The sequence below is a fragment of the Elephas maximus genome, chromosome 7, assembly GCF_024166365.1.
Source record: "Elephas maximus indicus isolate mEleMax1 chromosome 7, mEleMax1 primary haplotype, whole genome shotgun sequence".
Classification (NCBI taxonomy): Eukaryota; Metazoa; Chordata; class Mammalia; order Proboscidea; family Elephantidae; genus Elephas; species Elephas maximus.
In genome coordinates, this window is record NC_064825.1 from 82,461,532 (window position 1) to 82,605,710 (window position 144,179).

The 144,179-nt window shown below is 40.5% G+C and overlaps 1 protein-coding gene across 4 annotated transcripts; it reads right to left on the reverse strand.

The window, feature by feature from the left end:
• Positions 1-24,312: 24,312 nt before the first annotated feature.
• On the reverse strand, positions 24,313-93,015 carry BDNF (brain derived neurotrophic factor). 4 transcript variants are annotated; one of them, XM_049890763.1, is made up of 3 exons: positions 91,291-91,331; positions 53,742-54,473; positions 24,313-24,660 (listed from the first exon to the last, which is right to left on the reverse strand). In XM_049890763.1, the coding sequence occupies exons 1-3, from the start codon at positions 91,294-91,296 to the stop codon at positions 24,493-24,495; spliced, it is 906 nt and encodes a 301-aa protein (XP_049746720.1). In that variant the 5' UTR covers positions 91,297-91,331; the 3' UTR covers positions 24,313-24,492. The 4 variants fall into 4 exon arrangements, with proteins under 4 accessions (XP_049746720.1, XP_049746722.1, XP_049746721.1 ...); XM_049890765.1 differs by lacking the exon at positions 91,291-91,331 and adding an exon at positions 92,750-93,015 and having other exon boundaries at positions 24,314-24,660; XM_049890764.1 differs by lacking the exon at positions 91,291-91,331 and adding an exon at positions 91,641-91,941 and having other exon boundaries at positions 24,315-24,660.
• Positions 93,016-144,179: the final 51,164 nt, after the last annotated feature.

The following is a 144,179-nucleotide window of genomic DNA, read 5'->3' on the forward strand; positions in this document are numbered from 1 at the left end:
TCTCTGAGTCTCAATTTCCTCATCTATAAAATGGGGAAAATAATAGTAGCCATAGAACAGAGTTGTAATAATAATGTTGTTGTTGTTAGGGGCCCTGGGGGCACAGTGGTTAAAGTATTCGACTGCAGCTGCTAACCAAAACATCCACAGTTCAAACCCACCAGCCGCTCCGCAGGAGAAAGATGTGGCAGTCTGCTTCTGTAAGGATTACAGCCTTGGAAACCCTATGGGGGCAGTTCTACTCTGTCCTAAAGGGTCACTATGTGTCAGAATCCACTCGAAGGCAGGTTTTTGATTTGTTGTTTTTAGGTGCTGTGGAGTTGGTGCCAATTCATTTCAACCCCATGTATAACAGAATGACCCCATGTATAACAGAACCACCCCATGTATAACAGAATGACCCATGCATAACAGAATGACCCATATCTAACAGAATAACCCATGTCTAAAAAAAAAATGACCCATTGTCTAACAGAACTAAATTGTATAATTGTATAGCCCTAAGCTTTTTGGCACTTAGTACTATTGTTCATAAATTATTTTCTACCCCTACTCTTTCATCTGACTAAAGATACAACACCAGCTTTGCTTAAAAAAAAAAAAAAGTTTTTTTTTTTTTTTTTGTGTTACAGGAAAAGGGAAATTTAAAAAAAAAAAAAAATCTATTTCCCTGTAATACCTGAGAACTGTTTTCTGAACTGGAAATCAAATATTCTTACGGACCTAGCAGGTAAATGAAAGCACAACTATGTCACACCAGACTGAAAACATGTTTGCCTTTAACAAGCTGTCAGGATTAAGCTGTCTAGTTTTCAGCCTAACCAGGACTCAGCCCAGTTTGTGAATCCTGATCCATGTGCAGGCTCTGAACCCAACAGCTGGTAAGCTGGGCTTCAAGGAGAACTCTATTAAGGAACAACCCATCTCCTATTACCATCCTCACCCTCCCATCCACAAAGGATACATACCTTGCATTTGATTTTTGCCCATATAATGCACATCATAACATTTATAATTTCACTGAACACTTTGCTGGTTCTCATATATAACAGGCACGTTAGAATCAGCAGTTCCATCCAACTAAACATGCCATCTAGCTAATTTTTGAGGAAATACACGAGAAAGGCCTGGCAATGATTTAAGGGGCACCACCAAAAGATGCATCCACCTGGAAATGTCACTATCCTTGCTGTGCCACCGGTCCTGGAATTCAAAGAATCCAGAGATTAAACCTTGGGGTTCAGCAGTATTGCTTCTCCATGGCACTGAGAGAAATGCAAACATTAGGCACTGTACGTACTGTTCACAATCTATTGGAAAGCTTACTTGCATGTGTGTCTGACCTGCTGTGTTCCAAGTCCCTCTATGAGCTCTGCCTCACCCTCCTCTCCTACCTCTCCCTGCACCACTCTGCCCTGACCATCCTGGTCTCCATGTTCATTGAACAATCAAAGCTAGTCTTGCTTCACGGTATTTGTACTTGCTAGTCCATCTGCCTAGAACATTCTTTGCATGGCTGGCTCCTTTCATCACACAAGTCTCAGACAAAATATCACCTCCTTAAAGAATTCCCTCATTACCACTGTAAAGTAGCACTCATCAGCTTTTCTCTGTAACACTTCTGTTCTATTGCTTTTATAGCGTTTGCTACTATCTGAAATAATCTTTTTTCTTTATATTTTTTGTCTGTCTACTCCAATAGAAGATAAGCCCCACAAAAGTAGGCACCTTGTCCACATTCCTTTTTATTATACATCCAATGCTTAGGACAATGCCTGGCATAGAGTAGGTGTTCAATAAATATTTGTTGAATGAATGAACAAATTGAGTGTGTAGAGTCAGGAACTCTGTGGTCTCCACGTTCATATCTCCCGATCCCACTTCATCTTGCACTTTACTTAGCCCAGTGCAAAACACATAGCGTTAATGTCATAACAACAATAACAACAACAAAAGTTGCTGAAGTACAATGAACTGAGAAGGGTAATATATCATTTGATGAATTTCGGTAGGGAGAAATAAGATGAAATAACTTCAAAGCATATGTCCCTTTTAACCAGGAATTGGCAATAATATCTTCAAATATCAAGGACAACGCATTGCTGGTTATAATGGCCTGATCTCTGTATTCAGGAGGTGTTTAAATTAGCCTTTTACAATAAGAATGCACTTCACCAAGATGTTGAAAGCGTTTATCTCTAGCCAGCAGGATTATGGGTATCTTCCTAGTTTTCCACATTTTTCATATTTTCGATAATGAGCACATGCATGACTTTTTAAATAAGAAAAATAATCATTCACAAGGAAATTAACATTTTTGGTTATATTTTATCCTGGCTTCTACACTAGAATATGCCAACAGATTAATAGAGCTAACAAAAGAGTCTAAATTCTGCAGCATTTTTACAGCTCCTTCTTTATTTATGAATGTCTCAGAATAAATGTGGATTCCTAAATTATCCTTCATGAAATCTATTCAGAGTTTCTATTAACTCCAGCTAATGAGAGCATAGCACGTTACTATGTCATGCAAGAACAGAAAATAACCTGGTAAATTCTCCATGCCCCTCCACCAATGTCAGCCGCCCTGCCAACATTCCTTACTGACGTCCTTGAGACTGACATTACCCTTTCATTGATGTCACTGAGTCAGGAAGCTGAAAAGCTGTTGCAAAGTGACTGTTTCTATTGCAAAGGTTTAAAACTTTAGAGATTGAAAGGTTAAAGTTAAAAATATGTATTTTAATTTGAACAACAGATGGCCTTGGAGTGACTACAAGGCTGAATTAACTCTCGAGGCTCTATGGCTGTTTGTGGAAGGAAAAAATAAAAAAGACAACCAAAACTCTTAAAAAACCCACACTGGAACACACAGCTCAAGTGCTGGTGACATCAGCAGAATCTCTCTGTTGAATTAGAGTCCCGAATTTGGCTTCAGAGCCATCTGTTAGCCTCCAGATAGAATAATCTTCTATGAAATTATACGGCATAGTTTCACTAATGAACATTTCCAATTGTCAGGGCCTCAGCCTCACAGCTGTCCCACCTCCTGAAATCCCCATGGTTCCCTGAGTCTCTGAGATACACAGAAGGATCCCACTTGCTAAAGCCCACAGTAGATCTGTCCTTTAAAAAGATGTGTCCTGTCTTAGATTAAGTTCTATGGAAACAGGCTTTGAGATGGGAATTTGCATGTAGAAGGTTTATGATAGTGCTCTTGGGAGATACACCTGTACAAAATAGAGGGAGAAGATGACTACCTGGTAGTTGCAACTCAGACCTCAGCTATCCTATGGGGAGCTTTATTGCTGGGAAGACCTCTAAGAATTGCCCCAAATTGGCTCAAAGAAGCTAGGTCTTTACCTCCTCACATCAGCTGTCATTGGACTCCAGGCAAGTCCCTGTGACCAAGGACAATTTCCAGTGAGAAACTCAGTCAGCATCCCCAGTAGCTGAGTGATGAGAATGGTGACTCTGATAAAAGCACCCCAGTCTCTACTCCACCCTCATTCACTGAGATCCTTCAGTAACTATGACACCCACATCTCTGGAACTCCTTGCAGCTGTTCAGCTCATGACTTCCCTCTCAGCCTTCTTTTCTACACCATGGTATCCTAGAGACAAATCGCAGCTACCTAGAATATTTAGGCATTCATTCAGTCATTTATTCTTTCAACATCCTTTGAACACCATCAACCATATGCTGAGAATAAGCCCCTTGTTTCAGGGAATTAAGGAGGTAAGCGGTGTTACAGGCAGAAGGAATACTATGTGTGAAGGCCAGCAGACAAGACAGCACTGACAAGTTCAAAGAACTGGAAATGGGTCAGAGCTCAAGAGGGCAAGTAGTGAGAGAAGAGCAGGAGATTGTGAATGGCACTGCCTCCCATAACACAGTTTGGGAATTGTCTTGACATTATTCTTCCATTGCTCAGACAAAACACTTTGGTGTCATCCTTGATTCATCTCTTTCTCTCAGGCAACAAATCCAGTCTGTCACTAAATCCTATCAGCTCTACCTTCAAAATGTATACCTACATAGAATCCAATCCCTTCTCGCCGCTCCCACTGCCCTTACCCTAGTCCAAGCCTCCATAATTTTTTGCCTGGGTTATTGACATAGCTTCCTAATCGGTCCTACTGATTTTGCCTTTGCCCCTCAGCAGTCTATTCTCAATAAGCAGCCAGAGCAATCTCATAAATGTATCAGTTCAGGTTATCTTGTGCAGAATAAAAGCCAAATCCCTCAATATGACTTATAAGACCCTCCCTACCTGATTTGCCTCCTCCTCCCATTCCCACCCCAGCTGCACTCACTGCTCCCACTCTGCTGGCCTCCCTGCTGATGTACAAACCACCTTAGGCCTTTGCATTTCTTTCCTCTTAGACCATCCTCCCCCAGCATCGAAAGAGCCAGTTCCCCAACTTCTTCCATATTTTATCAAAAGTCTCTTACCTAGTGAGGCATTCCCTTGCCACCCTATCCAACATTTCAGTCTTCATCCTCAATATTTCATGGTCTCTCTCCCTGTTTTATTTTTCTTCTCAACACTCACACACACACACACTCCATATGTGTATAGTGTATATATATAATTATATATACACAAATGATATATACAATTACATATATAATTGTATATATACAAATGATATATTACAAATTATATATACATGTACATATATGATTTGCTCATTGTCAGTTCTTCCCCAACAAGAGTGTAGGCTTCATAAAGTCATAAAAGCAGGACTTTTTGTGTATTTCGTTCACTATTTTTCCTAGCACCAAAATCAGAACCTGACAGAAGGTAGATGGCTCAATAATTATTGAATGAATAAATGATAAATAAATGGATAGGGAGGATTTGAAGGATTTTTCTGGGTGGTCGAATTGCCAGAAAACAGGTCTGTCTTACTAAGTGTAAAGTCTTCTTTTTTTTTTTTTCAATTTTGAACATTATTAGCGGACTGCTTTCCAAATCTATTACATCATTACCTGCAATTTTAAACAGACTAAACATAGTCTTGTGTGCTAAAGTAGGGACACTTTCAGCCGCTCTTGAGATATACGTTCCAGTGCTAACAGCTCTTGTTCTCGTGTTTTATATGTTTCCTCCTGTTTCTTCACTTACTAGCAGACTTTCAGCTATCAGTGTGCCTATGACTTCTAACATATTAAACCAAACAGCAGTCAAAGACATTAGCCTAGAGTATTACAATAACTGGAAAGTCAAATGGTTCCTTGGTAAACTAGAAAGAGTGGAGGAGTGGGAGTTAGAAGATCTGGGTTCCACTGTAGCTGCTAATAAGCTAAGTGATATAGGGAAGGGAGAGACTGTTAGTTATGGAACTGTTATCTTATTTGACACACATAATAACTAGGTGATATTGGTATCATTCCCATCTTACAGATAAGGAAATCAGACTATGGGAGATTAATATGCTCAAGATCAGACAGCCTGTCAATAATAGACCCCAGATTGATTCCAGGTCCCCAAATACTATGCTCTTTCCACAATACTGAGGCTGTTCTTGTTGTCAGGTGCCGTTGAGTCGATTCCAACTCATAGCGACTCTATGCACAACAGAACGAAAAACTGCCCAGTCCTTCGCCATCCTCACAGTTGTTATTATGCTTGTGCCCATTGATGCAGCCACTGTGTCAATCCATCTCGTTGAAGGTCTTCCTCTTTTTTGCTGACCCTCTACTTTACCAAGCATGATGTCCTTTCCAGTGACTGATCCCTCCTGATAACATATCCGAAGTATGTGAGATGTAGTCTCACCATCCTGGCTTCTAAGGAGCATTCTGGTTGTACTTCTTCCAAGACAGATTTGCTCGTTCTTTTGGAACTCCATGGTATTTTAAATATTCTTCTCCGACACCACAATTCAAAGGCGTCAATTCTTCTTTGGTCTTCCTTATTCACTGACAAGTTTTCACATGCATATGAGGTGATTGAAAACACCATGGCTTGGGTCAGGCGCACCTTAGTCCTCAAGTTGATGTCTTTGCTTTTCAACACCTTAAAGAGGCCTTTTGCAGCAGATTTGCCCAATGCAATGCATCTTTTGATTTCTTGACTGCTGCTTCCATGGGTGTTGACTGTGGAGCCAAGTAAAATGAAATCCTTGGCAACCTCAATCTTTTCTCTGTTCATCATGATGTTGCTTATTGGTCCAGTTGTGATGATTTTTGTTTTCTTTATGTTGAGGTATAATCCATACTGAAGGCTGTGGTCTTTGATCTTCTTCAGTAAGTGCTTCAAATCCTCTTCACTTTCAGCAATCAAGGTTCTGTCATCTGCATAACACAGGTTGTTAATGAGTTTTCCTCCAAACCTGTTGCCCCATTCTTCTTCATATTGTCCAGTTTCTCAGATTATTTGCTCAGCATACAGATTGATTAGCTATGGTGAAAGGATACAACCCTGACACACACCTTTCCTGACTTTAAACCTTACAGTATCCCCTTGTTCTGTTCGAATGACTGCCTCTTGAACCGTGTACAGATTCCTCATGAGCACAGTAAAGTGTTCCAGAATTCCCACTCTCCACAATATAATCCATAATTTGTTATGGTCACACACAGTCGAACGCCTTAGTATAGTCAATAAAACACAGGTAAACATCTTTCTGTTATTCTCTGCTTTCAGCCAGGATCCATTTGACATCAGCAACGATATCTCTGGTTCCACGTCCTCTTCTGAATCGGGCTGGAATTTCTGGCAGTTCCCTGTTGATATAATGCTGCAGCCACTTTTGAATGATCTTTAGCAAAATTTTGCTAGCATGTGATATTAATGATATTTTTTGATAATTTCCATATTTCGTTAGATCACCTTTCTTGGGAATAGGCATAAATATGGATCTCTTCCAGTCAGTTGGCCAGGTAGCAGCTCTCTACTTATTTCTTCATGAGAAATGTCAAACCCACTAAGTCAGAGCATCTGCAATTAAAAAAAAAAAAAATCCTCTGTACCATGGCTGATTGTCCGTAGAATAGTGATTAAGCAAATGAGTAAATGTCAGGCTAACCCAGGTTTGATTTCTGGCTCCAGAAAAGTCATTTAAGCTTTCTGAGACTCAGTTTCTTTATTTGCAAAATGGGGGCAATAATGACAGTGCCTATATCAAAGGGCTGTTGTGAGGTCTTCTAGTATAATGCACGTAAAGCACTTGCTTTAGGACTTGGCATATAATATGCGTTAAGCAAATGATTGGTTTATTTTCATTAATATTCATTATTAATATTACCAAGGTAAGTTAATCCTCCCCCCCAATGTTAGGCACCAGCTATTCAGGGGCTTCGGGGCCTTTTGTGACTGAAAAGGCTCCAGGGCTGAAGGTGGAACATAAGTCAGTTGTGCAGCACTGGCATTAACAGGAAGGCAATGTTGCCCTGGCATACCTATAGATATGTACAGAGTATGAAAACATAGGGAAGCCAGACATTCTACCCAACAGGGATGAAGTACCAGAGTCCACTTGCCTGAGCATCTTGCTGCTTTAACCGGAAAGCTCCCAGCCTGGACTGCTGCCAAAGTAGGTCTGAGCGGTTCCTTTTTAGGCAGAGCATTATCTGGATTGGATTACAGGGCTGTACACTGATCAGTGCATATTCATATGCTGTCAGACATCTGAGTTCAAGCAATAGGACTATTTTAATAAGATTAGGAACTTGGCCCCTTCCTTCAATTTTCTCTCTTCAGGATTCCATTCAGAATCCACTGGAGAAAAGCATCTTAGGGATGCCCTGCATCTTCCTTCCTGAAGCAGACACTGCTAAAATAGACCATGGCTGCTGCCCAGAACTACTTGTGCACCCAAAAATGTGCCAGAGAAATCCCAAAGTCAAGAGACTCACTCGTAGTGTGCACAGGAGGTTTAATAGGATCAATACGAGTTCTTCTATCATTATCTTGTACTGGTAGAATACATGTATAGAAGAATATCATTTCCATTCTTTAACGGTAAACCTCACAATGAGTGAGCATGTAGTTCAGCCATGAGTTTACGGCCAAGATCTCTTCCATATATCCGATTTTGTGAGGCAAGATTTCAGAATTATATAATGGTTAAGGTGACTGGCTCATGGAATCATATTGATCTGGCTTTCCAAATCCCAGTTCCTCCCTCCACTTACTAATTTTGAGAAGTTGGTCAAGTGACTTAACATCTCTAGACTGGTTTAGTTTTCTCCTCTTTAAAATGGAATAACAATACCTACGAATGGCAAATGGACCTAAGCCAACTTTCTTGCTCATAATTATTAGGTTCTTTTTGATAGATGATAGGTAGCCTCTGTTAGTTACAAGTAGGCGGGAGCTGTTTCCAGCTCCAAAATCTCTCTACTAGGTAGTATTTTGCAATGAAAGCAATCCTCAGGCCAAATTCCCAAATTCTATTACATGGAAGTAGGCATAAAAGCAGTCATACAACCCATTCTGTAAGCATGTCAAAGTTTCTTTAGGTGACTGTGACAATTTCAAAATGTAGAATTCAGCTTAAATTTCTAGTAGGAGCCAAGTAACATAATCCTCTCTTTAGAATCCTAAATCTGGGGATTCCTTCTTGTAGCAATCGGGCTACTGGACTACTTACATTTTGTTTTAGTAAGGGGGAGAATGCCTGTACAATACTTCCAGTCAATCTAGTTTCTCTAACACTATCCATTTCACCAGTTAAAAATCATCTTCAATATCCATTACGCTAATTATTACATCTCTGGTGTTGATCAGAGGTCATGAAAGCTGAAGGACTAAAGTAGTTTTGTAACTACCTCTGGAATGTGGGATTCTAATAGGGTCTTTCCAAGGATAACTAGCCATCCTTGGAGAGTGTTTTCCTGATTAGAGTTCTTTGAACATCCTCAAGAGCAGCAGAGCAACTACTGTATGCTAGGTTTCTTCAAGTAAGACATACTTGCGTAATTCAGGTTCTTTTCTAAAATAGGAAGAGAAATACAAGGAGACTGGAATTTTAAAAGCAAATCAATGTGTATTTTTAAAAATGCAATTGTTGGAATACAGACTTGAAGACATTTCTCATGGAACATTTACACGAATCCAATTTGCTTGCCTCCACAGGAGAGGCAACATTTTGGGTGTTGTTTTTTACAAAAGCTAATTCTTAAGCTTTGTAGGGTAGGTGCCAAATGGTATTTTAAAAACACACGTTTAAAAAAAGAAGAACGTGCCGTTTTGCCTGGAGTGCAGATGGAGTCTGTGTCAATCGAAGGCATTTTGCCTAAGGACGCAGAGAAAATCACTTTTTCATAAAGACCATAAACTCCACTCTGATGTTTCTGTTCGCTTCAATTTGTGGAAGGTGGGAAGAAATCAAACAGCAGCTTAAGAGCTGTTTGATATGAATTATGAAATAATCAGAAATTATCATATTTGTTTATATATAAAATTATGTTACTAAATTTTATATCATTTATGCTGTCAACATTATTTGACCCTCAAAATTAGTAATATAATTTTATATATATAGAAGAATGATAATTTCTGGTTTCTGGTTATTTCTTGTTATTTCTCTTACTGATCTTTTCTATTGTGTACAGATAGGATTTAATTTTATTCTATACATAAAAAAAAACAAAACCAAACCCACTGCTGTCGGGTCGATTCTGACTCATAGTGACCCTATAAGACAGAGTAGAACCTCACCATAGAGTTTCCAAGGAGCGCCTGGTGGATTCGAACTGCCAACCTCTTGGTTAGCAGCCGTAGCACTTAACCACTACGCCATATATGATATAAAATAGAATAGAGGGATATTCTATAGAGAGATAGAGATGTTTATATATGCATGTTGTTGTTGTTAGGTGCCATCGAGTCGGTTCTGACTCATAGCGACCCTCTGTACCACAAAATGAAGTACTGCCTGGTTCTGTGCCATCACAATTATTGTTATGCTTGAGGCCATTGTTGCAGCCACTGTGTCAATCCATCTCATTAAGGGTCTTCCTCATTTTCGTTGACCTATACTTTACCAAGTATGATGTCCTTCTCCAGGGACTGATCTCTCCTGACAACATGTCCAAAGTATGTGAGACATGGTCTCAGCATTCTTGTTTCTAAGAAGTATTCTGGTTGTACTTCTTCCAAGACAGATTTGTTTGTTCTTTTGGCAGTCCATGGTATATTCAATATTCTTTGCCAACACCACAATTCAAAGGCATCAGTTCTTCTTCAGTCTTCCTTATTCATTGTGCAGCTTTCGCATGCATATGATGTGATTGAAAATACCATGGCTTGGGTCAGGCACGCCTTAGTCTTCAAAGTGACATCTTTTCTTTTCAATACTTTAAAGAGGTCTCTTGCAACAGATTTACCCAATGCAATGTGTCATTTGATTTCTTGACTGCCGCTTCTCTAAGCCCTGGGGGTGCAGTGGTTAAGTGTTCAGCTGCTAACCAAAAGGTTGGCAGTTTGAACCCACCAACCACTCCTTGGAAACTCTATGGGACAGTTCTACTCTGTCCTATAGGGTTGCTTTGAGTCGGAATCGACTCGACAGCAATGGGTTTGGTTTTTTGGTTTTTATCTCTATCTCTTCTCTCACCCTCACCCTCTGGGACACACAGAATTAATAATATTAAAGATCATCATGATAGTGGCTCTCATTATGAAGTGCTATGGTGTGCAGTGCTTTGTGCTAAGTACTGTAAAGGCATGATTTCATTTACAACACAAAACAGAAATGAGAATCCAAAGATCCAGGATCTGAGCCAAGCATGTACTTTAACCCTCAACTCTTGTCCTTTACTGCTTCAAGAACATTCTTTATAAAACCATATATGTGAAACTGCTAGTAAAAAGGTGATGTAAATTTTCATTTACTGACATGGAAATATGTGTGTTACATACTGTTACGTGCGAAACTCAGTTTGTAATACAGCGCATGCATTAGGATCCCATCTTATAAAACTAAATTTGTGTGTGCGCAAAAGTGGCAGGGAAGATAGACTCCCTAAATGTGAAAATCGGTTACCAGTGATTTTTAATACTCTTCTTTACATTTTTTGGATATTATTTTTCAGGGAGCATTTTCAGCCATGGTTCTCTGTTGCAAGCAAGAACACATCCATTGCAAGCATATGGTATTTTACCAATCAGGGGAAAATATATGTTTATAAATTCTGGGGGGAAAAAAGCAGCAGCACATGGCCACAAATAGAGTCTTTGGTTTAATACCATGTGCTGCTTCATCTCTTATAGATTATAATCTCCTCCCTTTTAATTTCTTCCTTATCCTTTTGGTTATAAAACCGATTCTCGTGTTTTACAAATAGTTAAGATCAAGTGATTTCTGGCAATACTTTCTCATCAATTTTCTATTTTTAAAAATTAACTCATTTTTGTCTGTCCTTCCTGTTTCAGTTAGAGATGATGTGATGTCAAGCTATAGAAATTTCCATACAAATTAGCTTATAAAAAAATAATAAATTTATGGACTCACCTGACTGAAGAGTGTAGGAATGAGTCAGAGAGTCTGAACATCCTCAGGTTCTGGAACTGCTTCTCTGTGATTCATTAGCTTTTGTCCTCCTCCCTGTGACAGGTTCACCCTCGTCTGGGTCCTCATCCCGGTGGAAAAAAGCTGTAGCTATTCCAAGCTCTGCATCCTTAACCCACACTCCTTAGAGGGACAAAGCCCATCACCTCTGATAGCTCCTCGGGAACCAGTACCAGTTGTCCTCAAGTTAACTCCGACTCATGATGACCTCATGTGTGTCAGAGCAGAACTATGCTTCGTAGGGTTTCCAATGGCTGGATTTTGGAAATAGATCTCAGGCCTTTCTTTTGAAGTGCTGTGGTTGGACTCAAATTTCTAACCTGTCAGTTAGCAGTGGGACAATTTAACCATTTACACCACCCAGGGACTCCTTTTCCAGAGAACCTGTTGCCATCGAGTCAATTCCAACTCACAGAAATCCTACAGGGCAGAGCAGAACTGTCCCATAGGGTTTTCAAGGCTGTAAAACAGGCTGTAAGCAAACTGCCACATCTTTTCTCCCTAAGAGCGGCTGCTGAGTTCCAATCACTAACTTTTCAGTTAACAGCTGAGTTCTTAACCACTGCACTACCAGGCCTCCTTAGTCCCAGAGAAGCCCTAGATAATGTCTTCCTGATTCTTAGTGGCCCAAATAGGGTCACATGTGTATTCTTGAACCAATTACTAAAGTTGGGAACTAGAGACAACTTGAAGCTGAGGTTATTGGCAGTTCTCCAAGGGAAAATCTGGCTGCTGTTGGTGGGAGAAGGGAAAATGCAGCCTAAAAAGGTTGCCAACAATTTTCTATCCCATTCCCATTGATTTTTAGATTCTGGCTCTTCATTTCCGTATCTTCCAACTCCTCTCCCTGACCTTGTATCCCACGCACACTTAGCCCTTCCTTACTTCATTATTGCAACAGCTTTCTTCCAGTTAGCTACTGAATAATTTCCCTCATTAATGTTTTTCTCTCCACCTCAAAAAAAACCCAGCCAAACCACTGCCATCGAGTCGATTCCAACCCATAGCAACCCTATAGGACAGGGTAGAACTGCCCCATAGAGTTCCCAAGAAGAGCCTGGTGGATTTGAACTGCTGGCCTTTCAGTTAGCAGCTGTGGCTCTTAACCACTACACCACCAGGGTTTCCCACATCTCAAGGATCTAGCATAATTTCCTTTTGGCCACAACATCAACCATTTAAATTTTTATCTCCTCAATCCTGAATAAAGGTCTCCTTTTGCCCCTCCCCCACTGAAAATCTTCACTAATTCCCTGCTGTACCAGGGGGTAAGGTTCACTCACCTTACCTGTTATGTAAAAGCCTCAATAGTCCAGCCTCGTCTACAATTTAACTTTTTCTCTTGCTCTTCTACTTACTATTTCCACAAAACACCATATTCTTTCTTACCTCCACAACTTTGAAAACACTACTTGCTTCCATCTGGAATGCTTCTTTTCATAGACTTGGATAACTAAGTAACACTCTGTATACTAAGTGCTTCTGCATCTTTTAAGCCTTTTTCTGTGAATTATAACTGTCCATAAAACACAATAACACTATTTATATAAATGCTTATTTTGTTCATTAATTTATTGATCATGGTCTATAGGGTCCTGCATGAACAAGTACTCACCTACCTCCCGAGCCTCGACTGGCCCGTTCCTTCTTCTTGCTTGCTATACTCCGGCCACACAATAAACTCTCAATGTTGTTTCCTGCTTTAGGGACTCCATACACATGACCTCTACCAAGGATAATCTTTCCTCACCTCTTGACCTGGATCAATCCTTGAGGTGTCTCCTTGAATATCATTTCTTCGGGAAAACTTTCTCTAACTTCCAAAACCAGGTTTGATTCTCCTGTTACATTTATCCTACTGTAAGACACTCTACTTTCCTTTATAATACTTATTTCCATTGTAATTAATTATTCCTTCGGTTATGTCTCTAATTTCTGTTCCTCCTAACATACTCTAACTTCCTAGCACAGTGACTGGTTCCAGTGGTTGCTCCATTTTTTGTTGGCTAAATAATTATGAATACTTTTTCCCCACAGTGGTGCTTTGCCTCACTAATCTGCACTGGCTAGCAAACCACAAAAAAAAAAAAAAAGGAAACTCACTGCCACTGAGTCAATTCCGACTCACAGTGACCCTGTAGGACAGAGTAGAACTGCCCTGTAGGGTTTCCAAGGAGCGGCTGGTGGATTCGAGCCGCCGACATTCGGTTATGTGACTAGTGCCTACTTTATTGGACAGCACAGCTTTATGTGCTCATAGTGATGGATTTGTCAAAGAACAGTCACAAAAAGTGATCATTAATTCTGGTTCTCTCTCTCCTCTTTTCTCATCTAGGTAAGGGAGCTATTCAAAAGCAGAGACTTGATTCTAATAGAATGTGCTGACTATATAAGACATTCAATGCTCTAAAAATTACACATCACCTCATCTGAAACACTGAAAGATAGACTTCCAAAAAAATAATTCCTTAAGCATGTTTAAACAGACATGCTCAATTTCTTCTCTCTCAAAAGGCTCAGATGCAGGAATGTTTAAAGGGTTCCCAATCATACCTATAATATGAGAAGGTATTGTGGCTGAGTGTTTGTGGAAGTATTGCACATCCACCCAACTCTTTACCTGTTAAGTCACATCTTTGTTTAATTTTCAAGAATGAAATGATTCATAGTCATTTCATTCATGGGAATTGGTGCCAGTTCATTTCCGGAAGTTCAATTGCCAGCTCCTGGAATTGAGACACAAATATCTTACTATAAACAGGCAATATGCAAGAGCTTTTAGTCTTGCTTCCCCTTGGAAAGCATCAGTGATTTCATATTTGGTCTAATAAATCAGTTTCTGGAAGAGTAGTTGTTGATACCATTTTTGTTATTCCCTGCAGGTTTGATATGGAAAAATAGTCTGGTCATATTCAAAGCAAGAGATTGGCATGAGCAGTGTCTTTCTGCCTGTGGTAGCCCCACAGTCAGGATTTGGGGGTGCTTCTACCCTAGCAATATGAGAAATGCTTTTGTAAAAGGCACATGTGGAGGTACATTGGGCTGAAATTTTAAGGAAACTGATCTCCTTGAGGATTGTTTTCATTATGTCTGCGTTTAAGAAGTTGCGGCTTCCCTCTGCTGCTTTCAGAGACAAGACCACTTCTTCAGACTGTATTCAAATCTCTCCAGGACCAGGCCAAACTCACAAATTGAATCATGCTGTAAAAGCTCTTTTTCTTCACTTTAAAAATTTTATCAACATGAATTTTGATCAAAATTAACATTAACAGCAGCTTTGAAGGCAAAGAGAAAGGGAGGAGAGTCCATAAAGAAACAGAGTGAACATCCTTAAAGAAAAGAGAACGTTCCTGTGGGAGCCCCTGCTGCTATGACTGTATGTTCAGGAGTACAAAGGCGTTTCCTTTCAGGCTGTAGCTGTTTTCTGTGCTCCAATTCCAATACCAAGGAGCCCAGGTAATGCAGTGATTAAGTGCTCAGCTGCTAACCAAAAGGTCAGTGGTTCGAACCCACAAGCCATTCCCTGGGATAAAGACATGGCAGTCTGCTTCCTCAAGGACTTATAGCCCTGGGAACCCTGTGGGGTGGTTCTACTCTTTCCTATAGTGTCACAATAAGTTGAAATCTACTTGGTGGTAATGGGTTTGGTTTTGGTTTTTTTGAATTCCGCTACCTCACCATGCACTTACGGAGCACCTCCCTTGAGCAAAGAACTGGACTCAGTGATACGGCAGAGTCTGCTTTGTTGTTGTTGTTGTTAGGTGCCATCAAGTTGGTTCCGACTCGTAGTGACCTTGCCGAACAGGACAAAACACTGCCTGGTCCTGTGGCGTCCTCACAATTGTTGCTATGCTTGAGCCCATTGTTGCAGTCACTGTGTCAATTCATCTCATTGAGGGTCCTCCTCTTTTTTGCTGGCCTGCTACTTTACCAAGCATGCTGTCCTTCTCCAGGGACTGATCCCTCCTGACATGTCCAAAGTATGTGAGACACAGTCTCACCATCCTTACTTCCAAGGAGCGTTCTGGTTGTACTTCTTTCAAGACAGATTTGTTCATTCTTTTGGTTAGTGCATGGTATATTCAATATTCTTCACCAACACCACAATTCAAAGGTGTCAGTTCTTCTTTGGTCTTCCTTATTCATTAGTCAGCTTTCGCATTCATACGAGGAGATTGGAAACACCATGGCTTGGGTCAGGCACACCTTAGTCCTCAGGGTGACATCTTTGCTTTTTAACACTTCAGAGAGATCTCTTGCAGCTAATTTGCCCAGTAAGTGCATGTTTTGATTTACTGACTGCTGCTTCCACAGGTGTTGATTGTGCAATCTGTTTTTAGCCTGGTTAAGTCATGCATCTTTAAATCTAATTTTTATTTTAAAACAATATCTCACACACAGGAAAATTGGGAAACTAATATAACGGTCCTCCATATATCTGTCACCCAACTTCAACAATTTGCAAGCTTTTGCCACATTTGCATCATCTTTTTTTTATTTTTTCTGAAAAATTTTTTTTTTAATTCAAGATTTCATATTATTTCTCCTAACATACTTGGATGTATCTGCAAACAGTATTGTTGTTTTCCTCCATAACGTCATCAAATTTCCCTACGTATCTTAAAAATATATTTTTAATATTGGCTTGTTCAAATCAGGAAACAAACTAACTCCAAACATTAAATTAATCTCTGTCTATCTATCTATCATCTACCTATCTGTCTGTCTATCTGTCTATCTATCTATCTATCTATCATCTATAGATAGTCAAAAATAAACTACATTAGCAAATTGCTATGCAGGTTTAGTAGACAACTGTAAAGTTGGGCAGTACGTCATTACTGAGTAAATCGGTGCTCTGATTAATTAAGATTTGTACGGTACTTATATATAATTTCATCAGGAACTTTGTATAATTATATCAGAATACATAAATATTATAAGACAGCAGTATGTGCTCAAACATTATCAAACCTTAATTAGGAATTTTACTAAGACAAACGCAAGATCAGTGAGTCATGATTTTTGGACCTTTGGAGTCTTGCCAATAAGACTCATTAATTAATCGTCAATTGTTTTCTGAAAGAATCTTTCAAGTGTTTCAGTGAGCCTGATCACCTAACTACAAAAAAACCTGCTTCTAAAAGTTGGTTATAGTTCAAGGCGTAGCTATAGGCATTAAAATTATGTATATGATTATATAGCACATAAGTTTATAACATTTAATAAAATGATCTTTAATGTCCTGGGTAAAAGAACTCGTTTTCATAAAACAAAACTTGTAATTTTATCTCATCCTCTCTCTATCTATATGTATATACACACACACATACACACCACCATCCGTCTGTCAGTTTGTTGTACTGTGGTAGCTTACGTGTTGCTGTGGTTCTGGAAGCTATACCACTTGTATTTCGAATATCAGCAGGTGGACAGACTTCAGCAGAACTTCTAGACTAAGACAGACTAGAATGAAATGCCTAGTGGCCTTCTTGGGAAGACTGACCAATGAAAACCTTATGGATCACAACAGAATATTGTCTGATACAGTGCCGGATGATGAGTCACCCAGGTTGGAAGGCACTATACAAAGTCACAACAAAAGACTCAGACATACCAATAGCCATGAAAATGAAGCAGGACTGGGTGAAATTTCATTCTGTTCTACATAAGATCACCACGCATTGGAGCCATCCTAAAGGCAACAAACAAAAACATATGTACTTGTATGTACATGTGATTATTAACGTATTGAAGAAATCAGGTCAGTCATTCTACAGTCCTGATTTCTAAATTTTTCTCTTTGCTTCTTCTTTGTGTCATTTATCTAGGCCCTTTACCCCTATGGAAATTCTGGTGGCAGAGTGGTTAAGTGCTATGGCTGCTAACCAAAAGGTTGGCTGTTTGAATCCACCAGGTGCTCCTTGGAAACACTATGGGGCAGTTCTACTCTGTCTTATAGGGTCACTATGAGTTGAAATCGACTTGACAGCAATGGGGTTTTTTTGTTTATTTTGGTTTTACCCCTATATTTTCAATAAACTGAAAGTTTTACTGTAAAGGTTTAACTAGGTTCATGTTCAACTTTTCTTGGCAAGAACACTATAAAGTGGCGCCATGTGCTACGTGTTGCATCATATAAGGAGATACACAATATTGGTCATCCCACCTTCTGTGCATCCTTCTTCCCCCCAAAAAAAGTTCAGGTTGACTGTGGAGAGATCATTTAAACCTATAGAGATTCTGTTTTCTCATATGGGCAATGGGGATAATAATAGTACCTACTTCTAGAGTTTGTTGTAAAGATTAAATTATGTAATCTCTGTAAAGAACATAATGTGGTGCCTGGTACTTTGAAACACTTAAAAGATGATCACGATGTGAAGTGCTTCATACAGTACCCTGGTCTAGGGGATACTTAATGTTAGCTATTATCATTGGCAGTGTAAATTATCTTGACTGAACAGATAAGATTTTTTTGGGCAGACAGTATTTGAAGGATGAAATCAAAGAGGCAGAGATCCCAACACACTGAGACTCATCTAAATATCTCTGATAAACTGAGTCTCTTTTTAGGACTAGATTATAAACTTCAAGATGGCAGGAATTTGTTAACTCCTGTATCCATAGTATGCAGCCCAGTACATGGTCTTTAATAATGAATGAGTGAAAGACACTGCACAAATCTTGACTTCAAACTAGCTGGTGCCTTATTGCACAGTCCCTTGCTCCCACCCCTGTGATAATTACATATCAGCAACAAAAAATGTTACCCTTATTACTAGATCTGGCAATTTGCCCCTGCCACTCCTACTGATTAGATTGCTTGGACCCTTTCACACCACCAATATAAATTGGACCAATGCTTCTATGGTTACCTCTCCTTTCTGAAGGTATTCCAACCTACATCACTGTTTTTCTTTTCTCAACACCTATGTCACTTATTCTTTGCTCATGCAATTTTATACTTATGTTTACAAATGTGTAAGTTTCCTTGATTCTTAATAATTTCCGACAGTTCCATCTTATACCTCAAATTAATTTGTGAACTCTTTTGGGGCTAAGATGATATATTCTTCCTTTTCAATTTCTGTTCTCTTATTCTCCAAACACCTGCCTCCAACCCCTAGTAGAAACATAGTAGAACTTACTACAAGTGTTGTTTTTGTTATTAGGTGCCACTGAGTCAGTTTCGACTCATAGTGACCCTATGTACAACAGAACGAAACTCTGTGCAGTTCTGTACCATCCAAACACTGCTATGTTTGGGCCCATTGTTGTAGCCACTGTGTCAATCCATCCTGTTGAGGGTCTTCCTCTTTTTCACTGACTCTCTACTTTACCAAGCATGATGTCCTTATCCAGGGACTGGTCCCTCCTGATAACATGTCCAAAATATGCAAAACAAAGTCTTGCCATCCTCCCGTCTAATGAACATTCTGGCTGTACTTCTTCCAAGACAGATTTATTCATTTTTCTGACAGTTCATGGTATATGCAATATTCTTTGCCATCACCATAATTCAAAGGCATCATTTCTTCTTTGGTCTTCCTTATTCATTGTCCAGCTTTCACATGCATATGAGGTAATTGAAAATATCATGGCTTGAGTCAGGTGCAGCTTAGTCCTCAAGGTGATGTCTTTGCTTTTTAACACTTTAAAGAGGTCTTTTGCAGCAGATTTACCCAATAAAATGCGTCTTTTGATTTCTTGACTGCTGCTTCCGTGGGCATTTATTGTGGATCCAAGTAAAATGCAATCGTGGGCAACTTAAATCTTTTCTCCGTTTATCATGATGTTGCTTATTGGTCCAGTTGCGAGGATTTTTGTTCTTTTTGTCTTTGATGTTCATCAGTAAGTGCTTCAAGTTCTCTTTGCTTTCAGCAAGCAAGGTCGTGTCATCTGCATATCGCAGGTTGTTGAGTCTTCCTCCAGTCCTGATGCCACTTTCTTCTTCATATACTCCAGCTTCTCAGATTATTTGCCAGCATACAGATTGAATAAGTGTGGTGAAAGGATACGCTGCTGACACACACTTTTCCTGATTTTAAACCATGCCGTATTCCCTTGTTCTGTTCTCACAACTGTCTCTTGGTCTATGTACAGGTTCCTCATGAGGAGAATTAAATGTTCTGGAATTCCCATTTTTTGCAATGTTATCCATAATTGGCTATGATCCACACAGTCTAATGCTTTTGCGTAGTCAATAAATACTACACATAGTCTATTAAAAAAAAAAAGAAAAACATTGCCATTGGGTTGGAATAATTTAGCACCACCTCATTACACTTTTTCAATATATTTGGGAATTCAAGGACGTAGTCATCAATACACTGTCAAGATGAGGTTGGTTGTGACTCTGTGCTTAAAATCATCCTGTATAAATACCCATTACCACTTATCACCAGGCACTAGTTGCCACTGAGTTGACCCTGAGTCATGGTGACCTGTGTGTCAGAGCAGAACTGTGCTCCATAGGGCTTTCAATGGTTGCTTTTTTTCAGAAGAAGATCAGCAGGCCTTTATTCTGAGGTGTCTAAGGGTGGACCGGAACCTCCAACTTTCTTTAATTTTTATTGTACTTTAGATGAAGATTTACAGAACGAACTAGTTTCTCATTAAACAGTTAGTACACATATTGTTTCATGACATTGGTTAACCATGCCAGACACGTCAACACTTCCACTTATCAACCTTAGTTTCCTTATAACCAGCTTTCCTGTCCCCTCCTGCATTCTAATCCTTGCGCCTGGGCCGGTGTGCCCATTTAGTCTCGTTTTGTTTTATGGGCCTGTCCAATCTTTGGCTGAGGGGGCAACCTCAGGAGTGACTTTGTTACTGAGCTGAAAGGATGTCCAGGAACCATACTCTCAGGGTTTCTCTAGTCTCTGTCAGGCCAGCAAGTCTGGTCTTTCTTTTTGAGTTAGAATTTTGTTCTACATTTTTCTCCAGCTCTGCCGGGACCCTCTATTGTGATACCTGTCAGAGCAGTCAGTGGTGGTAGTGGGGCACCACCTAGTTGTACTGGGCTCAGTCTGGTAGAGGCCAAGGTAGATGTGGTCCATTAGCCCTTTGTACTAACCTTTCACTTATATCTTTAGTTTTCTTCATTATTCCTTGCTTCTGAAGGGGTGGGACCAGTGGAGCATCTGAGATAGCTGCTCACAGGCTTTTAAGACCCCAGATGCTACTCACCATAGTAGAATATAGAGCATTTTCTTTATAAACTATGTTATGCCAATTGAGCTAGATGTTCCCCAAGACCACGGTCCTCACAGCCCTCAGCCTAGCAATTTGGTCCCTCAGGGAGTTTGGATGTGTCTATGGGGAACCTCTAACATTTTGGTTAGCAGCTGAGTGCATCAATGGTTTTCAACACCCAGGGACCCCATTTATCACATTGCCTTATAGTTGTCCAGCTATATGCCTGTCTCCATCAGACTGATAGGAAGCTGAAAGCAGAAAACCTAGTGCAGGGCTTGACACTTAACAGATGCTTAGTCAGCATTTTTGAAGAATGATGAAAATAAATAGTGGACCATACAATTTGATGTAATTCACTGGTCACTGTTGTCTAAAGAAAAGTTTGACTGATGTTTTGGACTGATTTATTCAACAAATTAAGATGTTTGGACCAGTTACATTCGTAGGCCCATACTCATGAAAATACAAAACATACTTCTAGGAAGCAGATAAAATTATGAATAAAACTGAAATGGAGAAAAAAAATTAAAGAGAGTCATTGACTACTAATGGCTTTATTGTCCTACTCAGGAACATTATGGAGCTCTCAAGGTTTTAACCCTAGAGAAAAAGTTAATGGTAGAATTTTAGGCAGGAAGGGAGAGCTATTTTGAACTGTGAGACCTCATGATACCTCTTAATTTACACTAAAGCGATATCCACCTTCTGGAAGCTCCAGTCTTGTTCCTAGTTCCCCACCCAGCAACCAAAACTAGGCAACTTCAGGTCCTAGGAAGTACAAAAGAAAAACTCTCGGATCATGTTGCTGGTAGGTGTGTTTCTTCCATTATTTCAGATGGAGCTCATCACCCAAGCTGAGGCAAGTCCAGGCTACGTGCTACACATATTTTTTCCTGAATCTTGAGCCCAGGTATAAATCAGACAACTCCATCTTAGCATTCAAGAGAATAGTTGGCATTTCCATGTTTTAAACTTTGACTTCTTCAGGTATTATTGGCCCAGCCAAAAGCATGAGAAGAATTTCTTAATCAACTATCCTCATTCTCTGAGCCCAAAAGATGTCTTTCCTTACATTTTACTCCACCTGACCATTGTCTGGTTTGACAAAAGTGAGACCTTGTCAAGAGCTGGACAAATTGGCACTGATGATTTAACATTTAGTTAAAAGTTAAATCTTCCCGTCACAAGCCCCAGCTGATTTGTTTAGAGAATTACTGCCATTCGTTTTTCATTGAGTTATATCCTTCTGAATTTCCAATAATGTAGCATGATGTGTAACTAAGAAAAACATTATGATTTTAATTGCATTTTGGCATGTTAAAAGAATATTTCACACTGCTTAACATCTGTAGTCAACAGATGTTTAAACACAACTCCCTCAATGACTAAAATTTGGCAAAATGTGTAATAGAACAGCTTAAAATTCTAAATATACTTCTAGGAACATGATGCAGGCAGATGAAGTACTACTTATATGTGTTCCATATTAAATATTAAAGTATTACATATACCATTCCTCTGGGAGATGACAGGTTCCAGGGAAAGAAAAGAACAATCAGGAGACTTCTCAATCCTACAACGCCAAAAATATTCTATAAGTGGGGCTGTGTCTTATGGTCACTGTCAACTGCAGTGGGATCCTTTTGTAGTGTTGCCTTTTATCGTGTTTAACTCTGGAGGCTAGCGGAAGCAAAGCTTCAAGGCCGACAAGTTTGTCCCTTCTCCTTCCCATTTCGGTCTCCTTTTCTCTGATTCTAATCCCCAATAGCTTCCATAAAGATAGATTCCAGTACCTCAGACTTGACTTCACACCTACTGCTCAACTTTCAGTTAATTCAGGCAAAGATCTAGTCAGATCAATGTGTGTGTGTATAGTAGGGGCTGGTAGAGAGTAGAATGGCCCAATTAATGTTTGGCCTATTGTTGACCAGTTCACCAACTGCCCTGTGTGCTCGTGGTCATCGCTAACATGGCTAAAGAAATCCAGAGATAATTACGAACTTCATTTCAATCACAACTTTTGACAATCCATCCGCCTGATCTTTTATGACAGTTGTTAGCTTACAGCTTAGCTGAGAGTTGTTTCCTTTCCCCTTGTCAACCAAAACTCCAATAGGAACTCCATTGCTATATCAAGCATCCAGGAGCCTGTAGCAGAAAGAATGAGAAGCTGACATTGTCTACTTCTGAATGGTTGAGTTCATATTAACAGAAACTGTAACAAGATTGAGATTCTAGTTACTACATGAAGGTTTTCATAAGCACATCAATACTTCAGCTCATTTTGTTCTCTGCCCTCCAATGGCTTAAAATCCTATTGAGAAGATAAGATTCAAACACATAAAATAATATAAGAACAATATAAGTATGTATATGTGATATGTGGTTTCAGAGAAGGTAGGAGGAGGTAGATAAAACTTCATGGAGAGATGGATAGGGTTAGGCTAGTGGAAGAGTAATGGAGATGGTTCATCACCAAGGGGAAACAGTTTATACAATGACCAAGAGATTGGACCTGTGCCCTTAGGGTAATCAATGGAAAGTCCTAGTCTGATAATTAGGAGGTTGTGTGCTGGAGAGCAGTGGTTACTAAGACTAGATGGACTGGTGGAACCCTAGGACTGATGTGCAGAAAAAACTTCTTTCTTTTTCTCCCATGCAAAGGGGCTTAGATAAAATTATTGCATTTTTCAAAAGTGAGTCATCTTTTCTGTAGCACTGACAGCAGTCCACTTCAGACTGTCTGCAGCTGTCCCCAGCCATCACCATAACTACTGTCCTTCCTACCCACCCCTAGAGGCATTTCCTCTTCATAAGAGGGGTGCCCTCCAAAGAAATTTTTAAAGGATCACATCAAAGAAAACTGGAAAATGGCTGCAAGTGAAGATAAATTCATAATTTGGAAACACTGATGATATGACTTGAGTTGAGGGACAGATGAAGAAGTGGCAGAAAGAGGGCTCCTTTCTGAGAGTAGGGAATTTCAGTATGCAGGAGAACCCAAACTTCAGGACACCAGAGGGTGAGCATACCTCTGTGCCCAAGCATGTGGATCTTTCAAGTGATGTTTAAATGGATAAATACAGCCCATGTCTCTGGGTCAGAAATCGTGCTTTTGCTGTTGACCCTGTCCCTGTAGAGAGGCTGTCACCAGGCTGAAGGGGTGGGATAAACATTAAACAGAATTTTATTAGAAAAGTCCAAGGGGGAGAGACAGAAAGCAGAAAAAGAAAAATCAAAACTATCCATATTCTTATCACCTGAAAATTACATGACATAGTTAATAATAATGTACCAATATTGGTTCATCAATTGTAACAAATGTACCACTGCAGCACTGCAAGATGTTAATAGGAGAAACAATGTGCAGGGGGGAGGGGCAGAAAATGGGAACTCTATACTTTCTGCACAACATTTCTATAAACCTAAACTTCCTGTAAAAAAAAAAAAAGTCTACTAAAATACAAACAATAAAAAATGAAATTAAATGGTGTGAGATGTGAAATTCTTACCTCTGAATCTTGAATTCCGTTACTTGTAGTAAACATGAATCTTATTCCACAAACTCAAATGTGCAAGAAATAGCAGGTTTTTTTTTTTTTTAAAAACATGAAATTATATTCAATTCTGAGCCTACACCCTCTCCCAACCCATCAGATGATTAGGAATTCAATCTCAGCATTATTGTCACCCCAACCCCTAAGGGTTGGGCAAGGGTCCCAGAGTCTTAGGCAGCACAAGCTCTCGGCATTCAGACTGGACTCAGTCTATGATGTCTACTCTTGAGGCGTCCATGATCTCATAGCATCTGGTCTTTTCCTGTGCTGGTTCTTCAGCTACCTTTCTTGAAGTCAGGAATATCTTTGGTGAGGCTTTGGAATGGTTTCCTAGGCCAGCCCATCTGAGATCTTTCTCCTCCTGGGAGTGCTTCTGTGTAGAAATGAATACAGGGTAAGCATAAGAGGCTCTCTCTGTCCAGGACTCCGAACTTCTATCACATTTTTATTTCAAAGGCCCTCCCTTCCCTCTCCAACTCCTCCAGAATGCCAAATGTAATCTGCTTAAAGAGTTCGTTGTTGTTGTGTTCCCTTGAACTGATTCCAACTCATAGTCATCCTATATGACAGAATAGAGCTGCCTCATAGGGTTTCCCAGGGTGTAATCTTTACGGACTCAATGGAGTCCATAAGGATTGGAAAAAAAAAAACCCAAACCCTTTGCTATCAAGTCGATTCCCACTCATAGTGACCCTATAAGACAGAGGAGAACTGCCCCACAGGGTTTCCAAGGAGTGGCTGGTGGATTTGAACTACCAATCTCTTGGTTAGCGGCCAAGGTCTCAAACACTGTACCACCAAAGCTTCCCATAGAGATTACAGCCTAGGAAACCCTATGAGGCAGTTCTAGTCCATCACACAGTGTTGCTATGAGTTGATTGCAACAGGTATAATCTTTAAGGGAGCAGATCACCAGGTCCTTTCTCCGAGGAGCTGCTGGGGGGTTCCAACCTCCAACCTTTTGGGTTAGCAGCCAAGTGCTTAACTATTGTGCAGCCAGGGCTCCTTGAGTTTATGTTTTATGAAATTCATGATCAGGGTTGGAAGTGTCTTGGAGACAACTTTGGCTTCTGGCCCTGTGACAAAAACCTTCCTTATGGCAAGAGACCAAAAAAGTCTCCACCATCTGCTCACAATAGAGGAAGGGAAGAAACACAGGGAGGATAAATGTAACTTAATATTCCAAAAATTATCAAGCCACACACTCTTAATAAATTTTGTGAGTGTCTTTTCAGAATTTTCTTATGTTTACAAAGCAAAATATGTATCTATACATAAGCTTTCATTTTTTAAAACAAAATGGGTGTCCATACTTTACACGAGTCTGCAACTTACTTTATTCACTTAGGATAGCATGGATGTCTTTCTAGGTCAACCTTATTCCGTTCAATGCCCTTGGGTATTGCTGTATTGATGGATAATCAAGTTGTTTCCCTTGGCTTGCTCTTACAAACAATGCTGCATTGTACACATACACGCATGTCTTTTTCTATCATTGTCTTCAATGAAGTAAGCTTACTGGGTTGATCAAGGGGTTTTTGAATCTTAAACACTGAGGATTATTTGAAAATTGCAGGATAGTTCTCCATTTCCCTTCACTGTGGACCCTAATTTTTTGGAAATAGATCACCAGACCTTTCTTCCAGGAGGCCTCTGAGTGGAAGCAAACCTCCACCCTTCTGGTTAGCAGCTGAGCACATTAACTGTTTATACCACCCAGGGACTCCACCAGGTACAGTACCAGGGGCTTTCACATACTTTGCCTTATTTCCTATAAGAATCCTATGAGGAGGTGCTATCATTCCAATTTTGAGGCAAATTGAACCTCAGCCCAGTTAAGTAACTTATGTCATGTCCTCTAGCTAGATAACATATATAAACCATTACACATGGAATACGGTAAGTGTTTAATAAATGCGAGTTCTCTCCTTTCACTCTGCCTGCAATGTTAGCCACAGACCATTTTTAAATAGTCTGATTATCGTAGCTAAAATCCTTGGGAGAGTGTTCCCTCTCTGCTAGGCTAGGATTTGTTTAACTGTCATCATGTTCTTTGTGAATTTGATAGCCTCCTAATCCACTGAGGTCATGACCTTACTGTAATGTGTTGACTTCCTCTGCTGCCAGCCTCTCCAGAGAGACCTCCAGCTGCATTTGTTTTTGGCTGTCTCTCTCAGTGACATTTCCTCCTCTACCTGATTCCTAAGATGATTTGTTTCTCCTTTGAACTTAAATAGCCTGAGAGATAACATCAAAATCAATCAATCCCCCAACAAGCTTTGTAAATACAATCCTTTAGTTTTGCGTAAAGGATAATCTCTACTACCCGACTCTTGCTGGGGCAGTGGGGGCGGCCCAGAAAAGAACCAGGAATTTAGAATGTTTCCTAGAATATGGAATCTCAATCATGGGGAGACTTCAGTCTCAAAGCACCTGGGCCCCTATGTGGGAAGATGGGGGCTGAAGAGGTGTTATTCCCTAGGACTTCTGGGAGCTGCAGGTGGGACATGGGAAATCTTGATTCAACATGGATAACCAAGAACCTTTTTAGAGAGCTGCAGAAACAATCCCTGAGTCTTAGCTTCCCTTCTTCCTCAGCATAGCCTTCTCTTCAGCTGGCCTCAAGGGTGCCTTGAGAGGTTCGAACTGGTTTCTGAGGAAAGGTTAAGGCTGGGATTCCATGGTTACCGCTTTCCTCAAAACAAGGCCAGAGGAGAAGATGCAGACTAGCAGCCAAGGGCTGATTATAGCCTGTTGTAGATTTGCCTTATAAAGTGTTTGTAAAAAAAAAAAAAAAAAAAATTTGAATTAGTTGAACATTCGAAATGGGAGATTTTACATGGAATTGCAGATTTCCAGCTCCCCCTTAAAAATCACATCTGAAAATCCTGGTCTGGCATTCCCAAAGGGAAGAGCAGGCTGAATCTAAGGAAGCCTTCCTTAGGTGGGGTGAGGCACTCTCCTGTATGCCCCAGTCAGCACCTGGCCCTACATGCACTTTAGTTACCTATCTGGCTTTCATGGGCATTTGAGCATTGAAAGAGGGAATGAGAAGGAAAGTAACAATGGGGTTAATCAAGAGTCCTACCTTATAATAGGACAAGTAAAAGGCACTTTATGTAACTATTGTGTTTACATATTATTATCACAATTTTGCAGAAAGAAAAACTGATAAGAGCAGAGAAGTTAATTAGCATGCTCAAAGTCACATGATTGTTAAGTGCTAGGACCATAATTTGAGGTTGGGTCTCTCTGGCTCCAAGTTATGTGACCACAAAACCCTACTCTGCCTTTCTGCCACAGTGACCTCACTTGAATCTACTTCCCTCTTATGAATAGGATTTCCACATGTTCCTGAACTCCCAGGGCACCTGATGCCCTGTTGGGTCCTTCAGAGTTAATACAATGCCAATCATCATACTCAATACCAAGAAAATCCAAGTAGGGCCTCTCTTTTCTCCAACTGTGGCTGACATTCTTTCTGCTCTCTGAGCCCCTAATGAGAATGTGTGCAGTGATAGTCAAACAGGAGAGGGGAAATTTCTTTGTATATCACTGCGGTTACCATTCGTATTATAAAAGGAAAAGAGATTGAATGATAGTTCAGCAACCCAGAGGCCATCTGCACTTCACATCACTGGCCTGAATTTTCAGCCTCATTAAATTCTTTCAGGTCATCTGGTCCCAATCTTTCTAGGTGCCTGAGTACATATTTATGTCCCAGGATTTATTTGCATTTCTAACCTGTGCTTTACTGCTCCCACCACCCCACCATCCTTAATTGTTCTTGCAGCATTTCTGGTATTATTTTAAAAGTCCTCCCTCCCCCAATTATTTCCAAGAGCCCAGGGGCGGCTGCATGTGTATCAGACACTTTTTACTGTAATTTTCTACATGACATCTGCTTTGTTCTGTCAAAGATCCCTGGTGAGCCACTTTTGCTCGGCACTACAGTCTCCCACCTGGCACCATTGCCAAGAGGTGTCAAGGTCATATTGGGTTCCAGGAAGAATGCTTCTCAATTATGTCTCATGATTCAGCATGGTTACCAAACTCTGCTGGTAGCCTCCATGTCTTAGAAAGTCTTAGCTTGGTTGGTTTTTATTTCAGTGCCTCTCTGCCCCGTGTATACCTGTCCTCATACAACTATTGCTCCGTAGGATTCAGAGGAGATACCATGAGTAGCTGGGCTGGGAGAAATGAGTGGCAGAAACAATATTGAGCTAGGGCTTGCTTCTCCCCTTTATGACTATGACTTTGTCACTGTGCTAAGACCACCTTCTTGATACACTTTACCATTTGACTACTCTATGGGGCAGTTCTACTCTGTCCTTTACTGTCACTACGAGTTGGAATTGACTTGAAGGCAAAGGGTTTTTTTTTTGTTTTTTTTTTTTTATGGCTCCTATGGAGCAATAGTTTTTTTTTTTTTTACCATTTGACTGGGTTCTCTCCCAAGATGCTCCTCACTCCCTTGTGCAAGCCCTTGCTATCTTACCCATACTTGGCATGACTGGTTATAAGTGGTGGGCTTGGCGCACAGTCAACAAAACAAAACCAAAAAAACAAAACCCATTGACATGGAGTCGATTTCAATTTATAGTGACCATATAGAACAGGGTAGAACTGCCCCTGTAGGGTTTCCGAGGCTGTAAATCTTTACAGAAGCAAACTGCCACATCATTCTTCCAAGGAGTGACTGGTGGGTTTGAACTACCACCTTTCAGTTATCAACTGAGCACTTAAATGTTGCACCCCCAGGGCTCCTTAGAGTCAAGTTGGCACCCCTCAAATTTTAACTGACAGTATTTTATATGGTCAAGCCAAAATCATCTGAAATAGGCTTATCACACAGCCTCAATCCAGACACAGAGTTCTTCTGGGTGCTTGGGTATGCAGCTTCAATGTCCTCTTTCCCAAAGCAAAAAGCCTTATGAATCAGAGAAAATTTCAGGGTTGGACTCTCACATGATATGGGCTGAGTAACTGGGCTATGAGGCCACATTGCTGCTGCAATAGGTGAGACTCTTTGAGGCAGCTTAAGCAACAAGACGAATGTATGTATGGAAGAGGAAAACCAAGGACAGGATTATAGCTGGGTCTTATAATGGGCCTGAGGCAGTAAAATACCTCTTGCTTCTCCCTTCCTCTATGAACTGGTTTCAGTCTCTCTCTCCAGACTGTCTATCTCTTCCTCTCCAGTTCACAGAATATGGTCATCCCATGTTGTTGTTGTTAGATGCTGTCGAGTTGACTCTGATCCATGGCAACCTCATATAAAATATATTGGAAACATCGCCCAGTCCTGGGCCATCTTCATGATTGTTGGTACGTTTCAGTCCATGGTTGTAACTCTTCCATAGGTCTCAAGTTTACATGGAGTAGTTTCAGAAATACGAAAAATTTGTCATGACTTTTCCATTCCCAACTTGAAATTCTCAGAGGGGAGAACCTGATTGTTTCCACTTGGATCATTACACCCAGTCAACTCACCTCACCACATCTGCCTCTGAACATCAAAGGCAATCCCCAGAGAAGGGCAATGTGAGCTGGACAGCCTTAAAGGTATCCATTCTGCTGCATCATATTTTCCTGCCAACTTCTGTCACAACTTGTACCTTTCCAAAAAGGCATTGGGTGATGAGGAGGTGGTGCTCAAGAAAAGGACTGACGTCTAGAAAATAATCTTGGTAGCTAATATTTATTGAACACTTCTTATGTGCCAGGTACTGTAATGAGTGCTTCCCAGGAATTATCTCACATAATGTATACAACAGGACTTTACTACTGGAAGATAAAACTATTGGTCTGTGCTCATCTGGAGCAAAAAACAAAGAATGACACCAAAGACTCAAAGAAGACACTAGTCTACAGGGCTAATAGCCCTCTCAAACCACTGTCTCATCTATCCTGAGGCCAGAAGAACTAGATGGTGCCCAGATACCACTACTATTCTGACTAGGCACACAACAAATGGTCCCAGATAGAATGGGAGAAAAACATAGAACAAACCTCAAATTCCTAAAAAAAAAAAAAAAAGGCCAGACTTACTGGACCAGTAGAGACTAGAGGGTCTCTCAAGACTGTCATCCTGAGATACCCTTTGAACTTGTAGCTGAAGCCACTGCCAGAGTTCACCTTTCAACCAAATAATAGATTGGCACATGAAATAAATATTATCACCTGTGAGTACTGTGCTTCTTTAAATAATCACCTATATGAGACCAAATAGTCATTATTTACCTAAAGTAAAGATGAGACGATAAGGGGTGGCGGGGCAGTGGTGAGCAGGAAACAGAATAACCAGAATAGAAATAACGAGAATGCTGACACATTGTGAAAAATGTAACCAATGTCACTGGACGATATGTATGTTGTTGTTGTTAGGTGCCGTCGAGTTGGTTCCGATTCACAGTGACCCTATGCACAACAGAAACACTGCCCGGTCCTGCACCTTCCTCACGATTGTTACTGTACTTGAGCCCATTGTTGCAGCCACTGTGTCAATCCATCTCTTTGAGGTTCTTCCTCTATTTTGCTGATCTTCTACAATATGTATAGAAATTGTTAAATGGGAACCTAACTTGCAGTGTAAACTTTCACCAAAAATACAATTAAAGAAAAAAAAATTTTTTACCAGTGGTAATTATGATTAGCCTCATTTCACAGGGGGACACCCAAGCTTAGGCAGCTGGGTGGACCAAGATCTATGTGGAGAGCAAAGGTCAAACCCAAACTCATGCTTTTAATTGCTAGAGTTGGACTAGTCTCTCTGACCTCTAGTTTTCTCATTTGTAAATGGAGATAAACATACCTTTCCTATTCAAAATATTTAAGATAAGTAAAGATCATCGATCTTTCCCTCTCTGTACCTGGTTTCACCGGCCTTATCCCAGCACACCTGTTCTCTCTTACTCTCTCAGGTTGTATCCAAAACCTCCAGAGCCTTCCAGCCAGGCTGAAGATTTCCATGAACCCCTGACCTCTTTTTTTTTTTTTTTTCTGACCTCGGATAAAGTGGTAAGAATGCAGGGTTTGAAGTCAGAAGGCCTGGAATTGAATCTTGCATCATCATTATACTAATTACTTGACCTAAGGTAAGTCTTTTGCACTATTATAAGGATAACAGAGAACAGCAAAAATGTGGAAAAGTGGTGGTAGAGGTGAGGCATGTATGTCTATTGTAAGGATTAAATTAAGACATGCATGTGAAATGTTCTGGAAACTCCAAGGCACCACACGCTTGGAAGGGGTTATTTATTATTAAGGTAGAGGAACACTGGAATGACCTTTTGGCCTTTTGCCTGGTTTCCAGGATGTTTTAGACAGGCCATTGTTTGCACTCGACTTTCATACTCATCATTTGTAGCAGCATATGTTTGCTTATCTTACCTTTTAGGTGGCAGGACTCTTGAGTCTAGGTGTGTCTTTAAGGTTTCTTTACAAGACTTAGAAATGATGGGTGCCTAATAAATGCTAAATATACATACAGGTTATAGGCTTTCTATGCATCATCTTTCATGTTTTTATTTCAATGTTTTTCTATAGTCTGGAGACCTCTTAACAAGAGGGTGAAAGCCTTTGAAAATCTTGAAAAGCTTTGTGTAAATGCAAAGGTATTATTCAATTTACAGGTGGTGTTATTACTACTAATGCTGTGCAAATTTATGACTGGTAATGATGAAAAAAATGATAATAGGAGTCTCTGGGTGGTGCAAATGGTTATGTGTTCAGCTGCTAACCAAAAGGTTGGCAGTTTAAGTCCACCCAGAGGCACTTTGGAAGAAAGGCCTGGTGATCTATTCCAAAAATCAGACACTGAAAAACCCTATGGAGCACAGTTCTACTCCTACCCACATAGGATCACCATGAGTTGGAATCAACTTGATGGTAACTGGTTTTTTTTGATTAAAGATGGTAATAATTCTATGAGCAAAAATGCTTTTATTCCTATTTTGTTCTTTGGATCTGGCAAATACATTCTATATAGTTTGAATTTCTATATTTCTACATCCTTTCAAAGAAGAAACATATAGTAACATTGAATCATGAAATGTTAGAGTGTAAGTATCATTCTGTTTACAGCCCCCTCAATTTACAAATGAGGAAATTAAGTCTAAGAGATGTGATATATCTTGCCTAAGGTCACAAAGCAAAATAGTAATCATTTGTCTTGTTATTATTCTCCTTCTGAAACGTTTTTATGTCTTTGTTATTGTTGACGTTTCCTTGGAAAGAGAATAATTTGTAAGATGAAATAGTTTCTTCCAAAAGCCAACGTAGTTAGTACATTTTAGGCTCATTGTAAAGATGAAGACGATAGAAACGAACCCATGGAGAGAAGCCAGAAAAGTCCTCCAGGTCCACCAGTTGTATGCTGGCTCAGTAAAAATGCATCATTCAAGTGGCTATTCCTAGAACAAGCAGAAATGCCTCTAACTAGGTGAATTCCTTTAAATCAAATAATTGAGTCACTTAATGCAAATAATTATTTCTTGAACATTTATTTCATACCAATGGTGTGCTAGACTGTATGAGGAAACAGATTTTAATTACAGATATTAATAAGTAACATTAATAGAACAGAAGCAATATAGCACACTGGCCAAGAGCATGGACCCTGGAGCCAGACTGTCTACTTATTAGATGCCTGACTTTGAGCAAGATACTTGAACTGTTTGTGCCTCAAGTTCTTCATACATAAAGTAGGGTTTAACAATAGGTTCTGTGAGGTTTATGAGTTTAATATCAGGGGCTTAAAACATGTTCCTGACATACATAGTAAGTGCTAGTTTATAAGTGTTATTTTCATATGTATTAGCTTATTTAGTCTTTACAGCAACCCCATGAAGTCAGTACCACCAACCTTTTGTAGATAAGTAAACTGAAGCCCAGAGAGGTCAAGGAACCTACCTAAGGTCACCCAGAAACCAAATGGCAGAGCCAGGATTCAAACCCAGGCCTGCATGACGGCTTGGCCTGGCCTAGTAACCACTGTGCTGTGTGGTACTCCAGAAACAAACCTTGCTTTCAAGAAGGTTATGTTCTGGAAGTGCTATTGCAAGGCAGAGAACACTAAGTGCCACTAGAAAGGTAGAAATAAAGTGAGATAAGGATTTCAGGGAAGACCTTGTGGGAGATACTTTCTAGTTTGGGAAATCAGGGAAGCTTCAAGGAGGAAGTGTCATTTGAGTTGAGTCTTGAAGGATTTATTTATGCAGAAGCAGGAGTGAGAAAGGACAAGCAAATGGCCAGGGGTAAGAGGTGTAAGGTACAGATGGGAAACAGGCAATGGCTGGTTCAATAAAAGTGGATCCTGGAGTGTGTGCAGGAGAGAAGGGAGGGGTGAGGTCTGAAACTATAGGTTAGGCCAGATCTCTTAGGGCCTCAAGTACCAAATTAAAGAGTTTTCATCTAAAACTGAAGATTCGGTGGGGCCAAAAAGGCAGAGTAGTCAGACACTTCTGGTGATCCTTCTTACAACACAGACTCAAAAAAAACAAGCGAGCTGATTATATATATGACAAGCTAGGAGCCCTGAACATCAAAGGCAAGGTTAGAAAATGGACTGAGTGCCAGGGTGAGGGAGCGATGGTTCAGAAGTGGCAAGGAGTTGCTGGACCTGACTTGGCAGGAACCCTCAGGCATGATCCCCTGGAGTGACCTCAGCGGGACTGGTGGTAGCATTCTGGATGTGGTTTCCTCAGGGAGAGACAGCAAGCCACACAGCCTACTCATACCTCTGGAACCAGAGAAGAATGGTGCTCTCAGCAAAAGCTAAGTACTTGCATTTATTTTACGATGCCTCCAGCCCTTAAGCCAGCTTTAGTGGCTGTCAGCTCCCCTGGGCCTGAGATAGGTTCCACTGCATGTCCTGAGCCATTCTCCAGGCCTTGGAGAAGGAATAAATTAATACTTGAGGGGAAAGATAATCTGCCAGCGCCACTAAGCTGGGGAGCTCAGGACAGAAGTGGCTCCTTCCAGGCACAAATAGTCTGTGGACTTTAAATAGTTTTGACCCCTGCATGGACCGGTGTGGGCCCATTTCAGGAGAATAGGCCCTTGTTGGCAGACCGCAACTGTTTCACCTATATGGTGGAGAGGTGGGTTTTTGATATCTGATACTGCTTTGCTTATTAAACAAGGTCCTCACCTACCCACATCAGAGGCCTGAGGACTGGTGGCTCCACCCACATCTCCTAGAAACCTGTGACAGGAGTCCAAAGATAAGTGGTGTCTCCCAGTCCTTACAACCAAAAGCAGTGGGTGCCCATGGTCTGGCTGCTGAACGCACCCACCTGTGCACTCAGGGAACAGGAATGCACTTTCCTCACAGACACTCAGGGGATGGTTGTCAGCCCCCTGCCTTGTTCAGAGTGTGACCCCCTGCTGCAACCAGATACCTGTGCCTACACCAAACACCCCTACCCTCTAAGACTGTAGGACAGGGCCTGTACCACACACTTCATGACCAACTACCTGGACACCCTAGATGAATCCATACAAGAAAAGTGAATGGACTCCTATACCTGATAACAGCTCTAGCCATCTGGTGACAGGACATTAGAGCTTCAAAGGTGAAAATCAGGTTAGCTCACTCAAGCAGCGTATTTGGGCATATCAAAACAAAACAAAGAGAGAAGCTAGGATACGTAAGCAAACGTAAAATAAACTGATACAATAACTTATATATGGCTCAGAGAGAGCAGTCAATATCAAATCACATAAAGAAGCAGACTACAATTACTTCAACAAGCTCTCAAAACAAAGAGTCAAGGAATCTTCCAGATGAAGGTATTTTCCTGGAATTACCGGGTGTAGAATACAAAAGATTAATATACAGAACCCTTCAAGACATCAGGAATGAGATCAGGCAAAATGCAGAACAAGCCAAAGAACACACAGATAAATCAGCTAAAGAAATTAAAAAGGTTATTCAAGAACATAATGAAAAATTTAATGGGCTCCAAGAGTCTACAGAGACAGCAATCATAAATTCAGAAGATTAACAACAAAATTACAGAATTGGACAATGCAATAGAAAGTCAGAGGAGCAGAATTGAGGAAATAGAAGGCAGAAATAGTGAGACTGAAGATAAAACGCTTGGCAGCAATATATTCGAAGAAAAATCAGATAAAAGAATTAAAAAAAAAAAAAACCTAAGAAACCCAAGAAATGTGTGGGATTCTATCAAGAGAAATAACCTACGAGTGGTTGGAGTACCAGAATAGGGAGGGATAACAGAAAATACAGAGAGAATTGTTGAAGATAGGTTGGCAGAAAACTTCCCTGATATCGTGAAAAATGAGAAGATATCTATCCAAGATGCTCAGTGAACTCCACATAAGGTAGATCTCAAAAGAAAGTCACCAAGACATATTATAATCAAACTTGCCAAAACCAAAGATAAAGAGAAAATTTTAAGAGCGGCTAGGGATAAACGAAAAGTCACCTACAAAGGGCAGTCAATAAGAGTAAGTTCGGACTACTCAGCAGAAACCATGCAGGCAAGAAGGCAATGGGATGACTTATATAAAGCAACAAAGGAAAAAAAATAGCCAGCCAAAAATCATATATCCAGCAAAACTGTCTCTCAAATATAAAGTTGAAATTAGGACATTTCCAGATAAACAGATAAACATTTATAAAAACCAAGCCAAAACTACAAGAAATACTAAAGGGAGTTCTCTGGTTAGAAAATCAATAATATCAGATATCAACCCAAGACTCTAACACAGGACAGAGCCACCAGATGTCAGCCCAGATAGGGAAATCACAAAAATAAATCAAGATTAAAAAAACACTCAAAACAGGGAAATAGCAATGTCATTATGTAAAAGATGACAGCATAAAAACAATAAAAAGGGACTAAAAAATGTAGTAATAGATCTTTCATATGGAGAGGAAGTCAAGGCGATATAAAGAAATAAAAGTTAGGTTTAAACTTAGAAAAATAGGGGTAAATATTAAAGTAACCACAAAGGAGACTAACAATTCTACTAATCAAAATAAAATACAAGAAAAAAATAAAGGCTCAGCAAAAACAAAATCAATAACAAAAAATAAGAGGAAAAGACATTATATAAACTACTCAGCACAAAAAATTAAGTGGGAAAAAGAAACCGTCAACACACAAAACAAGACATCAAAATGACAGCACTAAATTCATATCTATCGATAAGTATGCTGAATGTAAATGGACTAAATGCACCAATAAAGAGACAGAGAGTGGCAGAATGGATAAAAAACACATCTGTCTATATGCCCCCCTACAAGAGACACACCTTAGACTTAAAGACACGAACAAACTAAAACTCAAAGGATGGAAAAAAAAATATATCAAGCAAACAACAATCAAAAAAGAGCAGGAGTGGCAATATTAATTTCTGACAAAATAGACGTTAAAGTTAAATCTACCACAAAGGATAAGGAAGGACACTATATAATGATTAAAGGGAAAATATACCAGGAGGATATAATCATATTAAAATTGAAGATCCTTAAAATGGCCCCTAAAAAGATCAAATGAAAAAGAAGAGAATAAAAAAATAAGACATGGTTATTATTCATCACTAAGAACTGGATTCTCTTCTCAAAATGTCACCACAATTTATATTTTTAAAAGACCCCTTTTATTTTTTTAACCACAAAGGAAACTGATTTTGCACACAACATACTTGTTCATTTGAAAAGTTCAAGAGTTCTTTTTGAAATATGATATAATTCCCATATTCAAATTAAAATATAATCATAGGTATTTTTCCTTGACTGGATAAAATGTATCTAGAATTTAAATTTTATTTGTGAACTGTTTCTCTCCACGCCCCCCCCCCCTTCCTTCCCTTTCTCCCTTCCTTTCACTTGCATTTCATTTTGTTTCACTCCTCTTTCCTGGACGACTTATGTCTTCTTATTCTTTAATGCTCATGTTTCCTTCATGTTTTGAAATGTTGTCTTATGTTCAAATTTCACATTCATTGTGACATGACCTTTTGGCCACCAGATCACCTGACACCCCTAGAATGACATAGCTGGAAAGGACACAGAGATGATCTAGTCTAACAGTCATATTACAGCTGAAGAGATTAAGGCCCAGAGAGGGAAAGTGACTTTTTCAGCCAGTGCAAGGCAGAACAAAGATCTGAATTCCTTCTCTGTCTCCTTTCCAGTGGTCATTTCAATGCATCATCTGAAAACCTGTGTAAACAGGGCTCTGGAGAAGAGTTTAACTTCCTGGGAATGGGTCACAGAGTCCCAGCAGATTTCTCATGTACTGCTTCAAGACTTAGAATCCACAGAGAATTCAAAACTGGAGGGAGCTTTAAGACTGTTGAATCCAGCACCCTCATTTTTGCAGAGGAGGAAACCAAGGCTGGAACAAGTGAGGAGGACTTGCCCAGATCACATAGCTGGAGAGGGGCAGAGCCAGGTCCTGGATTTTGACCTGCTGACTTGCTGGCCCACATTTTCTACTTGTGCACACTCACCCATATTTTTCAGTCTCCGTTTCAAGAACGCATCTCTTTACAGTCACATACACTGAAAGGAATTCTGCTTCATAATTCCTGGAAGAGCTTCGGATGGAATTTATCCAAACCAGGAAGAAACCATCCCCCCAGTTTTCCTCTGGACAGTTCACTCAGGCTGGTGCATAATGGGGCGGAGGATGTGGAAAGTTGGTCAATTCTGGGTCAGTAGGTTCCTTATCCTTTCTTACTCAGAATATACCATAATCATTGACTTCTTGATGAAAACAGAATCCAAAACAGTGAAAGTGGAACTGGGCACCTGGTGGAACATTAAGGAGCTCTAGTGGCACAGTGGCTAAGCATTTGGCTGTTCACTGAAAAGTCAGAGGTTCAAACCCACCAGCCGCTCCGAAAGAGAAAGATATGGCAATCTGCTTCCGTAAAGATTAAACACCAAAAAAAAAAAAAAAAAAAAACCATTGCCGTGGAGTCAATTTCGACTCATAATGACCCTATAGGACAGAGTAAACCAGAGTAGACCTGCGCATAGGGTTTACAAGGATTCGAACCCCTGAACTTTTGGTTAGCAGTCAAATGCTTAACCACTGGCTGCACCATCAGCCTTGGAAACCCTTAGACACAGTTGTACTCTGTTTTACAGGATCATTCTGAGTCAGAATTGACTCCACAGCGCTGGGTTTTTTTTTTGGTGGAGGATTACCTGACCTAGCCAAAACCGAGACCTTATATTTGGGTAGCACTTGTGTAATCACCTTGCTGTCAGGCTCACAAAGTGAAGCCATGCCCAGACTGTTTAGCAGGTGTGCCATTGAGCATAGGTGTGCATCATATATGAAAGCACTGTGTAAAGTATAAAATGCGTAGGAAGAAAAAAATGAAAAGAAACTCATAGCTCTTCCTCACATTATCCCCTTCTCGCACCTTCTTTCATGGATTAGACTCAGAGAACGCTCTTCCAAATCTCTAGTGACCACCCATAGATCTCATCCTTGGCTGCCCAATAAAATCACCTGTGGATCTATGAAAACAATACTGGGCCTTTAGCCTCACCCCAAGAGATTATGATTCACTTGATCTGGGATGGGGTAAGGACCTCGTGACTTTTAAAAAACTCTGCACACATCCAATGTGCAGCCAGGGTGAAGGGTCACTGAATTAGACTATCAAGTAGCTTTCCCTGACTGATGGGATCCAGTCCCTGTGCACACTTCTCAAAAAAAAAAAAACCCAAACCCAGCACTGTCACGTCGATTCCGACTCATAGCGACCCTATAGGACAGAGTAGAACTGCCCCATAGAGTTTCCAAGGAGCACCTGGTGGATTCGAACTGCTGACCCTTTGGTTAGCAGCCATAACACTTAACCAGGATGCCACCAGGGTTTCCATGTACCCTTCTAAAAAAGCTGCTGCTAAATACCCTTAAATGTGGTCTTATGCTGCAGAAAAGAGACCTATCCAATGTAACAGACACTTGAGTGCTTTCTAAGGGCCTGGAACTAGGATAGATGGATTGCAATGGGTGCATTCCATTGTTGTCGGTTAAATTCCAACTCAGAACCATCCCATAGGGTTTCCAAGGCTGTAATCTTTGTGAAAGCAGACTGCCACATCTTTCTCCTGAAGAGTGGCTCATGGGCTCAAACTGCTGACCTTTCAGTTAGCAGCCAAGTGCTCTAACCACTGCACCACCAAAGATCCTTATGGGTGTATAGGTGAGTAAAAATGTCCACTGCCTTAGATCACAGAGTAAAATAAGGGATTTTTCAGTCTCCTATACAAATAACTACTGCCTGGGAAGAGAGCAATTACTTTATCCTGGGAGAGGGCCTCATGGAAAAGGAAGAATTTTATCTTGGGCCTCGCAGACTCTGTAACATGCAGGAAATTTTTTTTATCTTCTTAGTACGAGATTTCTTTGTTAGGAGAGGCTTGCTTAATTGAAAAGTTGCTTTAATAAGTCTCCCATGGGGTATAAGTGAGCCTTGGACTAGTGCCTGGATTCTGGGAGATGTAAGCTACTCTGCATATAGAGTTGGGGCAGGTGATCAGGGCTGAATGCTATGTGAGGAAATGATCAAAAGAACACTTGGTGGCTTCTTGACCAAGAACAGAGGCTTGAGAGGATATTATAATAAGAATTATTTTGAATAAAATGTTGGATATTATGTAATACAAACCCCATCCTCCATATCGTCTGTAAAATACACATTGCTCACTAATGGTTTAGTGGAAGTGAATTCTGTATGGAAAAGTGCTCAGTCCTGTTTTGAGACTGGCAGAGTAAAACCCAAAGATGTACATGGGACAATCATCTTATGGGTAGTGTTGCCAGATTCGCACACAAAATTACAAGACACTCAGTTAAATTTGAATTGTAGATAAATGATGAATAATTTTTTAGTACAATACCTGGTGGCACAGTGGTTAAGCACTTTGGTTAACCGAAGCACTGTGGTTAACCGAAAGGTCAGCAGTTCTAACCCGCAATTTACTTCATGGGAGAAAGATGTGGCAGTCTGCTTCTGTAAATATTTACAAATTTGGAAACTCTAGGGAGCAGTTCAACTCTGTCCTATAGGTTTGCTATGAGTTGTAATCAACTTGACAGCAATGGGAATATTCCATGCAATATTTGGGAGATGCATATATTAAAAATTTGTTATTTATCTGAAATTCATATTTAACTGGGCCTCCTGGATTTTATCTGGCAATCGTACTGTAGATTATAGTTGAGTAGAGTTTTTATGATCAGAGAGGGAGACAGAAGGTGAACAAAAGCGGGGGTGGGGGCATCAGATGTGTTCAGGCAATAGGATGCAGTACAGTGGAAGTGCAGAGTAGGGTGTGTTGGGAATTGTCTGGGCATTAATTAGGAAAATAAGCTAAAGCCACATCCTAGGAGATCATGAATTCCAATCTGATTGGTTTGTGCTCTGTCAGTAATGGAGAGCCCTTTAACATGGTAAACGGAGGGAAGTCATATGCTCCACCCACCCACCCACCCATCCACCCACCCACCCACCCACCCACCCACCCACCCACCCATCCATCCACCCATCCATCCATCCATCCATCCATCCATCCATCCATCCATCCATCCATCCATCCATCCATCCATCCATCCATCCATCCATCCATCCATCCATCCATCCATCCATCCATCCCTCCATCCCTCCATCCCTCCATCCATCATTAACATCAATGTATCTATGTATCTGTATAAACATAGCAGAGTGGAAAGCATATGTTCTCTGAATTTACAATCTGGCTCTGCAGTGCACTCACTGAGTGATCTTTTGGCAAGTCATTTAGCCTCTATCAGCCTCTGTTCCCCGAAAAAATGGGCATTATTAAATTTGTATCCTGCACCTCTCATCAGGATTAATTCTCACACTGGCATACAATTACTTAACAGGTAAGGCCACCTCGAATGCTTTTATTTGAGGGCTTGTTTGAACATTCCAACAGTCTGTGCAACTCTTAACTCTGTCGCTTTAAAACGTCTCTTCTTGGTCTATTTCCTCATGCTGGATTGGAAGGAGAGAGACCTCTAGAAGGCTGCTATGATAGTCTGGGCAAGACATAGTTAGGACGTGAACCAGAGTAGTGGAAATGGGAGCTGAAAATGGAAGGAACAAATGAAAAGAACTACACAGAAATAAAAACAAAGAGAAGTTCTGACAACCACACTTTGGTCTCTTTGACATTGCTTCCATTTCCTCTAGGGGCATGTCCTGGATAAGGGTGAAACCAGATGCTTCTTGGCAGTTTCAGATGACACCACCCCTAACTTTCCATTGGATAATGGAAGCCCAAAATAGCTCTGGTCCCACAGGCTGGTGATTACTGGGACTCAGATTCCTGTTCTGAAAACATAGGGAAGAAGCCAGGCACTTGCCCACTTACCCTTTCACCAGCTGACCCGGGGCATTAGCACCCTGGTGCCTGCTGACACAGAGCAACTGCCAAATTCTGTTAGCCCCTTGGCCTGGCTAAAGTGGGCATGTCCTGCATTGCTGCTAGAAGAAGCCCTCTAGGAAGAAGCTCAGGACATGGAAATTGTTTTTTTCCTACTGTGTGCCAGTCACTACTGACTGTTTGGTAGTTTGATGTAGGGGTGGGGAAATGGTAAAGATATTGGAAGGAGCAGAAGACAGAGCTAAGTCTTGATGTGTCACTCCTGAAAATAGGAAAAAAAAAAAAAAAAAAAAAAAGCCCAGACAATCAACACGGATTACTTGTTTTTCTTCGCTTTGTTTGAACTTTATAAAGTATCCCTTGGAGTCCAGTAGAATAAGTCAAGCATTATCAGTGAAATGGCATGTGGGAGCATGTCACTGGCTCAGAGCAGACTTTTGGAGGTGGGACAGATGATGACCTGCCTGCTTTCTCAGCCATGGAGCTCTGTTCTCCCCACCTGTCTTAGTTACCTAGTGCTGCCACAACAGAAACACCACAAGTGGGTGGTTTTAAAGAACAAAAGTTTATGTTCTGACAATTCTGGAGGCTAAAAGCCCAAATCAAGGCTTCAGCTATCTGTAGCCACAGTTTTCCTTGGCTCCTTGGAGTTCCTTGGCTTGTAGACAATCCTCACATGGCATCTGTCTTCCCCTTGTGTGTGTCTCCTGGTGTTTTTATAGCTCAGAAGTGACTAGATTTAGTACCCTCCTACTCTGGTATGACCTCATTAACATAACAAAAGAAAGACACTGTTTCCAAACATGATCACATCCACAGGTACAGGGTTCAGGACTCAATCGGTTCAAGCTTATGAATCATTCTTACTGGAAATTCCTTGTTCATGGGGAATAATTGCAATCCCCAGTCTCCATCATGAATGAGGTTACCTGCGCCTGCTGGTGTAGGGCAATACATAATTGTAGGAGACACATTTCAATCCATACCACCACTGCTGGACTACTTGACATTCAGCTGTAGTCTCAGCCTTCCTATATTCCTATAGCCTCTAGTGCCTCTCCTATTCCTGATCACAGGGAATTTGAGAACTCTAGTTCAGTTTATGTTTACAGTGTTAGACAGAGCTTTCTAGTGGTCCCATTCTGCTCTGAATGCTGTTTTAACATCTAGACTTGTTTTCCTTGCTTCTGTGATTAGGTTCCCTACTTGTATTTGATTTCCTCCAGGACTAAGATACTAGAGGCATTAGAATCTCAGGCCAAGTCCTATCCACCAATTTGGGGCCTTGCTTCCAGTGGACAGAATTCTCTAATATCTCTGACTCCTGGTTACCTGGAGGGGCCTAGGACTGCAGTTCTACTCTGGCTGCATAACAGGATCACTGGAAAGCTTGAAAAAATACAGGTATCTGGGCCCACTCCTAGAGATTCTGATTTGACACATCTGGAGTGGGGCCTGGGCATAGGCATTCTTTAAAAGTTCCTTATGTGATTCAAATGTACAGTCCAGGATTGAGAGTCACTGGTCTGGTGGTTAAGATTGGGGACCTTGGGATTAGGGAGCTTCAAATCTGACTATATCACTTATTAACTGTGTGACCTGGGCAAGTTTTTTAAGCTCCTGCATTGTCAGTTTCCTTGTCTTTAAAATACACCTACCTCATAGTTGACACGTATTTTAGATAGCATGTAAAGCATTTACCATAACAATACGTGGTACAAAATAGGTATGTAATATTGTTGCCTATTGCCAGATTGTTCCCCTTGTGTTTAACCAATTTCTAGGATAATCACCGCTGACTGGGCTTCTGGCACATGGCTCATCTGTCTGAAGCCCATGGATACCACTTTTTATCTATGTTTCTATAGAATAGTCTTCAGTTATCTAGGCACTGCTAGAGTATTGTAGCTCTAGCAGTGCTTAGGTAACTGCCCCTTCTCCTCTCCACCAATCCCAAGCACAAAATAAGTTTGAAAGTATTGACCTAGGCATTCCTGAGTTTTGCGAGTGGTTCCAGAACACTCTATCTGTCTATCCAAGCCTGACAACTCACAGTAAGCCTTTCAGATCTGCTATGAGGTTGAAGGGGTGACAGCTGCCATATTTCTGGGTATTGGAAACAGCTAGCACAAGGCTCTAGAAACCCCACCCTGAGACTGTTCAGCACAGAGCAGTGGTGTGTCCACTTTTGGATGGTTCTCATTGCAATGTCAGCCTCTTTGCATGTTAACCCTTAAAAGACCAAGCCAGTATTCATCCTCTTGAAAGCTAAGAACTATATAGCTCCACTAGCATTCTTCTTTTTTTTTTGATGGAAGCCCAGGTTCTCTTAAAACACATGGATAGATATTTTCTCTCCCTTTTGCCTCTCTCTGTATTTTCCCAAAGCCCTTCATACTGTTTCTTGAAAAGCAGTTAAGATTTCATGGATTCCAATCCTGGCTTAGCTACTTACCAATAAATATTGTGACCTTTGGCAATTTAATTGAATTTTCTGTGCCTAAGCTTCCTCAACCCTAAAATAGAAGTACTAATATTGCTACCTTGCTTTTGGGTTGTTGAGGGGATTCAGCGAGCTGATAAGCATAAAGTGCCTCAAACGGTGCCTGCTTATAGTAAGTGCGAGCCATTATTATTGTGCAATGGGCTGGATGGAACATGGGGCAGGAAGATGAGGTAGAATTTTCCTTATTTGCCACAGCTATTTTTTAGGAATGTGGCTGAAGCTCTTGTTTCCCTGTCAGAATCTGTGAGTTCATCCATTTCACCCTGGCTTCAGTCATTGCCACTCAGCTGTGATGGACACTTAAGGATAATGGCCTTCATTTAGAATGTGCCATCTAGAAAAACTCATCCTTTTACTTTACTCATCCTTCCCCATTTGCCTAAGTGTGTGTCATGGCCCTAGCTTAACTGCCAAGGAGTATTGCTAGTGGATAAACAAGAGTTGCCTCTTTGAGTCTTCTAGAAGGGACAAAGTGGTCCTGGTTGCTAAAGAAACATAGGCCAAATGGGGTACTCCCCAGGAGTCACGGATATTAGAGAAGTCTCTGATATCTGCACCAGAGGAGTTCACTTTATCACTAGTTAGTAAATATTAAGAGTTTGAATACACATTTTGATGGTTGCCTATGGGCCCATCAATTTTCTCAGTGCTTTACATGCATTAACTTATTTGCTTCTCCAAAATTCTATGAAGTTGGTGGCGGTGTATTTACCTGTCCTTTATAGATAATGAAACTAATGAAACTGGGGCACAAAGAGGTTAAGTAACTTGCCCATGGTCATTCAGTTAGTAAGTAGCAGAGCTGGGATTCAGGCTAGCTCTGGATCTTATCACCTTAACTACTATACTATGCAGGCCTCTGAGAGGTAAGAAGTATCCCAGAAGAAACAGAGCACTGAAGGCACTAAGAGGAGAAGCTGGACATGAACTGGAAGCAGAAATGGATTGTACTAGTAAGAAAATATAAGTTTCTCAGAGATCCAGACCCAAAGAACTCTGGACCAGGAATAAGCCACAGGTGGGTGGCTGGAACGAGGAATTCTAGACACAGCTATGCCAGTGAGATTTGTCCTCTAAGCTGGTCACAGCTCACCCGGAATAACTTTCCCTGCTGTACTAGTGTTTACTGCTCTGAAGAGGCCTGCTATTGGGCATGGTGTTGCCATGATTTATTATGAGGCATCCTTGTCCTCAAGGCCATTGCTTCAAGAAAGAAGGTATGTCCAGAGTATTCAGGGGTTGCAATGAAGCCAGTTGAGAGCTTCACATCCTTGGTGAAGCTATAAAACCCAAAGGAACTGAGATGCAAGTCCCTATTTCCTCAGAGTTCTATAAACCATGACTTGACACGATTCAAATCCAGCAGTTTAATCCATGTTTTCCTGACTCTGAGACTCAGCAAAACACACTGACCTCTTTGCTGGTACCATGTAATATGTCATGAGTGAGTGACATAAAACATAGGTAAATGCCATTGTCTGCCTTTGAAAGTAAATGTAGAGCCAGGCAAAGTATATACCCTGAAGAGTATTTGGGCACCTACCCCGAGAAGAAAAACACTCAGCATTTTCTACCTGTCAAACAACTGGTAACATGTTTATAGTTGTAGATAAAAGAAAAACCTTTCTTGGTGCATATCCCCCACTCTCCAGCCCTTATACTGACCCGAAGTGCTTACTGATTTCAATCTTGCGGCAAGTGCCAAACAGTAAGGGCATGAACGATGGAGAGAGGCAGGAGATTGACAGTGAATTATCTCAGAATGTTCCCCAGGCCTTATGTGCTTCAGAAGCCTCTTTAATCTTTTGACTACAAATGATGAAGTGGGAAGAACCCAGTCATAGAACATTAGGGCTGGAATTGACTTTAAAGACCACCCAGTTTAGCCTCTTCCTATGACAGATGGGAAACCCTAGTGGCATAGTGGTTAAGAGCTATGACTGCTAACCAAAAGGCCCAGGCGCTCCTTGGAATCCACGAGGCGCTCCTTGGAATCCACCAGGCGCTCCTTGGAAACTCTATGGGGCAGTTCTACTCTGTCCTATAGGGTCGCTATGAGTTAGAATCAACTCAAAGGCAACTGGTTTTTTTTTTTTTTTTTTTTTTTGGTTTATGACAGATGAGAGCTTGGAGGTTCAGAGATTGGAAATGGCTTGGCCAACCTACTTAATGACTGAATTACCAGGGCTACTAGCTACTAAAAAAGGCAGGCTTATTAGAATCCAGGTTTCCACATTGCCTAACAGATGTGTAACGTATTTGGATACCTTCCTCCCCCAAAACAGAAAATCTTCAAATGCAGTTTGCAGTGTCTAAAACGTGCATGAGTGTGCGCAGAGACATACACATACACACAGAGATGCGTGTGGCATTGGGAATAGATTACTCTCGTCTTCATTTCCAGAAACCAGCTTCTGCCCGTAATCAGGAAGAGATTTGCCATAAAGATTGGAGAAGCCCTTTGTATTTACAATCTGGTCATTCTGGAGGGGTGAGCCTAGGACTCCTCAGCTGGACATTAATAGCTGATGAATTCAGGCAGCTTATTTAATTTGTTACCAACATAGCTCTATTTCACAGAGAGAGGGCCGTGTTGGCAGGTGCAGAGCCCAGCTCCCCAGATGGAATAATCTTTTCCTTATTAATTTGCTACATGTTGCTTCTCATTTCTCACAGTAGTTCCAAATATGTTACAAATGACTACATGCTCTGGGTCCTGAATCCACTACTGCTGTAGCTTTGAAAGGAAGAAAAAAACTGTGGGCTATAAACTGCGGTGAGCTTTCCCGGCACTCATTTCTGTGTTTGCTTTTAAATCTCAGTGCACTTTCCCAACACTAAGCATCACTCCACCTTGGGAGCACCCCTTGTGCTGGTGTTTTTGGGAAATGGAGATCTAGATGGTTTGAATGATGTCTTCAGGGCCATGGAAAGAGGTAGTGGCATGGCTGGGATCAAAACTCACAGTTGCAATTTCTTGAGAATACATAGAAGGCTGATTGTTTAGTCCTCTTTGTCTAGTGGTTCTCAGACTTGAGGAGCAAGCATCGTAATCACCCAGAGAGCTTATTACAACACAGATTGCTGAACCCCACCCTGAGAGCTCCGATCAGTAGGTCTAGGGTGGACTCTGAGATTTTATATTCCTATTTGCAAACCCTGGCAGCGTAGTGGTTAAGCGCTATGGCTGCTAACCAAAAGTTCAGCAGTTCGAATCCACCAGGCACTCCTGGGAAACTCTATGGGGCAGTTCTACTCTTTCCTCTAAGGTCACTGTGAGTTGGAATTGACTCGACGGCAACGGGTATCAAGTTCTCAGAGATACTACTGCTGCTGCTGGTCGGGGACCACACTTTGAGAACTACTGCATTAGTCCGGTAGGAGGAGAGTCTAGATACTATATCCAAGTAAACATTGCTAAGGATCTTTTGGAATAGGTCTCTGCAGTTTAGAGAGCTGGTTCCTTTTTTTTTTTTTTTTCTCCTGACATGCTCCAAATTCCAGTATAGAAATTGTTTTTTAAATGTTGGGACTCAATAGAGGATGCAGCTTGATTAAATAAATTTGAATGTGTACTGCAATACTTGCTATGGATTTTTTCCCCCCAAAATGTGAGCACTTAAACTGCACAAAAATATTTCCCCTGGGTACAGCCACTCTACACAGACCAGCTCCTGGTTTCTAAGGAACCATCTGAAACAGGATACAATACCAAAGAGCAGTGCTGAAGGAGCGTCCTTATGTCTTTTCTAAATGTAGAACATACACTTCAAGCTCTGTATTTCCATCAATGCGTTTTGGTCTTTTACAGGCTTAAGACTTGTCCTGTCATTAGCCGCAGCATTTGGTGTGGAGTTTTTCAGGACAGAAAGCTTATTTTTTTCCAAAGGAAAGATACTTTAGTTTTGCCAGATATGAAAAAATTAGCAGCTCACACTTAAATATGTGCTGAATGCAAAGGTCCTGTTTGTTTTGTATGTTTGTGTGTGTGGTGAGATTTACTTAATTGGAAGACCAGCTTTTATGATTCCATGCTACTGGCATTACCAAGCATATAGGGTTATTGTTACTCAAAGAAGCAATGCCAGGCTGGGGGCTCTGACCTGGTGTTCTGTGCCTAGCAAATATTTAGAGAAGTTGAGGTAAAAGCCTATGGAAATCCTTCAGAGAGTGCTACATAAATGGCTTTTCTTTTTAATAAGGAATAGAATGTGAGATCACAGTATTTTATGTTAATATCTAATCGCATATCAAAAAGCGAGGAGGTTGCCAATTTCTTCCTATGAGAAACTAGTGGCCAGAATTGAGGGAATAGGTGAGACTGGGGGTAGAGGGGAACTGGGGCATTTATTAGCTGGAGTGTACATAAATGCTGACCGGTTTGGTGTGGCTACACCCAATTGCTTTTAAATCTCGGTAACCAATAAGTCACATTCCCACTCCTTCCCGCTCCCCCCCCCAAAAAAAAATCAACCAACCAACCAATCTTAAAAACAACTACTACAACAGCCCACAGCTAAAAGAATGGCCCAGGTTTCATCAAACACTGATTTTGTTTGTCAACACTTTGAGGTTGGATTAGTTCCATGGACGGCTCTTTGCAGGCTTACCTACTTTATCTCTCTACCCAATTTATGTACAGATATTGTTTCTTTTCCCAAGTTTAAGTTCCTTTCCTTAACAATGGCTTACAAAAATAAGCACCCACTACCACTTTAACTGACTCCTAGAGCAGGACTGCAGTTGTTAGAACATGATGGAGACACGGATGTCTTACCTTGTGCTTAAGCCCTAATGCTACCAGCTGAACTGAGGCAAAGCCTGACAACTTGAAGTCTTTTGGTGCAGGCATTTTATTCAGAGACCAGGAGCCCTGGTGGCGCAGCAGTTAAGAGTTCAGCTGCTAACCAAAAGGTCGGCATTTTAAATCCACCAACTGCTCCTTGGAAACTCTATGGGGCAATTATACCACGTCCTATAGGGTCATTATGAGCCAGAAATCAACTCAGCGGCAATGGGTGGAGTTTATGGGAGTAACCACTTAAATGAGTGAAAATTTAACACTGATCCATTTTAAAATTTAGTTCAGATTCTCACTCACAACTGTGACATCATTCATTGAATTAGAACAGCTAATAAAAAGGACTTCGGAAACACAGCTAATGACCACAGAGGCTTATCAATATGTTGAAAATCAACAGATCAAAGCAATGCTCTGGGTTATTTCCAGCATCACAATGAATGATCAAACAAGCTTAACAGCTTACTCAATGAATAGGGTACAAATTGGACACTTCTGTTAACTCCAAGTTGGTTCATGTACAAGATGCTTTTTTTTTTTTTGGTTTGTTTATTTTGATTCTCTGCTGAAAACTTCCAGGCAGGTTTAACAAACCCCCTTAACTTCAAGGAGTTCGGATGTCACATTTAATTCTCCCTTTCTTTTTATTCTCCCCTTTCAACAATATTTTAATCTTCCTAAAGTATGAAATTCGTTATGTCTGAAGTTTACCAAAGTTCTAATTCCATGGCTGGGCTCATGTCATGACTGGCAGGCAAGGGCTTCTCTTAGAGTTTACTTTGCAAATCCATAGATTTGAGTAATTCATCTCATTCGATCTGTTCTTCCATATATACAACACAAGTCAATGTTTGTTATGACTTTCTTGATCCTTATTTATAAGACAATACAAGAGGAAACCATGTGTGTATGTTTGAATAGAAATGATACATTGCACAGATATAGTTCACCACGTTCTGGGATGGGTTGTCAGTGTTCAAATGGGGAGTCTGGAGAGTAGGAACAGATGCTTTTTTTCCTTAATGGCCCTTTCTCCAATTTAAAATCCTTCCATTTATTTCCCCAAGATTTAGTGATAACTTTAAACACTCTAAATTACCCAGCGGCTTGGCAGCCATCACAGAGGCAAATCTTTTTAGAAATCCTAGCAATCTGTTAGATCGTGGATACTATGATATAAAATCTGCATGCTTCATGTATAAAAATGAAATCAGTGCAATGGATACAAATACATAATGCAAATGGCACCATTTCCAAACTGAGGGTACATGACCTGCCTCTGAATATTGAATTTCTGTATCTCCTTCAGTCATTGACTTTCTAAATTTGGGCCAATTTATTCTCATTATCCTTAAATAAACCTACTTTGATTTTTAACTGTTAGTTTATAATCAAAGAGAGCCAGCCAGCCTTGATTCACAGATCCTGATGTTGCTAGGATACATGGGTTGGTATTTGATGAAAATATACCACTTCAAAGGGGAAAACTCTCAAGTGTCCTGGAAAATAACATTACCGTCTTCCACTGTGGAAGACAGGTCCAATCCCAGAGCTTCTCGGAAGCTCACAGACTGCAGGATTGGCCTCCCTATGCTTTGAAACAAGCAGCCTCTTTGGAGGGCTGTTTAATTGCAAAAACTAGCCAGGTTGGTCTTAAAGCAAGGAACACACGTATTTATAGTAAAACACGTTTTCATGTTTGTTTTACAGTGAAGAGAAAAAAACCCAGAATCCCCAGATTTTATGTACGTTGAAAATATATTTAAAAACATTAAAAATTCTATATTTAAAACATATATTATATGTTAATTAGTACACTTAAATAGAACTTGTATTTACAATAGGCTTCTGATGCGGTTAAGTTTTAATGCCAATTTTTCTTCAATAACATAATTATATAAATATACTAAAATACAATAAATATTTTGTTTGTTTGTTTTACATGGTGAATAATATCTTTACCATAGAGAGAACAAGGCCACAGACATTTACTTACATTTTCAATGGGAATCACCATAAAAAAGCAACAGGCCTGCTGCCATGCATGAAACACTTCTGCCACAAGAGACCACAGCAAGACTTTAAAAAACAGAACAAAACAAAACAGAAACGAACAACAACAGAGGGAAATTTCAACAAAATAAATCTTAGGTCAACGTAAACCACCAAGCACATGACTGTGAGATATTTTATTGAGTAAGAATGCGCCACTGACTACACACTTGCTGAATGTCTCCTAATCACTTAACAGATCTGGCCCTTGTAATACTTTGAGAAATTGATGGGGACTTTTTTTTTTTTGGTAAGATTTTGTCCCTCAAAAGGAAACTGCAAAAAGTTAGCATACAGCAGATATTCCAAGCATTCATTACATGTTAAAAATAATTACAAAGATAATATTTTCAAACGGCACAAAACAAACCTATACTATATAGTCTTGAAGATCATTTGCTTCTTTCTTTTAATGACAGTGACTGAGATGTACTGTAAAAGCAGGCTAGCTCTAAACAAAAAACTGAACAAATAGAAATTACTTGCTGATGGCAGCTTCATTCCCTGGGTGATGGTGGTCATCCTCTTTTGCTTATCCCTCACCCTGCTAAGACACAGCAATTAGTTTCAGATTTTCTCGTACTTGTGACACTGGCCCAGGTCTGACCACTATACACTTTCAGGTTTGGACAATGGTAAATGGGCTTAGCACTAATTTTCAATGAGGCCCATTTTTCCCAAGATCACTGAGACTCTCTTTCAGGCTCCCAACTTGACTTTTCCTAGGCCAAGATGGCAGGGGTAAGACAGGGGCCCTCTGCATGAACAAAGAGGGTAGGGAGGAGGTTGCTGTGGCCTTCACTGGGGAAAAAGCTTTGTCAACTCTCTCCTGGCCTCTTCCATCAAACAAGGCACCTTCAAACCTTGGTGTTCTAGGCATTCACACACCTTCTTGACGTGCTTCTGGATAAGATTTTCTATTGGTGATAGCCTTGGTCATCTAGCCTGAGTTTTGGGGCCTTTTCCCATCCCCTTCCTCCTTGCCAAAAGTTCTGAAAAGATAAAACCCTGGTTTCCTCAAGTCTAGTTTCATAAGCAATAAGTGTTCATGTAGCAAACATCTTCTATCCCACTGCATCAATCTGATGATTATAATGCCACATTTGGCTCCTAACCTGCTCTAGGCAAATCCAGCTTTATCCAAAATAAACTAATTACTGGAGGGTATTTTTTTTTTTTTATAGGTCTGCTTTAACACGGTCCTCCTTTGAGAACCTCTCGAGCACAGTTAGATAAATAGGCACTTAAAGCATAAGGTCCAAGCAACTCGACACATGTCATTCCAGAGCCACCTCTGAGAGTCCTTCAGAGGCCTCCCCTTTGGAATGTCTCAAGTACCATTCCCTACCCTGACCTAGACCTCAGAATGGCCACTCAGAAATTCCTCCTGCGCTGCCCGGAAATGACATGTCAGCTCCACATAGCCTCCATATCACCGTTTGTGTCATTTCACTGGCAATGTGGATTCCTTATCTGATCTAGGTATTTCTGGGTCCATACAGAACTCCACCTTTTGCTTGCAAGATACTCTGAAGTCTTATCATGATACTTTTAAGTCTTACCATGGTTAACCCAAATGTTTACTCCCTCATTAAAAAAACAAAAAAACAACAACTTCGGGGTTATTTTTTTTTCACTTCAAAAAAAAAGGGAAATCACTGCTCTCCATGCTTATATCTACATGCCACGATGTGACAAAATTTGTTCAGTTGTTCAGACCAGTGGTAAAATATTTCAAAGTGCGCAACTGATTTTTTTCCTTAAGAGAGAACAATAAAATAAAGAGGGGACCAAAGGGGGAGGGAGGGAAAGAATGTGCTCTAAGTAAATGTAGGTCTTTCTAACAAAAGCAGCTTCCCCTGACAAACGCCCAGAGGGTGAGTGGAGCCTGGGATGTGCATCATGGGAAGTGGAGTGTGAGCGTTTGATTCAGTCGCCTTAATTTTTATTCACTTTTCAGTCATCTGATTGATTTTGCGAACATCTTTACAACATACAAGTGAATCTTTAATCAACCAGAACAAATACTGAATGAATTCTTTCCCCATCCCTACTCCCTGTGGAAACTAAAAAACAAAACAAACAAAAAAACACAAAACAAACAAAAATATACCCCTCCCAGTCCCCATCCCCTAATCCAGTAAAGCGATGACAACAGCACCTTGACATTGTTTTAATTCCAACACTATCAGAAGTTAAAAGCAGTAAAACAGATATAGTACTAACAGGAACGAAGATACTTACTGTCTAAAATGTAAACGGGATGTTTTGGTTCAAATTTTTGTTGTTTTTTTGTTTTTTGTCTGTTTTCTGAAAGAGGACAGTTTATTATCAATTCACAATTAAAGCAGCATGCAATTTATTATTATTATTTTTTTTAACTTTTTACGTTTTCAATTCTTGGCAACGGCAACAAACCACAACATGATCGAGGAATGTAATGCAGACTTTTAAAGTTGTGCGCAAATGACTGTTTCCCTTCTGGTCATGGATATGTCCAATAAATAGATTGTAGAACCACTGTACTGTATAAACTTCATTTATACATGCAGTTCATAAAATTATTTTTTCTTAACTGAATAATTTACCCTGTTATGTATATATACAAATAGATAAATTTTGTCTCAATATAATCTATACAACATAAATCCACTATCTTCCCCTTTTAATGGTCAATGTACATACACAGGAAGTGTCTATCCTGATGAATCGCCAGCCAATTCTCTTTTTGCTATCCATGGTAAGGGCCCGTACGTACGACTGGGTAGTTCGGCACTGGGAGTTCCAATGCCTTTTGTCTATGCCCCTGCAGCCCTCTTTTGTGTAACCCATGGGATTGCACTTGGTCTCGTAGAAGTATTGCTTCAGTTGGCCTTTCGATACAGGGACTTTTTCAAGGACTGTGACCGTTCCGCCCGACATGTCCACTGCAGTCTTTTTATCTGCTGCTGTTACCCACTCACTAATACTGTCACACACACTCAGCTCCCCCCGGCGGGCAGGGTCAGAGTGGCGCCTGACCCTCATAGACATGTTTGCAGCATCCAGGTAATTTTTGTATTCCTCAAGCAGAAAGAGAAGAGGAGGCTCCAAAGGCACTTGACTACTGAGCATTACCCTGGAAGTGTACAAGTCCGCGTCCTTATTGTTTTCTTCATTGGGCCGAACTTTCTGGTCCTCATCCAACAGCTCTTCTATCACGTGTTCGAAAGTGTCAGCCAATGATGTCAGGCCTCTTGAACCTGCCTTGGGCCCATTCATGCTCTCCAGAGTCCCATGGGTCCGCACACCTGGGTAGGCCAAGCTGCCTTGTCCTCGGACATTTGCTTCTTTCATGGGGGCAGCCTTCATGCAACCGAAGTATGAAATAACCATAGTAAGGAAAAGGATGGTCATCACTCTTCTCACCTGGTGGAACTGTGGGGAGAAAGCAGAAACAGGGACACAAAACTGGTTAGAGCTTTCTTTCACAGGGATACAATGTGGCCCATCTGACTGTAATTCCAGGCCATCCCACAGGGTCAAGGTTCTTTATGTATTGGTGATAAACTCCAGCTGCACCAGACACAACTTAATGTCAGTAGTGCGTTTTATGTGGTTTAATATAAACCAGAGACGTGCAATGTTTTCCCTGAGATTTAGCATATAAACCCAAGATTAGATGGCTGCTGAGCAAGTGAAAAAAAAATGTGGCTTCAAGTTCTCCTTCCTCCCACTTTAGCAGCTTTGTAAGTTGAATTTTTAGTGATCTCTGCTCATGCTGTCACTGGAAACACAAAATCAGAAATGTTACTAAGCAACAACTCAAGTGTAATCGTAATTTTTTTTCAAGTTAGCAACATGGTCCTATTGCAGAACATCGTGACAGGAACAGTAGTGACCTGAGGGGTCTGAGAGGGTCTTTCTAGCTATGTGATGTTGAGGCTTGAACAGCACAATAAAACAGATGCCAGGGAGCTATAAAGAGCCTTTACATTGATGGGTTGTTTTTTTTTTTTTTTTTTCTTTCTCCCATCAAGCAAAGAAGGTTGATAATTTCCATAAACCATTCTGGTTTAAAGATAAGGAAACAAAAGGCTATAAAGAACTTGCCTTGTGTCATGAAGAAAGTTTATATTGGAACTCAGGTCTCCCCCTTCTAGGTCCAATGTTCTTTCTGCAACACCTGGGTGGTCATAACTGAAAACGTTTTGCTTATTTCCAAACAGAAATCATTTTCTGCACATTGATTTTAATGATGTGTCTATGCCTGGGGCTGATATCATGAAAACAATGTGTCTGCCTAAGAAACTGGAAAAGTCAGCATTCAAAAGGCATTGAAGTCAATCTCAAATGCCTCCCATATGCGGACTCCACACTTACCTCCACCAACTCTCTGAGGCCCCTCACCCCTCAGCTTTTCTGGCTAATATACAGATTCATCTAAGGAAGCTCAACTTCTTTTCTTATTGGAAGTAAGGCCCTGTGTGTGTGTTTGTGTGTGTGTGTCTCCACATGTGTGTATGTCTGTGTGTGTGAGAGAGAGAGCTTTGAGTTCTTCATACCTTTTAAAAGTTGAGAGGCATTTTGCACATTTTGGAATTGGCAGCTAGTGCATCTTTCTTTGCTTTTGAAGTTTCCTGGGAAGTCCCTTAATAGCATACCACAAAATTAATCTGTTCCTGTTTGCCAGAGGGTTGCTCTACTCTAAATTTGGCTCTATATCTATAAGCATGCTCCGGGAAGCCAATTAGAATAGATGAACAAGCAGAATGAAAACATACCTATAGACCAACCCAAGGCTACCATCAGGTGGTGAAGGACTTCAGAATCACTTACCTGAAGACATCGTACCCCTTAGTGGTAAAAAGAAGCATTCCCCAGCCCTGACACTCTAACCTTGTTCCTACTTCTCAGCTATGGAACACAGACTTACAAAAAGACATACGTGAGCCCTGGTTGTCATCGTGTGCAAATCAGTAGGAAAAGGGACTGTGGTTCCGTTCATGAAGTGTCAGCAAATGAAAAGGCAACCTACCTCCAGTCAACAGGTCAAATTGCAGAAACGAGTAAAAACTTTGCTATTGGGAACTGAATGTTTTTCGGTCTTCACTTTTGTATGGGATAACATATTCTGCCACTAAAAGACTTTATTACCATCCCTAAACACAAGCAAAGTTCCTTATAGATTCACTCTCACTTTGCGCAAATAGCACAAGCATGCTCAGAACTGCTTGGACTGCACAATACTCTGAGATTACAAATCACAAATTGGTTTGAATAAAACACAGATATCCATTCTGCAAATATTGAGACCTCTGTGAACGTTATGAATTCTGCACCATTCGGCATCTGTGGAGGCTTCTATTTCTGGCAGGCAGTATGCCATTGAATGAAAATTCTTTCTTCTAAAGTTCCCAGTCCAAATTAAAACAACCCAAGGGGCACCTTGAATTTTGGTCAACTTTGAAAGAATGCAAATTTAGAATACTTTATTCTAGCCACCTATATCACAGCTGCTAGAGATTTGCTGTGATCACCTATCTTTTAATACCATATTTCATCAAATCTAAAATATCATCATTACAAAACACACCACTTTATCTACCACTAAGAGAACTGTCAGAAATTCAAGCTGGATTCAGAAGAGGACATGGAACCAGGGATATCATTGCTGATGTCAGATGGATCCTGGCTGAAAACAGAGAATAGCAGAAACATGTTTACCTGTGTTTTATTGACTATGCAAAGGCATTCAACTGTGTGGATTATCACAAATTATAGATAACATTGTAAAGAACGGGAATTTCTAGCCACTTAATTGTGCTCACGAGGAATCTGTACATAGATCAAGAGGCAGTCATTCGAACAGAACAAGGGGACACTGTGTGGTTTAAAGTTAGGAAAGGTGTGCAACAGTGTTGCATTCTTTCACCACACCTATTCAATCTGTTTGCTCAGCAAATAATCCAAGAAGCTGGACTATACGAAGAGAGGGCATCAGGATTGGAGGAAGACTCATTCACAACCTGTGTTATGCAGATGGCACAACCTTGCCTGCTGAAAGTGAAGAGGGCTTGGAGCACTTACTGATGAAGATCCCCAGCCTTCAGTATGGATTACACCTCAATATAAAGAAAACAAAAATCCTCACAACTGGACCAATAAGAAGTATCATGATAAATGGAGAAAATATTGAAGTTGTCAAGGATTTCATTTTTACTTGGATTCACAATCAACACCCATGGAAGCAGCAGTCAAGAAATCAAAAGACACATTACATTGGGTAAGTCTGCTGCAAAAGACCTCTTTAAACTGTTAAAAAGCAAAGATGTCATCTTGAAGACTAAGGTGTGCCTGATCCAAGCCATGGTATTTTCAATCACATCACATGCATGTGAAAGCTGGGCGATAAAGAAGGAGGACTGAAGAACTCATCCTTTTGAATTGTGGTGTTGGTAAAGAATACTGGACATACCGTGGACTGCCAAAAGAACAAGAAGCAAGGATGGCTAGACTACATCTCACATACTTTGGACATGTTATCAGGAGGGACTAGTTCCTGGAGAAGGACAGCATGCTTGGTAGAGGGTCAGCGAAAAAGAGGAAGACCCTCAACGAGATGGACTCACACAATGGCTGCAATAATGGGCTCAAGCTTAATGATTGTCAGGATGGTGCAGGATCAGGCAGTGTTTTATTCTGTTGTACATACGGTCGTTATGAGTCAGAACTGACTCGACGGCACCTAACAACCACAACAAGGGGAAAAAAAAAACCCCACTGCCAATTAAACTATTGTTTCTTTATTACTCAGACCTTTTATACTTACTAAAACAGCTCTTTTAGACTTATTTAAGCCCTTTTTAATTATATACAACTCATGTACACATAAAAAAGAAAAATAAGCAAAATAATTGATTAAAGCAATGAAAACAACGCCATGACTACTGCCTAGCCAACAATGATAAGATGGCATCAATGATAAGAAAACACAACCCAATTTCAGATACCTTAAATATGAAAAAAAGCATATTTCTGAATCAGCGAAATATAGTGAATTTAATGACTACTCACTAAGTGCCTATACTAACTGCTAAAAATGGCCCTAAGTAGGGAGGCATTTTAGACTACAGAGTTGGAAAATTATTTCAGTACCACTACTATACTAATGAGTCTTTTAATGATACCTTCTCCTACTCTTTTTTTTTTCCTCCTACTCTTATAGAAGTCACCCTGCCTCTACCTGGTCTCGTTACATTTTTATTAATAATTTCTTGATTAGAAAAGTAGTGAATATATATCATTGTCTCATCAGTTCACAAGCAAATATTTCAGAGGAACAAATGGCATCTTAGTAAATATCACTTGGCTTCCGGCCCAAAGCCCAAACATGGGCATACCCTCCAAGGACATCTCCATGCATTCAGCAATTAACTATACACTGATAAAGTCTAACCCATCTCCAGCTCTGCACTCTGAGTAGCACTTCTGCAATGCTGTCAATCAGTTACAAAGCCTTGAAGTCTAATGGATCTACACCAAACTCAATGCTTTTTGCTGCAACAAAACTTTTTTTTGTTTGAGACAATGGTTTCTTGATATTCTGGGCAACCTAGGTCACAGGCTAGGAATCTTAGAATTAAGTTTACAACACCTTTCTCGTCTAGTCTTCAAATCTACTCAGTCAAGAAGTCCCTCCTCACATTTCCTTTAAAACATTCCTCTCCAGCCCTTTTTCTCCATTCCACTGCCACCATCTTGGTTTAGCCCTCACCATCTCATATTTTATGATTACAATGTTCCCTGATGTACCTGACATCCTTTCTGCTCCATTCAGACCTGATAACCACTACGTGACTAACCATTCTTAGGTTTTCACTCTCTTGCACAAAAACTTGAAATGCCTTTATTGTTCTATCAGATCAGATTTAACCTCTTTTACCTGGTACTGAACACTCTCCAAAATCTGGCCTCACCCTACTTAGCTAACTGTATCATATTACTCAATGATTCACTTTATCATATTACTCAATGCTTCATCACCTCTGCTCTGATCAAGCCAGAGTCCTTGGAGTCCCATAGTCATTACTGCCTGGAAGTGACATGTTCCATTCCTCTGGCAAACTCCTTTCTCTCTTCCTCTATCCGGATAAGTCTTGTTTATCCTTCATGACACACTTAAGCATCAAATTATACACGCCATGTTCTCTAGTTACTCCAAGCACACGTTGCTCTCCTTCTCTTCTAAAATTACACATCACATCTCATTCAGTATTTCAGTTCATATACACTTGTTCATTGTTAACTGTATTTGCTAATTATGGTCACTCATCATTGGATGGTAAGCTCTCTGAGGGAATGGATCATGTCTAATCCCCCATAATAGTTAACAGAGAATGATATAATAGTACCCATTGAGATTGAGTGGATTCTGACTCATGCGACCCCATAATAGTAGTACTCAGTAAAAACCTACTTATGGTTTTATTAAACTAAGAGAGAAAATAATTCTGAAATCATTTTCATGGGAAGGCTTTTCATGTGGAAAGTACCAGCAAACTCAGGTAAAGTGCAGGCTGCATTAACTCCAAATGATAAATTTTAAGGGATGTGACAGATGGTAATTATCAGGGATGAGCAATCTCTTGAGTCCTTCTAATAGGGTAGAGCTTTAGTTGAATAATTAAAAAGCAAATAACACTACAACATACTAATTGCCCCTACTTCCTGTGTAGTTTAGATCAATAGAAGACTCATAGAGTTGTCAATGATGATAATAATAGCAAAACTTGGAATTTTCAGCCTTTTAACTTCCTTTTCCTAATGAGCAATTTTAGACATTCTATTAGGAAATTATAAAAGAGGAAATCATTAAATAAGGACTTCTATGATAATTCTTACATTTTAGCCCCTCAGATGAGACTTTATTACACCAAAGATAAAGAGGCTGTACAATATTCTTAAATAGATCGTTAGTCTATATGCCTGTGTATGTATGTAATTTATTGGTGCTCTCTAATTCTTCCCCAAAAGCTTACAACGGCCAACTCCTCTACATCTACATAACGCCAGGAGGTTTTCTTAGCCCCATTCTCAGAAAATGCAATTTGGTACAAGTCTAGTTTTAAACATGACAAATCTGTAAACTTCCCGCAAGTCTTAAACATTCAACCAGATGAACAGACGTGACAGCATGCTCTTTTGCTGAATAACCTGAATTTGTCTAAAAGACAATGGGATGTTCATTTGATTGTCACAAGGACACAGGACAGATACTGTTATTCCCATTACACAAAGTGATTATGGTTCAAACAGGTTAGGTAACCTGTCCAATATCGCTAAGCTAATAGATCACTTGTCTCCTAGTCCATGCTTTTACCATTGGGACACGCTCCTGGTTTTAGAACATTAGCTGCAGGAAAGAGAGGGGTTATGTTATGTGGTCAAGGAAGAGGCTTATAAAATGTGGACACTGTTTTCTGCAGTTATGTGCTTCCTGAAGTCCAACTTTCTAAAGGCAGCACCATTAAGATACTCCTTGATAGTGCTGGATTAATCATAACCTTTAAGACCCTTTAACTTCAAGGCTTCATTATTTTAGTGAACAGAATTTCAGATAATACAGTCTTCCTTTAAGAGAAATGAAAACTTTATTTTATAAACAAAATTTACGGAAGTTGAAACCAAGTTTCCATAGTCAAAGCTAGCTAGAGGAGCCAAACAACAGTACAGATAATTCGGATATATTGAGGAAAAAAGAAAAAAAAAACAAATAAACTTTGTTTATTTCCAGTTCCTTTGGGTCTTGTCTATAACTGTGTTATCAATGAAGACAAAGTATAAAGATATGGCTGCTTGTCTTAGTCTTGTAAGCAACGAAGATAATGGTAATGACCAAGAAATTATCAATTAAAATTTAATTCCTAATATACAGGATGCAAACTCACTAAGAGACAACCTAAACGAAACCTTGCAAATCAATATAAAAAATCTTTTAGTTTGGATCCAGTTTCTCTACATGCAAATATTAGTCTTACTTTGTTCAATCGTTCATTGGACATGGATCCTATGTTTAGGTCTCATAGTCTAGGAGGGAGGTAGGACACACATGTAAGTAACTAAATTATAAAGGTAGGAAAGATTCATGAGATGTAATAAATAAAATGTTATAGAAGAAAGAGTCACTTCCAGTTAGGGAAATCAAGTAATGCTTTGTGGAAAAGGTTGCTAAGGATGGGAAAGATTTGAACATATCCAGAAAAGACTCCAGTGGATAGATGGCAGCTTGATTAAAGGCACTGAGGTAGGAAGGCATGGTGTAAGTATCTAGAGAGAAGAGTTCTAGAATAGGAATAGTGACAAATAAGAATGAAAGATGCCAGATTATGGAAAGCTCTGAGGGTGATGCTGAAGAGTTCAGCCTTGCCTTATAGGCACACTAAGGAGCCAACAAGAGTTTCTGAGCAGGAGAATGCTTCCAGAAGATCTGCTTATTACAGTGTGAAGGAGGACTTTAAAGAAAGATAGACCGGAAGAGACAAATTAAATCACTGATTTTATTCTTAGTGGCTATTGAGCTTTAAGGATAAATATCAAGCAGTTACTTAAGTGCTGGGTTAAAGGCCTAGATATATCTTTTTTTTATTTATTCATTTATGTATTTTTAGACTGAAGTGAGTTACAAAAAGAAAAGAGGTTAGAGAGCAGTGTGCAGAGCTGAGTGGTAACCATCAGGAATGTCTGGGTTGGCAGAAGGGAGAAACAGGATGACGAGAGGTGGAGGAAAGGTGGAACTACAAACTCTCATTCCAATTATAATTACACTGAACTTTGATTCCACTGTTCAGCACTTTTAATTCAAAGATCTCCAAACACTTTGCAAATATTAAATAATTAAGACTCATAGGGCCCTAGAGGTACAGATAACTATAATTATCCCCATTTTGTACAGGAGGAAAGAGGACTAGAGTTTTTAATCAACTCATCCACTTGCTGTTGTTCCCCTGATAGAACAAGGTCAGAGCCCCATATTCCAAAGGAAAACTAGGTCTTAAACTACAGGGACTAGTTTCTTCCATCTCTGAATTATTTCTGCATCATTTCCCAGTACTCATACATTGCTTAGCCTATAAGACTGTAAAAAAAAAAAAAAAACCCAGATTTCTCAAAGAAAATAATTGGTTGTTCCAATCTATAAATACAATAGAAAAAAAATGCAATGAGCATTACAGATGTTCACCTTACCTAGATGCCCATTCATCTGAAACTAAAAAATATTATAGCAAAAGATATCTGATAGTGCAAATGCTCCCAAGGCTTTGAAGGATGTGGCTTTAAAGATGTAGTTTTTAACCATAGTGTAGTTATATTTCCGAGAATATTCAAATATACTTCCTACAAAGTACTGTACTTCACACCAGAGTACTCTCTGTTCCCTTCATATATGCCCATGGTAGTGACACTGGTAGACATTACTTAACCTCCCGAAGAGTGTCAGAGAAATTGCTGATTCTTAGCTTATACCTGGAGTGATACATATATGTAAATACCATAAGGAAAAAAAATAGATATTTCCCTGAATCATTAATTTGACAGACAAATTTACGAATATGCACCTTTGATAAAAAAAAGACCATAGCTCTGGTCCTGTATTACCCACCCCTCACTATTCCCTAACCCATCCTTAAATAAAGATTTTCCAATTGATGAAAAATCTACCCCTTTCTAGAGCAAAACTATTTACCACATAAGGACATGAATTGGGTGGGTATTACTTCCTGAATTACCACCTAGAGCAAGTTATACAGTATCTTGCACAAACTAGGTTCCCCACAAACATCAAATGACTCATTTTCCTTTGTACTGGTAATACATGCATAGTATTTTGGGAGGTGCAATTAAGCAAGACCAATAATTATTAAAGTGAGCTGAAATGTTAGCATAAATTTTGGAATAAAGGATAGGGAATGCCTGGCATAAGGACCAATCTGGACAAAGAGCACCCCACCCGTGTGCCAACTGCAGGCACAGTGCTGTCACCATCCAAAGGATGCTGAGTGCTTCTATCACTATTGCCCTACAAAAACTACTGTTCTACTGTAACTGACACAGGCTCCCTGAAAACCAAAGTTGCCCAGATCAGCAAGTCCCATCCGTGCCCTACCGTCCTCTGTCTCCTCTTCACAGAACAACACTGCCCAAACAGTGTATATCTCTTGTCTATAATGAAGACGTCCCAACAGTAAGCGTATACAAGTCACTTGGCTATCAAACAAGTAGGGTTTTTGAAAATATTTTTTGTTTTACATTTTAAAACTTCTCTCTTTTAGTTTATAAGAACCAAATGACAGTTGACATTCATTAAAAAGCCTAGCCTTTTTAATTAGGATTCTGTTTTCTTTAGAACTTCAGGAGGGACTTCTTATAAAGTTCAGATTTAACAATGTCCTAACTACTGTGTTGACAAAAACAATGCTTTATTTACCAAATTCCCATATGTGGTAGACAGTGATGTTAATTAAGGAGATTCTATCTACCTGACTACATGAAGTTTCAATGACCCACTCTGTAATAAAGGACCTGGAAAAATTCGTAAACGTCATGTTTAACGATAGGTATTGATCTCTACCACTACTGTGAAATCACAAGGGGAAAAATTTCCTGTAAAGGACAACTCTGGAAATGGTGAGGAGAAGGACAGAAAACAAATGTTTTGTTTTTTAATGCAGGAATTCAAATTGTACCTAAATATACAGACTTTTTAATTTATAGGAAAAAAATCAAGTAGAAAATTTATTTCATGCAACCTAGTCTCAAACCAGGAAACTCTGGTGGCATAGTAGTTAAGTGCTAAAAGGTCAGTAGTTCAAATTCATCAGACACTCCTTGGAAACTCTATGGGGCAGTTCTACTCTGTCCTACAGGGTTGCTATGAGTCAGAATCGACTCAATGGCAATGGGTTTTTTTTTTTTTTTAGTCTCAAACTAGAAGAGCTGGTGGCCAGTGGTTAAGCGCTCAGCTGCTAACCAAAAGGTTAGCAGTTTGAACCTACCAGCTGCTTCGCAGGAGAAAGATGTGACACTCTGCTTCCATAAAAATTACAACCTTGGAAACCCTATGGGGAAGTTCCACTCTGTCCTCTATGGTCACTATGAGTCAGAATGCACTCAGCACACGACAGTCTCAAACTTCAGGTAATTTATTTGAGTGTTACATTTTAAAACTAAGCATATTAAGGGAATTCAAATTTGTTACTAAAAGTACTCCAACAACAGGAGAAATCTGTGGGACCTGAAATTAGAGTTTCAAGAAATATAGTTACAGGATAAACTCACATGGACTAAAATAAATCCTTGCTTCTCAAAGTGTGATCCATGGACCAGTAGCATCAGCACTACCTGAAAGCCTGGAAGAAGTGTAGAATCTCAGTTTTCTCCTCCCTGCTTCCACCCATACCATCTCCTAAGTCAGAGCCTGCCTTTTAACAAGATTCATATACTTCAAGGTGATTCATTTACTTGTTAAAGAAGCACTGGATTAAAGGATAAAGAGAAAGGAACCAACTTAAGGTAAGGAAATAAAAGGGTTAAAGTCAACTCAAGTCTTACAGTACATTCTCAGCATACCATGGGTTTACCTGTCATCTCCCTCTTTCAACTTGCTTTACTGGGACATTTATTATGTGGGAAAAAACATCTTTGCTTTTGTAATGGAACTACATGGAATCTGGATTCTCTTTATGTCAACTGGCTTTTCCACTATTGTGTTTATGCCATAAAGTGCAGTATATCTATAAATATGACTAGTTGAATAAGAATTTATAGAGTACTGCTGACCTAAATCTGGACTTTCATTCAATCATTAATTTTTATCTAAATGCTACAAGGCTAGCACAAGCATAAGTGGCATCCATGACAACTTACACAGCCTACCATCACTCATTCAGAATAATGCTAGAGATGATATGACCAGCTACAGCAGGTGGTGCATTTCCACATTTATATTACTTTCAGCCGGATGTCTGTGGCCCTTGTGAGCTCTCTTTGTCCTGAAAGGGTGAACTAGAGATGGAGGCAGGAAGAAATGACTCACGTGCTCAATGCCAGATTTCTTATTTCTAGACTTTTCCTAAAATGGACACTGCTATCTCCTACCAAAAAAAAAAAAATTTTTTTTTTTTTTTGGAGCACCATGAAATTAAAGCATAACCAACCAGCCAAACAAAAAACTTACACAAAATAAAAGAACAGCAGCCACAACAAAAAAAAACCTAAACTACATGGATAAGTATCAAGCACCAAATACCCTTCTCCAATCCAAATCTGACTCTACTTCAATAAGGTGCCTGGCAGTAAACTGATTTCTCAATTGAGTTCCAGTATTTGGGGTTATCTGCTTCAAGGCTGAAGTACCCTAAAAACCCAAAAACCAAACCCACTGCCTCAAGTCAACTGCAACTCATAGGACGATGAAGTACCCTAGAGTGTACAAAAAACAAATTAGATTTTCAAAGAAAAGAATAAAATTTTCTGAGTGAAACAAAAAATATGAAAGAGTTGACGGGGTAGTTTCATAAGCAGAACTGGAGACTCGTCCATTGTTTAAGCTTTTTACAAAGGACTGTGAAGATTGCTAGGTTCCAAACTCTAAGAAGTTACCAAGTTCACCAGCATAGACACAAATGACTTGCACTGGTAAGCCTGGTAATGTTGCTATTAAATCATTTACAAATGGGTGGGGCTGAGGTGACACACAACCTATAAGTATCTCAAGTATTACTAGGTTCCTCCTTGAGCCCCCCACACAGAAAAGTACACACGTCAATCCAGCTAAGAGACAGCCCCTCTAAATTACAAACAAGGCACACTTACTAACAGGAACTACTGTAAAAGCATAGCAGGTCACTGTTCCTAAAGCCAAGAAAAAGCATGCTCCGGACCTTAAAGGAAAAAAAAAAAAGCAAGGGCGATGCAGCTGCATGTCTTGTCCCTAAGGGAAGCACATGAGTTAACTCCTTCAGACCAGAGGATAAAGGGAATCCCCTTTTAGGAAACGAAGTCTGGCATTATGTAATGACTGGGAACACGCCAGAACAATCACAATCTAAAAAAAAAAAAAAAAACAAACAACAGACAGAAAGTTAAAACTAGTGCATCCTATTTCTGCCTCTTTCTTCAGAATTGGCAACTTTCAATCAACAGGTTGCCTCTAGGGTGTTGCTGGACACTCTGAGCTCCTGCCATAAAATGCTATGGGAATTCTGGCAGCTGTGAGCCAACACCTCACTAGACACTGCTGAGTTACACACTATTGCCACACAAACACACTCTTAATAGACCCCAGAGTTGTGGTAAAGGCATGCCCTTTCTGGTTTTCCCACAGATGGTGCTCCTGAAATTTTCCATGGCCAATATACTTCCGCACTTAATTAGTTATCTGAACAATTTCCATTATAGAAAGAATATTTGAACATAATTAGACCCATTTTAGGTCCAAACTGGCAGGCTTCAACTTCATTAATTCAGAAAGGGCTAAAATGAGAATGGCATGGATAAATCTCACCTGATGAAGGAACCTCTAGAGTAGACCTTATCCTCTGAAGTAGAGAAAACATTAAATTTTAAAAAGCAAGAGAGGTGAAAATAGGTGAGGAGAATAAACTGGAAAGATAAGTTGCCTCTAGAGACATAACAATAACATTTCTTTTAAAACTACTATCGAGAAACCCTAGAAGAAAGATAAATCTAGCATGAGAAGGCTATTAGCCCTCTGTTTCTCACCTTTATGAGACCATTTTCAGGAATCAGTTTCTTAAATTCCACTGAAGCGCAAAGGCGCACACCACAGCCCTTCTTCTGGGATGCACTGGCATACAGAAGCGTGTGGGTAGATGCCAAAACATGTGTGGACATGCAACTCTTTCTGTAGAAACTCAATGTTCTGAGTGTTAATGAGGATTAATCTTACGCACACACGGAGAAAACTGGTGGTTCAACACATCCAGTTGTCCTTCGAGTTATTTTTGCATTCAACTCTATACTTCTTTTAATTACTTACTGTAAAGCACAGGAAAGTGGTCATTATTTGTAGCTTAATGCAGGAAAACAAATATAATAATTGAATGTGTTCCCAACCCACTGCCCCAATCCAGCCCCCAACTCTTCTAAGTGTCACTGTTCATCTGAATAACGCAAGTAAGCCAGTTTCCAGGCTCCACGCATAATGAGCCATGTGGACCCTATTCAAGAAACTGGCCCTGCTCCAGAGCTACTATAAAAGAGAAGGAAAATATTAACATCTCAGATGACAAAAGACCCATATGGCTGGTCAGAAAATATCCACACCACTGAACCCATTAGAATGCATCTATATGGAAACACTCAATTCCATGGTGCCATGAGTATCAGAACTGAATTGAGTTCACACAGGCGAACATCAACGCCTACAAAAGGTGTGCTAAGTCAAATACCAATGTGTTATGTGTTAAGGAATGGGATGGGGTCGTATTTCTACACAGTACCTATAAATGAACACAATATTGGTGGTAGTGTGTATGGGGGGGAGGGGCGGAGATGAAAGATGCACTGGGCAAAAACCAAACCAAGCCCACTGCCGTCAAGTCTATTCTGACTCATGTCGATCCTAAAGGACAGAGTAGAGCTGCCCCATAGGGTTTCTAAGACTATAAATCTTTACAAAAGCAGAATGCCACACCTTTTTCTGGTAGAGTGGCTGGTGGGTTCGAACCGCTGACCTTCTGGTTAGCAGCCAAGTGCTTTAAGCACTGTGCCACCAGGGCTCCTTAATGCTCTGTGCAGCTGGATAAATATAATATGAAACTTCTCTTTATATTAAAAATGATGAAAAGCAATAGCTAACATTTATTAGCTATGAGGTAGATAATCTGATCATCCACAATTTTCAGCTGAGGAAACTGAGGCTCAGAAAGGTTCAGTGGTGGAGATGCAATCTGATCCCCAGAGTCAGAGCCTCAGCTCATAACCAGGACTGTTCTACAGTGGCTCTTTCCATATGGCGTCAGATGTGGAACTGGTGTCTCACATTTAAGGGGAAGCCTACTTCACAGAGATATCTTGCAGACCTTCTGAACCAATTTCTTATTTAAGTAAAGCTTCACACAATCATTCCTGATCAGCAGTTTACAACTGATTCCACTCAGATTGTATATAACCCTAATGTTTCTTCCTTACTACCCTCTGCCCAGTACTGGATTACCCCCTCAAGGTAGTAACCATACCCTGCATACTGAATAGGACATTGTGTCAAAACTATATATGAATGTAATTTGTTTGAGATGTCAGAACATTTTCGCCTGAGCAGACCTCTTTGGGCATTGGAACAGAGCTCCATGCTTTTCAGGCAAATAACCACAACAATCAAAACTTGTCTATCAACTCTACTTGATTAAGAATGATTTCATTCAAAACCCAAGGGCCACTGTGCTCCTTCTTTCTCTATTCTTAATACTTTTGATGCTGTGATTGAAGTGTCCAGCTGATAACCAAAAGGTCAGCAGTTTGAACCCACCAGCTGCTCCATGGGAGAAAAGATGTGGCAGTCTGCTTCTGTAAAGATTTATAGCCTTGGAAGCCCTATGGAGCAGTTCTATTCTGTCCTATAGGGTAGCTATGAGTCGGAATTGACTCAATGGCAGTGGGTTTTTTTTCGTTTGTTTTTTGTTTTGTGGCATAAAGTCTTTCTTTTGAGTACCCAAACCTAATCCCCTAGGTTCCCTAAGCCACCCCACTTGTGACTCCTCCTATTTGTCCTGTTATTCAATAATATAGCTGAGGGGCTAACATGAGAGAGAAAAGAAAGTTATGGCAAGATAAACTTTCCCACAGAATCTCACACTTATTCCCAAAGACTAGTTCAACTAGTTAAGACCACAAAGAAAGCAAAACAGATGGCCCAGCATAGGTAGAGCAGTAGACTCTCAATGGACCATGCCAGCAAGAGCAATCAAGTCAAAACAGTCAAGGGAACCAAGGGCCAGGGAGTGGAAACTTCACGAGGGTTTTCAGTCACGAAACTGGTACCCACAGGCCCTCAAGATGAATGGCAAGGGCAAAGTGGACCCCACAGCTACTCTGAGTTGATGCAAAGCATATACCTGTGCTGACATTCTGTGTTAGATGATGATGGCACAAAAGACTGAACACCTTGCTTCCAGCCATGGTCAGCCCTTAGGAGAAAGGAGGCTTTCAGAGAAGCAGCTGCAAGGAATCTGAGAACAAAACTGGAAATGCCTGTTGTGAAAGCTTTCACAGGTATTCACAAAAGAAAATGTATGTTTGTCAGTGGTGTGTCAGCCAACTTCTGGAAGTCCACCCTCTGCCCAGGAATTATCTTTTGTGCAGGCCAGGCACAGTCATCAGTGCAATTCCCCACGTGCAACTATTTCACATAGGGAAGGAGGAGTGGCTTTCCTCTTTAAAGTGGCCCTGTCAAAAATTCTAAGTAGAAAAGAATATCCATTTGGATTGCGTAGACACTCTGCCAGCCTTCACTTACCACACTTTTCTATGCAGTGCAACTAGAGGTAACTTTTCGAAAATGGAGCCCACTGTCCTCTGAGAAAAATAAAATTGAGAATCATTCTTTCCGACAAGAATGGTAAGAAAGTATATGAGCATGACCCAAAATATATGCATTTCAAAATGTGGAGATGTTATCTAGGTCATAAACCATGTGTTTTACAGGATGCCCTATTTGCATAAAGCAGGAAACTGCCTGGCAACTTTAAGGGAGAAGTCGAGCAACACTGCGTCATGGTTCAGATGTTTACGTTGTACCCTGGCAGTTTTCATTAATTTTATATAGTACTAATTATTTAACTACCAATTTTGGGGGAACGTGCAAAATCACTCCTCAAGAGAGTATCCCCTTGGGAGTGAATGTTTCAAGCTTGGGAAAACTTTCTCTGTGATCTGGGGCATATCTCTTGAATTCAGTCCCTGGAAATGATATTAACAGCTGGGATAAGAGCACTGAAAGCCTGGTACACAGTGCTCTGTGAACAATTTTCTTTTCTGTCCTAATAAACACGGTTGTGTTCTTTAGATCCAGCCTGATAGTTATATGATTAATGAATGCACACTCAACTCTCCACTGCAGAAAATTTTACAAGTGGCAATCTGGGACCATTCCATGTATGTTACTAGAGCTGATGAAACCCCATGGCCCAGGTGAGGGATCATTTCCATTGCAACTGATGTCTGTCCCAGCTCTTGGAACTGCAAACCAGAGACAAGCTAAGAGAAGTTTGCCTCCCACTGCTCATCTCTCCAATTCACGTGCTCTTTTGGTAAGGCTGTGGAAAAATCTTTTGGAGAGGCATTCTCATACACTGTTGGTGGGAATACAAAACAGTTTAAGCCTTTTGGAGGACAATTAGGCAATGCCTATCAAAATTATAAATGCATTTTCCAGCTGGCCAAATAATTCTACTTCTGGGAATAAATGAACAGATATATATGCATATGTACAAAATGATGTATATATACGGTTATTAATTGCAACAACTTATGCAATAACAAAAACACTGGAAATAACCCAATTTCCAGCTACACGAAAGCAGATAAACTATATACTTAGAATAGAATCCATGCAACTGAAAAAAATGCCAGCTTCCCATATACGGAAAGGGAAAACTCTCTAGAATATATTTTTAAGTGATAAAAGCAAGGTACAGAACAGTGTATACAGCATACCACCTTTTGTGTAAGGCATGGGAAGAAACAGTAATACGTATTTGTATTTACTTGCATTTCTATAACATACACAATAAAAGATTCACAAGAAACTAATATAAATGATCACCTACAGATGATGTGTGTTGAAAGTGGAAATAGGGGGACAAAAACATAGGTGGGGCAAGACTTTTCAATGTAGACCTTTTTATGTCATTTTGATTTTTGAATTATGTAAATAAACTATCAAAAAGTAACTACAGTTCAAAACAAATGTTAGCCTAGTGGCTTCACTTTTGGCACCATCTTTAAGAGATGATGTCAAACAATCTCCCGTGCTGCTCTGATGTAACAGGCACTCCAGAGATTTACAACAGCCCTTTGCTTGTGTGTCCCCCAGTGGTAACTACGATTATGAAATCTTGTGGATGCCAGCTCAGTTTCTAGAACATTTCCTTAGAAGAAGCCAGTACAAAGTGGGTGTCAAGAATAGTCCCTGGGCCTAGGGGCTGAAGACCCAAATTGTGGTCCTTTCTCTACCCTTCCTATTGAGTTGATCATGTGACATGGCTAATATTCAAACATTCTTACCTACAAACTAGGCAAATTTATGGGACACTCATGGGTGAGCAAATTAATGGATCCTGCTGCCTCACCTGCCTCACTGTGCTGAGGATAAGAATACCTGCCTGCCTGACTCCACTCACTGTGCCAGGAGAGGATCATCAAGATATGGGAAAGGGCTTTATAAACTATGAAGGGCAACTCTACAAACTGTGATGAAGCACAACACAAACCTAGGGGTGCCTACGGCCAAATGCAAGAGATGAACAAGACCCATTTGGAAAAGTTTCTGATACGCTGACATGCAGGGAGGAAAAGGCACTTCCAAAAGGTGCAATCTAAACAGACACAGAAAACAAAAGCAGGCTGACAAAGATAAGGCTTGAGGAAGAAGACATGTGTTTAAACGACTCCATATGAGGTCACTTGCAATTGAACAATCTACAAATTCTATAAAGCCTAATAGGGAAATTTGGGAGACATTTGGAAGCAAACTGTAAGGATACAGGCTTGGACACAGTGTAAGATCAGTATCATGTGAATGGATCCGAATGGATCACCCTTATTCTTTATGATCAGTACACTTGTTGGTGAAATGGACCTGTCACACATAGGTAGGCATCCAACTTACCTCCAAAATTAAATGCAAACTTCAAACACTTCTGAAAATGCTCCCTGAGGAGCCTTTCCCCTAAATTTGGAGACTGAATGAAAAATCACTCTTTAAAAAGGCAAAAAAAAACCTTCTCATCTCCATATGTAGAGTCATCTGGAAAGCAGATCTCCCATTAAAGGACGGCCAAAGCTGTACCACAACGTTAAACTAATCCTGAAAATCCAAGGGTTGCTTCTCTTACCTTCCTGAAGTGAAATATTCCAAAAGGCTGGAATAACCACATGAGGAAGTTCACTGGAGGTGCCCTAACATGGTACTGCTATCCAGATGCTTGGTTAGCAAACAGCCAGATAACTAGGTAGCCAAATAAACAGAGGGCAATTTGGAGCTCAGAAAAAAGAAAGCAAGGAACTCTTTTCCAGTTTGATTAGGGAAGGCTTCTGTGCAAGGTGCCAGCTGGGTCTAAGTAGTCTAACTGCTGCAACGCATTCGGGGACCACCTTCTAAAAAAACGATAAGCCCAGGCTTTTAGACCATCCTGAGAAGCTCTGAAGCCATTCTGGTTCAAATACAATATCCTCCCAGGTTCATAATTCATAACAGGCCATCCTTCCTTACAGAAATTTTTCTAGGAATCTTATCATCCTGTGTTATTTTCAACTCAGGGGCTCCTTTTGCATAAAAGGTTTACCCTGCCCCAGATTAAAAATAAGAATGTGCTATATTTTAGTTATGGGGCAATGATGATTCAGGGGTAGAATTCTTCTTCTTTTTTTTTTTTATGTGGGAGAACTGGGTTCAATTCCCAGCCAGTGCAGCTTATTGCACAGCTACCACCTGTCAGTGGAGGCTTGCATGTTGCTAAACAGGTTTCAGTGGAGCTTCCAGATTAAAATGGACTAGGAAGAAAGCCTGGCAGTCTGCTTATGAAAACCAGCCAGTGAAAACCCTACGGATTACAGCTGTCTGATCCACAACCAATCATGGAGATGGTGCACGGCTGGGCACCATTCAGTTCTCTTGTGCAGGAGGTCGCTATGCGGTGGAGCCAATTACACTGCAGATAACAACACATTTTTGTTAGTGATTAATTCATTCCATTAGCAAAGGTTATTAGAAATTTAGAGTTCAGATGCACTTTAGGAAAATCATTTTCAAGGCTGCTTCATCTACAGGAGGAATAATTAGCTAGTTAACTCTTAATGAATCCTTCAAATGACCAAATCCTGAGCTTAAAATGTTACTGATTTCCAGGTATAACAGGAAAATCAGAGAGCTATGGAGGTGGTGACACTCTCAGCTAACTATCAATTGCTTTCAAGGGAAGTATTTCAGTGTTACCCAAAATGGTCCGTTTTGCCTGGTTAATCACGAGTCAAAAGTTTACAAATGAAAGAAAAATCTTAAAAAAAATGTTTTAAGTGAACACAGGGATAATGAGCTGAAATGTACCAGATGCATGTCACGGAAAAGGATACAAGCTCATGTTTCATCAGCAGGGCTCTGGGTATGGTTAAAGCTGAAGGTCGCACCAACCCTCATAGGAAGAGAGCTCAGCTGTAGGTCATGTTTATTCCATGGGGACAAAAAAGACTTGCGCATGTTTTTCAAGCTCTTTCTGCCTCTTCCCCCTTTATAGCTATAAAGGTCACCCATCCTTTTGTGGTTGGGTTATCTGTGAAAGCCTTTCTTTTGGATGTCAACTTACAAGACTTGCAGTTTAAGATGACTGCAGCTTAGCCTTCACCTAAAAATTACATTTTAAAAAAAAACTATTTGTTCATTTAACAGACATTCTCTGAGCACAGGCATCTGGGACACCAAGATAAATGAGATGGAATCCCTACTTTTGGGGACTTCACTGTTAGAGGGAGGATGGAAAGTGGGTTAGACACATAAACTGACAATTACAGTTCAATGCAGTACATGCTGTAATTGAGATATATGCACAGGGCGTTCCCAAAACAGGAGATGAGAAGTGGGCAAAGGTGGCTGAGGAGGGGAGGTGGTGGGCCCAGGTTTTTGTTCAATATAGATCATAATTTGTGGAGCAAAAGATATTATCTGATTTGCTAACCTCTTAGCACCAACAACCTAGAAAGCAAGACAATGTATCCATGAAGAAGAGTTCGATGTTGTAAGATCCCGGGGCACATCAACTGGAAATTAAAAGACTTATTTCTAGATATTTATCTAGAACTGGTTACCAATCAAGAGCTCCTTCCCAACTGATAATGACAAGCCGAATCTTTATTTTTATTTTTTCCATGACAGAAGAACATGTTGAATCATTTAGCAAGTACCCAGAGACCACATACTACGAATGTGCCCAGCAGTCTACTATGTGATGTGGGGACTAGGATAATGTAGGAGGGCTTATTTCCATTATTTGCAACCAAGACCTTGGGCCTCACACCGCCCAGGCCATTTTAGGCAGGGAAGCAGGAACTGAGAGCAGAGGCCTCGTCAAAGCCTGCAGGAAGTAGGCCTTGCATTTATCAATTACTGCACAGTAGCTAGGATGCCAAGAACCTTCTACAAATTTGGGTGTGGCCAGTTACACAGGGTGAGAGAATTTGACACAGTGGTTCACTCCTTTGGTTCACACGCTAGACGTGAGTCCAGTGGATTGCAGATCTTTTGGGTCTCACCAATCAGATTAATCACTTCTCTTCTCTTGAAAACCAAAAACCAAACCTGTTACTGATGAGTCAATCCCAACTTATAGTGACCGTATAGGACAGAGCAGAACTGTCCCATAGGATTTCCAAGGAGCGGCTGGTGGATTTGAACTGCCGACCTTTTGGTTAGCAGCCATAGCTCTTAACCACGGTGCCACCAGGGCTCCTCTCTTCTCATGAAAAGAAGGAAGAAATAAAGACAAGAGAAAGGCCCAGAGTGCTTCTCTCTTCCCTTCTAGGAAGCAAATCTTCTCACAGAAACATAAGGATTAGGGGATATTGTTTCAGGCACATAGAATTTACCTAACTTGTCCAAGATCACAGATCAAACGTATCTGTGATCCCTTATTTCTGGGATCAAATTTATCATCAGGCCAAGAAATATAGGACCATGTGCTGCCTTAGAAAGTTTCTAGCTAGGAAATATTTCTTCAGAGTAAAAAGACTATCCTGAGTAGGATATTCTAGAATATTGAACTAGACTAGAACATCATATCCACAACTCCTGGCAGAGAACTCATCGCAGAAAAAGACACTCAATGATTATTTGTACAATTAACTACTAAATTGTGTGATACTGACCACAGATGACCAAAAGTTCACATATGCCAAGTTTATATGAACAGGAGGCTTTCTAGATGAAGCAGAATTGAGCTGAGCTGGGTCTTTAAAAAAGAGTAGGATTTAAATGGATGAAAGAAGGAGAAAGTCATAAACAAATTAGACTCGGGATTATTAAAAAAACAGTTTTAATCTTATCAACTTTGCTACAAAGTGAAGCAAATTTAGGCACTAAGCATGTCTTGGTAATAAGTCACATAAAGTGTTCTTTTGGGGCTGGAAAGTGCTAATAATAACAACAGTGAGTGAAATTCATTAAGCATTTACTACTCCAAGCACATTTACTACTACTAAGCACTTTACGTGTATTAACACATTTAATAATAACACTACCCTGTTAAAAGGTCAAGGCACAGAGAAATTAAATAACTTGCCCAAGGTCACAAATCTAGGAAGAGGTAGAACTGAAATCCAACTCGATCATAGGGTCTACAAATCTTGTCCCAGGTCTTTTGCTCTCACATGGACATTTCTGATTATGAAATTTTTTTCATGTCAGAAAAATACATTCAGCAGGCTTTCCATCTCAGAGCCCCTAAATTTCTAGTTCTTTACAAGGCTGCGAATTTTTTCTAACTACGCTCTAATCCACATATTTGGACAATGAAGTAAATGATCAGTCTCTCTAAATCACAGGATATTTAATTTACTTGGCTTCTAGTTCAGCAATTCACAAACTCTTCTGCATATCTCCTCACCTGTGGAAGTTTCTAAACATAACATATGCCTGAGCTGTATTCCAAACCTACAAATATCATGACTTTAACCAGTAACATCTTGTAGGAAACTGAATGATGACAAACCAACTGAATTCTATTTCCAGTACCAAATGCCTACCGGTACACTGCCCTGGAACAAGGCTTCATACCCTCTGATATTTCTTAGAACGGAGATGGTGAGGGTCACCCTAGATTTTTACAGGAGACTGACTCTGAAGAACAATCAGAAGTTTTGGAAGACCCTATCAAGTTTTAAGAAAGTCACTGTCAGGGATGTGAGGTCCAGAAAAATAAACTGGTATCTTAGGAAAAGTATTTTCAAATAAATCTTATTAATGATAATAAACTTTTATGGTTATTAACCATTTATTTATTGATAATAAGATAATGTCATCCTGTACTGCTTCTCAACCATTATACATCTATGAATATTTCTAAAATGGGAAAATTTTAACATAGGAGCATCTACTTTCTTATATTACCATTTGTGAATTCTCTGAAAAGTAGATGCCTACAACTCACAATGCAAGAGCATGGTGGCAGGGATGGACAGGAGGACTGTCATTTCCACAGGAATGAAGATTTATGGTTTTCTCGGCTTTGGAACTTCTACTTGTTGACTTTGGATCTAGGACAATTGTTTCCCAACTGGGTTTTGCAGAACAGACTGTTGAGGGGCCTCTTGCAAGAAGCAAAATTGAGATCAAGGGTGGACAGGGCTCTGATGCTCCCCATCTCTAGTTCAACTAGAACAGCACTGCTTATTTTTGCTTTATGTACTGGGTTCCATGTAAGATTCTGTTAGAAAACAAAACTGACCTGCGATTCATTTATATCACTGATTTAGAGGTTAGTGGACAGGTGTCTCTCCACCTGATTTTGCCTCAAATAGCTGAGAATGGAGCAGTCCCTGGCACTGTTTATTTACTGCTTAATCTGATTATCTTGTTGAGAAGTGAAAGAGAAGGCCAGGGACTTCTCCCCAACCTGTAGGCTTGGTATTAGAAGGAAAATCAGTTGCCGTTGAGTTGATTTTGACTTATGGAGACCCCCCTCCCCCACCCCCACCCCCCCACCGCCCCCTGCCTTGTGCATTAGGGTAGAACTGTGCTCCATAGGGTTTTCAATGGCTGATTTTTCAGGAGTAGATCACTAGGACTTCTTCTGAGGCAGCTCTGGGTAGACATGAATCTCCAACATCTCAATTAGCGGTTGAGCATGTTAACCATTTATACCACCTAGGAACTTCGTTTGGAATCAGCTCAATGGCACACAACAACAAAAACAACAACAACAGAACTCTATTAGAAGGAAGGTGGAACCTATTATCATTTCCTGACACTGTGATTTTTGAGATTCACCAAAGACCTATGTGAAAATTTAGTTCTTAGTGATAGTAAGAGGTGAATCATTTCTGAGTTGATGATGCCAAATGGTGCTCTAGTTGTACTGGGATATTTACAGTATTCATGACCACCACATACAAAGTCTTGCCTATACCACATTTTTAAGCAAAATCATCTCCTGATTTTGCAGTGAGGGGAGATCCATTGGATTAAAAAACAATTCCTTGTAAACTTTGAAGAGCTATAATTACTAAATTAAAACATGTTACAGACTAATGTTTATAGGCAAAGTAGTATTCACTAAACTGATTTTTCATCTTCTTTTCCTTGATAACTATGAAACCAACTTCCAGCAAATGCAAGCATATTCTCTGGGGGGGGGGACTAAGAATTTATAAATACTATCAAACAAAAGACACATTCCTAAATACTAATAGGTCCAAACATGTCCTTGTATGTAAGGAAAAAAATCCATCCTAAAAATCAGTAGAAACGAATAGCATCCTTGGTCCAGAAGCTCTCCTTCTATCGTGGCTTCGCTAAAACCAGCATTATTACAAAGAGATCTTCATAAACCAAAAAACGAAACCAAGTTGATTCCGACTTATAGCGACCCTATAGGGCAGAGTAGAACTGCCCCATAGAGTGTCCAAAGAGTGCCTGGTGGATTCAAACTGCCAACCGTTTGGTTAGCAGCCGTAGCACTTAACCACTACGCCACCAGGGTTTCCAGATCTTCATAGACTCTCCTCAAACAGTAAAATGTTTTAAGACATTGTCTAACAAGCATTTTCATTGTCATAATTTGTACACAAAATGATACTTAAAGACCAAAAAAAAAAAAAAAAACTCGCTGTTGGGTCAATCCCAACTCATAGTGACCCTCTGAGATAGCGCAGAACTGCCCCACAGAGTTTCCAAAGAGCGACTAATAGATTCAAACTGCTGACCTTTTTGTTTAGCAATCAAGCTGTTAACCACACCACCACCATCTTTAAGGGCTCACTTAAGATTATGAGGATAAAAAAAAAATCAACCTCTTAGAGAAGTAAGTCCTTCCAAAATGTTACAGCTAATTACTTGAAAATATGGTCTGGGCAGGAAGTTCTGAAATAACTCAGAGAATTTGCTCAACAGTTTTTTTTTTTCTTTTTTTCCCAGAAGAGGTTTCTTTTGGAGCAAGTACGTGAATATGTAATAGTAGCTTTAAATGGAACAATCAATGGAGTGCCTTATCAAGTAGCACCTACAGAGAGATGGATCAATACAGGGTAAAGAGACTCCACCTAGCACAGTACCTGGCACCCACTTGGCACTCAATTAATGCTTGGTGAATTAATAAAGAAAAGAATCATACCCTGTGGATAACACCAGTACTGTTATTAAAGAGAAACTCTAAAAGAGGTAAGAAAACATCCATAGAGCAACATACATAACCTATAAAATAAATGATGGCGTAAAAGTGCTGTAAAGAGTAACTGTTAGCTTTGCTGACTGACAATACTAAAACTTGAAAGCAGTAGGAGAGATCATAAAGAATAAATATTCTTGAGTATTTTCAGCGGGCTGTGCGTCCTATAGTGGAAACTGCATTTTAATGACATCTCCATGTTGGTTAATCTCCAACTGTTCTACAGAAGAGCAAAATAAATTATAAAAAAAGTAACTGTCCATATTGTAGAAGTCACATTAGGAGAAGCGCAAGGGATGGAAAGACTGTAGAGAACGCTGCAGAAAATCTGAAAGAGTTGGGGAAGGAGTTAATTCCTTTGATAGTTTACATTTAAAACAGAGAAACTTTCTGGGAAACTGTAACATGTGAAGATTTCATGGGTTCCCAGAAAGCAAAGGTGAATGTTGAGAAGTTTTCTCAGTTCAGCTGCTAAACTCTCTCTCTAAAAAAAAAAAAAAGAAAATCTAATGTCAAAAGGTAATTTCTTAAACAATTGGGGCATCGGAATCTGATCAGGACTCTTTTTTTTTTTTTTCCTCCAGACATTCCATTCTGTTTGACCCACAGAAAAAAAATAACTATTTTTGAAAATCCAGGGAAAAAAGTACACTTTGCAAAGAAATGGGCTGGATTTCTGATGCTCACTTCATGTTGCTGCACATATTTCAGATAGAGGATTCAGAGGCAAAAACGAAAGTTTATCATCATCAGGATTATATGTGAACTAAAAATAAGAAACACACTTACGATCAATGTATCAGAAAGAGTACAAATGTACTTTAGAATATACCTTTCAAAACTTCCATTTTAGTGTATGTATCCTGTCTAAAAGTGATTCAGACTCTGCTTAAACATCTGTAATAAGAAAATGACCATATTCCAAAAAAGCCTCTTTTTTTGTTAGACTGTAAATTCCCCTGAGGCAGTGCCTTGTATGCAATAAGCATTCAATATTTGCTTAATTAAACTAAACTGAAAGTTTTAGATACTACGTGTTGTTGTTGTTAGGTGTCCTTAAGTTGGTTCCAATTCATAGTGACCCTATGGACAAAAAAACAAAACACTGCCCAGTGCTATACCATCCTCATAATCCTTGTTATCCTCGAGCCCATTGTTACAGCCACTGTGTCAATCCATCCTGTTCAGGGTCATCCTTTTTTTCACTGACCCTCTACCGAACATGATGTCCTTCTCCAGGGACTGGTCCCTCCTGATAACATGTCCAAAGTACTGGAGACGAAGTCTTGCCATCCTCACTTCTAAAGAGCATTCCGGCTGTGCTTCTTCCAAGGTAGATTTGTTCATTCTTCTGGCAGTCCATGGTATATTCAATACTCTTCGCCAGCATCACAACTGAAAGGCATTGATCCTTCTTCGGTCTTCCTTATTCACTACACAACTTTCGCATGCATATGAGGCAACTGAAAAGACTATGGCTTGGGTCAGGTGCGCCTCAATCCTCAAGGTGACATTTTGCTTTTGAACACTTTAAAGAGGTCTTTTGCAGAATATTTGCCCAACGCAATACGTCATTTGATTTCTTGACTGCTGCTTTCATGGGCCTTGATTGTGAATCCAGGTAAAATGAAATCCTTGACAACTTTAATCTTTTCTCCATTAATCATGATGTTGCTTATTGGTCCAGTTGTGAGGATTTTTGTTTTCTTTATGTTGAGGTGTAATCCATACTGAAGGCTGTAGTCTTTAACCTTCATTAGTAAGTGCTTCAAGTCCTCTTCTCTTTCAGCAAGCAAATTTGTGTCATCTGCCTATTGCAAGTTATTAATGAGTATTTCTCCAATTCTGATGAATAAGTATGGTGAAAAGATATACCCCCGATGCACACCTTTCCTGATTTTAAACCATGCAATATCCCCTTGTTCTGTTCAAATGACTGCCTCTTGGTCTATGTACATGTTCCACGTGAGCACAATTAAGTGTTCTAGAACTATGTACATGTTCCATGTGAGCGCAATTAAGTGTTCTAGAATTCCCATTCTTCGCAATGTTATCCATAATTTGTTATGATCCACACAGCTGAACTTTCTGGTAGTCTCTACCATCAGCCAAGTTCCATCTGACATCAGCAACGATACCCTTCATTTCACATTCTCCTCTGGATGTGGCTTGAATTTCTGGCAGTTCCCTGTTTCTGTAATGCTGCAAAATTGTCTTCAGCAAAATTTTACTTGTGTGTGGTATTAATGATATTGTTGGAAAATTTCCACATTCTGTTGGATCACCTTTCTTTGGAATGTGCACAAATGCCAATCTTTTTGTCAGTTGGCCAGGCAGCTCTCTCCCAAATTTCCTGGCATAGATGAGTGAGTACTTCCAGCACTGCATCCATTTGTCGAAATATCTCAATTGGTATTCCGTCAGTTACTAGACCTTTGTTTTTCACCAACGCTTTCAGTGCAGCTTGGGCTTCTTCCTTCACGTGCTATCTCCTGAAATGGTTGAACGGCTGACCAATTATCTTTGGTACAGTGACTCTTTGTATTCCTTCCATCTTTTTTGATGCTTCCTGCGTCATTCAATATTTTCCCCATAGAATCCTTCAATATTGCAACTCGAGGCTTCAATTTTTTCTACAGTTCTTTCAGCTTTGGAAATGCTGAGCGTGTTCTTCCCTTTTGGCTTCCTAACTGCAGGTCTTTTCACATACCATTATACTACTTCGTCTTCTCAAACTTCCCTCTGAAATCTTCTGTTCAGCTCTTTTACTTCTTCATTTCTTCCTTTCGCTTTAGGTACTCTATGCTCAAGAGCAAATTTCAGAGTCTCTTCCGTCATCCATTTTGGTCTTTTCTTTCTGTCCTGTCTTTCTAATGACTTTCTGCCTTCTTCATGTATGATGTCCTTGATGTCATTCCACAATTTGTCTGGTCTTTGGTCATTTGTGTTCAATGCATCAAAACTATTCTTGAGATGATCTCTAAATTCAGGTAGGATATACTTAAGCGTGTACTTTGGCTCTCGTGGACTGCTTTCGTGGATTTGTTTCAATTTTCTTCAACCTCAACTTAACTTGTATATGAGCAATTGATGGTCTGTTCTGCAGTCAGCCTCTGGCCTACCACTGACTGATGATATTGAGCTTCTCCGTCGTCTCTTTCCCCAAATATAGTCAATTTGATTCCAGTGTATTCCATTCGGTGAGGTCCATATGTATAGTCACCCATTATGTTGTTGAAAAAAGTTATTTGAAACGAGTAAGTCATTGGTTTTGCAAAATTCCATCATGTAATCTCCATCATTTCTGTTACCAAAGTCCTATTTTCCAACTAGCAATCCTTTCTCTTTGTTTCCAACTTTTGCATTCCAATCACTAGTAATTATCAATGGATCCTGACTGCATGTTTGATCAATTTCAGACTGCAGAAGTTGGTATAAGTCTTCAATTTCTTTATCTTTGGCATTAGTGGTTGGTGCGTAAATTTGGCTAATAGTTGTATGAACTAGTCTTCCTTGTAGGCCTATGGATATTATCCTATCACTGACAGCACTGTACTTCAGGATAGATCTTGAAATACTCTTTTTGACAATGCATGTGATGCCGTTCCTCTTCAATCTGTCATTCCCGGCATAGGAGACCATATGATTGTCTGATTCAAAACGGCCAACACCAGTTCATTTGAGCTCACTAATGCCTACGATATCAATCTTTATACACTTCATTTTTGACAACTTCCAATTTTCCTAGATTTATACTTTGTACATTCCACATTTGATTATTAACAGATGTTTACCGTTGTTTTTTCTCATTTTGATTCACCTGTCAGCTTATTGTACTGTGGTGGCTTACATGTTACTGTGAATCTGGAAGGTATACCATCAGTATTTCAAATACCAACAGGGGCACGCATGGTAGACAAGTTTCAGTGGAGCTTCCAGGCTAAGACAGACTAGGAAGAAGGACCTGGCAATCTAGTTCTAGAAAAATTGGCCAGTGAAAACCTTATGAATAGCTGCAGAACACTGTTTGATATACTATCAGAAGGTGAGCCCCTCAGGTTGGACAGAACTCAAAATACAGCTGAGGAAGAGCTGCTTCCTCAGAGTAGACCAAAAAAAAAAAAAAAAAATTGCCATTGAGTCGATTTTGACTCATAGTGACCCTACAGGACAGAGCAGAACTGCCCTATAGGGTTTCCAAGGCTGTAAATCTTTATGGAAACAGACTGCCACATATTTCTCACACAGAGCAGCAAGAGAGTCGAGAAACAGTTGACCTTAATAAGGTGGATGGAGTAAATCTTTCATTACCTTCATTTGCTGATGTGGCACGACTCAAAGATACTACATACAATACTCCTATTTACATCATTTTTCCTAGATCTGCTCTTTAGAGCAACAAAAAATAAACTTACTCCCTCCTCCACGTAACTTTTCAAATTTTTGAAGTCTATCCTCTATACAAAAAAACAAAACCATGCCTGCAGAGTAGAAGTGTGCTCCACAGGGTTTTCAAGGCTATGATCTTTTGGAAGCAGATGGGCAGGCCTTTCTTCCGAGGTACCTGTGGGTGGGTTCAAACCACCAACCTTTTGGTTAGTAGAACCATTTGCACCTCCCAGGAATTCCTATCCTCGAAATAAGGATGTTGAAAACACGTTACACCTATTGCCACTCAGTGACTAACCAAAAGGCTGGAGTTACAAGTCCACCCAGAGGTCCCTCAGAAGAAAGGCCTGGTGATCTACTTCCAAAAATCAGCCATTAAAATCCCTATAGAGCACAGCTCTACTCTGACACACAGAAGTTCACCAAGAGTTGGAATTGGCTTGATAGTAACTGGTTAGTCACACCACTGGTTAGCATTGAACTTGCAGTTATCTAAAACATTCAGATTTCCTTTCTCTACTCTGCTGATAATTCACAGATCCCCTGCCCCAACTCCCTATTCTATCCTGTGCTTATACAATTTATTTTTTGAACCTAATCATAAGATTTTATATTTAGGTAAATGTGAATTAACCTGATTCTGTCATTTAACAGAATGACAGGTCTATTGACTTTATTTTTCATTATAACCGTATCATTTGTGCCTCCAGACACATTATCAGCAAACACGTTGGATTTATTTTCACAATGCTGTGTAAGAGAGAACACCTCCAAAAGCAGGGTCTAGGAACGTGGCCTGGGACTCCGCCAAGCAACTCCCTGCGGCACGACTGCAAAATTTCTTAATCTTCAGATTCTGCATGATGGAAAAGAAATTTGTTTGTGTTTTAAACACTCCTTATATTTCAAGAAATAAGTGAACATGTGAACAGTTAAGAGAAACTTGTTTCAGTTTGGGCACAGTTTCAGTTTTCAAAAGCATATGAAGGCAGGAAGAAAACATCAGAAAATGCACGAGCTGCTGATGGTAGCGCCTCCAAAACCAAGACCGGTTAGACTAAATCCCACGTGGCAAAAATTTTATCAATGAGCTTCTTTCTATTTTATCTATTTATATTTTTTAGTCTTTGTTTTCCCTGGGGGAGGGGGAAAAAATGAAACCAAACCCACTGCTGTCGAGTCGATTCTGACTCAGAGAGAGAGGGAAACACACCCAAAAAAAACATTTTCTACAATTGATGGTTTCTGTGAATGACAAAAACACAGACAATATAATGACTTTCTCTGGTCAGCATGCTATGATTTCTCACAGCATGGGAATTGGCATAAACTTAAGATGTACTGCATTAAATTCCCTGAAGCACTAGCATCTACATTAACCCATTGCTGTTGAGTCGATTCCAACTCATAGCGACGCTATAGGACAGAGTAAAACTGCCTCATAGGGTTTCCAAGGAGCGGCTATTGGATTCGAACTGCCGACCTTTTGGTTAGCAGCCGAACTCTTAACCACTGTGCCACCAGGGCTCTGGCATCTCCACTAAAAAAAACTCACTAGCATCTAAAAATTTGAAAACATCTGAAAAAAATCCACAGGAAATTTACTGTTGCTGTCTAAATCAACTTTAACATTTCATATGTTCCAAATGCAATAATTTTATGAGTGAATCAAATTATGCCTACTAAATTTTAGACCGAAGTCAACTAAATGATATTTATAATAGGTAATGGGAAAAAAAAAAAAAAACTACTCCTTATACTTATTTCCCTCCATTTCTGCCTCTCTTCCAGCAAAACAAATAAACATTTTTTATAAAGTTTCTTCATTGTCTACCTTACTACTCAGGATCTGAAGCAACTATTAACCACCTTATTTGTTCATGCAAAAGCATTTATCAAGGTGTCCCCTCTGTCACCAGCACTGTTCTGTATGTGATTGTAAGGGCACACAGAAATGAAACACAGCTTTTGTCACCAAAGAATTTTGAGCCAATTTGTAATTATTGGTTACTGGTTCCACTGCTATTAGTTAGTGCTGTCTTATATATCTTTATCTCTTATAAGGTTAAATATATCTTTATTATAAGGTTGGAAACACTGGTGAGGAAGTGGTTAAGTGCTGCAGCTGCTAACCAAAATGTCAGCAGTTCCACCCACCAGGCACTGCTTGGAAACTCTATGGGGTAGTTCTACTCTGTCCCATAGGGTCGCTATGAGTCAGAATCGACTCCACGGCAATGGGTTATTATTATTATTATAAGGTTGAAGGAGCCCTGGTGTGCACAAGTGGTTAAATGCTTGGTTGCTAACTGAAAAGCTGGAGGTTTGAACCCACCAGCTGCTCTGCAGGAGAAAGATGTGGTGGTCTGCTTCCTTAAAGATCACAGGCGTGGAAACCCTATGGAGCAGTTCTACTCTGTCCTATAGGGTTTTGGTTTTGGTTTGTTAATGATAAATAAGTTTGAGGCAATCCTTGTTATTTCCTTCTCTTTTATTTTTCCCCTTACTTTTTGGTGTTTAAGACCCTGTTACATATATCATTCTTTATTTTATTCTTAAGTCTTCTCAAATCTATAAAGTTAGATCATAGATCAAAGACATTCTTAAAGCTCTCTCTACTCAATTTATTTGGTGTTATTATATCTCAGAAAATGCAATGATTTGCCTGTGGCGAATGAGTAAAATCAGAGCCTTTGTACTCTATGCTTCAGTATGTAAGCCTGAAAATAATAAATGTTAAAAAGGAGGCCAGCCCTTGGTTCCCGGCAGGCTATTCTACATTTGGCTACTACATTAAAAATGCTAAAAAGACTTAGTGTATATACCAAGTTATAGTATCTGCTTTTTAAAATCTCATCTACAATCCTAATTGCATTCAGCTTCCCCACCCCATACACACTCGCTGACTCTGAATAGGGTAGGAAGGAAATCCTAGTCACTGTAACCTTGGGCAAAAGGAGCCCTGGAGGCACAGTGGTTAAATGCGTGGCTGCTAACCAAAAAGGTCAGCAGTTGGCACTCATCAGCCACTCCGCAGGAGAAATATGTGGTAGTCTGCTTCTGTAAAGATTACAGCCTTGGAAACCCTAAGGGGCAGTTCTGCTCTGTCCTACATGATCACTATGAGGCAGCATCAACTGCGTGGCAAAGGGTTTTACAGGTAACCTTCAGAAAATGGTTCATATGGCAAATAAGCCTTTTGGCTGGTAAAGCTGGCGCTTTTGTTCTCTAGGTGGCACTATTCAACTTCTGATGATATTCTTAAATTATGTGAAATTGCCCATTTATTTTCTTTCAATTTTCATTATATAAACCTTAATTTCATTCACACTACCTATAATTAAATGATAGGTTGCCATCTAGGTTTTATTTTAATAAGTCAATTTGAAGTTAAGTGTTTTTTAAAAATAACAGAATTCAGTACTTCCTAGTTATAGTGTCTTCAAATTAAGAAACCCTCCTTTGCCTGTCGCCTTCAACCTCCCCTCAATGTGCAAAGGCAAGTCAGAAACACAGAAGATCCTCAAAATATTTCAGTCAGACCAAAGGAAACAAGATGAAAGCACATTTAAGAGCTACTAGGTTCTGTGAGCTTTCAAAATCAGGATATTACTACCATGACAACCAATGAAAAGTTCTTTCAAGTGAACCTTTGGGAAAAGCTACGTAACATTCATTACTCTCTGGGTTCTTTGGAAATAAAATTTTACTTTATTATGGCTGTCACTGAAGCTTGAAAATTTACATTGCTTTCCCCCAATCACTCTGCTGTCCCATACTCCCCGCCCCCCTCCCCCCATCTAATGGATGCCATCCTCAAGCTCTAAGGCATTCTATAAATGAGACATCAGTACAATGAGCCACGTCTTAGTATCCATGATACAGTATTGGGTTATATTTGTCTCAACAAGACCAGTAAGTGTCTCAGAGTTTGTACTACAAACTTGAACACTTCCATTTCATTGAGTGCCTTCATACTCCTTATCTGACCACATACTCATGTTTTTCTACAGAAATGAGAATATCTTCCTGCTCCACTTAGAGAACACACCCATTTGCCACTCCCTTCCCCAAAAGATTTTCAAAGTCAATATATTCATTAGCTCTGCTGTTTTTGCGTCTGACATCAATAAAGTTTCCACATATTCGACAATTGGGTCCAAGACTTATCTAAGGCATCAGTATTCTAGAAAGCCAGTGGTACATTTAAGTATAAAATTACTGGGGATTAAAGGACACACATGCCTAAATTTAAAAATACTAAAGCCTCCCCCTGTTTCCTAGGGTTAAACCCCACGGGCAAATGGCATACGGATTTCATTTGCCAACATCATTTGCTGTTTAACGTTACTCTATACTAAACCAAGTAAATGGATGCACAGTGTAACGAATAAGCTTGTTCATTTACTTTTGAAGCACATCTGCATATGTTATTCATTCTAATAAAGAAAATTTATCACAACACAACTTAATGTGATTCCTGTTCAAATGATTTCTTCCTCCACTGAACAACAGCCAGCATTTTAAACCTAGAATTCTACTGAATTCTCTCCTGGATTCCTCTTTAAAATGCAATTCACAGCTTGAAATCACAGAGCCTGCCAGAGGCTGAATGGCTGCACTAGATGGCTGAGAGTCCTTCAATTAAGCAGCAATTTTGCAATTAGTGGAAACTGAGTGCTCCATAACAATTGTTTGAAAACAAGTCAAGTTAGCAATTACCCTGTTAAACTGATATATTCGCTAGCATTGGGCCAGGCTAGCCCCCTCATGTAAACTAAAGTCTTCCTCCCAGGGAGATGCAGGTCGAATATCATGTTTTAGCCATTAAAATAAAGTCAGTATTACGGACGTCTGAAGTGGGACTGCCTCTCTTCCTTCATTTCTTTCTTAAACAGCTTTATTGAGACATAGTTCATATACCATACAATTCATCCATTTAAAAATATATAATTCAATGGTTTTTAGTATATTCACAGATGTGTGCAATCACCACAATCAATTTAAAAACATTTTTATCGTCCCCAAAAGAAACCTCATATTCTTGAAGAAACCTCATATTCTTGTGCCTTTCACTTCAAAAGATATTCAGAGTTTAGGTATCATACACTCTCCTGCTCCCTGTTTTCATTCAGGGAGTCTAAGATTGTTCTCTCTACTCTGAGACTAACTTCCTAAACTTTAAAAAGTTAATAAACTACTTGTCTAAGACGTTTCTATTTTGCTTAGAAGAAGATTAAGTTTAAGATTCAGACCCAAAGCTGCTAGCTTACACAAACCCACTACCTGGATATAGAGGTGTGTGTGTGTGTGTGTGTCTGTCTGTCTGTCTGTCAAGGGGAGGGGATATTTACAGAAGGCTTTTTTTAAAGAGGAACGTAAAAAAAATGTAAACAAGCTCTCTGCTATACTATTAGGTGGGCGTGTTCAGCTTGCTATGTGTGCTGAGCTATAAACCGAAGCTATTTAGGTTAGAGAGATTATCAATCATTCTCATTTTGACTACTGAAAAGCTGGGGCTCTTAACGATTCCAGGAGGAAGGGAATATATTACATTCTAATGGTGCCCCTATTAAACAGAAAAGGCAAGGACTTCTGAACCAGGATTTTAGAAATTTGCATCATCGGCAGGACCCCCCCCCCCAGTCAAAAAGTCAAAATGAACCAATAATACTCCAGCAAACATCCCCCACTCCCCACCCCCTTGGCCGTTATGAGATCGAGGCAATTGGCTCACTAGTATAAATGAATCACTTGAGGTGATCCCTGCATTCCGGGCAAGTGATCACTTTCTAGGCTGCCTTTGTTCACAAGTACAAGTTACAAACACTGAAAAATATGTTCTCATTTTCTGAATGCTATATTTTCTGGATATTCAAATCTGGACCTACTATACACCTCAACATGAAAACGGCCTTAAATATTACCTTAAAATAAACAAGATTTCCAGTAACTCAGCTTTCAATGGACTATGAAAGGCTTCGAAGGTATGTGAGAAATTACTGTTGTTTTGCTTTTTAAAAAATGTGATGGCTAAGTGTGTCTGCAATGTTCTAATGCTTCAAAACATGTAGGCAAGTCTTGTTTATCTGGAAATCATTTCTTTCTGCTTATATCATTTATAAATAGAAAATGTTCTGTAATAACTTAAAATAGCTCTACATACATAATGCATCTGCTGTCATAATACTTATTACTGGTCTATATTTACGGACATTTATCACATTTTACAAAATAAAGTCAAAGAAAGCGACGACTTTATGGCCCTGGAATTCCAGTAATGGTAACCAAAGTGTTTTAAATTCCAGGAAATGTTATGGTTACATTTCAACAAGTGTCTCTTTCCTTTTTCTTACCTCTGCCGCTAGACCAGAGGTAAACTTACAAGAGAAAAAAAGTCTCCTTGCTTTTAAGCAAGACATAGGCAAAAGCAGGGAACAAAAAGTTAGGGGTGCCTTTCCCAGTGCCAAAACTTTCTAGTGTAATTTCCTACAAAACATGTGACCTATTACATGTAATAGCCTGAAGCACTATGCACCATAATCTCAGAAACCTCCAGCCTAAAAATGATAATGCTGCATGAGGTAAACATTGAGGGTTCCCGTGTTTACCCTAGGCACACCTGTAATTATTCCTCAATAAGTAAAAATGTAACAAAAAATTTCAAAATGTAAGTGCAAAATGGCCCTTGATCTTATAACAAACTCATACAAAATATGTATTTTGGATAAAAATAAAGGGGGGTATTTTTCCAAGGAGTTGAGCCAGTTTGGGGGTCACCTTTAATAGCACATGTAATTAAATATCAACGTTCCCAATTATATCTTGCTTTGCTTTAAAGATAACTGTACTAGGCAGATTAATAAACGCCCAGAAACATGCTTTTCTTTGCTTCCGGCCAAGAACATTCCTGCATTCTTGTCAGAAAATGTTCACTGATTGCTGCTGATACGGAGGAGTGAGTTTAAGATGCCCACTCCAAATATTGCAGGGAAAACACCCGTTGACGTCCAGTCCATTCGGACTCACAGCGACCCTACAGGACAGAGTAGAACTGCCCCCTAGGGTTTCCGAGGCTGTAGATCTTTATAGAAGGAGACTGTCACATCTTTCTCCCCTAGAGCCGCTGGGGGGTTCGAACTAACCAAAGCGCTGACCTTCTGGTTAGCAGCGGGACTGCTTTAACCACTGCGCCACCAGGGCTCCTTGTAAGATACCTCCCACCCAGTGCCGTCGAGTCGATTCCGACTCATAAAAAAAAAAAAAAAGACCCTAAAATAAGATCCAGGAGGCATCTAACCCACCAACAACTGTGGCCTGTCAAAGCTCTCCCAGCGTGAGGAAAACTTTTTATACTGGAACCAAAGAGGCGCGAGGAGTTAATATCCACCCGAGTCGAACGCCCCAGGGAGCAGGGGTCTGAAGCTTCGTCATTCAACAAGTCCCTTCTTCCACCTCCCAAAGGGATCCCGCAAAGCCATTACTCCCTCACCCCCAGAGCAGCGCTTAGCAGCTTGGCCGGCAGAGGGCACCCTCTACCTACCCTAGAGAGGCTCTCCTCACCCCACCCCCCCTCTTTTTCGGAGCCCCCCCCCAGCCCCACCCCCCGTCTTTCCACCCCGCTCCACCCCCAACACACAAACACTACATCCTTCCCCTGCGGCTCCTGTTCACTCCCGCAGCCCGAGGCTTTCTCCTCTTAAGGGTGCCTCTAATCTGCAACTCTCCCATACCCCTCCCCGTCGGGCATAAAGCCCCGAACCCTCAGCTGTTTCTTTCCCTGGGCAGCTCACTCACCCATTTCTCTTCCCTGCTCCGCATCCCCAGAGATCTACCAGAGTCGGGCCCCCTTGTCTCCTCTGACTTCTTACCCAGCCCTGGAGGTCAAAACTTTACGTCCCTGGAAGGTGCCCCAAGGGCAGGGCGCGAGTTGAGGGTACTTGTGGGCATGGCTAGCCTCAAGTCCCGCATCCCCTTCGGGTGAGAGCGCCTGGTGAACCCCAAGTTTTCCAAGCTACCCTGGCTTTGGACTTGTCAGTTTTCATCTCAGCTCCTTGGGAGCAGGTGACTGCGTGCTGCTGGGCTCGAGCCCGGGGTCGAGGATGCGGGCTGAGGGCGCACAGGTTCCCCGAAATCTGCATGGCGACCGCCCAGTCCGTGAGCAGGACTCCTATCCAGCTCCCCACGCTCACCTTCATCAGAGTCCCCGACAACTGGCGCCCCCAAACCCGCTCATGACCCCTCCAGTTCGGAGGAGGCTGCGGGAGGAGTCGCTGGGGCACCGTCTGGAAGCCCCGGGTCTCCCCTAGGCCTTCTCGCCCACCTTCAGGACTTCCTAAGAGTTTCTCCTCCTCAGAGTCCCGGCCGCCCCTCTGGATCTGGGATGGGAGAAGGGTCCCTAGGAGCAATTCCAAAGCTCTTCTCCCGGAGGGGAAGAAAGACGGAGTTCTGGCCTCTTCCCACAACTTCGGGCCCCCCCCAGCTAACTTTGCCCGCGGACGGGTGGCTCCCGCGCCAAGCCCCGCGTCCGGCGCCCGCCTACCTCGGGGTCCACACAAAGCTCACGGGTCCCCGGCGGCGGCTTCACATCGTTGTAGCGCTCCTTGCCCCTGTGCCCAGCCCCAATCTCAGTCCTAGTGCCGCTCCCCGCCGGTCCCACAGCAGCGCTGGCAGCTGCAGTCCAAGTGTCACCTCAGAGCTTCACCGAGGGGCAATGAGGGGCGCGCCGGGCCGGCTCCTCGGTGCCGCCCGGGATCCCGTGGCGCGATGGGGTGCGGGACAGCGAGCGGACGGCTGCGCCCTGGCGCGGCGGCAGCGGCGGCGGCGGCGGCAGGAACCCAAGCTCCTGCCTGCGCCTCGCGCTCGGGTCAGACATTATTTAGCTCGTCGGTTGAGCTTCGATTGGTCAAACGGCGCCGCCCACCCTCCCCACCCGGCTCGTCCGCGATACCGATACCCGTGCGGGGCGGCCGCTTAAAGGGAACGCCGCGCCTTTTCCTCGCCCCGGCTCAGCGCGGGGGCTTCCCGGGCCAGCGCGCCGCGCGCCGCCCTCCCTAACTCCGGACCCACGAGGGCCCGCGACGTCGCCCTCCGAGCCCCGCGGCCGCCCGGGGCGCCTCGGCAGGTCGCCAGCGCCGCGCCCGAGGCTCCAGGAGACGGTGGAGTCCCCGGCCGGGGGAACCCCGCGTCCCGTGCCCTCGGCGGAAACCCTGAGGGGACGTGTGCGAATCAGACGCCCCCTAGGACTTGCGCCCTTCTCTGGTCTCCCCTCCCCCATCCCGGACCCCAAGTTCTGGGGGAGAGGGGGTGCGTTTCCCGGGCCACAGACACACTTTCCCGCACCTTCCCTCCACGGAGCCTTGGAAACACGAGCACACAATGAAATTGCACAGAACATGGGGGTTGTGGGTTTACTCCGCTGCCTTAAACACGCGAACTTAAACACAGTTCGCGCACTGACCTCTCCGGAGTTTGTCTAATAGGAATTCAATCAAGATAATAACGGTATTTTTTATTAATGAACGCCCCCAGATAACATTACACCAAGTTATTCCTCCAGCCAGGAAGCCGAGGCAATGACAGACCTCACTAAAGCTACACACTTCTAGCAGAGCAAACAGAGAAAAACATAAAGAAAGGAAGAAAACCCACCTTTTCAGTCACTACTTGTCAAAGTAAACATCAAGGCAGCTGCTCAGGGGGAGACTTCGGCCCGAAAACTCTGACTCTTATTATTTTTTCACGCACCCTTCGTTTAAAAAGGAGGGGGAAGAGTCTTTGGTGCCCGGTATGTACTCCTGTTCCGCAGCAAAGAAGTTAAATTATTGATAGTGGAAATTGCATGGCGGAGGTAATACTCGCACCCCCTGAGCGAGGAGCTCCATTTGATCTCGGCAGAGGCAGGGAGATTTCATGCTAGCTCGTCTGGGGGGAGAGGCAGCGCGAGCAACCCTCTCCGCGGTGAATGGGAAAGTGGGTGGGAGTCCACGAGAGGGCTCCACGGTGTCTTGACGTGCGCCGTCATATGATACCTCCGCTGCCTCGAAATAGACACTCTAGTGCACGAATTACCAGAATCAAAATTCAGCGCATTTAAAATGATACATCTTTTATTAGAAGAGTTCCGTTCCAGGGCATTGCATGCTTCTGCAGATGTTTTCACTTCCAGCTCCAGCAAACATACACACAAAAACCAGCCCTTTTAATAATGAACTTGGGCAGCAAAGATAAATAAAAAGCCTTCTGCTTTAACCAGAGTGGGGGAGTAGGTAGGTTCAGTTCACCAGCTGCGCCCCACCCACCCAACACACACACACACCTGCACCTAAGGGTTATCAGAAAGCAAACGGTCTTTCGGGCTGTCATTTGACATTAGCCAAGACCACAAGGGAGAACTTAAATGGCTAGGGTCCAGAGGAACATTTTCGATTAACCATTTGACGAGCACTATCAATATTCTACACTGGATTCATGCTTTAGAGCTGTATTTTCTTCCCATTAATTCAGTCAATTCGTATGCAGTAAGGCAGATCTTAAAAATTTAGAATGAGAACGCTTTAACACAGGGGTACTTAACTTAGGGGTCCCTCTATCTCTTAGGAGCATAAACATCACTTGGGAATGTGTGTTAAAATGCAGGTTCTTCCTCTAGAAATTGTGATTTAATAGGGGTGGAACCAAGTCCAGTAATTAGCATTTTAACAAGCAAGGCACCCCAAGCAATTCGTATGCAGACAATGTAACGTCATGCTTAGAGAAATGCTCTCCCAAAAGGTGCATGAATGAATGTCAGTGCAATTCTCCCATCCCTCCCCCAAATTTTGTAGGTAGTTTTATGTGTATGTTCATTTTCTGTAATCTCCAAGGAGTGTGACCTAGTAATTGCTAAGACTCATTGCTCTAAGAATTTCCCTAAACACTCCAACATTCATTTTAGGAAAAGGAGAGCTTTATAAACAATTTCCTTTCCTGGACCCTCTGTGGTTAACAAGAATGTGTTGTTGAACTGAATATATAACATTATTATATACTCGGTTCAATTTCCGTAAGGGTTTACAGTTAACAAAATGAATTCAGTTACATTTTAGAGCATCTAAAGGCTAGTGACAGAAATTATTAGTCTCATTTTATAAATAAAGAACCTGAGGCTCAGTGCCATGACATAATTTGCCCAAGATCACACAGCTAAGAGCCAGAGCCGAGATTTCAATTCTCACTCAAAATACTCCTGCCTCCACCTGAAATAAATGAAGCTATCTGTTCCTTGGAAGTGTTATGAGATGTGTGATCATTCAGAATGGTTTTGCAATTTGTTGGTCTGAACAGTCAAATTATTCAAATATATGCATATTCTTCGAGTGTCACACATTTAGCTTTGCACCTCTGTCAACTTGACGGAGCACATGACCAATACAAACTACCCTACAGCACAGATGGTGGAATTTATTATGGAATATTTAATGTATATGAAATATGCAGCCTAACCAGAAAGCAAGAAAGGATAGAGGGCAGTAAGCTAGCCTTGGCCACCTCAAAGAACCTCTGTATTGGTTCCCAGGGCATAGGCTAATACAGACACAATTTGTTTTACTATCTCTACACAATTCAGCAGGTAGGTTTTATAAAACAAAGCAAAGCAAAACAAAGAAGCAAAAAAATGTACACTATTTTACACAGAATAGGAGAAATCTTGCCCCCAACTAATTTTTTTTAATAACTTTCTGCTGACTTTAAACTGATGCTTATTCTGTAACTTTTAATTTACTTGAAAGTAAGTTATTCCCCTCAGTTTTTAATAACCTCAATTGTAGTTTACTTCCTACCTGAAATATACCTAACAAACAGATGTCAAGAATCTCAGTTAGCATTCTCAACGCTGCTCAGAAGTTACGGCAACTCTTCTGTCTGCTGAATTCACATCACCAGGTCAGCACTTCTTCCAAAGGAACAACTGTTCTCATTTCCGAGACTCTCATTGGATCCATGGCCAACCGTCTTGTTTTTACCCTCCCTTGACATTATACAAAGAAATGTTTGTATCTTCCCTATCCAGTGTGTGGTGCAGTTTTACTGAGGAAAAGGCAGAGGAATCAGAAATGGTTAGAATATTTAGAAATAAAGGAAGATCAAATGCCAATTAGAGAACCTTTCTGATGAATCAGACCTATCAATACCTGTGTGTATTTCCAAACTTTCTGATTTTTGTGATTATAGCGTTACCAAAACAGTAAGAGACCAGACAAAATATTTGTCCCTTTGCCTTAAAGTACATTTTACATTGAAAAACAGTAAAGCTAAGATGAATTAAAAGGCATACAAGTGCTTTCAATGGAATTCTGAATAATTTTTTATTTAATTTGGGTAGCATTCAGAGATAGTTTTAAAATTTTAAGATAAAGCTTTTTACAAAATTATTTTCCTCTTGTAGTCAAGGGGGATGTTGAGAAGATAAAGCATGCATTTCTGACTCTTCTTCAGTACTTGTCTCTGATATGATCGATATGTTAGGGAGCCAAGAGTCCATGTCTTGGTGACGTTTTATGATCTGAACATTTTCTCTATCATCAAAAGAGAAAACTCTACTACTTGAAAACAGAAGACTCCCCATTTCACTTTTGTGGGGCTTAAAAAAATAATTTCATATTAATCTAAAAATTTTTTTGTTGTTGTTAATGGCCTGAAACTATTCTAACTCAATGTTCCAGGGGGACAACAGCCAGGAAGAAACGTGAATTCTCATCTATTCTTGTCAGGAAATATAAACTAACCCTTGTTACTCATGTGGGAACAGAGGCAGTAGGCTCAAATTTGATGTCGACATGTTTTTTTCTATTAATAATTTTAATTGGCTGGAGTTAGTACTACTATCACTTAAAGCATTTTGTTTCATTATGTTTATTCAAGTTTCTTCGTTATTCCTGCCTTCAGTCTTATTTGCAGAAAAATATATATATTTCGTATATATATAGTTGTCTAGAATCAAATGAATTGACCTCAAAAAGTATTGAAAATTGGAGTAAGTAATTAGCATAGGGAAAATAATAAGTAAACAGAACTCCCCTGCTGAAAAGAGCGACAAAGGTGTCTTCGAATTCATGCCTGATGATTTCAAAGCTCCACCCAGAGCAGAAATGTGTCACTTTCAATCCTCAAATTATTAAGACCTGTCCTGAGAAAATCCTTAAGGGAGAAATCATTACCCTCTGCCATAGATGGTACTATAATAAGTGTTAAGAACCATAACTATAGCTCTATACCACACTTAACTATGTCCACCTTGGTCAACATCTGTTACAGTGATTATGAAGAAAACAGAGTCGTTAGTGGCAAACAAAAGAAAGGAGCCACAGCAAGAAAATGTTAGAAGGGCCAAGATTAGGAGAGTAGAATGAGAGGGTCAAAACCTGATCACATCTGGGAATAATATTTAGTTGGATCAAGAAAAACAGCACAGAAACTGTTTTGAAATAACTGAGACTAACCCCCAAACATATGAAAATCATCAACTTGTAACTGTCTGAGAGACCAGATTTTCCTTTAGAACATTTAAAAATTAATGGTAAAGAATAAATTGGTTTATTCATCATAATATTTCTATAAGCATGGTCAAAAAGGGTATGAGATTGTGGCCTTAGGACAAAATTTAGAGCTAGCAATGATAGCTGACTGTGGTATTTTTTGTTCTACTGGGAGAAAAGCCATCAGAACAATTAACAAGTTTAAATCAAGGGATTCCAGGGCAACTGAAGAAAATATATGGGAGCAGATTATCTTATTTTTGAAATCCAACTATTTAGGCTATGTGATGATTAGAATGACAGGTTTCCTAGGGTGAAATTTTATATTCTAAAGGAAAAAATGGAGAAAGATAGAAAAGTATGCAAAAAGATAATTTGGAAAACAATGATTGCTGAACTTCCCAAAGTCATATTTAAAAAATACATTAAGAATTCAGAATTTAATTTGTTTTTGCATGATTCTGATACATGCATCAACATAGTGCCTGTCCATTAATGGCCTTTCTGATGAAGAGTCTGGGCGGGGTGTGCCACTGGCTGTCTTGACCTAGTCCTTGTGGTAAGGTAGTAAAGCCTGGTAGAGAGAAAATCCTCAATAGCACATGTGTAGCGGCAAGTTAAGCTTTAGATTTGTCTAGCATACAGAATCATTTGGAAATGTCTGAAACTCTTGACTTTCTCAACCACCATTTTATTTTACCTTCACTTCGTAGTTACATTCATCCAGTTGATGAAAACTTGCTGAGCACCTAGTAAGTGTCAGACATTGCTCTCAGGCTTATGATACAGGCAGATGAATAAAACACACTTCAGAACTTCAGGTGCTCGTATTCTAGGAAATAAAAGTTGTCTTGCCACCCTTTGGGTTATTTGTGAATTTGTCAAGGGTAGGAAATTACGTTTTGTTTTGTTTTCCCTTGCCATAGGTTTGATGTATAGAAAGATGAGGATCACTATGCCCCTAGTGGCCAGAGGGTGACAGTGATATACAAAAAACAAGTTCTTGAAGCTGGAGGGGCACCATGATCAGTGCCCCAGCTATTTTTGATTACCAGTGCTTTACAGAGGTGGACAGAAAATAAGGAGCTGGGGGTGGGAAGGTAGGGAGCAAATGAGACATAGTTCAGGTAAATAATTTTTCTAAATATGATTAGGTAGACTAATACATGTGATTAGGTAGTCTATGCCATGAAATTTGGAAGACAGCTACCTGGACAAAATACTGGAAGAGATCCATATGTGTGCCCATTCCAAAGAAAGGTGTTCCAACAAAATGCAGAAATTATCAAAAACAATACCATTAATATCACATGCAAGTGAAATTTTGCTGAAAATAATTTGAAAACAGTTGCTGCGGTACATCCACAGGGAACTTCCAGAAATTCGAGTCTGATTCAGAAGAGGGATATCATTGCTGATGTCAGATGGATTTTGACTGAAAGCGGAGAATACTAGAAAGATGTTTACCTGTGTTTTATTGGCTATGCAAAGGCATTCAACTGTGTGGATCATAACAAATTAAGGGCAACATTTTGAAGAATGGGAGTTTCAAAACAATTGTGCCCATGCGGAACCTGTACATAGACCAAGAGGCAGTTTTTCCAACAGAACAAGGGGATACTGTGTGGTCTAAAATCAGGAAAGGTATGTGTCAGGGTTGTATCCTTTCACCATACTTATTCATTCTTTATGCTGAGAAAATAATCCTAGAAGCTGGACTATAAGAAAAATATAGCATCAGGATTGGAAGAAGACTCATTACAACCTGCAACATGCAGATGACACAACCTTGCTTGTTGAAAGTGAAGAGGACGGGAAGCACTTACTGATGAAGATTAAGGACCATAGCCTTCAGTATGGATTGCACCTCAATGTAAAATAAAACGAAAATCCTCACAACTGGACCATAAGCAACATCATGATAAATGGAGAAAATGTCAAAGTTGTCAGGATTTCGTTTTACCTGGATCCACAAAAATGCCCATGGAACAGCAGTCAAGAAATCAAACAACATATTGCATTGGGCAAATCTGCTGCAAAAAGCTTCTTTAAAGTGTTAAAAAGCAAAGATGTCACCTTGAGGACTAAGGTGTACCTGACTCAAGAGTACTTTCAATTACCACATATGCATGCAAAAGCTGGACAATGAATAAGAAAAACTGAAGAAGAACTGACAACTTTGAATTATGGTGTGGGCGAAGAATGTTGAATATACCATGGGCTGCCAGGAGAATGAACAAATCTGTCTTGGAAGGACAGCCACAGTGCTCCTTAGAAGGATGGGGATACTTCATCTTATGTACTTTGGACATGTTATCAGGAGGAACCAGTCTTTGGAGAAGGACATCATTCTTGGTAGAGGTCATCGAAGAAGAGGAAGACCTTCAAGGAGATGGATTGATACAGTGGTTGCAACAATGGGCTCAAACATAGCAACGACTGTGAGGATGGTACAGGACTGGGCACTGTTTCATTCTATTGTGCATAGGGTAGCTGTAAGTCAGAACTGACTCAACAGCACCTAACAAAAACAACTAACAGACTTATAAAAAGAAAGCTCCAGAGTGATCTTAAGATATTATGTCATCCTCCTCTACTCATAGGCCTATCATTGCACATCAGGGAAGTAGACTATATATCCTTCTTCTGAGGATCTTTTTAGAATCCAGCAATGCTAGTACTTGGAAGTTCCCACTTGTAATACATTTTTGTTCTTGTTGCAATTTATATAATTTCATTTCATCCAACCTTAGTGGAGATGGAGAACAGCTGCTTACTAAACTTCCTTGTGTTATTAAGTCACCACTCAGACTTTTCTCATAGCAAGAGATCAGATCTCACAACCTTTCTTCATAAACTCCAACTTCCAATCCATTAATCATTTCCCTTGGTCTACCTTGGACCTCCTCCAACGTCTCCATATTCTTCGGAAACCGTGGAGCCCCGAACTAGACATGCGTGTGAAATTATCCAGATCTCAGTAAATATGGGAGCCATGGATTATCTGAACACAGCTGTTGGAAAAAACTAGAGAGAAGATTCAGTCAGATTGACAAATCCTCCCATCGCAACTTGGAGACAGAAGTGGTTGCTTTACAAAAAGATGAGCCTTCATATCAAAGTTGTATCTTCTATCCTTAGCTTTTAGATGGAGTGTTTTTCGAAAGATCAAGTCTTGTATACGACATTTAGTTTTCACTTTTTTTCTCCCTCAGCCAAATTTTTTAATAAGTGATTTTTCTGGGCTCCACTTAATATCTTGAGGTATGGACTTTAAACTGTTAAGTTGAAATAATGCTTTCATGTTCTGGGTGTTTATATTTTGATGTAATAAAACCATTACACATATTTTTAAATAAACCATAATATTTTAATGTAATGTCTCTCAGAACATAAGATCTATGTAACACTACACTATTTACTTTTGAAGCTTGCAATTCTTCCTAAATTGTATCATTTGCTTTTTTTTGCTTGTTTGCACACAAAAACTAATTAGAATAAAGTAAATAAAAATAAGTTGAATTCCCTAAAAGAGAATCATGCCAATTGACATGATGTCTGGAATCAAGTTTACCTGAATATTTCACTGTTCAGGTACATCTCTTTTATGACCTTGAAAGACAAGGTAGCCAAATATTTTGGGCCTTCTAATTCTCTTTAGAGAGCCCTGGTGGTGCAGTGGTTAAATGCTCAGCTGCTAACTGTAAGGTAGGCAGTTTGAACCCACCAGCTGCTCAGTGGGAGAAAAGACCTGCCCATCTACTCTCATAGGGATTACTGCCTTAGAAACCCTATGGGGCAGTTCTACTCTGTCATATAGGGTTGCTATGAGTTGGAATCAAGTAGACAGCACACAACAACAATTATCTCTAGCCCAGCTAAAGAGCTTGTGATTAGCAAAAATGCCATTCTCAAGGTTGTCTGTTTAGGGGATACTCATGGGTGACTTCAACATCAGTCCACTTGTCCCAAGAAAAAATTAGGTCAGATCTGGAATGAAATCAGCACTCTTAAAAGAAATGGTAGGGGAGGAGAACATTTACTTCCCCTTCATAATAGCATTCTGAGAAAATGTCAAGGGATTCTGTGACCAAAAGGGAACTACTAAGAGTATTTGCTGTAAGTAGGCACTTCTGAAACCTTAGCTTGCCAGTGAAGACTCCAAGAAGTGATGAGTCTAGTTGGACCTAAGAAAGGGTAGTATTGATGCAGATGGGCAGGGAAATATAATGTTTCATAAAAGTTGAGAACAGAGAGATGGGGCAGAATGGGGAACGGATGGGGGAGAGCAGAGCCACACATTTAAATTCTAAGACCTTGTAATTGGAATTGTGAAAGGAGTCCTTTTGTAGTCACTGTTTATGTGCACTCAGGGAAACTTCTTATTTTTTGCTTCTTGGGCAGCAGTCGTGACTAGGGAGAGGGGAAAGTAGCGGGGAGGATGTATATGGCCAGACATTTAATTTTAAAAATCAGATGTTGATGACACAACACAAATTAAATACATTTCTGGGATGCAAACTCAGACCACAATTAGCCTTTCTCAAGACAGTCTTCATGCTGAATTAGAAAAACAAAGACCCAAATCTTATTTTATTACCAAATATACCACTCCCAAATGCAATAAAATGTTTAGCATTGCGAATCTTTTATTTCATAGACATGTTTTCCTAAAGACCTTGGAAAGAATGAACGAAAGACACTATCATCTACTGATCTCTTTAATAAAAACAAAAGTTCTCAGTATAAACAACTGAAGTTAGCTTGCATTGCTTGTTTCTTTATGTCTATAGTGAATACTGACTTGAATTACCATTCCTACACAATAAACATATTCCTATAGTGTTAAAACTAGATTGTAGATGTAGCTTATCTTAGGAGTACTTTGCCAGTCAAATTTCTATTGCCTTCCATTTTGTCTGGAAACCCTGGTGGCATAGTGCTTAAGTGCTACGGCTGCTAACCAAGAGGTCGGCAGTTCAAATTGGCCAGGCGCTCCTTGGAACCTCTATCGGGCAGTTCTACTCTGTCCTATAGGGTCGCTATGAGTCGGAATTGACTCGACGGCAATGGTTTTTTTTTTCCATTTTGTCTCCACACAAAAGCTAATGAGAATAAAATGAGCAAAAATAAGTTGAATTCCATAAAAGAGAATCTACACAATGCCAACTTAACTAAAAAAAATGTGAATTCCAAAGTATTCTTGACTATTTAAGTTCTTTTTCTAACATTACTTTTTATTAATGTGGTTTTGGAAATCCAATATTTTTTATTTTTACAATTTTTCCTGCATTCCTAGGAAGCACTTATAAAGTATACAATTCCCCCTTCATTTAATTGATGCTTAGAGCACAGCTTCAGAACAGTATTTAATAATAAGAATTCATCACAAAAGCCAAATTATGAGTGTCATATGAAGAACAAAGAAACAACCCTGAAGAATATTTCTTTGGTAAATTACGTGGGTTAGAAAGTATAAATTTTAAATTAAGAAACATTTTCTAACATTTTTAATAAATACAATTAATTTTCGAGTTTTAAAAAATCATCTTCAGGGAGATAATTTAGTTCCCCCCACCCAGGGTGAGGGTGGGGAAGGGATAAGCATTTTATCCCTGAAAAACAAAGCTGCTATTAAATCAAAGATAAGAATGTAGAGCCAAATGAAGTAACCCTAAAGATATAAGTAATGATATGGGAATCAACGAAAAGTTGAGGTTTCATTTCATCTTGTCTTGGCTAGTATCTCAACCTTAAAATAACTGTGGGGTATTTCAGAAGTATGAAGTATAATTAGTTTTGTTCTACCATTTTGAAATTAATAAGGTCTTATTACCATGCTATTAACATTTTTAAAATTATGTAATTAAGTTATTATACGCATAACACTTTATTTTGAAAAGAAAGATAATTAAAATCTCCCACAAACCGTCCATTATTTTCTTATGTTTTGACTGTGGGTAACTGAAAGAAATATCATTGTCATATGACATGATTTTAAGGCCCAGCTTATTTTGGTGGGAAGAGGACAGGACAGTAGTTAAGAGAACTTGGGTCCTAGTTTAAACTCTATCACTTTCTGGTGGTGTGACCTAGGCAATCTACTTCAATAGCCCAAGCTTGTTCACCGAGACTCTCTAAGTTCCATATAGACATCTGTTGAATGAATTGCGAGATCTTTACTATTATGTACCTCAGTTGCCCCATCAATAAAATGAGGGGGTGGGGTATAAACTGTGGTTGCCAAACCTGGCAGCACATCCAGACCTTAACGCAGAAACAAAACAAAACAAATGATTCCCATGATTTCAATGCACTAGGGAAACCAGGGAACTAAATCAACTTTTAGGTAATTTTTTTTCTTCACCTAAATTTGGACTCCTTTCAGGAACTGTATGTCATTTGGTAAACTAAACATGGAACTCATGTAATTATTTCCCTAAGCTAGAGCCTTGAGCCAAGGTAAGGATTCATGCTCTTCTATCTTTTATATAGGAGGCCACTGGTGGTTCAGTGGCAGAATTCTTGCCTTCCATGAAGGAGACTCAGGTTTGATTCACAACTGGAGATGACACAGGACCAGGCAGCTTTTTGTTCAATCGTGCCTGGGGTCAGCATGAGTCAGGGGGCTGACTTCATGGCAGCTAACAATAACAGTCTTTTACATTACTTAGTTATCTCTGACAAGGCAAAATGTTCTTTAAGATCATCCTTTTCTGCTGGCCTGGCTTCTGAGCCTGGGCCATATATTTGATACATATGCCCTTTACCCCACCCTCACCCCATCCGTTATGAGTTCAGTGCGTCCTTCCCATGAGCCTCTGCATCTTTGATTCCTCACATGACTTTGACAGCTCTACAAAAATCACTGACTTATGCTATCTAAGGCTTACCAGTGTGCATCTCACACGTAGTTTAAAACCACATCTTTCTAGGAGTTGCTTTCCAGGAGGAAAATGGATGAGATTTATCAGGAAGTAGATGCGTGCCTCCCTTTCCCAATTCATCTCCCAGCTTAGTCTTTAGAACTGGTATTCACAGTCTTGAGTTGACGCAAAGACACAAAGGACCCAGACACCAATTCCTGACATTTTCCCAAAAGAGATGCTATTTCCAGAGAGTTCCAAGTTTGGAGTGGAGCTTTTGGAGGAAGAACATTGAAATGCACAAGGAAAGCCAATAAACATTTTAGTCCCCAATAGGGACTGTAAGCCTTGTAATTATGTTTCAGACTGTGCTTGTCCATCGTCCTCTGCTCCATATCTATAAACAACATGTTCGTTTTGGAGGTTTGTCATCCACTGTGTGTCTTCGGAGAGGGTGTTCCTCATCACAGCATCTGCAGTACTGTAGCCAGTAAGAGTTTGAAAAGGCAAACTTATGAAATGACTTCTAAACACACTAACCCCTAATCTAAACAATTTATAATGTTTCTTACTCAATAACTCTCAGACATTAACTAACTTGGAACTGCCCTAAACAAATTAAGAAAGGAGTTAGACATCATCCCTTGGGTTAATAAACTAAAGTATGTGGAAGGCAGAACTGCAGGTGAAGAGCTCCAGATTCTCATCTTTCTCCACAGTGACTATGTATGAATTCCTGGACAATTCTCTTTCTTGGGAGTGTTTTAAACACAAGGACAATTATGATAATAACAGCTAAGTTTGCACAGGGATTTACAGACAGCTTATTGATTAAAAGAAAGGGCTTTGGGATTATGTCTGGGTTACAGTCCAGCTTTGTCACTTTTTGGCTTCGTTAATTTAGAATAGCTCGTTAATCTTTCTATGCCTCAGTTTCCTTATCTTTAAAATAGAAATGATCAATAACCCTTGCCTAGAAAGATTGTTGTGAGGATTCAGTGAACTACGGAAAATGTAGAATATTCAAGACTCTGCACTCAAGTTAGATTTTACTGTTAATTTATTTGATCCTCACGAAACACTTTCAGTACTATCGCTATCTCCATTTTGTGATTGTGAAAACTGGGCTTCAGAAAAGATAGGTAACAATTCGAGGTTTGAAACTATTTCATTAGTTACCAAAGATTCAAAATAATTCCAAAAAAGCACTCATAAACACTAATTTTGAGACCCTCACTCATCTCAAAGGGTTGTGGTGAAGATCTCTTAACAAACTGTATTTGAAAGCCTTCTGAAAATGGGAGACCCAGACCAAATCTGGGCAGTTATTATTACACAGGGGGGCAGGATTTATAATGGACTTTGGAACCAGAAAACTTCAGGTCTGAATTTTAATTTTTCCACTTAAGATTAGCTGTATTATTTTGGGTAAGTTACTTAAACTCTCTGAGCTCCAGTTTCCTTATTTATACAATCTGAATATTATTTATCTCAGAGAGTTGCTCTGCGGGTTAAGTAATATATGTCAAATGCAAAGGAAAGAACTTAGTACTCCATAAATGCACAGTTAATGTTATCCCACTCCATCAGAACTTGCATATACAGTACAAATAATGTATTATAGTACTGTAATGCCATAAATGAAGAAGTTGAATAGTCTGTTGAGGTTAACAAGGTCACGCCAGATATCTAAGGCAGCACACTGAGTTAGCGACCAGAGTCTTAACTCTTTCTCTTTCAACAGAGCAATAGATCTCTAGGGCAGTGGGGTTGTGCTGGTGGTACTAAGGACGTACTGTAGGGTAATAGCAAGCCCAGACAATAGAAACATGCCTGCTACACCCTAATCATTTCATCAGTTGGTTCCTTTTTATTTCTCTAATGAATTTTCTTGACATATCCTCTCTCTTCTCCATTTGCTGACCCTGCAATACCCTATCACAAAGGCCAGATGGTTATACAGCCTTACCTAATTGGGGCACTGTATTTCTTCTTACAGTAGCCTTATTAACTAGGGATAATAGGTAATTGATATATTTCCTTGTTGTTGTTGTTGTCATTAGGTGCCATCGAGTCGGTTCCGACTCATAGTGACCCCATGCATAACAGAACAAAACACTGCCCAGTCCTGAGCCATCCTTACGACGGTTGTTATGCTTGAGCTCATTGTTGTAGCCACTGTGTCAATCCACCTTGTTGAGGGTCTTCCTCTTTTTCACTGACCCTGTACTCTGCCAAGCATGATGTCCTTCTCCAGGGACTGATCCCTCCTGACAACATATAAACTGACAGACAAGTGGGATATTTCCTTGTAAACCCATTTGCTTGTACCTGGAGGTAAATCAGTTCCAACTCCTCCTAGCACTGATGAGTACAGAGTTTAGCATATTCTAAGGGATTTCTAGATATCATAACATGTACTTTGGGAACAAAGATAATCAGAATGTTTTCTTCCGCTATTTATGGCAATTGGTTGGATCCTCTTTCCCAGTGTGTGGAGGTTTATGAGTGCACTTAATATTCACTCGGAGACTAAAAACATTGGCAAAATACTTTCTACCCTCTGTGGTGGTCCAGAAAATGCCCACAACTGGGCAAAATGTCTCATACAGACTATAGATTTCTTCCAGCTTCGTATTGAACTGCTGAAGTCACGTGTTGCTAAACTGCTGGTTTTTAAAACTAGATTTTAAAGTTTTCTTTTTTTAATTAATATTTTGGAATATATTTTGCCATTTGTCTAAAATAGAATTTGGGAATGATGTCTGTCATCCCTAGTGCTTCAGAAGTTATTTTAAATATGGCATCTTTATAAAAGTCAATAGCTGCCTCATCAAAGGGCAATCATGTCCAGTGTGGGTGGCTGTGCCAATTGTTTTTGAACTACTGCAGTAATCTAGCCAATCCCAGGGAATGGCTTGCAGCCTTTCTACACCCACATTTTTTCTTAATTATCTCCACCAGGCTGAGTTAGCTGAGGACAGATCTATACCATTTCCTGGATGTCAAATGCCCACACACCTTCTGCAATCCTTGGACTACCAGCTCCCTTTTGTGTTTCTCCTGGTTGGTCCATCTAATTATCTATTATCATGTGTATATAATGCATTATTTATGAGACCCAGACAATTCCAGGATGTAATATCCTTGATTTTAAAAGGAAATGACCTGAAAAATTGAAACTGCTGTCTTAAAAAAAATAACCATTGAATTTGATAGTGGGTCTCTTATCATCCCCCTTTGAAAAATAATCTGCAGAAGTTTTAAATCATTGTTCAGATTAAATCTTTCCAAGTCATCACTCCTTATAAAATGATGGGTTCAACACCTAGATTTCTACCATGGTGGGTTTTCAAATACTTTGCCCTGATTTTCAAAATGTGCTTTTAAACAATCAGGTTAAAAATTGGTGCCACCCAAAACTGAAAATCAGCAAATATTAGGGTGATATATATTTTTTATAGGCCCTATGGAAACCCTGGTGGCGTAGTGGTTAAGTGCTATGGCTGCTAACCAAAGGGTCAGTAGTTTGAATCTGCCAGGCACTCCTTGGAAACTCTATGGGGCAGTTCTACTCTGTCCTATAGGGTCGCTATGAGTCGGAATCAACTCGATGGCACTGGGTTTGGTTTTTTGGTTTATAGGCCCTATTTCCTGCCAAGAAATAGTTACCAACCACGTCTTTTATGTCACTTGAACTTTGAGATAAAAAGGAACTTAGGATTTATTCTGAAATAGAGGTTGAGAGCAACTAATTGACTTTTCTAGCTACTGACAGCCAGCTGGGAGCAAAACTTGAATTCAGGCTTTTTATCTGGCTCACTGTCCTCCCTTGAAAAAGATAAGTATTGAGGAGTAGGGATCAGGGCCAATGAAGGCACCAATCTGTGCATCTAGGCTACAAGCTCCACAAAAATAGACACCACTTTATCTTGTTTTTTTTGTTTTTGCTGAATCTCCAGAGCCCAACACAGTTCCTGGCACATAACAGTTTGTCAATTGATATTTATAGACTAAGATTATGAATGTTGGCATCTCTATAGAAAATATACCTCTTGCGCAAAGTGGGCAATAGCTAGTCAAGCTCATGATACCCGTAAGTACCATAATATCTACCAAGATAAACAAGTGGCCAGGCACCCAGGACTGAGATGAAATTCCAGAGGGTTGGAAGAAAATAAGTCATCATGAATTTATGCATCAGATATGGGCTGGGCTATGTGACCTCTGAGATCCCTTCCCACCCTCAGCTTCTATGAGTCACAAGTAAAAGTAATATACTTTTTGGCTTTGACTCTTCTTAGTCTCTGTGTTTGTTTCCTTAGGAATTAGTGACCGTGCCTTAACAGTGTGTCAGCTGCAGGCAGATTCCTGTCTTCTTTGAGCTTCCAACAATAGAACAGTGAAAAAATGGCTTAGAAGGGGAAGGTCAGAGGCTGGTTAAAACTTCCCAGTAAAAATTTCCAGTAGGCCAGAAGAATTTTGGAAACTACTTGTGGATGATTTTTTTAAAAAAAAAAAACTTAATTACAGAAATCGAGATAGGAGGAAATTAAGAAACAGAAATTAAGCCTACAACCCACTCAGATGCACTAGTGGGGTTCGAGGTGGCATGGTCTAGAGAGGAATGAGCACAGGTCTTAAAATGTGAAGAAACAGAATCTGGATCCATCTTTATCTCTAACTGGCAATGTAGTCTGAGGCAATTCCGAACTTTAGTTTCCTCCTCTCTAAAAGGTGATTGATGATTGCTGAAATCAAATGAAGAAACTTGTTCCAGAGCTTTCAAAGCACTACATGCATGTAAAGCACTGCTATTGGTGAAATACCGCAGCTATACTCCAGCAGAATTCTTTCTAGGACTCCTTTAGAATGTTGCCAAGAGAAACTAAAATTCCCCCTGAATTTTTCAAAACTCGGAATGAACGCTCTAAAAATTGCCAAATGAAGATGGAGGCAGGAGTCAGGAAGTCAATGCTTTGATCTCTGTATCATGCTTTTGGGGTATCATTCTATAGGGAACACATATATCTTTCTTTTAAGGGGTCTCAAAAGACTCTTGTTAAGGCAATAGGTTTAACTTAAAAAGCAAAAGATTAAAGATTTCATATTTTTGAAATATGGTAACTCTTAGGCCAAAAGGAGGAGAAGTTTTTCTTTTTTATTGCTTAAGTATTTAATCTTTTTCCCCTTGAAGATACCTCCCTGTTCCCATAACACTCAATAATGGTAAACTCTCAGTAAATACTAATGTTCTTTACATGGATTATGACATGTAAATTTAAAAGACTCGCTGCTTGTTAAACTCCCACTAGAAAGCACACACAGAAACATACTCACTCATACACACATACATACACACAGAGCAGTAGCTGATCTCCAGCCAGAAAAAGATAATTTGAGTTACTTCTGAGGTAGCAGTTGTAAAATTAAAATAGGCAACTCATTAAATTATCCATAGAGTGAAAAGAAAGCCACAAAAATAGTTATATTCTGGCAAGTCAGGGCTTTTCAGAACAAATTTAGTTTTAAGCACAGTTTTTAAATCAGATGGCATCAGTTCAAATTCTAATGATTTCAATAGTTAGATCAGTTTGTCCTAATTAAAAGCAAAGATTAGCTTTACTGGTCTTTCATAGAAGTATATTTAATTGAAAATATGTTCATTTAGATCTCATTTTAACTGACAGATTGTAAGCAATATGATCAAATGAATGATATTTGAGCAAGTTGGAGCCTGGTCCCAAGATCACGATCACAGAATGAAAAATAAAAACACTTTGTAAGCCATGCCTTAATGCTGATTTTCCTCCATTTCTTTTCTTTCTTTTTTTTTTTTTTTTGTGGCTGATTATCTATTTTGTGGTCATCCAGGCCTTTCCCTTGCCTTTTCTCTCTCACTGTCTGATTTTGGATGTTGTTTCTTACTAAAGCTTCCCCTAGAGGACAGGCCAAGAAAAGGAAAGAAACTAAATTCACCAGGTTCTCTTCTCATTAAGAATTTAGATCAGAGATTTGATAGGGAAAGAATCTGGCAAATGAATGAGTAAGCTTATGTATGTTGACTATAGATCTTTTTTAGGCCGCCTTTCCAATTTCCAAAAGGCAACTAACAAATATTTTGTAAGCTAACAAATCATTTGCTTTTAAAATCCTGATTTACTGCCTTGACTATATAAATGAGATGATGTTTTAAAATCGCTAGTACTCTGGTTCAATCAAGTGAAAATGCTGCATAGAAAGCGAATGTCATAAGGATATTGCCCATTCATGGAGTGTCTGCTTCCCAGTTTGCAAAGCCCTTTCACAGACATTCTCTTCTATCCTCCAAAAACTGCTGTGTTGTAGGTCTTACTATCAATGACACTGAAAAAGCTACGGGCAGGATGCATATATTTTCATCTGAATCAATACTGATCTATTCCATTGGGGGAGCTAGATCAAGCTAAAATCTCACACAGAAATATTAATATGCAAGACCAGGGGGTAAAAAAGTAGGCTAGGTTACTGTTAATATTTTGAGGTTACAGATATTCTCTATATTTCTCTGTTCTTTCTTCCCTTCACCTTAGCTTTACCACCAACAGGACAACTGAAATGTCTTGGCTCCAGGCTGTGGAGCTCAATGTAAATACACATAAACAGTGAAATTAGGTGCACCATTCTTAAAGTGACATTTATTTCCACCGATGCGTTAGGCAAAACTCTTTCATCTCACAAGTCAAGGATGTGTGTGTGTGTGTCTCGAAGAGGATGACGTGACACTTTTGAGGTTTATTTAAGTTGTTAAAGATCTCGAGGTTACAGGAATTAGACTGTTAAGCATTTTCCCTCCCTGTCTCCTAGAGATGCGAAATCTACAATTTTCTCGGTTCAGCTGTCAGAGAAATTGGCAAGTCGAGTAAAAGGATAATATTCCCTTAAGGATGCATTCATTTGAAGCCCTAGCAACTGTATTAGGCAGCTGCGAGTATTTGCTAGCAGGGTATGGCGCGGGGAAGGAACTCTACAATTTAGAGTGACAGATGATTTTTTTTCTCATCCTTCAAGCCGCCTCAAAATGTCACAATATTTACACCTCTTCCTTGAAGAATTAGAATCCAGAGACAGGCAGAAAGTAAAAAAAAAAAAAAAAAAAAAAAAAATCCTGACGGGTTGCCGCTTGACTGGGGAACAGCGAGCGTTGCACCTTTAAATTCTGCCCTTCCATTCCCCGTCCTCCCCCTCCCCCTGGGCTTTTGCAATAAATCTCCGGGCTCTGCGTTCAGCCCTGCAGATCCGTATTTAAAACAGCACCATCTGGGAAGGGTGGGTGGCGATGGTGATGCGGACGCCTTGGAGTTCCTTTGCAGCACGCTTGAAATTGCATCAGACTGATCAGAAATCCCCCCGCCCCCAAGCCCAGCCCCTCCTGCCACGCTCCCCTCCCCGCCCCTCCCCGCCCCTCCCCTCGCGTAGATCTGACTGAGAAAACGACTGGATCTCGGAACAATCTGTGCCCCATTCGCTGCGGGCTGGCTCCGTAAAGCTTGCTCCCTTTGTGTGCCGAGCAGCCTATCACCGTCATCTGATCTTAGTGCCTTTTTTTTTTTTTTTTCCTTCTAAATTTCCACAATATCCTGGCGTTGCCTATGAATCTCTCCTTTCCACCTGCGCGGGGTTAGGGTTCTTACGTTCCCTAGAACAGTTGAGTCTTGAGTTTCGGAAATAGGTTTCCGCTCTGCTTCCCCCACCCCAAGCCCTTGCCTCTTAATTAAAGGCTGATCCGGTAGGAGTCCAGAACGCCCAAGCCCTGGGGCGTAAACTGCCAAAGGCAAGGCTCGGCGGCGGAAACAAAGGGTCCGGGAAGGGGTGGAGTGAGGGTTGGAGTGTGGAGAGGCTGGTGGCCCCCACACAGTGGCGCGCAAGTCCCTGGGCTCCTCGAGGAGAGGCGGGAGGACAGCACTGCCGCGCGCCCAGGCCGCTTAGAGTCCCCCGGGGGCCGAGGCGGGGGAGGTGGAACGGAAGGCAGAGCGGCTAGGAGCTGCTTCGATCCCCCCGCCACCACCCCTGCCCACCCGGGCGGCGGCTGCGGCCCCGCGGCGAGCGAGCCGCCCCTCCACCCGCGCCTCCCGGCGCAACCTGGCTGCTGCTGGGCAGTCTGCGCGCCTAGCTGACTGGAGGCTCTGTCCAGCAGAGGCGCGTAGCTCCCGAGTGTTCTGCTTTTCCTCCGCCTCCAGGCGCCCAGGCCCCCTCCCTCGGCCCGCTCCCAAGATCTTCAGTCCGGAAAGGACCTTCTCTTCCCAGGCAGAGGCCCCCCTTTCCCTGAGTTACCCCGACTGATTCGGACCTGGGCTCAGTGAGGCATCCGGCCCGGCTGGGGAACGGAGCGCGGTCTCAGCTGCTCCCCTTTCCTTGAGAAAGCGAGAGCTCTCTAAGCCAGCGCCCGAAACTCGCGGGGAGGGAGGAAAGAAAGAAAAAAAAACCCAAGAAGAAATATCCAGCGAGGCACGAGGGCGACGGAAAGGAAGAGATAGAATGAGGGAGGGATGGAGGAAAGAGGAGGGGGCGGGGTGGAAGAAGGGGGGGCGGGAAAGAAGGAGGGAGGAGGAGAGAGAGGGAGGGAGGAATACAGAGAGAATGAATCCTTCTCACTAGAACAGCTGAAATTTCCTTGATTCATTTTGTATTGGAGATTTAGCATTACCTCCTTCCCTCTCCCCAACCTCCACCTCCCCTTTTCCCACCGCACACTATCTCCATCGCCTGATTCTAAATGGTACAAAGTCATATTTTAGGAAATCGAATATTGTGCAAACGCTTCATAATTAGTAATGGATCTACTGTACTGTACACACACAGTCACACACACACACACACCGGCAAAGAGAACAGAAAAGAGAGAGATGAGAGGAGATAGAGAGAAATCTTACATTTGAATCAGACATTTGCAGGTCCAAGTTAACTAAACTCATTATATCCGCCAGAAGACTGAGCAGTTCTTTTTCCCCCCTTTTTTTGCCCTCTCGCTTTACCCTAGGGGCAATTCAAATTGGGCAAATACCAAGAAACACCCCCCTTCCACACTCTCCCTTTACCTCCTCCCATCCACCACGCGTCCTTTCCGGAAGATCAAGTATTAAAATAGCTCAAGAATTGGGGATACAGGGGTCCCCACCCCGGTGCTTACCTTCTTTGCGGCTTACACCACCCCGGTGGCTAGATCCTGGAGATAAACACTTGCATTTCCCAAAGTTAACCCAGTATACCAACCCGGAGCTTGCCAAGAGTCTATTCCAGCCTACACCGCTAGGAAGCCAACTTCAGTGAGCTCAATGAGGGGACCAAACTGGGGCTCGCTTTCCAAACGCTCCGCTCCAAAATCTGACTCTCTCTCCAGCCCCGATCTCAGTGTGAGCCGAACCTCAGAAAAGACGCTTTTTAAGGGCGATACGGGGCAGGCTTTACTGCGGGGCCAAGACGGCTACCTGGGATACCACTACCTCGGACAAATCCATTGGCTCTGTCCAAGGTGCTGAGTAGATTCCAGATCGCTCGCGATTACACACTCGGCACAGCAGGAGAAAACGGCAAAAAAAATCTCTAATTAAGTGACACTTGATACTGCTCTAGACGGTTTCTTCCACTTCCTTACGTTTTGTCACGTGCGGATGGCTTTGCCACAGCCATCCTGTTAATAGTTGGTCACATGTTGACGAGACCCTTTTCTTCTGTGAGAGGATTACCCATTTCATTACCGGTGATATGCACTTCTGACTTATTTCTTTCCCACCAACCCCACCCCCACCCACACCTAAACTCCCAGCCCTACCCCACCCTTATCTTACCCCCACTACACCCCTTAACCCCAACCTCTAACACCGTTATTGTTTTTAGATGGGAATTCACCCCCCTTGCCAATGTCAGTTACATGCCCACATATAAATCATACAATATGCTCATACATCACACACAGAGGCAGGGAATAGAAGGCAAGACGGCAGAGAGAGAAGCATCAGCCTTGAACAGCCAATATAACCCCCCCCCTTCAGCTCCAAGTTTGTTCCACGCAGTTTCACGATGCTGTGTTAAATCTCAAATGATTCCAATTAAAGTTGCACTGTTTAAAAATCCGATTCCCCTGGCCTGAGTAGCTGCTGTTCTTCGGCGTGTGAAGTGCTAGGAAGAGCCGTGATATGCCCGTTGTTAAGCAACATGTCAAGATTTTTCAATTATAATGCAGGGTTTATTGCTACTCACCATTGTGCCTTTGCTGTCCTGGAGACTCAAATGTCTTAAAATCCCGTCTCCCCAACAGATGCTGGAAGGTAATGTGTCTTGTTTGAAGTCATCATGTGAGAAGTTCGGCTTTGCTCAGTGGATCGCCCACCACTTGGTGTGACTTATGAATCTAATAACCCTTTGCAATATCCGCAAGCTTAAACTCTCAACCACCTTGGCGACTACAGAAGACAAAGCAACTGGCATCGATGTTGAAAAACCTATAGATTTACGCAAACGCCCTCGCTCCGAGACACACGTTTCCTTTTGAGTTCTTACGTGGTTCTAATGAATGAACGAGGTTACCAATGACTGCCCAACTGCCCTGCTATATAGCGGGTGGGTCCTAGGGCTGCCTCCCAACCGCCTATTACTGGATCCTGACACAGAAAGTTCCCGGGGAAAGTGAGGAGTTTCAGGGTACCCCCCCCCATAAAAATAACCCAGCCTGCACACCACTCCCTTGCCCACTGCTCAGCTCACTTCTGGGGCTCTAACAAGCTGAGCTCCACTCGGGAGACTTCCCCGTCTCCAGGTAAGAAAACCTTCGCCTTCTCAGGCTAGATCCGGAAGACCGCAGGGGAACTTGTTGCTTATCAGCGCCCGCAGGCTACCGCTTTAATAATAATACCAGATAAGGGCGCGGGGGGGTGGGGGTGGGGGAGGGGGCGAGGGGGTGGCAAAGACAACGACTATCAGTGCTGTTTACGTGACAACTCACTGTGACTCTCTTGGTAAAAAGGAAACTTCTTAGGAAAGTTCGTGCCCCCTCTCCCCCATCATGACTAAGGGTCTCCAGCCGACGAGGTCGTGAGTGATGATCAAGTGGGGGTTGGGGGGCTGGGTGGGGGAAAGGATGGGGGGAGTAAGTGACTTGGCCTTGGGAACAACTACGTGCGTCGAAGCGCGCATTAGACTCGGCAACTTTCCTTTTCCCTCTTAGGACTGATGACTAGGCGAGAGGCACTGGGGCGAGCCACTAGTTGCCCACAGAAACCTGTGTAAGCCGAGCTCTCGAGCGACTGGGTTGAATGAAGTTATGACTGCGTTTACTTTAATGGGTTATGGCTTCTCAAATGTGAGTGAACAACTCCTGTGCGCAGCCAGGTCGGCGTGTGGCGCCGCGGAGAGCGCCAGGGAGGGGAGGCACCGAGGCGGCTCCCGGCTCGGCGCTCTGCGTCCGCACCGTGTTTCTTCCCTGGAGTCGCTTCCGCATCATCTGGGGGCTCCCTGGCCGCCAGGGTGCCGAGGTGAGCCTGGCGGAGAACAGGAGCCGCGTGCGCGGGGAGCCTGGTCTGAGGTTGTGAGCCCCCCCGGGGGGGGGGCTCTCCCAGGAAGCCGTGCGCTTAGCACCCACCAGTCCCCACCAGTGGCTGCACAGGCTGGGAAGTGGGGAGGTCACGTGTTGGCGCAAAGTAACTTGGAGGGGAAAGGATAAACTTAGAGAAAAAAGAAAAAAAGCACAGTAAAACAAACCATCTCCTTAATGTGTAAAATAAAGGCAAAGGCGGGCGGAGGTGGGGGAAGGGCTCCACTTTCTGCTGGAGGCTGAGGAAAACTCCGGAAATCTCAGGCAAGAAGCAATAACTCGAGCTTTGGCAACGTATCCCAGCCTAGGATCAAGTGGGGGTTGATCCAAGGTATCTTTCCACTGAAGCCTACCCCCTAGTCGGAGACTGTACAGCCAAGCAGAGGAACCGGGGATGAATGTAAACCAGTTGTTATGGAGATGTCCGCTTTGAGAGCGTGTGTCCTGGGAAGTCCCCGGACGCATTTCAAGTTTCGTGGTTTTGGCACCCATGACATGACTTCAATGTCCACACAGAGTTCCCACAGAGGGGGAGCCCACCAGTGGCGTCATAGGCCCTGGCCGCGGCGCTATTGACTGCAGGGATAAAGCAGAGAGATGCTGCAGAAGATGGTGGATAGCTCTTGTCAGACCACCTAGTCCCTTCCAATTTCCAGTTTCTTTATTCCAATCAAAAATACTGTCATTGAATGTCATTCGTGTTCCTTATGTATAAATGCCTCCTTTACACGATGGGATGATTAGAAACAACAGAATATATTTACATTCAGTGGCTGCTTCAAGGTCCTTCTCCCCTCCCCCTCCCATTCCAGAAATGCCTCTCTTATGGAAAACAGGCTTTACTTCCTAAATCTGTGTATGGACCTTTGCTCATTGGAGCCCCCATTGATGATGCATTATTCTTAGCAGTAAGCCTAGTGTTGAGTAAATGCCTTTCTAGAGATGTTTCCAGAGCCAATCCACGTTATCCTAGGCGCCAACCAAGGTACTTTTACGGGCATATTTCCTGGTCCTCGGGACAGTTCCAGATCTGCCTTGGTTCTGGAGGCCTGAGATAGATCCTCAGGAAAGGCTGCCACACACTCTCACAGTTACCAACTCAACAATTCCCTCCACCTAAAAAGACTGCTAGATTGTCCACAAACTGCCACTTTTTGTTGATCCGTGAATTAGCCAGTAGATGCTGCCCTAAGACTGGGACAGCTGGCACAGTCCATCTTCAGAGGTCTTGGGGTACATGGTTTGTGGGCAAAACTGGTTTCCTGGGAATGCAGTCCACAATGCTTTTAGGAAGTTCCCTTGCCTATTACAAAATTCAGTGACTCTAGAGCAGATCTGAAATCTGGAAATGGCGCAAGGAAAGGATTACTATATGATAATGTTTATTACCCAATCCCCCATCTATTTGATATATTTATCTGGCTTTTGTCAGCAGTAGAGACTATCTGCAACTCCTCTGTGGATCTTGATTCCAAAAATTAATGCCGTATTTTATAGTGGAATACCCTGAAGTGTAGGCTTAGGTGCCTGAAGATTCAGAGCATGAATGATTGATAGTTTGGAAATTATTTGGACAACACATGATTTTCTGAAAATATTTCCCAAGAAATATTTTTGACCATTGTGCCTTCTTTCCTGGAGCCATTACTAAAACCTACAATTGATGAACCAAGAAAAAGGACAAGAGTTGCTAGACAGTAAGAATTGCTATATGGAGTTAGAGAGGGGATGAAGAAATGGTTTTTGACATGTATTTTTCTTCCCCCTCTTGATTTCTCAGTAATCTGGAAGAGAATCCCCTTCTTCTGGTGCATTATCAGCTCTCAAGCCTCTCATTTCCATCCACTCACACATTTTCTTTTCTTCCAGCTGCAGAAACCCAGTGTCTAATATAAGCAAAGGTTGCAGTCATTTCATTTGTTAAGATAGATGCCAACCACTGTACCTGCCACAATTTTAATCTTGGGAGCGCTTATTCCTGAGGTCATTTCATTTTCTCCACACAGCCCTCATCAGCTGTGACGTGAATATCACACTTCTCTAGATTCATCCGACCCTATTCAATTTTAGCAATGGTAGGGACATTTCAAACTGAACAGTAAACAAATCTTGTTCCTTAAAGAACTCTACCTAACAATGTAGAAAACTTAAAGCAAAATGTTTTAACACCTTCTAGAAGGAAGGGTTTTTCCTTCAAAAACATGATATTGTGTTCCTTACAGGTGAACTGTTTAATGCTCATTCACAGTTTTTTACCAAAGCCAAAGTTATAAAGCTTGTGCTCTACCTGTTCTTGTATGAAGATGGGTAAAAAAAAAATTAGTAAGAAGGGGTTTATCAAGACTAGGAGACACAAAAAACATTAAATAGATGTGTGAAGAGTCTCAGAATTAGTGGGCAAGGGCTAACAGAGTCCACAAGTTCAGAAATGAAGGATGGCTCCTTTTTCTTAGAGCAATAAAACATCCTTAGAATATCACTTGAGATAAAGTCAGCTGTCTTGATTTGTTAAAGGAAATACACCAAGTCATATTAAAAAGGATGGTTTGGGCACTCCTTCCCATATATCTTACAGAAGTGATGAGATAGTACTTCTATTCTCTCCTCTCAAGTATGCTCTACAAATATATTTGGATGTAGTTAATTGCCCAGCTCTCCATCACACCTTGTGTTGGATAGATTATTTCCTTCCTTCTCTCCTAACCCTACTTCCTCTCCTCGTTCAGTGCTTACTTTATGCCAGGCACTTTAATAGGTGATAGTGATCCATATATTAATAATTCCTTACCCTTGAGGATATCAGAGTCTAATAGACAAAGATCTAATCTATCCAATTCATGAAGAGTTAGGGAGTCAAGTAAAGATAACAAAATTGAATAGCGCTTGGTTAATTATTTCCAAGATATCTACTGTGCTTTCTCTTTTTCCCCCTAATCATTACCTCAGGGTCACTTGTTATAATCAATGAAGAAGAGTGTTCACAGAGAGGCTTCAGGTGGTGATAGAATTGCTGTCTTGGAGGCTAAACACACACACACACACACACACACAAACCCAAAAAAACCAGGTAACAAAAGGGTTCTGTTTATGATATAAGAAGGGATTCTGACCGGGTAGGAAGAAAGATTGGCTCTCTTAGTCACTTCCTTATCTCTAATGGTTCTCCACAGGCAATAGAAGGAGAGGCAAAGAATCACGATGCACAATTTGGAAAGCTTTCTGAAAAACAAGAATAAGCAATGATTGCCAAGAACTTGGTGTTGAGCTCATGTTTAAAAAGAACTCAAGGAATCTTCCATCTACAAACCTAGTTTAGTTAGAAAAGAAACTATCAGGGCATCAAAAGGAAGTAGGCAAAAGAAACACTTGAAAAAGTCATGATTTAGTTTGCAGTAACCTCTGTGCATTCCTGAGCCTGACAAGTAAGCATGAGTCAGAAGATCTGGACATGACTTAAATCAATTTCAGGAAAACCAGACAACACTATAGTGAGGCTGAAGCAAGACCACATGGAATATTGAAGAAGAACCGAATGACTCTTTTCAAACTGTCTTAAAGACAAGAGATGAATAAGAGGAAATACAGGTAGCAAGTAGGGAAGACGTGGTACTGTAATATAAAAAGTTTAAAAAAGATATAACATGGGTCAAGAACATGTCATGTCAGGACATGCAAGAAAATATACTTGATCTAAGATCACATTAGGAATTGGATAAAAGGAGAAAGAAAATCCACAAGGAGTCATATAACTTAGGATCATAGAAAGGCAAGTGAAAACTAGGAAAAGTAATGGAGAATCTATATCATGGTGGGGCCTAGCAAGGTGTGCTTTGGACTAATCTGCCTAGAACATCTAGAGGGAACCTTTCTGATGGCAGGTGCTAAACTGTACTTCTAATAATTTAATGTGCACATGAATCTCCTGGAAAGCTTGTTAAAAAGCAAATTCTGAGTCAGTAAGTCTGGAGTGGGGCCCAAGATTTGACATTTTCCCTAAGTTCCGAGGTGATGGGTTTGGACCACACTTTGCACAGCAAGATGTTAAAGCATGCCTCTCCAGCCTATGATATCATTTGCACTGTAGCTTCATTGAAAACTAGCTAATCACTTTATTTACTGTAGTGAATGGCAAACTACAAAAAATAATTCCTATTTCTAACTTTAACCCTAAAATTACATGAACTACAAACTCTAACCCACTCCTGAACTCATTGATTCTAGAAAGTTCCTGAACACAGTGGACATCAACCTCTTATTGTCAATAACATTGGCCAGAGTTTGAATGTTTGTCATTTCATACATACCGAGGCGGGGTGGGGGGAAGAAAAGAGACTCCTTCTGGAATATATTGGGTACATTGCAAAACTGAAAAGTCAGGGGAAATTATTCTAGTCATGTAAAGAGGATTGGTTAGGTCATATTATGAGTCCTGAGCTCATTCTGAGTGTCTTTCTATAAATAGGATTATTTTGGAACTAGAGAAGGCATAGCAGAAGGCAACCAGAATGACAGAGGGATTTGGGGAATTTGCTTCTGCTGAAAGGTTAAAGAAACTAGGTCTGTTTTCTTTTGTAAGGATAGAAAAGATGGTACCTCACTGAGGTGATATCATTCTAAAAGTAGTGGAAGTAATAGGATGCGACAAGAATGCCTTATGGAAACAAGAGTAGAAAAATTCTGGCAAGGAATGAAGGCCAGAAGAATGGCTCTGGTTTTTCTAAAGGCCCTCAGTTAGCAGCATTCCTATTGGCGAAGCTCCACGAGCTGCAGGAGGAGGGGTGAATACTGGACTTAGAATAGGAAACAAGTGAGAGATGAAAAGTGAGGGTGCAAGCTGGACCTTATATTTTTCTTCATTGAGAACATTTTCAAATAGCATGTATTAGTCCTATGGAAGCTCTGCACGCACAGCATATGGTGAACTTTACCTACATTCCCTAGGCTCAAGGGCTTTGCTTCTGTAACACATCACATTTCTGATTCCTCTTGATTTCAAAATGGCAGTTTTTCCATCAGTTCAGCAAATAAATATAAATATTCAGTTATAATACGCAGGGTTCTCACTCTAAGCTACTTTGTCTTCTGAATCAAATCAATCCTGAAAAATGTTTTCTTTTTTAGTAGATAGAAAGGCATTGTCTATAACTTTGCATGTGAGCCCCCAACATCCTCATTTGAGCACTAAAGCTTAGAGATCAGAGAACTTGCAAGTTACTCTGATCAACCCCATCATTTTACAGGAGGGCGGTATAAGGCTCAGAGAGTTGATAGTCATAAACTTGTGTTAGAATATATATTCTCTCCAGAAGCTTTGACAATTCTACAGTGAGCCCTCTGGAAAATCACAGTCACACTGTGAGTTACATCAGAACTCTACTCCTCTCTCAAAACTCATCTTCTACGCAGCTCTACATTTTTTCAGTAGGACAACTTCTGAGGGGAATTGGTTTTGACCCACTGCTTTAGATAATCTCAGGCTGCTGTGAATGCACAATAATTCAGGATAGCAGATAGCAGAAGGAGGCAACTCTCTCCAGCTTCTCCTTAGAAATGTATGATGCTCATACGTGTGCCATTGTCTCTAACTGCTTTCCCTCCTGCCGAGACTTCATGGGACTGCCCATTCCTACTTCACACTACCCTGGCTTCCTATGAGTCCTAAAAGATGCATAGAGGTTTTTCTGAGGAAGAGTAAAGTATCCCAAGAAAAGAAAATAGCCCCTGTGAAGGTCCTGAGGTAGTGCTTTAGTCACTACCGTGTAACAAATCAGTCCAAATTTTAATAGCTTAAAATAAAAATGAACATTTATTATACTCATATTTTCTGTAGATCAGGAATTCTGGATCAGTTTAGCTGGGCAGTCCTACTTCAGGGGGGGAATCTCTAATGAGGCTGAAGTCAAGATTTTAGCCAATCATCTGAAGACTTGACTGAGGCTGGAAGATCTAATTTTAAGTCACTTACATGGGTAACAAGTTGGTGGTGGAAGGCCTCAATTCCTCCCCAAGTGGGCCTCTCCACAGGCTGCTTGAGTATCCTCACAGCATTGCAGCTGGCTTCCTCCAGCGCAAGCAATCCAAGAAATAGAGTCAGACAGAAGTCAAATGGCATCACTTCTGCCACATTCTATTTGTTAGAAGTGAGCCGCTAATTCTGACCTTCAAATAAAAGAAAATTAGACTCCACCTACTGAATAGAGGACTGCCAAAGAGTTTGCTGACATATTTTAAAACCACCATAGGTGAGAAAAACTTTGACTCGTACATGGTACTGAAGAGAAGGCCATGTGATGGGAACATAGTGAGGGGAGGGGAGAAAGATGCAAAATGAGGATGGAGAAATAAGCATAAAGGTTAGATCATACTAGGCTTTGCAGAACATTTTGGAAACCATTAAACTAAAGCAGTTACGTGATTAATTTTTACTTTTGAAGATGATCATTCTGGTTGCCCTATGAAGATGGATTAGAAGGGTTCAGGTATGGAGGCCAGGTAGGACTCTACCACAGGTGTCAGATGAGTGATGATAGTGGCTTAGGCTTGGAAAAGTAGATAGATGTGAGATACATTTTGGAAACAAAATTAAAATGACTCAGTGATGCATTAGTTCAGGGGAGAATGAAGAGAAAGGGGAGTCCTGGCAGGTTTGAGGGCATCATTTGTGATGTAGTGTTGGTTGGAGGGAAAACAGATGTACAGCGTAGGTGAGGGTAGGAGATATCAAGAGTCTAGTCAATTGAATTCCTACAGCCACACTGGGAGACAGGTTAAAATGATAGCCACCATCTATTGGGCACTAACTGTGTTTAAGAACACTGCCTACATTCTTCTGTTTAATCCTTTTAATACTGTGACTGTTATAAGTAAGGCACTAGCTTAGTTAACTAACTTTCCCAAAGTCAAGCAGCTTGTAAGTGGTAGAAGAGGAATTAAAAATCAGGATTGTCAGGATTCTCAGTTCATGCTTTTAAGGACTAGACAACATTTACCCCTCCTTGTTTTCTCCCTCCCTTAATACATCCATTATTGCTTTTATTGCAGTCTACTTTGTGTTAGAGTATTAGGGACAAGACAACTATACTGCTCCCCCACCCAGTGATTGGTATGTAACAGAAGCTTAATATAATTTTGTTGCATGAGTTAGAATTGAACTACTCCTTTTACCTCTGGAAATACTTGTTTTCTAACCTAATACAACATAAAAATATAGATTGGAATGCATGATGAGACTGGAAGAAGTGCAATGAACCCCAGTTGTGCTATGTTCCGGAGTGGTTTAAATCATCTCTGAAGACTTCCCCCTCCCCTGCCTTCATCCTAGAAGGTAGCAGATGTATCGTAGAAGAGGTCTAAATAGAACATAGGCCAACTCCTTTCTAAGATGCAGGTTATTCCTGAAATCCAAGAGCTACAAATCGAAGACAGGGTATATACTGCAAATTAGGGGGCACTAATGTGATGACTCAGAGTCCCAGAATGGGTCTGGGTTTACAAATCACTGTGGAGATGTTCCCAAAGTCTTGACAGATCTATGTTAAGGCAGAAACAAGGACATCATATTCTCCAATATTACTGTGATTCAGAATTTAAATAGTGACCTAAACACCAAAAATGTCAACCAAGAAATGGGAAAAGGAACAAACAAGCCAAAGATCTGGATCTGAGAGGCCCATGAACCCAATCACTTGGAATAAAGAAAATTGTGAAAAGTCTAATTTTTTTTAAAATTGTGCTTTAGCTGAAAGTTTACAGCTCAAATTAATTTCTCATTCAAAAATTTATACACATATTGTTCTGTGACATTTGTTGCAATCCGTACAATGTGATAGCATTCTCACCCTTTCCACCCCAGGTTCCCTGTGTCCATTTGACCAGTTCCTGTCTCTTTCTGCCTTCTCATTCTGCTTTTGGACAGGAGCTGCCTGTTTGGTCTCACATATGTGATTGATCTAAGAAGCACATTCCTTATGTGTACCATTTTTTGTTTTATACTCCTGTCTAATCTTTGTCTGAAGAATGGGCTTCGGGAATGATTTCGATTCTGGGTTAACAGTGCATCTGGAGGCCAAAGCTTTGGGGGCTCCTTAAGTCTCTGTCAGACCATTAAGTCTGGTCTTTTTACGTGAATTTGCATTCTCTTCTACATTTTTCTCCTGCTCTGTGTGGGACTTTCTATTGTGTTCCCTGTCAGAGTGGTCATCAGTTGTAGCCAGGAACCATCAGTTCCTCTGGTCTCAGGTTGGTGAAGTCTCTGGTTCATTTGGTCCTTTAGTCCTTTGGGTTAGTATTTTCTTTGTGTCTTTGGTTTTCTTCATTCTTCTTTACTCTGAGTCGGATGGGACCAATTGATGTATCTTAGAGAAAAGTCTGAAATTTCAAGAGAAAAGTTGAAATCTCTGATCCTCATACTGGACCTTTCTTGGTATTCCCTCCTTCTGTTTCCTGCATACTGCAAGGCAAGATGTAAGCCTTAGAGTCATCTGGTGTGGGAAGAGGGCTACATTGGAAAGAGTTCTCAGCTCTGATTCTGACTTCATTCATTGGATTGTCTGACCTCAAACCATTTCCCCTCTCTGAGCCTCAGTCTTTCCACTTATATGATGACATTAGATTTGACATTCAAATAGTCAGTGTATCTACCTTCCTGTTTCTGTGCAATTTCCTTCAATAGGTTAAGTACTGGAACCCTGGTAGTGCAGTGTTTACAAGCTCAGCTGCTAACCAAGGAGTTCGGCAGTTTGAATCCACCAGCCGCTCCTTGGAAACCCTATGGAGCAGTTCTATTCTGTTCTCTAGGGTCGCTATGAGTCAGAACCTACTCGATGGCAATAGATTTGGTTTTTTGGGTTTCCCTATCAATAAGAGGAATCCATGTTCTCTTCCTGTGAATTTGGTTGGGCTCTGTGGACTGCTTTTGACTAGTAGAATACAGCAAAAGTGATGCTGTTCCAGTTTCCAAATCCAATTCTTAAGAGACTCTTAGCTTCTTCTTCCTGTTTCTTGGAACACTTGCTCTTGGAGCTTTGGGCCACCATGTGAGAAGTCCTACTACTCTTTTTTAAAGACCATGTGAAGAGGCCCCGATACTACATAAAGAGAGAGAAGGGCCCAGTTGAGTCCAGCCTGCCAGTTTTCCTTGCTAGGATGCTGGGCATGAGACTAAAACTGTCTTGAGTCCTCCTGACCAGTCCAGCCACCAGCTGAAGGCCATTAAGTGACCCCAGCTGATGACAAGTGGAGAGAAAGGATCACCTAACCAAGCCCTGCTTGAATTCTTAACCCACAAAATCATCAGATATAATAACATGGTTGCTTATATAAGTCACTAAGTTTGGGGGTTGTTACCATAATGTGATAAACACTTCTGAACTGATTTACTAGATGTTTATGGTTATATTGTCCCTGGGTAGTACAAACAGCTAACATGCTTGGCTGTTAACGGAAAGGTTGGAGGTTTGAGTCTACCCAGAGGCACCTCAGAAGAACAGTCTGGTGATCTCTTCTGAAAAATAAGTCATTTTAAACTCTGTGGAGCACAGTTCTATCTGACACACATGGGGTTGCTATGAGTCAGAATCAACTTGATGCCAACTGGTTAATTGGTTATGGTTATACAATTCTACACAAATCCATTCTTAATAGGTATCATTTTGTGCCTAGGTAGGGAGTAAGGAACAATTATTAAGGGATTGGGCTTTCGACTGAACTTCAGCTTCTGGTTAGGTCTGCCATTAACATATCACTTGTTTTGCCTCACACAAGCCACTTGACATCTTTGAGTCTCAGTTTCCTCATCTGTAAAACCGGGATAATCATACCTGTTCTGGAGAGTCTCGTGAGGATTTAATGTGTTAATTCGTTATCGTATTGCCAGCCGGAGAGTAAGCATCCTATAAACAGTAACCACTATGACTACAATAGTAATGCTGCTGCTGATTATAATGATGAAACCAGGCCATGTTGCCCATGGCTGCCAATGGGGTTGGATGAAATGCTGCTTCCAAATAAGCAGCACTCATTGGCTCTGCCACAGGGCTAAATTCCCACCATTGACTCCTTCAGGTTGTGGTATTTCAGTTGACTACACTGGAGGCAGTGTAGTAAAGCATTAAGAGCATAGACCATGACAGAATACTGTCTGATATAGGGCTGGAAATGAACCCCCTAGGTTGGAAGGCACTCAAAATACACAGTGGCTGCAACAATGGACTCAAACATACCAATGCTCGTGAAGATGCTGTAGGACCAAGCAACCTTTCGTTCTGTTATACATAAGACTGCCATAAGTCAGAGCCAACTCAATGGCAACTAACAACATGAGCTTATTATTATACCCATTTTACAGATGTGGACAGTAAAACTGAAAAGTGACTTACATAAAGCATTACAGCTACTTGGTGCCTGAACCACAGTGGAAACCAGTTCTGCGAGACTCCAAAGCCTGTGCTCATTCTACTCACGCAACTGCAGTTCTAGTCCTGGCTTAGCCAATTACTCACTGTGTGACCTTGAGCCAGTCCCACCTCCCTAAGTAAAGACATGTTTACAGTGAAGCTAACGAACCTTAAACCCCAAAGAATCTGATTTTCACAGACCTGTGAGGATAGGTAGGTGTTTCTAGGAGCTGTGTTGGCATGATGGTAGGAAGCCAGGTAGTAATCAGGAAGCATTTCTATGTAAATATTTCTGAAAATTAGCAAGGAGACCCAAGAAGGAAGGGACTCAACCTCCAAGACTTCGATACATTTTGGGGATTTCTTTTCTTATTCTAAATAAATATTCACACTTGGACCTAAGATTGTATTTGCATTATTGTATCCTTTTCTTAAAAGGGCCCTTCAAATTGTATACAAGTCAGCTTCCACAAAACCTAAATCCACCCTGTCCACAAAGCAAAATTGAGGAAAGTCCAAGGGAATGAATTCCAGAGAAGTTTTGAATAAAGACTTGGTCCTGAGAGAGGGCAGAGGAGGGACTCTGACTGGGAAGGCAAACCAATCGGAAAGCTAGGGTGGGATTTTGCAAGCACAGGAAGGCAGTCCTCCCCCAGGACCTTCTCCCAGATTCCTCCAGAAAAGGGACTCTTTCCCTCTGTCATATTTCCATGGCCCTGAATCTGTTCTTTAATCTGTAGTACGCTGTGCCTCCTAATGAGATTACTTGTATCCATATCAGTCCCTCCACCCAGAGTAGCAGCCTCTACAAAACAAAACAGAAACAGGAGTCCCTCATCTCTGTAAACTCCGGTCCGGCACAGAGCAGGAACGAATAAATAGTTGTTGAATTAAACTGAATTGAGGACCTTTTGGACTCAAAGACACAAAAGGGAGCACAAAAAACAGTTATTAACTCATTTCTTTATTGTGTAATTTCTCTGGGTCTCAGTTTCCTTCTGTGAAATGAAAGCCTTAGACCTATTGATCTTTAGGAGGTACTTTCCAGCAATTCTGGAACTGACAGCACTGAACGAATTAACATCTCTGCACTCTTTACTCTCAGGGTACAGGTTTTCTACCTTGAATTGAGGTGAAGTCCAATCCGGAGGCCTTATGTTCATTAAAAAGGCCTACGACATTGCTTGGAAGTGTCAGATGCTGGCTTGACCAAATTCCAGCAGGGATAATTGCATTCTGACAACTTTGAGTTCTCCTGTACCGTCCAGTTGGGTAAAGTAGGATTGCTTCCCATCCTGAATTATTTTGCACTGGTGTCCTCAGCTTTTAACCAGAGATGTCACCTCTTTTGTAAGCCATTTTGCTGTTTCTTTTGTATGTCGATGTATATTTTTGCTGGGGTTAATAATAATTTTGACCAGTTAAGACATCCTATGATTCCAGGTAATTCCCCTGGATGAAACCTTGTACCTCCACATTCTTTTGGGACTATTTTAGAACCTTGTTATTTGCCCTCCAGTGCTAAAGACAGCCACTTTGAATGACATGAATATTCTGTCAGAGCAATTGATCCTGAGAATGAAATGAGATGAAAATTTGAACTCCTCTTGTTATAGATACGAGGTCTTGGCTCTAAAAGACTGTCAGGGGGCACGTGTTACCTAGCCAGTAAAATAAACTTAGGTTCCAGTGAGTTATAAATTTCAGTTGCAAATAGGCCAGATCTGACCTGATACACCTTTCAGTCTCATAAAGGAATGAGAATATGCATGAAAGATATTGGAAAGTGACGTGGCCGTAAAAATATTAGTATTATCCCAATTACATTTGTTTATTTTCTTTGTCGTGGAATGCATTAACAGGAAAGCTGATGTGCCATGACTTGCCCTCATATTCAGTTACAACAAGATACTACTGTAAAGTCATTTGTTTAATATCAAGAAGATAATATAACCCATTTTATTTTATTATCAGCTGCTATAATAGGTTTGCATCTGATCGTCTTTCTTTGGTTATAATAATCACATCCTTATCCTCGTAATGATGAAATTTCCTCCCCTCCTTTGATTTCTGTGTTAATTGCTATCTATTGTAATATTTAAATTAAGAATTAGAATGAGTTCCTCCCTTCATCTGCAGCTCTTAAAAAAAAAGTCAAGTTGTGAATACAATGACACAAAATCAAACCCAAATTTGAGATCTATAATAATCTCACTTAACAGCTTAATGACTCCACTGTTATAAATAGATGGTACATTCCTTCCATCATTGAATGTTTACTGAGCACTTCCTTTGGCTAAGTACGGGTGATGACAAGATTGCTATACCGGATATGACCCTCTTATTCTGTTCCTCCTTCACATGGATAGTATATGTCTTGAAAAATACCTAATAATTTCATAAATTTGTAGCTGGGGTTAAGATTAATGAAGAGGGGATGTGGAGAAGATGAATTGCAAAGTAAAGTCTCTGTAGGAAGTCTCCTGAACTAATTTTGGACTTTTTCTTGAAATTCCTTCTCAGAAAAATGCACCTACTTTTCAAATTTTGCATGGAAAAATTTTGCATTGCAGTATGGATATGCTGTTGTTGTTAGGTGCCATAGAGTCAATTCTGAATTACAGTGACCCTATGTACAACAGAATGAAATACTGCCCTGTTCTGCTCCATTCTCACAATCATTGCTATGCTTGAGCCCATTGTTACAGCCACTGTGTCAATCCATCTTGTTGAGTGAGGGTCTTTCTCTTTTTCACTGATCCTCCACTTTACCAAGTGTGATGCCCTTCTCCAAAGACTGGTCGCTCCTGACAACATGTCCAAAGTGTGTGAGACGTAGTTGTGCCATCCTTGCTTCTAACAAGCATCTCGTTGTACTTCTTCCAAGACAGATTTGTTCATTCTTTTGGCGGTTCATGGTATATTCAACATTCTTCACCAATACCACAATTCAAAGGTGTCACTTCTTCTTCCTTCTTTGGTCTTTCTTATTCATTATCCAGCTTTCATATGCATATGAGGTGACTGAAAACACCATGCCTTAGGTCAGGCACACCTTAGTCTTCAATGTGACATCTTTGCTTTTTAACACTTTAAAGAGGGCTTTTGCAGCAGATTTGTTCAATGTTATGTGTCCTTTGATTTCTTGACTGCTGCTTCCATGGGCGTTGATTGTGGATCCAAGTAAAATGAAATCCTTGACAAATTCAGTATTTTCTCCGTTTATCATGATGTTGCTTATTGGTCCAGTTGTGAGGATTTTTGCTATTTTATGTTGAAGTGTAATCCGTAGTGAAGGCTGTAATCTTTGATCTTCATCAGTAAGTGTTTCAAGTCCTCTTACCTTTCAGCAAGCAAGGCTGTGTTATCTGTGTTTTGAAGGCTGTTAATGAGTCTTCCTCCAATCCTGATGCCCCATAGTTGTAGTTGTACTTCTCAGATTATTTGCTGAGCATACAGATTGAATAAGCCTGGTGAAATGATATAACACTGATGACACACACCTTTCCCAATTTAAACCATACAGTATCCCCTTGTTCTGTTCAAAGCACTGCCTCTTGATCTATGTACAGGTTCCTCATGAGCACAATTAAGTGTTGTGGCACTCCCATTCTTCACAATGTTACCTATAATTTGTTATGATCCACACAGTCTAATGCCTTTGCATAGTCAATAAAACACAGGTAAACATCTTTCTGCTATTCTTTGCTTTCAGCCAGGATCCACCTGACATCAGCCAGACATCCCTGGTTCTACATCATCTTCTGAATCTGGCTTGAATTTCTGTAAGTTCCCTGTTGATATACAGCTGCAGCTGCTTTTGAATAATTTTCAGCAAAATTTTAACTGCATGTGATATTGATGATATTGTCTGACAATTTCCACATTTGGTTGGATCACCTTTCTTGATAATAGGCATAAGTATGGATCTCTTCCAGTCAGTTGGCCAGGTACCTGTCTTCCAAATTTCTTGGCATAGATGAGTGAGTGCTTCCAGCCCTGCATCCGTTTGTTGAAACATCTTAACTAATACTCTGTCAATTCCTGGAGCCTTGTTTTTCTCCAATGCCTTCAGTGCAGCTTGGACTTCTTCCTTTAGTACAATATGTTCCTGGTCATTTGCTACCTCCTGAAATGGTTGAACGTTAACCAATTCTTTTTGGTATAGTGACTCTGTGTATTCCTTCCATCTTCTTTTGATGCTTCATGCATCGTTTAATATTTTCCCCATAGAATCTTTCACTATTGAGGCTTGAATTTTTACTTCAGTTCTTTCAGCTTGAGAAATGCCGAGTGTGTTCTTCCCTTTTGGTTTTCTAATTCCAGGTCTTTGCACATGTCATAATAATATTTTACTTTGTCTTCTCAAGCTGCCCTTTGAAATCTTCTGTTCAGCTCTTTTACTTCATCATTTCTTCCTTTCGCTTCAAAAAAAAAAACTCCTCGAAATTCGAGAGCAAGTTTCAGAGTCTCTTCTGACATCCATTTTGGTCTTTTTTTCTTTCCTTTCTTTTTAATGACCTCTTGCTTTCTTCATGTACGATGTCCTTGATGTCATTTCACAACTCGACTGGTCTTCTGTCATTCGTATTCAGGCTTCAAATCTATTCTTGAGATGGTCTCTAAATTCAAGTGGTATACACTCACAGTTGTACTTTGGCTGTCCTGGACTTGTTCTAATTTTCTTCAGTTCCAACTTGAACTTGCATATGAGCAATTGATGGTCTGTTCTGCAATTGGCCCTTGGCCTTTTTTTTTTACTGATGATATTGAGCTTTTCCATCACCTCTTTCCACAGATGTAGTCGATTTGATTCTTGTGTACTCTCTCTGGCGAGGTCACCTATATAGTTGCTGGTTATGTTGTTGCAAAAAGGTATTTGCAATGAAGAAGTTGTTGGTCTTGCAAAATTCTATCATGTGATCTCTAGCATCGTTTCTATCACCAAGGCCTTATTTTCTGACTACCAATCTTTCTTCTTTTCCGACTTTCACATTCCAATCACCCGTAATTATCAATGCATCCTGAGAGCATGTTCAATCAATTTCGGGCTGCAGAAGTTGGTAAAAAATCTTCAATTTCTTCATCTTTGTCCTCAGTGGTTGGTGCGTAAATTTGAATAATAGTTTTAACAGGTATTCCTTATAGTCACATGGATATTACCACTGATGGCACTGTACTTCAGGATAGATTATGAGTTTTTTTGAATGCAACGCCATTCCTCTTCAATTTGTCATTCCTGGCATAGTAGACCATAAGATTGTCTGATTAAAAATGGCCAATACCAGTACTTTTTAGCTCACTAATGCCTAAGATATTGATGTTTATGTATTCTGTTTCATTTTTGACGATTTCCAATTTTCCTAGATTCACACTTTGTACATTCCATGTTCTGATTATAAATGAATGTTTGTAGCTGTTTCTTGTCATTTTGAGTTGTGCCACATCAGCAAATGAAGGTCCCGAAAGCTTGACTCCATCCACATCATTAAGGTTGACTCTATCTTGAGGAGGCAGCTCTTCCCCAGTCACCTTTTGTGTGCCTTCCAACCTGAGCAGTTCATCTTCCAGCACTATGTATGACAACACCCCCTGCTATTCATAACATTTTCACTGACTAATTTTTTTCAGAAGCAGACTGCCGGGTCCTTCTTCCTAGCCTGTCTTAGTCTGGAAGCTTGGCTGAAACCTGTCTACCACGGGTGACGCGGCTGGTATTTGAACACCAGTGGGATAGCTTCCAGCATCACAGCAATACGTGAGCCCTCACAGTATAACAAACTGACAGACTCGTGGGGGCTGACAGAAGTGTGATGTATATATATATATATATATATACACATACACACACATATATACACATATATACATGCACATATATATATATAAAACCAGGTATATATGTGCGTATACGTAAACCAAGCCCACTGCCCTTGAGTCAATCCCGACTCATAGATACCCTATAGGGTTTCCAAGGTTGGAATCTTTCTCCCATGGAGCCACTGGTTGTTTCAAACTGCTAACCTTTTGGCTGGTAGTCGAGCGTTTTAACCACTGTGCCACCAGGGATCCTAATTACAGTGTATTTCGGTGAAACTCAGAAAACATTTAAGCTGCTATACAAACCATACAATGTGCAACTTGTAAGGCTTAACATAGGATTATTGACATTGCTCCAGAGTTTTACACATTGCTCAGCCGTGTCACCCAAAACAGGAGTTTCCTGCTGAAAAGCCAGAGTGTCTCTATGATATAAACTTTATTGTCATTATTATAGTTAGTCAAAATTCTCCTAATCTTGTGACCCTTTTATTGATGGTTAGAAAGCCTTTTGACCATACAGTTTTTCAGTGATTATCTTCTAGTTTAGTTAAAGAACTGTCAGAATTTACCCCTTAATTTAAGCTACTGAAGGCAGAGATGTGACAAGATAATTATACAACCTCTAGGCCAGACCTGTTCACTCTTGTTTTATTTGCTACTCTCATGACTCTAACAAAGAGAGGCATGCAAAAATGCTCATGCATGATCCTGAACTTAGGGTAGGTAACCATAGACAGAGTCTGTAGACAGAGGCAAACTAAGGCAAAATCAAAATGTGTGTTATCATGGGTTTGTGAATGATAAGGTTTGTGGGGTATGTGTGTGTGTGTGTGTGTGCGTGTGTGTGTGCGTGTGAATGCTTTGGTTCCTTCAAGGAGGGAGGGAGTAGATTTGACAATCCATTTAGAGAGAAACTTCTTCCAATCAGTAGATGCTCAATAAATGTGTTTGTTATGTGACAAAAGTATCAGGTATGTATAAGGAAGCCACCTGGTTTATTAGAAAAGTCTTGGAAGTCACTATCCTTCCATTTAATTCAATTCAGTGAAAATACACTGAGTGTCTGTACCTGTCATAAATTGTGCTGTGTTCTCTGAGTGACTCCAAGGTGCACAATATCTTTCCCTGAAGCTGTTTATGGCTAGTGCAGGTCGGTAAACACATGGGCAGCCACTAACCATTCTTATTCTCACGTCAGACATTACTAATCGATCACGGTGCTCTTTCCGTCTGAACTTAGATTTGATCTCAAAAGCCTTTTAAACTCAGTGCTCTGGGCAGCTCTTTCCAGTCAATCTCAGTTAGAACTAGCAATAAAATCCATTTGCTATCCTGATTCCAGAGGCAGGACAGATATATACACAAATACTTATGGTATCAGGCAGATCATTATCATGAACAAAAATAAATATCCCCTGAGTATTTACTATATGCTAGAATCAAATTCTCAACAATAGATTATAATAGCAGATGAAAACTATTTTAAAAAATCATATTGGAACTTCCTTTTGAAAAGCAAAAAATCACTTTGAAAGCAAATCATCCTCTGATTTATCCCTTTGATGAGATCAACAGTGTATTGGATTTTCTGTGTGTGCCACACACCTACAAAGGAAAATAGGGTTCAATTTCAATTGTCTTCACTGAAGTATGAGATGAAGCAGAACAAGTAGAAAGGAGTGTTTTTTTCAATATGGAAAAAACTTGAAGTAAGAAAACGAAATTAAAGCACCCAATAGAAGTGAATGGAAGGAATATGGAAACTAAATTACTATTTAAATTTCTTATCTCCATTTGATATTAAAAATATATTAATTTTCCTTTTTTTCCCTAATGGAAAAATATTTGTTTTCAGTTATATCAGCTTTCTTAGGAATGTCTAATCCTTAATATATTAACAAAACATAGAAGTATATTTTTTTAAGTGAGGCATTTCATTTAATAAGGACTTTCTTTAGCACCTATAGGAGATTAAAACGGTGCAGAGAATATGTAAATATGCAAAGGGACATACTGTACCCACGAAAGGACCCTAGGTATGGCATTTGTTAAAAATACACATATGTACCACTAAGCAGAAAATTTCAGCCCCATTGGAATGCTCTGCAATGACTCATTTTCTAGCTTTTTCTTTTCTTTGGGGGAGTTCTGGGCTTAAACCAAACTCACGTCACTTGGATCAGTCACTGATTATTGATCATGTACCATGTAATGATAATAATAGCTACTTGGGTGCTTTCTCAGTGCCAGGGACTGTTCTGAGAGCTCAGTTTATATGTCTTAACATTTCATCTTCTCCATAGTCCTCTGAGGTAGGTACTGTTATTATCCACATTTTGCAGGTGGTGAAAAGGAGGCAGAGAAAAGTTAAGTAACTTGATTAAAGTCATGTAGTCAGCACAAAGTAGAGCTGTAATGAGAACCGTTGTAGTCTGGCCCCAATACCTGCACTCTTAACCAACATGCAGTAAAAGATGGGAAATTGAGGCACGGAGGAAGTGGTCTGGTTTTCCTTGGATAGTTCTACTTTGAAACAAAACTATTTGGACTCTTTGCTTTCATAATTGTATTTGTCTTCTTAGACCCTATGTAAGTAGAAACACAAGGATGACCAAAACCTGGTGTTTGCCCTAGAGCCCATGATCCCATTCATTCATTCATTTATTATCAGTAAAAATTAGTTATTGGAATCCTCTCTTTTGGTATTCTTATCTCACTGGCCACTCCTTCCTGGTTTCAGCTTGCTGATTCTTTCTCAGTCCCTGGTCGTCTAAATCATGGACTTCAGCTCTCAGATTTAGTTCTTGGTGTTTTTCTATATTTACAATCTTTTTTCTGTTGACTTACTAAGTTGCATAACTTTGAAGACCATCTATACAGTGTTGACTCCAAAATTTATAACTTCATCTCAGGAGTGCCCCCCCCGCAACACCTCACCTTTAACATTCAACTTATGTATGCTACTGCCTACTTGATATTTCCACTTGGGTGTCTAATACGCAGCTGAAATTTAGTATGCCCCAAACTGATTCCCAGATTGCTGTCCTTGCCTCAAAACCTGCTTTTCCCATGGGATTCCCATATCAACAAATGCCTATTCTAATTGTCTAGTTGCTCAGGCTAAAAATCTCAGCGTCATCTGTAATTCCTGTCTTTCTCTCACACCCCATTTCTAATCCATCAGCAAATCCTGTCAGGTCTATCTTTGAAATATAATCAGTACCTAACAGCTTCGTACAACTCTCCCATATTCTCCTGGCCTATGCCTCTACCCTGGGTTATTTCAACAACTTCTTAATTGATCTACCTGCTCCTACACTGGCCCATTTTCAGTAGTTTGTCTATAGTGTCTCTCAGCACAGCACTGAGAAAGATCCTTTTAAAAATAGAAGTCAGGTCAAGTTGCTCTTCTGCTCAAAACTCTCTGGGTTCTTCCAACTGCATTTGGCATAAAAGCTGACATTCTTACAGGACTTATTATGACTTTGTCCTTATAGGACCTGTGAGATCCTATATTATCTTCCTCCTCCTTAAGCTCCCACTACTTCTCTAACTATATTTCCATCCACTCTTTCCCTCACTCATTTTGCTCTAACCACACTAGTCCTTACTGTTCTTCATACATGTCAAACACAGCTTCCTTTGGATCTACTGTTCCTTTGTTCTTTGTCCCAGACAACTACATGGCTCACCCACTATGGTTAAATGTCACCTTATCAGAGAGGTCTGCTTTGACCACTTTAAATAACATCCACCTTATGCTCCCCTCCCCCGTCCCCAACTCTGACACTCACTATCCTGCTTTTTTGTTTTATTTTTCTCCATAGTATTCATCAGTGATTGATGCTTTGTTATCGCTTGAAGCTCTCCATCAGAATATCAGCTCAATGAAAAAGAAACTATTTTGTTTCTCCTTGTATATCAAGCTCTTGGAACAGTACCTTACATGTTATTGGTGCTCAGTAAATACTTGCAGGATGACTGGCTTACTGGCAGAATGAACAAACAAATAGGGTCTATTACGAACTAGACACTGGGTTTGGCACTGTGTGTATAGCAGTGAACAGACAGATGTGGTTCCTGCCTTCATGGCGCTACATTCTACTGGCTATTGGCATTCTTATTTTCTCAGTTCAAATGCCTTTAACGGTCAGTCTGAAATAGAGAGTTAAGAAAAAATGTGAAAATATAAAATGATACAGTATGATAATGGCTAAGAAAAGGAGAGTGTAAGGATTTTAATGTACGATGTGTTACAAGGGTTTTAATACTTACCAAAAAAAAAAATTTTTTTTTTTTTTTTTACTCCATTAGTGTTATCAGTACTGGAGCTTGCTTAGTAGGTCTTCAGATACTGTCTGTTCTGAAAGTTTTCCAGTGGACTCTTTCCATCAAGGGAAGAGAAAAAAAGAAGTCAAGCGAGACTACCATGATGGTGTTATCACACAGGCACCATGCACAGTGCTTTCTTTACCCGTTATTCTTAGAGTACATTCTGCATGGAAGATGCACACCTTGATACTTGCTTTGTTACACTGACTATCTACATGCTTTTTGTGGTTTGCTCACATTACCAATGTTTCATGTGTAGCAAATCTCCGCAGCATTGCATACTGCCTCAACTCTGAGGGGCAAGTTGGCAGTTCTGAGCATCATCCTCCATGTCCCCATAGAAAATTGTTGGGCCCTGCTCTGCCCCTGTCCTGACTATTTTTTAAGCGTGTTTATTTAGGGATAATGAATTCTACTTTCTTACTCTACTGACAGTTCTCCGACCACTTCAAGGTATGAAGAGGGCATTGTAGGAGTCTTGCCAAGTAGAGGGGCACAGGCAACCTTCCTTTAGGACTCATTGACATTTCAGCCATGTTTTAGACAGTAATTGGTTGATTTACTGTTTTGGAAATGGGCCTATTTGCATCTAGTCGTGTGATTCAAAGGGTCAGAAGATAGAACCACAAATTTTTTAGCTATTGGGAGTTCCCTGCAATCACAGAAGACTGAGTAGATTTATTTAGCCTCTTGATATTAAATTAGGATGGAGGATCGTTAGACTTTGGTGATTTTCTGGGTTCAGATTAAAGTGACATCAGAAGCTCAGGTGTGATATGCTGACCTGGCTCAGTGGGAGATTTCCATCTGGTTCTATCAAACATCATTTTTGCTAGAGATGGGGAATTTTTTCTTTTGAACCACTATTCAATCATCTAAGGTCCCAGGGCTAATGAAGATTCTGGTGACTGAAGGGAATTTGCTGCCCTAGCTAAGTAAGCTGGATGGGGCTGAATAAAGTCTTCGGGCACAACTGGGATTACTCTGAAACGATTATTGGGTGGTTATTGAGTGATCTTCACCAGGTGATGGGAAGAAAACTAATATAGCTGTCCACGTCAGATGATACAGTGGGGCCACAGGAATGGAGAGTGAACAGTATGGGGGTATTGACCCAATACTCCTCTGGTGTTTCCTTTGGGCTGGTGACTAACAGTGCTTCTTCTATCCAAGTTCAGCCATCTCTACCTCTTCTGTTCTTACTCTGTTCTGTCTCGATGGTGCTTCCCCTCTTCCTAGTCCTGAAATCTTTACTCTATCGAGAAGAAAAGAAAAAAACTGGATCCTTCTTTCTTATAAATCTCTTCTACCTTACACTTGGATTACAGTGTTTGAAACTCAAGGTCCAGAAACCTTTACACTTTTCTTTTCCAGTTCCACCTTGACACCCTTCTTTAATGCCAAGAGTGTACTGCTCTGGAGCTGCCTGGCCTAAAAGGAGAGTCTCAGAGTTCATGTGAAGAAATAAAATGAGTAATGAAGATGGAAATGGAGAAAGGAAAACAGTAACTAATAGTTCAAAATGTTATCTTGCTCCACTACCATTTGCTGGTTAAGACAGTCTGTGCCAAACACTGTGCTAAATCCTTTATCTGGCATCTTATTTACTCTCATAACAACCACAGGGAAAACGTATTGATTTTCTGATTTTATAGATGAGGCACATGAACCCCAGAGATGTTAAGGGACTTATAGAAGATCATACAACTAATAAGTGACAAAGCTGGGATTCAAAGTCAGGACTTCCAAATTCTCAAGTCTACTTGCTTAACCAACCATTCACTACCCCTGTGGCCAGCCCAGGGAGTCAGATTTTGAGCAAATAATGCTGTGCCCACCCCCTAACCTCATTTCTATATTTCTAACACCAGGTTAAACTGAAGGTTTATAGAGATTAGTGGTGCGGGGGTGAACATTCCTTTTGGCTTAGACCTGGACTATGTGGTGAGGCTGCCCGAATTACTGGAATGTGTAAGAGGCCCAGCTTCTTTTTGCTATCTGAGCCAGAGCAGAAGTGTCAGTATTTCTTTTATCTATTGGAGGTGTCTCCTATAGAAGCCCCAGGGACCCTCAGGCGCCCAGCCTGCATCCAGAGCTGCCCTTCCTTAGAAGGCTACAGAAAACAGCCAGCAATTGTTTTCTTCCCTTTTACTCATAACTCCCTCTGCTTTCACCTGGGCCTCCTTCTAGTAAACTCTGCTCTTCCACTTTCCCCTGGATGGCTACTCTGGCCCAGTGCCATCTCCATGAGAAAACAAGGAGATTTCCTTTCTGGGATAAGAGATTTCTCATTCCCGGCTATACCTCCCTCAGTAGATAAGGATTTTTGGCTTGTTTTCAAGGATGTTACAGCTGAATTATCCACCTATGTGCTTTCTTCCATTTGCTTTTATGACATTTCTTCCATTATCCATTGTTCCTTGTAACTTTTGTTGATGACAAAAGATGCCCTCCATTTACATTTGAAAAAGGGTAGCGACTACTGTTAAAAAGCCAGAACAATACCTACTGAAGCTCAGCTTCAGTTCCACTTATTCAATTGAATAGTCAATTAATATTTTAATAAAATAAAGACCTCTTTTAGTACCTGCTGCTGGGTCTGTGAAGTTCATGATGCATCTTTTACATTCATTTCTATGTTTAAATTCTAATATTTTCCCTCTCGCCCCAGAACAGCTTAATACACTGCAGGGAACACTTTCCCTTGATGATGAAAACAATATTTTTAAGGTAAGTGGAGCTTTTAGTTTAAGTATAACCAGGGGACTCATTAAGGAATATGTTCAATGTCCCAGTACCTGGGTTCTCATTTCTAAACCACTAGTACATGTACATGAGTTTAAACTATTGCTATTTGACCATTTCTGGGGCAATAAACAAACCAATTGTGGAAAGTTAATGAAAAATCAGTAACAAGAGTTAATTGATGCCTACAAAGCTTCAGTGATGACATTATCTTGGTGAAATCAGAGGGCCCAGGATTTGGCCTTCAAGGCTTACAGTCTCTGACCCCTGATTTGTTATTACGCAGAGAGAAGTATTCTTCTGTCAAGGACAAACTTATATTAACCAGATATATTAGACTGTTGTATAAATTGTCAGTGTCAGTTTATCAATTCATAATGGGAAGTGTAATTATCATATGAACTGGAATACTTGTGTGGCAAGAACCAGCACATTCTTTCTCTGTATAAAGGCCTCTACGTTGTTGTTAGGTGCTGCCAAGTTGGTTTCAACTCATGGTGACCGAATGTACAACAGAATAAAACACTGCCCAGTCCTGTGCCATCCTCACAATCATTGCTATGTTTGAGACCATTGTTGCAGCCACTGTGTCACTGGGTCTTCCTCTTTTTCATTGACCCTCTACTTTACCAAGCAAGACGTCCTTCTCCAGGGACTAATCCCTACTGACAGCATGTCCAAAATGTGTGAGACAAAGTCCCGCCATTCTCACTTAGAAGAAACATTCTGGTTGTACTTCTTCCAAGGGATTTTTTTCGTTTTTCTGGCAGTTCAAGGTATATTCAATATTCTTCACCAACACCATAATTCAAAAGCATTAGTTCTTCTTCAGTCTTCCTTATTGATTGTCCAGCTTTCACATGCATATGAGGCAATTGAAAAGGCCATGGATTGGGTCAGTCGCATCTTAGTCTTCAAGGTGATCTCTTTGCTTTTTAACACTTTAAAGAGGTCTTTTGGAGCAGATTTGCCCAACACAATGTGTCTTTTGATTTCTTGATTGCTGCTTCCATGGCTGTTGATTGTGGATCCAAGTAAAATGAAATCCTTGACAACTTCAATCTTTTCTCCTTTTATCATGATGTTGCTTATTGGTCCAGTTGTGAGGATTTGTGTTGTCTTTATGCTGAGGTGTAATCCATGCTGAAGGCTGTGGTCTTTGATCTTCATCAGTAAGTGCTTCAAGTGCTCTTCGCTTTCAGCAAGCAAGGTTGTATATCAGCTGCATAATGCAGGCTGTTAATAAGTCTTCCTCCAATCTTGATGCCTCATTCTTCTTCATATAATCCAGCTTCTCGGATTATTTGCTCAGCATACAAATTGAGTAAGTATGGTTAAAGGATACAATCCTGATGCACACCATTCCTAACTTTAAACCACACAGTATACCCTTGTTCTGTTTGGAGGACTGCCTCTTAACCTATGTACAGTCTCCTCATGAGAACGATTAAGTTTTCTGGAATTCCCATTCTTCATGATGTTACCCATAATTTGTTATGATCCACACAGTTGAATGCCTTTGCATAGCCAATAAACTACAGATAAACATCTTTCTGTTATTCTCTGCTTTCAGCCAGGATCCATCTGACATCAGCAATGATATTCCTGGTTCCACATCCTCTTCTGAATCTGGCTTGAATTTCTGGCAGTTCCCTGTTGAGGTACTGCTGCAGCTGCTTTTGAAAGATCTTCAGCAAAACTTTATGTGTGTGACATTAATGATATTGTTTGATAATTTCCACACTCAGTTGGATCACCTTTCTTTGGAATAGGCATAAATATGGATGTCTTCCAGTTTGTTGGCCAGGTAGCTATCTTCCAAATTTCTTGGCATAGATGAGCGAGCACTTCCACCATTGCGTCCGTTTGTTGAAACGTCTCCATTGGTATTCCTTCAATTCCTGAAGTCTTGTTTTTTTGCCAATGCGTTCAGAGCTGCTTGGATTTCTTCCTTCAGTACCATCAGTTCCTGATCATATACTACCTCCTGAAATGGTTAAACACAGACCATTTCTTTTTGGTATAGTGACTCTGTGTATTCCTTCCATTTTCTTTTGATCCTTCCTGTGTTGTTTAATATTTTTTCCCTGTAGAATCCTTCAATATTGCAGCTAGAGGCTTGACTTTTTTCTTCAGTTCTTTCAGCTTGAGAAATGCTGAGCATGTTCTTCCCTTTTTTTTTTTTTAGCTCCAGATCTTTGGACACATCATTATAATATTTTATTTTGTCTTCTTGAGTTGCTCATTGGAATCTTCTTTTCAGCTCTTTTACTTCATCATTTCTTCCTTTTGCTTTAGCTACTTGAAGTTCAACAGCAGGTTTCAGAGTCTCTTCTGACATCCATTTTGATCTTTTCTTTCTTTCCTGTCTTTTTAATGACCTCTTGCTTTCTTCATGTATGATGTCCTTGATGTCGTTCCACAACTCGTCTGGTCTTTGGTCATTAGTGTTCAACATGTCAAATCTATTCTTGAGATGGTCTCTAAATTCAGGTGGGGTGCACTCAAGGTCGTGCTTTGGGTCTCATGGACTTTGTTTTAATTTTCTTCAGTTTCAACCTGAACTTGCATATGAGCAACTGAGGGTCTGTTCTACAGTTGGCCCTGGCCCTTTTTCTGACTGATGATATTGAACATTTCCATTGTCTCTTTCTATGGATGTAGTCAACTTGATTCCTGTGTATTCCATCTGGCAAGGTCCACATGTATAATCACCATTTATGTTGTTGGAAGAAAAGCATTTGCAATGCGGAAGTCACTGGTCTTGCAAAATTTTATCATGTGATCTCTGGCATCATTTCTATCACCAAGGCCATATTTTCCAACTACCAATCTTTCTTCTTTGTTTCCAGCTTTCTCATTCCAATCACCAGTAATTGTCAATGCATTATTGCATGTTCGACCAATTTCAGACCACGAAAATTGGTAAAAATATTCAATTTATTCATATTTGTCCTTAGTTGTTGGTGTGTAAATTTGATAATAGTCATATTAACAGGTCTTCCTTGTAGGCCTATGGATATTATCCTATCACTGACAGAGTTGTACACTATATGAGGCCAAATTATAATCAGATGGTTATTGTGGTGAGCATGGAATCAGAATAAGCCAAAACCAAACCTGTTGCCGTAAATTTGATTCCAACTCATAGCGACCCTGTAGGACAGAACGGAACGGCTCCCCAATGTTTTGAAAGCTGTAATTTTTACAGAAGCAGACTGCCACATCTTTCCCCATAGAGCAGCTTGTAGGTTTCAAATGCTGACCTCTTAGCAGCCAAGAGCTTTCACCACTGCACCACCAGGGCTCCTTGGAACCAGTCGTGGTTTCCTAATCTGACTCGTCTTTAAATTACCTGAAGAGCTTTTGAAATTTTCAGGAGCTTGAGACCCATCTCTGACCTAAGGTTAGCCTGAGGCATTTGTATTTTTTTTTTTTTTTTCTTAAGGATCTCTACACGTGATTCTTTTGGTCTGTAGAGATTGAGACCATTGACCTGACACATTTGTTTCCATAATAGGAATAGCTTTGTAATAGTGAGAAGCCCTGGTGGTGCAGTGGTTAACCTCTCAACTGCTAACTGAAAGGTCAGTGGTTCGAACCCACCAGCTGCTCTGAGGGAGAATGATGTGGCAGCCTGCTCCTGTAAAGACTTATAGCCTTGGAAGCCCTATGGGGCAGTTCTACCCTGTCCTATAGGCTCAGTATGAGTTGAAATTCACTCAATGGCAATGGAGTTTTTTGTCATGATGCCATATTACTCGATGTCCATTGGGCAATATTTACGCTCTCCTGGATAGTGCTTGAAATCACAGCTTCAAGATTTGCCTCGGTTATTTCCCTATGTCTGGGATTACAAAGATGATCAAGCTCCCTTTTTAGATACGGTTTTTGCATTTACACAAATGTTTGCTTGAAGCAGAGTCATTTTAATTTTAGTTAACTTTGCCTATCTCTGCTGTGATCTAGCATGCATTGATCATATAATTAATATCTCTAGCACACACAACCTTGTTTCTTTATTTGCAAGTTTTCAGGGACCCCCCCTTTTATTTTAACTCCATGATCCAGTTTTTCAACCAGGAAAAGAAACTAGTGGGCAAAAGAAGATTTTTCCCTGAGCCATTAAGTTTGTGCAGAGATAAAATATTCACATGGAAATATATATTTGTTGCCATAAGAGCCAAAACCAGAGGCTACCAACCCTGAATTGCAGCCAGAATGATCTTCCTTAAACATAAATCTGATCATGCCCATCCCCTTCTATGAATTTCCGAAGCATTCATGCTTCAGTCTAAACTTTGAAACCTGTTTTCTACCTTGCTTATTTCTCTAGTGGCATCACTCTTCTTCATCTCCACAGGCATGCTTCCGCCATTTTTGGACGTTGTTCAGTTCCTTGAATGTGCTGATCTCTTATATTTTCTCTGCCTAGGACACTCGTGTTCCTCTCTTTCATTGGTTAGGCCTTTTTCTCCCTTGATTTTCAACCTAAATGTCACTTCCATGGCAAGGCCTTCATTCCTCAGCCATTTTAGAACTGTTAACCATGAGCTCTCATACCAGTTAGTGTAGAGTTGATAACAACTCATGGCAACTCCATGCGTGTCAGAGCAGATCTGTACTCTGTAGTATTTTCAATGGTTGATTTTTTGGAAGTAGATTGCCAACTCTTTCTTCAGAAGTGTCTACGTCTGAGTGGACTTGAACCTCCAACATTTTGCTTAGCAGCCAAATGTGTTAACCATTTGTACCACCCAGGGACTCCAATAAGCTCTCATACCCATTGCCATTGAGTCAATTCCTACTCATAGTGACCCCTTAGGACAGAGTAGAACTCCCCCATAGTGTTTCCAAGGCTGTAATCTTTGCAAAAGCAGGCTGCCATATCTTTCTCCTGTGGAGCAGTTGGGGAGTGCGAGCCACTGATCTTTTGGTTAGCAGCCAAACACTTAACCACTGCATCACCGGGGCTCCTTGAGAGTGCCCTTGATTTCCATAATTGTAACTAGTTTACATTTAAAAAAGTCTCAGTGATTTGCCATAGCTTTTAGGACAAAGCCCAAATTTAGCTTAGTACTTAATCAGCCAGACTACTTGGAATCTCATTCCCTAGTCTCTGGCCCACTGTTTCTCAAGGACTCTTTATTTCAGTCATGCTTACTTCTTAGCTTTCTCTAACTGCCTTCATCACCAGGTCAATACACCAGGAAAAAAAAAAAAAAAAAACTTGCCCTTTCATTTGAATTCATATTGTGGTTAGAATTAAACATATGTTCTTTGCAAATCACTGTAGACAAAAGTAGAGTGGTATGATATTTTCAAGGTGGATTTTGTTAAAATGTTAAGACATTCTCTTTCTTTGCTATTTCTGAGTTTAATTTCTAGAGACAGCCAGTCTCGTTAATCAGAGAGTGCTACCCCCGGCTGTGTCTTTACTGAATTGAGTAAGAGGGGAAAACCCTTTTTGTAAGCATGGGGGCTCAATCACTTTGCCAGGCTTAATTGGGAGGAAGTTAGGATGTTGATGTGCCTACTCTATATCCCAGAGTTTCCAAGAGGGTTAGGATTTCATGTAATTTTGCATTTTTCAATATTGGCATTGTGTTAAATGTTCCCCTATGTGGGAATTGATTTTTAAAACTTTTAAAGGTATGAATAAATTCACAACCCTAACAAAAAACCCTTTGTCAAGCTGTATGACTATACAACTGGATCTCTGGTTTGGTAATACTGTCGGTGGAGATATAGAAGCCTCCTCTTCCTCCAGCAGGGGTGTAAGGGAATAATGTTCTCCCAGTCTCCCTACTGAGCCGTTAGGTGGTGTAAACAGTT

Bases quoted from the DNA above. Each gene is read 5' to 3' on its own strand.
- BDNF (XM_049890763.1), bottom strand. The intron at 24,661-53,741 runs GTATGTACATTG...ATTTCTACACAG, and splicing joins TCAGGATAGACACTTCCTGT to AAGCACTCCCAGGAGGAGAA.